The sequence below is a fragment of the Aedes aegypti genome, chromosome 2, assembly GCF_002204515.2.
Source record: "Aedes aegypti strain LVP_AGWG chromosome 2, AaegL5.0 Primary Assembly, whole genome shotgun sequence".
Taxonomy (NCBI): Eukaryota; Metazoa; Arthropoda; class Insecta; order Diptera; family Culicidae; genus Aedes; species Aedes aegypti.
The window spans coordinates 458,601,308-458,721,263 of NC_035108.1; the positions used below are offsets into that span (position 1 = coordinate 458,601,308).

General features: G+C 40.1%; 3 protein-coding genes and 2 pseudogenes across 4 annotated transcripts; 3 read left to right on the plus strand and 2 right to left on the minus strand.

Moving 5' to 3' along the window:
- Positions 1-2,684: 2,684 nt before the first annotated feature.
- On the plus strand, positions 2,685-4,599 carry LOC5565896 (UDP-glucuronosyltransferase 1-3). Its single transcript, XM_001650224.2, has 4 exons — positions 2,685-3,090; positions 3,158-3,953; positions 4,013-4,229; positions 4,289-4,599. Exons 1-4 carry the CDS (start codon positions 2,824-2,826, stop codon positions 4,578-4,580), a joined length of 1,572 nt encoding a protein of 523 aa, XP_001650274.2. The 5' UTR covers positions 2,685-2,823; the 3' UTR covers positions 4,581-4,599.
- A 9,476-nt stretch (positions 4,600-14,075) lies between these two features.
- On the minus strand, positions 14,076-31,904 carry LOC5565917. Of its 2 annotated transcripts, XM_021848124.1 has the most exons (5): positions 31,859-31,889; positions 31,055-31,794; positions 15,221-15,940; positions 14,547-14,726; positions 14,076-14,489 (listed from the first exon to the last, which is right to left on the minus strand). In XM_021848124.1, the coding sequence occupies exons 2-5, from the start codon at positions 31,780-31,782 to the stop codon at positions 14,294-14,296; spliced, it is 1,824 nt and encodes a 607-aa protein (XP_021703816.1). In that variant the 5' UTR covers positions 31,783-31,794; positions 31,859-31,889; the 3' UTR covers positions 14,076-14,293. The 2 variants fall into 2 exon arrangements, with proteins under 2 accessions (XP_021703816.1, XP_001650273.2); XM_001650223.2 differs by having other exon boundaries at positions 31,055-31,904.
- Positions 31,905-35,286: 3,382 nt separating this feature from the next.
- LOC110675248 lies at positions 35,287-38,023 on the minus strand (annotated as a pseudogene).
- A 232-nt stretch (positions 38,024-38,255) lies between these two features.
- Positions 38,256-38,778, plus strand: LOC110675249 (annotated as a pseudogene).
- A 4,096-nt stretch (positions 38,779-42,874) lies between these two features.
- On the plus strand, positions 42,875-117,778 carry LOC5565916. The gene is made up of 7 exons (XM_001650222.2): positions 42,875-43,726; positions 98,548-98,606; positions 98,666-100,030; positions 100,563-100,703; positions 100,771-100,907; positions 114,082-114,221; positions 114,284-117,778. The coding sequence occupies exons 1-7, from the start codon at positions 43,231-43,233 to the stop codon at positions 116,014-116,016; spliced, it is 4,071 nt and encodes a 1,356-aa protein (XP_001650272.2). The 5' UTR covers positions 42,875-43,230; the 3' UTR covers positions 116,017-117,778.
- Positions 117,779-119,956: the final 2,178 nt, after the last annotated feature.

Sequence of the window (119,956 nt, forward strand, 5' to 3'; positions counted from 1 at the left end):
TCGAATAGGCCGGTATCAGCAAGTTGTCTCCATCAGATAGACAATCTAGACAACTCTATTCAAATGATATCGTATTATAAACAAAAAATATTCAAATCCAAATCCACCCCAGCTTTTCCAACACGCAAACACGGTTCTGGATGTCCAAAGAAACCGTGTGAAAATAATTTATGACTGCTCGTATTACCCGTGCCGTGAAATCAATCCATTAGATCAATGGCATTTAATTACATAAATCAACAACTATCAGCTCAGCAGCTAAGCAACTTGCTGTGGCATTTGCATTGTCCAGAAGGTGGAAAATTCACTGTAGGCGAACAAATAAGTTAGTAATTCCAGAAGAACTAAATCTTTACTAAGTACCTAAAGGGAAACCCGAATTTAGTACTATACAATTTAATTCCACAAGAGTTTGTATCTTTTGACAGATACGCGTATTTCGACCTCAACTAAGGCCGTTAACTAATTACTCTGCGGGCGACTGTCTTTAACCGCCTTTGCTTATTCATTAAAAAAAAACTCTTGAGCCTTCATCATGCTGCATCGTAAATGATGGGAAATCGATTGAATTTCGTGAACTCCATTCCATAGAAAATTATGCCCGTACTCGCATAATATTCTATACGATTTCCTATATAAATGGAACTGTTATGCGAGTATGGGCAGTGTATTATGTATACATTTCGGCGTTAAAAACGAAACCGGCGAAACTTTTTTAAATTGATATGATATGTCTTAGTAGAAGTACGCTGATATCAATGTGTCGTTTATTATATTACACATTTCCTCCTTATATGGTCATAACGAGCGGTAGATTTTATAAGAACAAATTTAAAAAAGCCAAGTAAATCCAACTTACACTATGGGTAACACCTCATACGCCTAAATAAATGCTATACATTTCTGCTTAGCAAGTGAATTAATCAACGTTGCACACAAGTTGGATAAATGTTCGTACACCATAACAAATTTTCACACATAGCCTGTGTTACTGGAGAGCAGATACCAGAGTCGCGTATATGAAAAAGTATAACGCCAGGCGCAGCCCATTGAACGAAATCCAGTAAACTCTGCATAACTCGATATTGTAGGTAGCATTGAGTTATAGAGTATAAAACCAGTGTAAATCCAAGGGACCATCGAGCTAGCCATGAAAACCAACGTTTACTATGGTTCTCTTACTCGATATCGAGATACGGAATATCGAGTAAGGAAGAGTTGTTTTATGTTTTTGCAAAAAATAAATAAGTTTAGTTCAAGCGTAAATTTCTCAACTTATCGATGATTTTCATAATTTTTGATGACACTAATTCCACTAGAGTTTGTATCCTTTGACAGTAACGGAGATTAAGGAATTTTGCATCAAATGACAGAAAAATCCAGTTTTCCGAAGTTTTATTCTTGGATCACTCTGACTTACGCCAACCAAATGATCATTAGAACTTTTTGAGGAATAATCACTCTGATCAATGATTCCCCACTGATTAATAATGTCACTTTCTCAATGAGAATGTGTCAATTTTCAAACTTTTATAGACCATTGAAAAATAAACGAACTTCGAATATAATTTCAAAATTTGCAAACCCATGTTCCCATACTAGAAAGAATATTTCAAGTCAAATTAAACGAGAGTTATCCAACAATCAACAGGGATATATGCATTTTTGACGCATTTTCACCCCCGATGTCGGTATACAAAACTTTGTTACCTATTTAAGAGCAAGATGGATCTACTATAAAGAAAGCAAAGAAAAAAAAACTTTGTTGTTTATCAACCAATTTTAAGTATGTTAGCATAATGCTTTTCAAAATAATATTATTAATAATACAATTAATAAAGAGTAGCACTATGTTGTTACGTTGGTTCAATTAGGAAAAGAAGTCAGCTAGGTACATCACAAGTTTTGCTGTTCTGATGATGAATAACCTGAATCGCCAACATTCGTATTGTAAAAAAAAAATGAGGGCAAAGTTCAAAAAACAAAATGCCCAAAATGGGTTACTTCCGGGCAACGCTGAACTAGCCAACGAGATCAGGTGTAATTTGCACTTGATTGGTTGAATCACGCATCCGAACGCTTTATAGAGACGGGGGATTTGAATACATTGTTAGCAATGGGTGTTTGTTCCTACATTTCAAAATGAATTAAAATATGGAAATTTATGTTCAAAATATGAAACAGCTTCTAGAAACCCCAAGAACAAAGTTAAGTAAACATGCTTTCAATTACTTATATCTCATCTCACTATTTGGTAGCACGCTAGAGAAACATGAATTGACTTACGTGATTTATGAGCATCCCCTATCATATTTAGTATTCACAAAATAAATGGCTATAGGGTAGGTGTACCAGTTATGGCCATAGTGGTTCCCTATTTCGCCATACTTGATAACTTGAATGTCTCCACATTTTGTAAAGTTTTGTGTGTTTTAGCAGTAAAATAAAGGATATATCTTGTTGAAACATTCAAAAAGATTAAAAATGTAAATGTCATCTAAATTTCACATATGGCCAAATAAGGAACCACTATAGCCATAACTGGTACATTTTCCCTATTCGTCGTGCTTCTAAAACAAACACACCAATCAATCGTTATCGAAAACGCAAACTGCCTTATCACTTTCTAAACCTCTCAAGCATCAATGGCTCGGGGTCGGGACTCTTCTGTGTGTGACTATACAACACTTTGCGCGTAGATATCAGTCCTCAGTCAACCGGCTATTGAATAGCACGCTACTTTTCCATACACATTTCGTTACCCGTACATATACGTATAACTATAGCCCTGTCGTCAGTCATCATTGACCGTCGTCATACGTTATGCGACTCGGGTCGTTTTACCTGCTGCTATGGGTGGTCATCGACACGGCGCTGGAGCACGCTTCCTCCTATCGAATATTGGGCCTATTCGCGCATCCCGGCCTGAGTCATTTCAAAGTGTTCCATCCGATTATGCGCGGATTGGCCGAAGCCGGTCATCAGGTGACGGTGGTTAGCTACTTCCCATCGCTGGACAAACCGCATCCGAACTACGAGGATTTTACCTTTCAAGGGCAGGAGCTGCTGACTAATGCTTTCAGTCTTGAGGTGCTGTTCTGGTGAAGGGTAGATGAGCGATGATTTTTAATGCAATTTGTGTGATTGGTTGTTATAGGGCTTCTCGCGGCGAACGTTTTTGGATAACTTTGTTGAATTCTACGAGCTTGCCAGTTGGGGCTTTGAAACTTGTTCGTCCGCTTTGAACTCTCCGGCGATGGATAAGGTGTTGGCGTTGCATCGATCGAAACCGTATGATCTTATTGTGACGGAGTTCTTCTCGACAGATTGCATGCTCGGTGTAAGTCACGTGATGAAGGTGCCGTTTGTGGGACTGAGCAGCTGTGCCTTAATGCCTTGGCACTATGGTCGCGTTGGCTTACCAGATAGTCCTTCATATATTCCATCCGAGTTTAGCACCTTTTCAGAGCGAATGAGCTTTTGGGAACGATTCGAGAATTGGTTCGTCATAAGATCGGTTAATTTATTATACCGCATCGTTGAGTGGAATGACAACCGACTGTTAACCGCCAAGTTCGGTAAAGGCATCCCAAGTGTTAGAGAGATCGCCCGAAATACCAGCTTGATACTGGTCAATCAGCACTATACGCTTAGCGGTGCGAGGCCACTGGTTCCAGCTGTCGTGGAAATTGGTGGAGTACACATTCAGAATCAGAAACCATTGCCCACAGATGTCCAGAAGATATTGGACGACTCTCCCGAAGGGGTGATAGTGATTTCGTGGGGATCCGTGCTAAGAGCTTCGACATTACCGCAAGAGAAACGCGATGCCATAGTGAATGCCCTGCGACGACTTCCTATGAAGGTGGTATGGAAATGGGAGGATGATAGCCCAAAAGGCTTACCAAAGAATGTCATCGTTCGGAAATGGCTACCACAACGCGATGTTCTATGTGTGTTCTCCGAAGTGTACCGTTAATCAACTTCTCATTCACATTTTCATAACTTCTAGGTCATCCAAACGTTCGTCTATTCTTGTCGCACGGGGGATTGTTGGGTGTGTCGGAAGCCGTCCATTGCAGTGTACCGGTGGTCGTGACTCCCATCTATGGGGATCAGTTCCTCAATGCAGCCGCGTTGGTCAACCGAGGCATGGGAGTCACAATGCATTACAACAAGATCACTGCTGAGTACGTGTATCAGTGTATTCAGACAGCGCTTCATGCCAGGTGAGATATCTGATTCTGCTCGATATGGGGAAACGTTATAAATCCTGACTGAATTTCAGCATAAGAGAAGCGGCAATTGCTGTATCGGAGGCCTATCGGCATAGGCCTCACACTCCTGTTGAGTTGGCCGTGTGGTCCATAGAGAACGTCCTGAAGAATGGAGCAAGGAGGTTGGAAAAATCTCATGGAAGCGAATTATCGATGGTGGTATACAATTCGTGGGATGTGGGCCTGGCGTTTGGGATCATGATGGTCCTGTCCCTAGCAGCAGTAGTTGCGATATCGAGGAAACTTTCAAATGTATTGTTCAAAAAGCCAAAACATGCTAGCAGCAAAAGTAAAAAATTATAAATTTTAGAAATTTTAGAAATGTGTTGTTAGTAACGTATTATTTGCACGAGAACAAAGTCCCCCATGTTCAGTTGGTCTGAGGTTCGACAGCTAGATGTATGACCAAAAAGTTAGACAAATGTTCTTATTTCAACCAGACGGTGGTCCTTGGATGTGTTCAGTTGCGCTACAAAGGTTTTTAGTACATACACTGAACGTGGTCCTTGTCAAACTCGTGGCACGGCGGATATTTCAAGGATTCGACAACACACACAAGGATTCGACAAAGATTTGACAACACCTTAAAGATTTGTAGTAAGATATTTTACGGGTATCATGAAACATTTTTGCGTGTCGCCTGGTATTGATTTGAGTAAAGCTGTTCTGGCGGCTTTTTGTGGAATGGGATGAATCTAATTAACGTCTTTTTGGCTCCAAGATTAATGCGACTGATCATGTTAAGTACGTCGGAGTCATTTCATATTCCAAACTTTCATGGACTTCAAACATTTAATCTAGAGAAATGGTACATGGCCACCGGTCAATGTTGATAGACCTTGGGACCTGAGGCCCGACTATATCAAATGAATATATGAATGAAGGCTTAAACCGTTATTCGACCAATACTGGTACATGGTTTCGTTGCGTAATCCAATCAAAATTGCGTCATTTCTGAAGGATGTACTGACAATGTCTGGAGCATAAACAACTCTAAAGGCAGCGCTTGAGGTAATTTTTAACGTTCCCTTGCATTTACCGTAAATGCCTGCTGGCATTTTGGTATCCAACGAAATTTTTCACCAGCTTTCAGAAGTTCGTTTAACGGATAATTATTGCAGAGTTAGTAACAGGTCCGACTGACTAGTGTGATTTACAATACTCCTCCCTAATCCGAGACGCCAAGTAATTCACAAAACCGGTGTTGTTTCTGAACAGCTAATGGCTTCGTGAATCCGTCGGCTGATTGCTCGATCGTCGGTATGCATTGTAGTTTAGCCACAGTTTGCAGCAAACTGTCGTGAACAAAGTGGTAGCGGATACTCACGTGCTTCATGCGAGGGTGGTACGAGCCATTAATTGCGATGCTGATTGCAGAATGATTGTCGCAATTTATTGGCACCGGACTTGCTGCAATCAGCTGCGAACGTAGGTTGTTCCACCATTTTGCCTCTTGAACAGTGCGAGACAAAGCCATGTACTCCGCCTCACAGGATAATAAAGCAAGGGTGGGCTGCTTTTTCACGTTCCACGATATGGCTCCACCTTGTAGTGTGAACACGTAGCCTGTTGTCGATCTGCTGCTGTCTGGATCTCCTCTCCAATCAGCATCGCCAAAACCAACCAGTTCGGCAGATGCACGACTTGAATACTCCAACTTTTTCGTCAAGGTCCCGTTGAGGTAACGAATTATCTTCTTGACCGCTTCCCAATGCTTCTCGGATTGGCACTAAACTGGCTCACAGCATTCTGAATATTCAGACGGGTCGGGTCACCTGGGCTGCAAAATATAGACTACCAACGGCTTCCTTGAATGGTATTTTCTTGATTTTTTCGGCTTATACCGTAAGGACGCCATTCACCGCTCATGCTCCATTCACCGCTCATTGAATTATTTTGAAAAATCTGAACAAATTTTAGCAATAAAAGTCATCAACATGTATTAGTATACCAGAATGAAATTCATATGATTTAATATTAATTACTATTTATAAAAAATAATTTTAAGCTGTTTAAGGCGGTAAACATGAGTTGAACAATGATTTTATTATGGCAGATCGAAAAATGCTTCTTAGCTGCCACGCTTTAATATGTTGTTGTACTACAGTGATACCTCCATGGGTCGATGTTCCATGACTCGATATCGACTCATGGAACCATACTAAAAACAAAATTTCATGGTTACTATGATGGTCCCTAGAAGCAGCTATCCAAAGGATTGCTGTTCCATGATTCGATATTTCCATGAGTTGATGGTCCCTTCAATATCGACTCATGGAGGTTTCACTGTATAATACCCTCTTCAACATCTAATCCAATTTCTCTCACCGTTCCCTTACGGTACCTATCCCTCTAGTATACATTGCTTTCTTCTCCATGCTCCCTCTTACTTCGAGCAAAATAGACCGATATGCCGATAAACAAATTCAAAATATAATTATCACGGTCGATACCTTTATATATAATACAAAGATAACAACCAGCTAATGAAAGTAAATTAATTCAAACTAGTTGTGTATATAAAGCCTCATACTTAGGATGAGCGGTGAATGGCGCCCTACACATGTATCATTGACATACATGTTATTCGGTACCATTATACGTTGTTCACATTTCAACTTCTTTCCCACAAAAGCAAATGTTTTATTTTGCGTCTAGCGCAAAAAGTTGCGAAAAACATCGAAAAACCGATTTTTGCCAGAATTTAATGTGTTGAAATGCATTTAACAGCGGTGAGCGGTGAATGGCGTCCTTACGGTACATGGTTTCTTGGTCACATCGATTTGCTCAGCTTCATAGCAGGATCAGCAGGCGTCGCTACAGGGTTCGAATCGGTCATGCCAAAACGTTGAATGATGTTCTCGATATACGATTCCTGGTCGAGCCACAGCTTTCTTTCCTTTCGCTTCCTCGTGAGTCGGATTCCGAAACAGTACTTGGCTTCGTCAAGATCCTTCATTTTGAAACGCTCGCTCAAATACGCCTTCAGTTTTCGTTTCAGGTTCCGATCGTTGGTCAAGGTAAGGAAATCGTCCACATAAATCGTAACGAACATAATCTCCTCTCCGCTCATCATCCAGTACAGTTGGGCGTTCCACACTCGTCTGGTCTGCTTCAAGCCATAGAGCGTTCTTCGATCTGCAGACTGCAGATCCGTTTCTCTGTTCTACTCCCTGCGGCTGCAGCATATAACTCTCCTCATCGTTCAGCTCCCCTTGCAAGAAAGCTGTGACGGCATCCATCTGGTCGATATCCAAGTCGTGTTTCACCGCCAGCTCCTTGAGGTACAGGATCGTCACACACCGCACCACGGGAGAATAAACTTCGTCGTAATCCAAGGGCCCATTCACAAATTTCATAACGCTTGCCTTTGCGATGTTACGGTTCGTACAAAATTAGAAAAATATCAATACAAAAAGCGTTACAAGGGGGTGGGTGGGTGTCCAAAATGGCCAAAAAAAACCGTCCCAAACGCTTCGATTTGTATTCGCCTCCCTGGTCGGTACGAATAACGGTCGGACATCTTCCAAAACGATTCTTGACCATACTCACGTAATCTTCTATTACATCCGCAGCTTCCGACTTCTTCTTCAGGAAATACACCACGGTGTACCGGCTGTGGTCGTCGATCATCGTGAGGAAGTACCGCGAACCACCCGGCGACATGGTATTCATCGGTCCACAGATGTCCGTGTGAACGATGTCCAGCACCTCCGCAGATTGACGATAATCCTTTCTCGGAAATGGCAGCCGAGCTATTTTACCTTCGACGCAGCACTCGCATGTCTGGAACACGCCACATTTCTGAATGCTCACGCCAGTCGCCAAATCATCACGCACCGCTCGATGTATCGCATCAGGATCACGGTGGCCTAATTTGCGGTGCCAATGATGGATGCAATCCTTATTGTGATGTGACGCCACCATACCACGCTGCTTGGTAGCCAGCTGGTATAGCCCACCAACTTTTTTTTGCAACTGCTGCGACAGCACCGTCACGTTGGATAACGCAACCACGGCGATTGGAGAAAATCACCTCGGCCCCCTTGGCGACCAATCTTCCTACCGAGATCAGGTTCGACTCCAAATCTGGAACATAGAACACTTCGGACAGGATTACCTCTTGCTGCTTAACTTGTTCGTCTTGGCAAAACAGGCGCCCAGAACCGACACCTTTCACCAACGTCTCGTTTCCATCGGCCAGCGTGATGGAAATCCCCGAACTTGGCTTCAGCTCGTCGAAAAACGAACGGTCACAGCACATGTGCGACGTTGCTCCTGAGTCGACGATCCACACATTTGAATTCGCGGTCGTAGTAGTCATGAACGCGAATGGCGTTACCATGCCAACCGTCGCCTTCGATTTTGACTTTTTCTTCGACACGTGGCTCTGGCTAGCACCGCTACTGGTTGGCTCTCTTCCGGCTCTTGATGCTGGGCATTCTCGCTTCATATGCCCGGGCTTGTTGCAGTTGTGGCAGACAATGGACTTTTTGTCTCCACCAGCACGCAGAATGGACTCACCTCGATGGCTTTTTTCGGCTCGCTTCTGGGCTTCATCCAACAGTTTGCGCTTCACCAGCTCCATGGTGAGCTCCTCATCGGAACGGCTTTCTAACGCTGTCGTCAGGGTATCGAACGAGTCGGGCATGCTCTTCAGCACCATCGCTACCTTCAGGCTAGGTTCCAGGTCTTGTCCAGCATTCGCGAGACTCGCGAACAGCTCCTCCATGTGGAAAAGATGGCCCTCCATGTCCCCGTCGTCGGCGTACTCAGCTTTGCACAGCTTTTTCAAGTACGACACGCGGGTGCACATCGTCGTTTTCTGGTGATGTTTCCGCAAAGCTTCCCAGGTCTCCTTGGCGGTCTTGCAGTTCCGGATCAGCGGGTGTTGGCTGTCGTCGACGAGCAAAACGATAGTGGCCCGTGCTTTGGCGTCTCCTTCCTGCCACGCGTCCGTCAGAGGTTCTGGGGCGGCCTCCGCAACGTGTTTCCACAGGCTTTCGCGCACCAACAGCATCTCCACCTTGAATTGCCAGCATTCGTAGTCGCCGCTCTTCAATTTCTCCAGGCCGAACTTGCTTCCATCCATGCCGGGAACGTGGAAAAATCTTGATTACGGGGTGAAAATTTTTCTTCTCGAACTTTCTACTAAATGGCCCATAACCTATGGGATGTGGCCGTAGGTCGGACCGAAAGCAATAAAACAACTGGTTTGCTCGACGGTCAAATTAGAACTAACACAATTTATTCAAATTCAAATTACATATAAAAGTCATGGCATGCTGGGGTTTTCAGTCGCATCAACTTCAACAAAATGTAGCTCGATTAAATCCACAGGTTGTGTTTCACGCCCTTGCACTTGTCATACCTTCCGCAATAACGACAACATCTCGTCTGATTCAAAACTCACCACTCACAGGATCGTAGACTCGGTATCCTTCGATGTCTTCGTAGTAGACAACGAAAATTCCTTGCTTCGCCTTGGAATCAAACTTCTACCGCTTGATTTTCAGAACGTGCGTCATCACCCTGGATCCAAGAACTTTCAGATGGTTCAGATTCAGCATCATTCCCCACCACGGAAAATCTGGCGTCAAGCTTTCCAAAGTTCGTGTTGGACACCGATTGAACAGGTAGAATAGTCAAGACAGCTTCCGCCCAGAACTCCTTTCCGAGCTTCGCATCATTGAGCATGCACCATACTTTCTCCATAAGTGTACGGTTCATGCGCTCGGCGACACCATTCTGCTCGGGGGTATACGGGCACGTAGTTTGATGCCGATAACCTTCTCGCTCCAGAACATAACGAAAGGTTTTGCTGACGTACCCCGTACCGTTATCTGTTCGTAGAACCTTGAGCTGCTTACCGCATTGCCGTTCAGCGGCAGCCTTGAAGAAATTTCTTACGCGTCATACAATTTAGTTTTGCTGCCGACCGGGCCGCGATCCAGTTTGACATCTTGTACAGTTTTCGCCTTCACTGCGTCCGTTGTCAGTGCTGTCCCGGAAGCTTCTAAACCCATGATCATGGGTTTATACTGCTCTGGAAGACCCATCAGGAGAATCGCTGCGAGCCAGAAACGTCCACCTTGAAACCCACGGATGCGAGCTTGTGGCGCGTGCTCGTCAATTCGAATCGAATCAAATCGACGTACGCCTCGATACTGGAACAGTCGACTAGCCGCACGGAGGTGAATTTTCGTAGCAGACCATTTTTTCTTGTCAATCCGCTGTCCTCCGTAGCTTTTTCCAAGCTTCCTTCGCCGATGCCGCATCTTGCACCAGACTGTAGTTGTAACTCTCCAGACTGAGGCAGATCATCGCCAAAGCTTGCAGTTTCACGTCCTCAGGAACGCCTTCACCGTTTCCGTCCACGGAAGATCAGCTTACTTCGCGTATCAGGATCATCTGCATCGCAAACGCTCACGTGGAATAATTTTCCCTTGCTTTCAGCTTCTCGATGGCTGGCAGCGCCACGGAACTCTTGCTGACTCGAACGCTGCCCGCTTCAGTCGTGTCGTTCCACCGGTGGCCGCTCCATCCTCTTGCTGACCGGAACTTCTTCTTCTGGGCATTTTCGATAAAGAAATCTTGAAATTTTCAGGTTAGGCCCATAATCTATTGCAGAGTTAGTAAACGACTTGTGACTTGGTTAACGTCTACCAATGGAATGAAAATTTTATTTCTGACAGTCGCTTATGTAGGGCGGCACAGATTACTGTGATCCGACTAACTACTGCGATTTATAATAATAATGAAGCGATCTCATTCCTGGAAGCCATTTCGGTGATAGCTTAAATCTTTGCTGGATCTGGTCGAAGTCCCTGGCAGTCGAACATGAAGCTGAGGTACTTGATTTGCAGTTGCATGAAAGTACATTTTTTCCGGACGGACCATGAAGCCATACAGCTTGCAGATTCCGTGCATGCTCTGTCGCATCTTTTACGCCCACAACCACGTTATCAATGTAACCAGAAGTGCATTGAAGAAGGGCAAGCATCAATTGTTAGAATTTTTCCGGAGCTGTTGTCATTCCTGACGGTTGTTACATCTTTTAATCTCAAGCGATATTTTTTATTCTATCCCATGGTTTTGGTACCTTTTACTTGATTTTACCTACGTGATTTCTGTGCTATACCTGTTTGCTCAGACAACTGATTCTGTAAACGCCAGCCTAGTTCAGTGTGTAAACCGGTTCCTTGGTAGAGCCTAACGAAGTCTTAAGTTGGTTGTCTCTGCTGGAAAACACCAAATCGATTCAATTCAATCGAACCGAATTCCGAAATAATGTAGCATCGGATCGGACATCAAACGATCTAGTCGGCATGGCATGGGCTCCCGCTTGCCAACAACGATTCTGAGCTCAACAGCTTTTAGAGTCATTTCCTTGTATCCGTTGATCCTTGCCGTCTCGAAAACATATTCCAGTGCCTTATTCTTTCCGTCTTCGCTGAAGGATAGAGTCTGCATCCTGTGGAATTTCAGCTGTGGACCATGTGGTGAAATGCTGCCATCTTATTCTTAAACGAATGATTCGATGAGTATGGGATGACTCGCTAGCAGGGATTGAATCCTGAGAAAATTGAGAGAATCTCTCACGTATCGCTCTCTATAACTATCATAACATGCTGCACATTATGAGAGACTGTTTATCGTATACTGCTACAAGTTTGATCAGATTGGGGGGATAGTAGTGCATGATAAACCCCTCTAAACATGCTCCAAGCCTGGGGGACACTATTGTTATTGGAAGTTCGTGGATTGTTTATCGTGCCAGTGAAGAAAAACACCTATCCCCAACGGTAAACAAGCGAGAAAAATGGATTTTATCATCGCTTTCTCGTTGGGGCTCTCGCTCGCTGCTTCCATTTATCAGACTTGTTACACCTTGCGATACAATGACGATCGTGGACCGCAACAGATGGGATGTTTTTCTTTGCTTGCTTTGATCGTGCTTCATTCTCAAATGAGAGCGAATTCTGCAACGCCTGCTCGCTAGGTGTTTGTAGGCTTCCTATAGATGATAAAAAATCTTCGAGCTGTTTAGTAGAATACCTATAAGTAGATGAAAAAACCGAATTTAGTACTATACCCAGGCTTGATAGAAACTCCTCTGCGATGCAAAGAGGAGGCGATTTTGCCGTTTTTCTGAGGAGAAAAAAATAAACTCAAAATTTTCAACACAGATCCTCAAGCGATTCGAGTGAGAGTGCAGAAAAATGCGAGGATTTTTTCAGACACTCTCTCTCTCTCTCTCTCGTTGCGATGCTCACCATCACTCACACTTCAAACGAACTCTCGAGTCTGCCGCCCGAACAGACAGTCCTCGGGGAGTTGTGAGAGCACCCTTTTTTGATGGAATTTTACTCGTTTTTTTTGTGCTGCATCTTCCTCGCTCATTTTTCGTTGCCTCGCTGCTTAGAATTTTTTGGCTCCCTCGCAAAGAGGCACTGGCAGCACGCTGCTCTAGAGTATGTCACCGAACTCTGATGATGTTGAGGAGAATTATCAAGCCTGACTATACCATTTAAAGTCTAGTACACGTCACTGAAGACGGCCTTACAGTTGAGGTCGAAATACACGTATCTGTCAAAGGATACAAACTCTAGTGGAATTAAATGGTATAGTACTAAATTCGGTTTTTTTATTCCTATTGATTTCGAAGTTCGAAGTTGAACGATGAACTTTCTTCCCTGATAGGTACCAAGTAAATCTGAAAACGATAGCTTTCCCTCCTTCTACTACTTGCGGGTGGACTTGATATCCTTGTGTACGCTGTTGATTATATCCGAAATCCTAGGTAGATCCTTCTGCTTGATAACTGTACAATATCCGCGTGATTGTTGATCGTGAGTAGATCCCGACTGCCTTCGTCAACATCAACCTGTAGAAAGGGGCCGCCCAATTTGAAAAATCAACTGGTGAAATGATGTTGGCTCGTTCAAGACCCTCAAGCTCTTCATCCACCGCATTGTACATGGCGTATGCCACGGGACGTTTTGGGCAAAATACCGGAAAAAGCTCCTGGATTGAGCTCCAGCTTTATCTTCGTTTTGTTGCACAGCCCTAATTCACCTTTGAATACTACTGCAAATGCCGCTTGGGGGGAATCTATGCAGGATGAGAGACTGGTTATATTGTTGCAGTAGGTGCTGATCACAATCCGAACGTATCTAGAATGTCGTTTTTGGCTAGAAATTTATCTATAGCGTAGAACTGGGCTTAACACTGCTTATTGTTGATAGTATAGAATCACATCCACTTCGCTTGAATGAAACGACGCTTTTCGTTAACGGTATTTACCAAGAGACTTACTGTTTTGGTTGAGAAGGCTCCTGGTTGGCCCTTCCGTTTGAAGCCTGATGATTTTGGACTGTTATTAGCACTCGAGAAATACCTTTCGCGGACGGTGAGGTTCGAATACTTATGACACACTGGTGATATACGTACCGTGGTACAGTTCTTGAAATGTCTTGAAATGAGACCCATACTGGTAATAGTGTTCACCCAAGATAGTCTTGTAAAAATTTTCTTGCCAACACATACAAGACCAGGTATGTGTCCAAGGTATGACAGGGCGTTGTTCGAACCTATTGTGGTGGTTGGTATGGAGCTACATGCTCTCATGGAACCTTATAAAATTTTCGCTCTTCAAAGGACCCCACCGGGTGAAATAGGCTCAAATATGGCGATGGCACAAATCTTTTAAATGGCGGGGATTGTACATCTGGACTTGGCCTCATGGTACCTGAATATGGAGGATTCCTCATAATAGTATTGAACTTTGTAAGCGAATTAAGCTTCTACTCCATATATTTGAACACGAAACATACGGAAAATCACATCGAACAAAACTCAGAACCTCCTGGTTACATTATAGTCAAAATAATAAAAAGGAAATAAAAACAATAATGTCACATTTTTCGAAATGTGAACCACACATTTGTTTCGAATCTTGCCTGCATTCGAAGGGTCATCATTGGACCACGTACGCTCGTTACACGCTACTCTTTCTACTCGAGCAGCGGTCTCAGTCCGAACTTGATCTTCAGATGATCATTGACGAGAAAGCCTCCGTCGCGTGTCAACGCGTAGCGCGTGATCACACTTTTCCACGTGAAGCTGGTTCCCTTGGAAAAGTCAAACACGCGATCCTCACGGATGTTGCTTTCCTCGAACTCGTTCAGGACTTCCAGGAAAACTTGGCACCTGACATGGAAGCAGAAAGTAAGTAAAGGGGGTTCATTTTAGTCGAAGAAAACCTACCTATTTTTTGGTCCCTTGGAGTAACAGATATACGCATTGACGTCCGAATTGTTGTCGGAGAAGTTTGGCTGTACAATCACGTAGATCGTCACGCCAGTGTAGGAAGCCAACTGCGGCGAGTAGAACTTGGTCTCCTTCGACCATCTGTAGATTTCGAAACTCCCGATAGCGTAAGGATTCCTGTGAAGGGGACTTGGTTTAGAATTTGATGGTGTACAATAAGATAATGACGATTCTATAACAATCTCCAGAAAATCGTTCCCAAAAATAAATAAAAATATTATGTTGAATGAAGCTATATAAATAAAACAAATCTTGTTCAAAAATAGTTCAAGCAGAAACCGGAAGACAACAGTTTTTTTTTTAATTACGGCCAGTATTAGTGATTCTATTACTGCCTCTAATTTTCATTTTTTTCAAGAATATCTTCAAAAAGTAATAATATATACCTAGTTTATTTTTCAGGTATTACTCTAAGGGCCTTCCCTAGCCGAGCGGTTAGAGTCCTTACTTTAAAAATAGAGACCTAGACTTGCATAAAAATAGTGACCAAGTCTTCAAAAAGAGATGTGATATTAGCCCTGAATGAGATTTTGGGGAACGGTTTATCCTGACAAACGAAATTCTGGGGAATGATTTATGAGAGAATGGTTTTCTAAGAAACGACAACTTACATTGATTTCATCGTGATTCGCATTGACTCCAGTTTTGCCTGCAGTCTTTTCATATCACAGCTCAGCTTCTGTTTATCGATGTCGGTCGGCGATGGTGGAACGCTGACGGAACTGGCCGGAGAACTCGGTCTTGCGTCCGCCATTTGTTTCAACTCTTTTATTTCCCTCCTCATGAGCATCACCTGTTCGTCATGGATTTCTTTCAAACGTTTCAGCTCACAATTTAAGCGTAGCTTATCGCCCTGCTGAATGAAATTCTGGTCCTTCAAAGCGGCCAGTTCCATTTGCGAATGGCCAACTGCCTTCCGCTGATCGAACAATAGCTTCTTGAGCAGATTATTCTCTTCGACTATACTTTCCGAGCGGATGCCAATCTTTAATCGTATGTCGCCCGTTTTGGAGAGAAATCCGCCGTTTTGAAGCTCATTCAACGAAATGAGCTCTGTCAGAGGGAGCTTTTCACGGAATGGAAATATTTTCTGCGTCACTTTCATCTGGTTCAAATGAGATATTTCCACGACGGCCCGGAAATTGAAATCCCCCACCATTGTGCCGGGATACATTTCAAGGATTATGGACATGGCTCGAATATGGCACACAGTTATCCACTGTATCCCGCAGTCGTCCATCAGTTGGAAGGGAATTCTTTTGCTGGTCTGATCGCTATCTGATGGTACATTGAGTACGATCGATTCCAGTTTACAGGCCGGTATGAGATCACTGAAAGACAAAAATATTGAATTAGAAAAATGCTAGTCACTTAACGTCTGTTTTAAAGGTATTCCAAATTTTTGTACCGCGATACCCCGATGGTGTTTCGGACTATTATCCCTACATCAGGGAATCATACGCGCACGAAATAACTACTAAAATAACGATTTAATTCGACACGCTAAAACGGCACATACAATGTAGTTGCGAGACGTAAACAAACTGATCTTAATGGACAACACATAGAGCACAACGACAACCAAATTAAAATACATAGATGCGCTTTTCATGCATCGCGAATGACAGTTATGCTCTGCCAGTGCGAGCCCAGCGGCGTGCGTGGTACAATCGGGTACACCGCAATAGGGTTGTCCACAACATCTCCCCTCTTAATAAAGGTGGTACGGGTCAAACCTGACCGGCGGTCTTCTGGTACGTGAAGAACGCCTAGGAAGATCTACCACCGATTCCACTTCGATAGCGGACTCGAAATCGGTTGATGTTGACGTTGCTGATGACGAAGACGTTGACGGGACAGCCGGCAGCTCGTGACGTGGCGTAGACGATGCACAAGCCGGCTCTGAACCTAATAGGGTAGGCTCGGGACTGGAGACTGACACTGATCTTGGCGAAGGCGCAGATGCAGCTGACGTTAGATTGCTTGGTGATTCTTCTAGATGACTTGGCAGATTCCAGGCTTCCAACAGAATGTCGAGTGGCAGCGAATGCTGGCGAGAGGTGGCTTGACTGGCGGATTGCTTCGGTGTCGTATCAGCAGCTTGACGACTCCGGAGTTGGTCGATATGCGAGCGCAGCATTCGGCGATTTTCGACCCACACGTTGTACATGACGTCTCCAATCTTTTCGACGACCTTACCGGGAACCCACTTCCAACCGTTACGGCCATGGAGCTTGGCGTAGACGGAATCGTTCCGGTCGAAAGATCTCGGCAGTTTGCCGTCGTCAGTCGTGGGCACCGGTGTTCTAACCGGCGGAGGACGCAGAAGCTCGAGACACGTGCGGATTTTGCGCCCGAACATGATCTCGGACGGCGATTTCTGATCCCGAAGAGCCCGGTTGGGCGTGCTTCGGTACGTCAAGAGAAAGATGTCCAAAGCTTCCTGAATGGATCCTCTCCCCTCTCGAATTTTCTTCACGGCTCGCTTGAAGGTGTCCACAAACCGTTCCGCTTGGCCGTTCGATTGTGGGTGGAACGGAGCCGTTGTAAGATGTTCAATGCCGTTGGAGGCGCAGAATTCGGCGAACTCGGCGCTGGTGAACTGGGTACCATTGTCGCTGACCAGCGTAGTTGGCATGCCCAGCCGCGCAAACAACCCACGGAGAATGCTGATGGTCACCGTTGAAGTGATACGGGTCGTTTGGACGATCTCTGGCCACTTGGAGAACGAATCGACGGCGATTAGGTAATACTCGCCTTCGATCGGACCGGCGTAATCGACGTGGACGCGCTGCCACGGTGCGGTCGGTTTGGGCCACGGCACTGGTGGAGAGTGAGGAGGTGATCTAGCTACGGATGCACACGGTTGGCATGATCTGACGAAGTCGACGATGTCAGCATCCAAGCTGGGCCAGTACACGTAGCTTCGTGCGAGGGCTTTCATTCGCTGCATGCCGGGATGGCCGCGATGGAACTGTTCCAAGCACCGCTTGCGATGCAGCGACGGGATGACGAGCCGGTCGGCAAACATGAGGCACCCGTCTACCACTGAGAGAGATTCCTGTCTGGCTTGGAATCGTTGGAGATCGGACCCTGGCAGTTTGGACTGGGGCCAACCGTTTTGGACGTAGTGGTAGACTTTGCGGAGCAGTGGGTCCGCCTGGGTACTTTGCGCGACGGCTCTGAAATGGAGAGGCAACACTTTAACTGAACCAGAAAGAACTGACCTGAGATCCTCTTCTAGGTTGATGCTGGCGATAACGTAATCCTCGTCGGGTTTCACGTGCTGGTTGATCAGCCTTGAGAGCAGGTCCGCGTTGCCGAATTTGTGAGTGGGGACGTATTCGATATCGAAGTCGTACAGCAGCAAGTTGAGCGCAAAGCGTTGGAGCCGGTTGGCAGTGTAGACCGGTATTCCCTTTTTGGACCCGAAGATACGGAGCAGAGGCTGATGATCGGTTTGCAATCGAAAGTGCCGCCCGAAAAGCATTTTATGGAACTTCGTGACGGCGAAGACGATGGCCAAACCTTCACGGTCTGGCTGGCTGTAGGCTTGCTCTGCTTTGGTGAGTGCTCTAGAAGCGTGCTGGACGACCCTGATGGTTCCGTCGGGGAACTTGTGGCTGATTGTTGCCCCTAGACCAACGGAAGAAGCGTCGGCAGAAACGATGATTTCCCGCTTCGGATCGTAGTGCGTGAGGAGCAGATCCGAGGAGAGTATTCGCTTGAATTGTTCAAACGCTTTCTGGCACTCAGCGGTCCATTGAAACTTCGTCTCAGCTTTGAGGAGATTGTCGAGCGGGTATCGTAGCTTGCGCATGTTGGGGACGAATTTGCCATAATAGTTGATGGCCCCCAGAAAGGAGCGTACTCCGGATACGTCGGTAGGAGGCGGCAGCTTGGTTATCGCCTCGATTTTGGCCGGATCCGGACGAAGCCCACGACTATCGACGACATGCCCGACGTACTGCACTTGCTGCTTTCGAAACGTGCACTTGTCGACTCGAATGGTGAAGCCGAAATCTTCGATTCGCTTCAAGACAGCCCGTAGATTGCGATCGTGCTCTTCTTCTGTTCTACCGCCGACGATGACATCATCGAGATAGCCGGACGTACACTGCAGGCCGGCTAGCATCGTATCGATGAGTTGCTGGAACGCACCAGGCGCGATCTTCACACCCGGCGGGAGGCGGTTGTAGGAGTAGAGACCACGATGCGTGTTAATGGTGAGCAACTTACGGTGCTGTTCGTCGACTTCCACCTGTAAAAAGGCGTCGGACAAATCTATCTGACTGAAGACCGTACAGCCAGACAACTTGGCGAAGATGTCGTCCGGAAGTGGAAGCGGATATTGGTTCGGTTGGAGAGCGGCGTTCAAACCCGTTGAATAGTCTCCGCAAATCCGGATTGAACCGTTGGCTTTGCGAACGACGACGATTGGAGCGGCCCATTCGGAATAGTCGACCGGGGTGATGATGTTGAGTCTCTCCAGACGGTCGAGCTCTTGATCGACGGCGTCGTACATCGCGTACGCTACCGGACGCTTTGGGCAGAAGACGGGTCGAACACTTTCTTTCAGCTCCAACTTCACTTTGGTTTTACTGCACAAGCCGAGCTGCTCGCTGAATACCTTGGGAAATGCCGACTTGAGTGCAGCTGTAGACGTAGGAGAGCCCGATACGTGGCAACAGAAGGTGTCCATGGGAACGGACCAAAGGTTGAAGCTGTCCACCAAATCGGAACCGAGTAGGAGTAGCTGTTTCTCGGTGACACGGATCAACTCACGTCGTGTACTTACTCCGATGGTGACGTCGCACTCGAATTCTCCATCGAGCGACAAGATGTTGCCAGAGGCTGTCCTAGCGTTCACTGTGGCTGGTGTTAGAGCAGGGCTGCCAAGTTTCTGCCAAATTTCCCTGCTGATGACTGTGATGTCAGAGGCGGTATCGAGTTGTAGCCGAATTTCGGTCCCCGAAAGGCTAACAGGAACGAATCGGCGACGCTGTTGCACGCTACACACGTCTACGACTACCACCTTCGTTGACACATCTGACTTCCTGCGTCTGCTTCCAGGTTTTCGGAACTTGGCACTGTCGCAGTACCCCTCGCGATGTCCGAACTGACCACAATCCGAGCATTTGTGGTTCTTGTAGCTGCAGTCTCGGACGAAATGCAACGCACCGCAGAGCCAGCACGGGGAGTTTGGCTTCTTCACGGTGTCACTGGAAGGACGCTTTGTCTCACGGTCACGCTTGCTGAACCTCTTCCCACCAAACTTGCGAATTGCTTGGACTTGGCCGTACGGAGTCGGAGATTCTATCATAGCACTGTCGTGCTTCAAGTTGAACAGCCGCTGACACTCCTCGGAGAGCTGCTCTAGGGTGACGTCGTTGTTGTCCTCGATTTTGGTGAGGAGGCGAGTTCGGATTTCGACGTCATTCTCCGATTTCAGGCCGCACACGTAGACCAAGCACTTGAATTGCTCCTCGGAGAGCTTGCCAAGCTCGAATTCAACGCAAGCTTTGTTAACTCTGCAAGCGAACGCCACATGATCCTCTGAGGGATTTCTCGCTATTTGCAGGCATCGATATCGGCGACTGATTACCGATTCTTTTGCACCGAAGAGGCACTTTAGCTTGCTCACGGTCTGCGCGAAGGTGAATTCCTTCGGGAGTTTCGGTAAAATGTAGCTCACATACCTTTCATGTTCCGCTAAGCCCAGTTTTCGCATTAGAAGGCGAACTTTTGCTTCATCGTCCAGCCTAGCAGCATCCTTCTCGAAGAGATCGTCGTATCTCGAGTACCACGCAGCGAAAGTGACGTTGCTTTCGGCTTCGTACCGGAACTCCTTAATGTTGCTCGCCAAGGAATCAAGGATTTGTTCCGGGTTAGGTGGCACTTGAACGTTGATAGACGATGTGATGCTACGAAGAAACTGTTGCTGCTGTTGTTGTTGATCTTCGGTATCATTCTGCCGCTGAACTAGTCGAGCCAACAACTCATTATGCTGGGACATTTGCTGCTGCATCATCTGCATCATTTGGATGAGCAGAGCTTCATTGCCGGCAGGGGCTTGCGGTTGTTGTTGGAGGGGTGGGAAGGGTACATACTGCTGATGCTGCTGTGCAGTAGAAACGGGAATGAACGGCTGCTGCTGATGGGTTGTTACGACGGGAACGAAGATTGGCTGCTGCTGCTGATGGTGGGCCGCCGGCACGGGGTTGATTGGCTGATTTAATTGCTGCCGATTATTGCTCACTCCCGGGGGGTCGACACCATTTCTTCCACTCTGTTCACGATCGTCGTCAGCCATCGCACTCCACTTACGTTTCTTCCGCGCGGGTGGCGAAATCGTGGGTTAGTTTTTTTTTCACGACGGAAAAACTACCCGCACTCGCGAATTCTCGTCGCCACTTTTGTACCGCGATACCCCGATGGTGTTTCGGACTATTATCCCTACATCAGGGAATCATACGCGCACGAAATAACTACTAAAATAACGATTTATTTCGACACGCTAAAACGGCACATACAATGTAGTTGCGAGACGTAAACAAACTGATCTTAATGGACAACACATAGAGCACAACGACAACCAAATTAAAATACATAGATGCGCTTTTCATGCATCGCGAATGACAGTTATGCTCTGCCAGTGCCAGCCCAGCGGCGTGCGTGGTACCATCGGGTACACCGCAATAGGGTTGTCCACAACACAAATCTTCAATGAGCTGTTAAAAATACGTCTTTCATTCATTTTTTTTTTTTTTTTCAAAGTAAATGGCATCTGATTTAGATTTATTGCAAGGGCAAAATTATGGAAGCGGTTCCGGACTCATTTGAGGTCAAAACCAGCTGAAATGCGATTTATTTTATTTTTTCAATAATTTTACTTGTATGGTTAACAAGTAAAATTATTGAAAAAATAAAATAAATCACATTTCAGCTGGTTTTGACCTCAAATGAATCCGGAACCGCTTCCATAATGTGACCATTGCAATGAATCTAAATCAGATGCCATTTACTTTGAAAAAAAAAATTCGATATTTTCATACACAATTCACTATCGTATAAATTCATATATAATTAATAGGGACAATGGAAATTCGCGGCAAAATTCTTGAAATTTCGCGTTTGACCAAGTTGAAAAATTCAGAATTTCGCAGCTTTGTCGCGGTCCCATACTTTTGGATATGTTTTACCCAAAAATACACATTTTCGTGAAATTTCAATAAATATATAATTATACTGTTATTATTCTACAAATTTAGGTGACAAGTTTTATATCAGAATGGTAATGCAAAATGTAAAATGAAAATAGCAAGCCAGAAAGAAGTCAAAGTTGAAACTAAATGATTATGAAATTTTGAATGGACTTCGACTTCAAGATGAGTAAACCATTTTCATAAACAAAAAAACTGGAATTCTCTGTGATTTCCATATAAATTCTCCAAATTTGGCTGATTTCGCGGTATTAATTTCGCGGCAATCGCGAATTTCCATTGCCCCTAATAATTAAGTATAAGTGATCTCAATGGATACGATAATTCGCATGTTTGCGTCAGATGTGTTTCTCGAGGGCGTTGGCGATTCCCATACAATGTTATCAAAATCATTCGTGTGACACTTTAGATATGATGATTCGTCAAATAATGAGTAAAAATGGTAATTACAGTCAGTGCGCATCGTACCTTCGTGCTGTGCGTACACGAATTCTCTCTGCTCTTGGAAGTTTTCTTAAAAACTACCTAAAGCAATAAAACAGTACTTTTCAGTGCTACAAAAACAGTACTTTTCAGTGCTAAAATTAAAAACGGTACTTTTCAGTGCTACTAAAACAGTACTTTTCAGTACTATTTTTCTACTATTGATCCCTTTACGATCCTTGTTTGGACCCGTGCCTTCGATTTTTCGTTGGACCCGTTGGCGAAAGCTAGCGGTGGTAATCCTTCTTGGACACCGTCTTGGGAAAAAACCTTTCGAAGGTCACGTCTTCTTTCGTTTATTAATTAAACATGGTATCAACAACAAACAAAAGGAAGGGTGAATCTCTGAATTCACAACTTCCTTCCAAAAAAGTGGGTTTTAAAACTGTCACTACACGTGGCAAGAATGGAAGAAAGGACGTTTCTCCGGAATGCGAACTTTCTTCCAAGGGTGAAATGAATAATTGTATCGAAATGAGCAATCAGTTCGATGCTCTAGACAAATTTTCCGAACACCAAATCGAAGCAGCCTCTAGCCCAGGCTCTTTGATTCAAGTGAGGAAGCAAAGAGTGCCGCCTATCGTGGTCAGTTGTTCCGAATTTGGGGGATTTAGGCAGGAGATCTTGAACTCCATTAGGGGAATCAAGGTTTCCTTCCAAATCGCAAAGAAAGGAGACTGTCGCGTTTTGCCGGAAACTCTTAAAGATCGTGAGCTTCTTCTCAAACATCTTGAAGAGAAGAAGCACAAATTTTTTACTTATGACGACAAAACTGAACGTTTGTTCAAAGTTGTCTTGAAAGGTCTCTCAAGTGACTATAAATCACCTGAAGAGATCAAAAATGGAATAAATGATTTACTTGGATTTTCCCCAGTCCAAGTAATCATTATGAAAAAGAGAACCCAATCTGGCATTGTTCGGAAAGGGCTTTCTCAAGAATTTTATTTAGTTCACTTTAACAAAAAAGAACTAAATAATATTAAAGCTTTAGAAAAAGCAAAACTTTTGTTTGATGTCCGTGTGACATGGGAACATTTCCAGAAACCTGGAGGAAATTACCAGAACCCCACTCAGTGCCGTCGGTGCCAAAAGTGGGGTCATGGTACAAAAAATTGTCGCATGGATGCTAAATGCATGATTTGCGGAGGTTCTTCTCACGCCAAAGACGTCTGTCCAGTGAAGGAAGATACCACCAAATTCATATGTTGTAATTGCGGGGCTAACCATAAGTCCAATTTTTGGAATTGTCCTTCACGCAAAAAGGTCATTGAGGCTCGTGCCAGGCAGATGAAAGATAATATCCGTTACGATAACGGTCGTTTCCGGAATTTGCCTGGTAGAGTATCGAACAATGCTCATTTTTCAGTTAACGATCGCTTGATCATGAATCATACCCATCAGGAAGATCATAATCATGCTCATTCACAAACTAATTTTAATCCGTCGGGTAGCCGTTCGAATCTTTCTATTTCGAATGTATCTACCCACGGTAAATCCTTTGCCGATATCGTAGCAGGAAATTCGAACTCCTCCCCTGTTCGATCCATGGGTACCCATTCCACTTGTTTCAAATCAAATGAAAAAAACCCTACCGCCATAGGTAACTCCGCTTCTTCGTCTACCGGAAATTCCAATGGGAAATCACATGACATGTCTGCCTCTGATTTTAATTTTCTAACTGAACAATTGAATCTAATGATTGATGCAATGTTCAAAGCCACCACTATGACTGAAGCAGTTCAAGTAGGTGTAAAATTTACAAATCAAATTGTTATTGGATTACGTTTTTCTAATGGATCCAAATAATAATTTAAATATTTTAAATTGGAATGCTCGTTCTCTGAATGGTAAAGAGGATGAGCTGTTTAATTTTCTTACGGTTAATAACGTGCATATAGCAGTTATTACCGAAACGTATTTAAAACCTGGATCTAAACTCAAAAGAGATCCTAACTTTTTTGTTTATCGTAATGATCGACTTGATGGGGCATGTGGGGGAGTTGCAATCATCATTCATAGGCGTATAAAACATCAACTGTTTTCATCATTTGAAACTAAAGTTTTTGAAACTTTAGGTGTTTCTGTTGAAACACAGTTTGGTAAATATACTTTCATAGCTGCCTATTTGCCTTTTCAATGCTCTGGGCAGCAAGTTAATTTGCTCCAAACTGACTTGCGTAAATTGACTCGCAATAAGTCAAAATTTTTTGTCATTGGTGACTTTAATGCCAAACATCGGTCATGGAATAATTCTCAAAGTAATTCCAACGGCAGAATTTTATTTGATGAGTGCTCTTCAGGATATTTCTCAATTCAATACCCTGATAGCTCCACATGTTTTTCCTCTTCTAGAAATCCATCTACGATTGATTTGGTCTTAACCGACTCTAGTCATCTTTGTAGCCAACTGATTACTCATGCTGATTTTGATTCTGATCATGTCCCTGTTACATTTCAAATATCCCAAGAAGCGATTCTCAATCCTATCAGCTCCACTTTCAATTATTTACGAGCCGACTGGAATGTATATAGAACGTATGTTGACTCCAATCTTGATGTTAACATTTCTTTAGAAACTAAACTTGATATTGACAATGCTCTTGAAACTTTAACAAATTCCATTGTTGAAGCCCGGAGCATTGCAATTCCAAAATGTGAAGTAAAATTTGAATCCGTGATTATAGACGATGATCTTAAACTCTTGATCCGTCTTAAAAACGTGAGGAGAAGGCAATTTCAACGCACTCGCGATCCTGCTATGAAAATTATATGGCAGGATTTGCAGAAAGAAATCAAGAAACGTTTTGCTCAATTAAGAAACAAAAATTTTGAAAATAAAATTTCTCAATTGGACCCTGGCTCTAAGCCCTTTTGGAAATTATCTAAAATCTTGAAAAAACCTCAGAAGCCAATACCGGCATTGAAAGAGGAAAACAAATTATTACTAACTAATTGCGAAAAAGCTCAAAAACTTGCTATGCAGTTTGAAAGTGCGCACAATTTTAATTTAGGACTTACTAGTCCAATTGAAAATGAAGTTACTCAGGAGTTCGAAAATATTCTCAATCAAGAGAACGTTTTCGAAAATGCCTGGGAGACTGATTTGGAAGAAGTGAGAACTATTATTAAAAAAATTCAAAAACATGAAAGCTCCTGGCGATGATGGAATTTTCTACATCCTCATCAAGAAACTTCCAGAAAGTAGCTTATCATTTTTAGTTGATATATTTAACAAATGTTTTCAATTAGCATATTTTCCTGACAAATGGAAAAATGCTAAGGTTGTTCCAATTTTAAAACCAGACAAAAATCCTGCAGAAGCTTCTAGCTATCGTCCAATCAGTTTGCTTTCCTCCATCAGTAAACTTTTTGAAAAGGTTATTTTGAACAGAATGATGGCCCACATCAACGAAAATTCAATTTTTGCCAATGAACAGTTCGGATTCCGCCATGGACATTCGACAACTCATCAACTTTTACGTGTAACAAATTTGATCCGTTCCAACAAATCTGAAGGCTATTCTACTGGTCTTGCTCTTCTAGACATAGAAAAAGCATTCGACAGTGTTTGGCATGAAGGTTTGATTGTAAAATTAAAAAACTTTAATTTTCCAACATACATTGTTAGAATAATTCAAAGTTATCTGTCAAATCGTACACTTCAGGTTAATTATCAGAACTCCAGATCTGAAAGACTTCCTGTAAGAGCTGGTGTTCCCCAAGGCAGCATTTTGGGACCAATATTATACAATATTTTCACATCTGACTTACCTGAGCTACCTCAGGGATGTCAAAAATCTTTGTTTGCGGATGACACAGGCCTCTCCGCCAAAGGACGAAGCCTGCGTGTCATCTGTAGTCGATTGCAAAAAAGTTTGGATATTTTTTCTTCATACTTGCAAAAATGGAAGATTTCTCCTAATGCTTCCAAAACTCAACTAATAATATTCCCACATAAACCAAAAGCTCTTTATTTGAAACCTTCAAGTAGACATGTTGTCACGATGAGAGGGGTTCCAATAAATTGGTCAGATGAAGTTAAGTATCTAGGGCTCATGCTAGATAAGAATTTAACTTTCAAAAATCACATTGAGGGCATTCAAGCCAAATGTAATAAATATGTAAAATGTCTCTATCCCCTTATTAATAGAAAATCAAAACTTTGTCTTAAGAACAAGCTGTTGATATTCAAACAAATTTTCAGGCCAGCCATGTTGTATGCTGTACCAATATGGACTAGCTGTTGTAATACCAGGAAGAAAGCTCTGCAGAGAATTCAAAATAAAATTTTGAAAATGATTCTGAGGCTTCCTCCCTGGTATAGTACCAATGAGTTACATAGAATATCCAATGTTGAAACATTGGAACAAATGTCAAATACAATCATTAATAATTTCAGGCAAAAATCGTTACAATCTTCTATTGCCACGATTAATGCGTTATATGTTTAGGTTAAGTTAGGTTAAGTATATTAAAAACATTTTTTTTTTCTCTTATAAGCAGGTGAAATCAACTCACCTGTAAAAAAAAACTGAACTGCTACGGCAAATGAAATGTAATATGTTGTTAACAAAATGTTAATTAAATCTTAAATTTGTTTTACCAAATTAGGATGATAGTGTTGTCAAATAACACAGAACACCTAGATATAAGAAATGAATGTAATGTTTGGAATGATACTAATAAAGAAATAAAAAAAAAAAAAAAAAAAAAAAAAAAAAAAAAAAAAAAAAAAAAAAAAAAAAAAAAAAAAAAAAAAAAAAAGGTAATTACAGTCAACTCTCCCTCACTCGATGTTCCGTATCTCGATATCAACCGAACATGTTCCTGATATCCCGGAGAAAGTGACCAATGCTGTAGAAACCATCCATGCGACAAATATGCAGTGGCCTAAAGGCGGCTCGGAGTCTGCTACTGGGTTCCGGACTGGATTTTAAGGTGAAACATCTCGGAATCCAAAGATGGCCGGCAAAATGGCTGACTTGTGCCCCTACTCACGTTTTAAGATGCAATAAACTGGAGAAATAGTTGGAAAACGTTTCTGATCTTCTTATTTTAAGCTTTCTGCTAGTGCACAAAGCCAAAATAGGAAGTGCACGGTTATTGGATACTTTTTCCGCTAGATTTGTGCCATTGCAGTTTTAGTGCAATCTTAGAAGTTGATTCCAAACTGCTTAACCTTAAACAAGTGGTTTGAGCGTCACCTCCAAGGCGGACCACTCGTCGTGTTTTACGATGCCCGGCTAGATACTGACTGAAGAGTTAGCTTCCAAATACTAAACAATGTTCGGGAACAAGTGAGCAGACTCTTGCTTCAATCTGGCATCGACGGAATCTACCGTTTTAAAAACTGAGACCACACATACCTAACCAACAAATTCCGACAGACAACCGAATCCCAGTACTCGATCTTATCCTTGTTCTCATCACGGGCAGAGATCTCTCAACCACTTCGACTCCATACCGCTTTGGAAGGCGGATTCCTCAATAAGAAACGGTAAAACTCAAGACACAACGAAACGTGAAACGTACTTTAACTTTCTCAACTATCACTAACTAACACATGGCTTTTAGAGAAACAAGCACTTCAAAAAAGACATTTATTAAACGCTAACTAACCTAGGTTTTCATTTACGGTCGTTTCGGTCGTCCTATCTTCTTCTTCAACTATCCCCTTCCTAACTAACGTGTGGGGTTCTAATCTTCTACTAGCGCTTTTGTGTGTCCGTGCTAAGTTCTTGCATGCAACGTTGCGTCACTCACGGTTTGTCGAAGCTCATTCTCCAAACTTACGGCATGATGGCGTTGCCGATGACGTAGGCTACCTCAGGATGACGTTCTGATGGCTTCTGGTGCTCCTACGACTTCAAGCTCACTCACGAGGGCGTTGAGGCGTTTCCAGGGATCTGGTCCCAACGGGATGACGGTAGGCGAATGGTAAGATGCCTGGAGTGCGTTGGTGACGTTCGCAACTCCTTTCCGGCCTCAGGGCGCCGGCGAACTTTGACACCAGAACGTGGACAGGACGCGCGACGTAATGTGATGCAGCGGGACGTTTTGCTTCTTCCTCTGTGCGATGTACGTGAGCTCTTTTTTTACAACACGTACCGCACAATCTATTCAACTGCCTCAGGCAAAATCACACCACGGGAAAAACGATACTTCGCGATCCTAATTTTACAATGATCTGGAACAAAGTCACAATTTGTTGCAACAAAGAGGGAATTTGGTGTCCTGGAGTTAAATTGATCATTTAGGATCAACCTGGGCTCGGTGAACAGATTCCGGTTGATTCCAGGGAAATAGTCATTTTCATACAAACCAGTGTAAAACCAGTCGCTATCAACAATCGAAATTCAAATGTAAAACACGTTAATTTACAAACAGTCCAAAACTTTGCTGGATTCATACGCGATTTTTTAATTTTCTGATAACATGCGCCCACATGCGTACGGTTTCCATTTTCATTTTCATTTTGCAGCGTTTGGTGGGGCAATGAGAACGCAAGTCAGTCCAAAGCCGGGGGAAGGGATAGGTAATGGCCGTAATAGTCTATGCGGACCAATTGAACACCATCGGAAAGGATAAGAAGGGTTGGGGTAGGGTATAGGGAATTGGAGAAGACTTGACACAGTAATGCGATTAATGCTGCAAAATGTAAATGTGCTGAAAGCAATTTAATTTGAGTTTTGATGTTTGATTTGACTTATTAAAATTCCAGATAGATCGGCCATTGTACAAGTAAGAAAGAGTATGCTGATCGCTTTCTAGAAATTTTATAAACAACAAAATAATAACAATATGAGAGTGATGCTAAGGGCTGCTGATGGCACGATGCGACGCTTTAGGAGATTTTGATACTGATTGAACATTACTATGAAGAGCGCAATTCAATCGATGGTGGTAACTTTACAAACTTTATATGCGCTGATTGACGATGCTGATTTATATAAAAATAGTTGATATTATTAGTTCATTTGTTTGTGTGATCTATGAGTTATTAATGGACAAATTTTACATACCCTTGATGATAATACTTCCCTGACCAGAAATATTCTATTTTGAGCATCCTTTTCGAAGCTATTCTATCCAGGTATCCATGTACTGCTTTCAATCCTGAAATTATTCTTATTGTGCATGCTCATGCATTATATTAGTGATGCTCATAATCATGCAACAGATAAGGAGAGAAAAAGAGAATATAGGAACAGTGATTAGTAATGAGTTAATTATAGTTTTGTTAGAATTATAAACAATTAAACAGTAGTAATAAATAGCTTACAAAAACTTTGCAGCATAGCTGAGCCTTTCGGATCGTAAGACCGATGTATAAAAATAATTTGTTTCGAAATTGTCCGCGTGGTCTTCTAGTGCCCCTATTAGATAAGAATCAGTCATAGACATACATACCGAATGCTCGCCATGACCCTATGACCAACATTTGTATATGTATAGCCTTAGCTGATGTGGCTTTTCTAATAGGTAGTTCTTTCACTCATTGATTGTCTTCAAAACCTTGTCAAGTATAGACAATTGATTTTATTTCATTTATTACTACATTGAAGCTACATTGTACTTATTAAGTATTACGTATTAGTTTATGTTTTTATCACTATTGATATTATCAAGGCCAGAATTCCCAGTGAATGAAGAATTTTATAGTACTAGAACACCATAGAAGATCGCTAAACATTACCTAATCATGGAACGGCTTTTTGCTCTATTATTTTAAGTAGATGCTATTGATCTCCTTTTGCTCCTATCCGCAACCCGGTGCACGCGCCCTGTTGGTTTTCGAAAACCTCGCAGAAGATTACAAACCGTCAATGGCATTCCTAATTACTACCCCACATTGCACATTCAAGGGTCTGATTGTGCTCCTAACCCACCCTCAGTCTGTAATCTTCTCGCCAGTTTGAAATTATATTTTCCCGAAGTGAATTTACCTCTAAAAACAGCCATCGTATTCGCCAGAACTTAAAAACTCGCAAGCTTCATTTGTTCAAACGCCATTTTGTTCCGTTTTGATGCTCGGTTCATAAGAAAAACGTATGATATTTTTCAAACAAGGCTTGCTTTGGATTTCATAAACACAACGTATGAAATGTTATAGGAGCGCGTATGAATCTTGAATTTAATTTTATTTGTATGTTCTTCATAAGCGAGTTATGAAAATCATACGCGTCGTATGAAATGTTTTTCAGCTAGCAAAATACTGTTTCATACGAAAGGCATTATGAATAACATAACTTCAGTTTTCCCAGTGTAGGTACTTTAGAGACCTCCCGTCTAAAAACGGAGACTTTTTGAAGACTTGCATTAAAATAGAGACTAAGTCTTTGAAAAGGGATCTGCTACCAGCATTGCAACAGCTGATTGAAGATGAAGCTGATTGTAGGGATTATGAGAAGTTAGAAGCAAAGTATAGTTAAAACAAAAAATGTTCGTGAGCCAACGAACTGTTCAACTAGCACTGAAAAAGGAATCAATTCAGATCATAGTAGGCATAGCTTTACGAAAGGAAAAGAGGAATGAGTTTGTTGATGTGTTTTGGGAAGAATAAACGTGGTTTTAAAATGATGAAGAAAGTGTTAATTATTTAGTCTAACTCGATTGAATTTCTATGGGAAGCGTGATCGGAAAAATGTGTAAATTCAGCTCTTTTAAAAGGTCTAGTCACTACACTGATGAACAGACGTTGACTACGCAAAGGTTTAGAAACAGCCCCACTCAACTCACCATTGAATGTCCTCCCACGTTACCGATTGGACCTGCAGCTGCTCGACATCTTTCAGAATCCGTTCGCACCTTTCGTTCAGCACTTCCTGCTGCCGGAGGAAATCGTTCGTATTCAGCCCCCGAATCTGCAGCAAAGTTTGCCGATTCTGCACATCCATCTGGGCCACATATTCCTTGATTCCGATCAGTACCCGTTTCTTCTCGGCCGTTTTGTTCAGCATCGCTGCCGTACGGTTCCCGATCAGCTGATTAATCTCATCCAGAATTTGCTGCTCCACGTCCTGCACTATCCTCAGGTTCTCGTCCACCTGACGAATGGCGTCCCAATCGATCAGCTTCAAGCGCTGGGGAATCTTGCTAAACTTCTCCACCGTTTCCAGCAACTTCTGGCGGTAAACGGCCTCAACGGCATCGATCGTGTGCCTTTTGTGTTCCGGGAGCAGGATAAAGCAGTCGCAGCAAATCTGTTGCTCGCAAGTTATGCAATAAAGCTCCAGCATTCGTTCGGGGTGCAGCGAGCAGCTCAGGATTCCCTCCTGTTGGCGACGGTTCCTGAAGCAGCCCAGGCACAGAATGTAGGGAGTGCTAAACAACGAAACGGATTCGTTCGGTTCCCGGTAGCATTTGCTGCAGCATGATTTGTCACATTCGGCGCACAGCGCAATCGAATCAGCCAGGGAAACCTCGGAGCAGTTGCCGCAGATAACTGGTGCCGCACCGGAAGCCATGGCAAATGGTTTCTGTTGGAATAAGTGTTCAAATTACACAAAGTAGCAGATAAAAACGCGTTATTTTCTCAGTCACTTTCTAAAATCAACCGACTTGAACGACGAACAAAATGCGATTGAAGATTTTTGACGTTTCTTTCTAAGAACTGTTATACGCTGCACACCCGAGCAAACAATAAAACTTCAAGTCAAGATTTCTAGATAATATGTACAGCCTTGCTTAACTTTCCAACTCGGTGCTAGGCAGCCCAGAGTTTATGAATGGAGAGTTGCGCGAAGAGTGATACCAAATCTACCTATCGAACTGTCAAACCGTCTACCTATCGAGCAGACCAGCAAAACAGATAGGGGCTGTTTTCGAAGACGAAGAAGAACAACCATTCAAAGAAGTCTCTTCGCGCAACTCTCCATTCATAGACTCTGGGCAGCCATGTTTTCGAGGTTAGCATCAAGGGCTTAGGGTTTATTCACAAATTTCATAACGCCAACAATAGCCATTTTCGACACCCACCCACCCCCTTGTAACGCTTTTTGCATGAACATTTTACAAATTTTGTATAGCCCGTAACAGCACGAGGACACCCACCCACCCCCTTCAGCGTTATGAAATTTGTGAATGGACCCTTAGGGCTTATTCATAAATTTCATAACGCTGTAGGGGGTGGGTGGGTGTCCACATGTTGTTACGGCTCATACAAAATTGGTATAATATTCATACAAAGAGCGTTACCAGGGGGTGGGTGGGTGTCCAAAATGGTCATTTTTGGCGTTATGAAATATGTGAATGAACCCTTATTCACAAATTTCATAACGCTGAAGGGGGTGGGTGGGTGTCCTCACAATGTTACGGCTCATACAAAATTTGTAGAATATAGCTAAGTATGCTGTTTCGCTCAAGAAAAGTAAAGAAATTCCTTGACTGAAAGGGTCAAGAAATTTCCTACAGAGAGCCCCCTTTGAAGTGACATTTCTTCTCAACTGCGTACTGCGATCAGAAAAAAGTGATTTTCTTGACCATTTCTTGGGAGAAATTTTCCACGCATCGAGATAGGCGATTTCTTTTCTTGTCAGTAGCAAACCGGCCTTATCCATACAAAAAGCTTTACGAGGGGGTGTCAAAAATGTCCATTTTCGGCGTTATGACATATGTGAATGAACCCCAAACTCAAGAACAACAACGTACACGGTGAAAACGGGAAAATCTATTTAACATATTATATATGACATTCTAGATATAAATCAGTTTTAATCATTGCAACTGATAACAATTATGCCTTGCTGTAATTTGTTTTATACTTTACTAATCTTATTTGAGAGATATTACCGGCTGTGCATATTGTATAGGAGATGATACTCTGGTGACTTTGCTGGCCATTTTCTTTAATAACAAAACCGAAGCCATCGCGAAAGTCGTCAAATGTTCACGCCTTTGTATCTAATTAATTTTCAAGTTAAATGTCGCGATTTTCAGGCGAAACTTGTTGTACTGCGAATAAATAGTTTGCAACCGTTTATTTGTGCTAATATAGCTGTTGTTGTGAGAAGAGAAATTTTTCGGCAAAACATATTTCGCCTTCCTCGATTGTTAGTCCTTAAATGACTATTTGTTTACAAACATTGAGTTGTCAGTGGGAACCACTTCCCAGTGGGAACCAAAGATGTTTGCTCGTTATTTTCTAATGGGGTTGTATGGGCGGAGTCAGGAGGCTGTAACTTTCTGCTTCGTAATTCAGCCTACACGCAGCGAACTGGACTATCGAATATCATACATTTTGCCTTATGAAAGGTGGAACGATTAATGCAATGCGAGCGCTTTTTGTACCGTTCCAGCATCTCTCCATATCATGGCGTCGATAGGCGCGTGGTATACGCACGGGCCTATCGATCTCAAAATTCTTGGTTCGATTCTAGGTTGCCGCGTAAACATTTTTTGTTTTCAAATTTTGGTTTCATATTAGCATAGCAAAATACAGTTTGTTTTACTTTAAGAATAATAAACATGTTGTAACGGTTACTGTTAATGTATCAGAAATAGTTGCTTTTATGTATAACCATATGGACTTCAAAGCTGTTCACCATTTCAAACAGTAAGATCAACCCATACCTATCAGTAACAATATATGATACTGCTCTGATATTGTTAAATTATATGGGAATGGATTCAAGCAAGATATGGTGGAAATATATCGCCACCATTCGGCAAATTGTTTTTGTTTATATAGGCCGGTTTGCTACTGACAAGGAAAGGAATCGCCTATCTCGATGCGTGGAAAATTTCTCCCAAGAAATGGTCAAGAAAATCACTTTTTTCTGATCGCAGTACGCAGTTGAGAAGAAATGTCACTTCAAAGGGGGCTCTCTGTAGGAAATTTCTTGATTCTTTCAGTCAAGAAATTTCTTTACTTTTCTTGAGCGAAACAGCATACTTAGCTTATTTGTGCAACACACTCACACATTTGCATTTGATAATATTGAACTACATTTCAACAGTTCGACAAATTGTTACATTTTGTTGGTATTTGTAGGCGACATTTAATCTAGCGTTGAGTGTAGAAAAAAATCGCTGTCGGATTTCCGTCGAAGGAAAACTGTCAAGCCAGGTCCGTCCCACTCGGGCTCAGATTGGGTACCACTTCTAGTACTGCATTTGGTCCCTCAGTAGTGCAAAAGGTACCCAAGTTTGACAGATCGCAGTACACTTTGAACGGCATTCTAGATTACCTTATGAGCCATAAAATTTTGGGCAACTTCAAGGGACATTGGGGTCTTTAATTTGTTTTGGGTCAAGCTGTATTGTTTACTTCTTATTCTACTATTAAAACTGTTCAAAGCTTGCAGTTAATTTATAAAAATCGAGTTAAACTGAAATTAAGTTTACAAAACAGCAATAGACCATTTCCGTGAAATTTTTTTAATTGCTCATAAGCTTTCTTTTAATTTACTGAACAAACTTTCCCAAGGAACCCATATGTTTTCAAGCCTCTAACTATTGAAAAACAACGAAAAATTGGCGGCACATCAGTTCACCCCACGGTCCCCTACAATTTATATCTCTCCGAAGGTTTTGGGAACCCCTTTTTCTCCTATGAATTTATCTCCACGTTGTGGTGAATATTGATCAGCTGTTCCTCCGCCGTCTCCACTTTGTTGCCTGGTGACGGAGAATTTGCTATCTCTGTTGCTCTCTCATCATATTCAATTGACGGTCCTGCTCTCTGACATTTCGTGCAGGAATTGTTTTCATTTTTATATGGAGTTGACCTTCACTGCAGGACTCGTTGACATTATTTGTATTTTGCTACTAAAAAAAACAAAAAATAGCTACTAAAAATAATCCTTCAACCTTTTTCCAAACGTCCACGCCGTTCCTGTGTTGGGATTTCGGGGGTGCCCAGCAGGGATGCGTTATTCAGTCCATCTTGGTCCATCCCCGCGCTCTTATATGCATTCCTTCTTCGTCGTCACCGTTCAATTCTTCAAGCTCACATCTCCTCCTTTCAGCGATAGACCGAGTCGCTGTTAAAACCTTGCCCGCACGTTAACTGCGCTGGAATCGTGGGAACCGTAGTTGAGGCGTTTCGCGTGCTTGTACACCTCGTTGGAGGCGGCCGTGATGGGCAGGGGGTGCTCCAGACCTTCGGTCATGTTCAGTTCCAGCTTGAGGTCCTTCTGCATGTGCTTCAGTTCCTGCTGGGGCGGGAATTCGCCTTTGATGATTGCATTTCCCTTCTGCATGACCAGCTTTGACGACATGCTTGTCAGTTCCAGCACTTCCAGGACATCCTTCTCTCGATCGGCCAGCGCCAGCCCCTCGGCAATACCGGCCAGCATCACGCCGGAGATCATCTGCAGGACCAGATTCATCTTGGTGGCATTGCCCACGTCGCCCATGTAGAACGAGTTGCGCGAGATGGCCTCGAAGCAGGTCTGGCATTCCTCGAACAGCAACCGTTCGCCGGCGGCCAGAATTATTAACGTTCCTTCCTCCGCTTGGTTCTTGGATCCCTGAATTTGTGCTTCAGATTATGTCCTCCTTTGGCAATAATTTGCTCTACAATGTCATGTGACGTTTCGGGATCGACGCCGGTCATCTCAACGTAGCCTTTGCCGACCAGATTGGCCGACATGACGCCACAATTTCCGAATACCAACTCCTTAGCAACCTGAGGATCGGCAACGCACGAGAACGTCACATCGGTTATTTCGATCACGTCCGAAGGGGTGTCGGCGACTTCGTCGCCCGCTTCCTGGAACTTCCGACACTTGGTGGCCGTCCGGTTCCAAACCACAACCGAGTGGCCGGAATTGAGTAGAATCTTGACCATGTCGCAGCCCATGATGCCGCATCCAATACAAATGCTGGCCAAAAGTACAATTTTCACTCAAAATGTTCAAAAAAGCTAATTATTTAGCAAAACATGATTTTTAGAGGTTATTTGATAGAAATACAGTGGTACCTCCATGAGTCGATGTTCCATGACTCGATATCGACTCATGGAACCATACTAAAAGCAAAATTTCATGGTTACTATGATGGTCCCTAAAAGCAGCTTTCCAAAGCATTGCTGTTCCATGACTCGATGTTTCCATGAGTCGATGGTCCCTTCAATATCGACTCATGGAGGTTTCACTGTAGTCGTTGAAACAAGAAATCTATATTTCCGGTACATTTGACAGAATTAGTTCAAAATAGCACATATTTTTAATTCAATCAATTAAATCCGTATCCAGATCAAAATCGAATGAAACGTCATTATTCCGATGCCAATTTAAAGTTCAATATCGTGGGCAAGCTCGAGGTGGTTTTTGAATCTATTCGGGAGCTTAAAATGGTAGAAAAATGCGATATTTATAACAAGTATGATGGTCTTACAGACTGATTCGCAGTATAACTAAAAATATTTTTTTCTTATCTTGGCACAAAAAACGCAAGTGAAGCCATAGTACATCGAATACTATGGAATATTTGCCACACATTGAGTGGTAAATGATCATTTTAGAGCGTTTCCCAAATATCTTGCACTACCTTTGAAAAAATGTCTTATTTTTGAAGGAGCTCTATGTTATACACTTCTTGACATTCTCAAATGGTAAAAATGTCAAATATGGTTCAAAATATCTTCAAAACAAAGCCCAAGGTATATTCTTCCGAATGAGACCGGTTGAGAAAGATTTGGTCATGATTTAGTACTGAAACTGCAATAAGTATAGAGCAACCTCCACGAAATTTGAAAAATTCAAAAGGGTCATTTTTAGCTGACATCTCTCCAAGTTACATGCTATAAAAAATCGAAATATACACCGATTGATCTGAAATTTTGGGGAATTGTCATTCAATACTGAAGAAATCAAGAAATAATATTCGAGAAGAAATTTTCAAACTTCATTTTTTTGACTTTTGGCCAGCTATGGGCCACTGTGCGCTGGTCATATCGATTTCCGGCGTGGCCGGGCGGGCTTCTGTTTGTCGATTCAACAGATGTGATACAGGTGCATTGCGACGCACCGGGGAGAAAGTGTCGAGATCAAGTGAGGACACATCGCCGGGGGTATCGTTGAGGATTTTCCGTTTGAGCTTGGGCGATGAAGTGTCGTTCAGGGCCGCTGCAGCTTTCGCTTTGTTGCCTATCGCGCGGGCTTTGGTTGTGGAAGCAGCTTTCTTTTTGGCGGCGGATTTCTTGGCCGTTACGGGTTTCGTTTCGACCGATTCCAGCGTTGCCGGGGTGGACGTGTTGTTGACGGTCGTTTCCTCGCCGCTTTCGGTGCCACCTTCGCGCAGTTTGTTGAACTCGACGTCCGGATCGGGGCGGTTGTCTTACTCCGAGGCGAACAGATGCTGGAAGTTTTCCGGCGAGGCGATGAACTCTTCGATTTGCTGGACGGCCTCCTTGAAGCCGGCCGATCTGCACGACGAGAGTAGCTTCTCTTTGAACTCCTGGTATGGCTTTGTGTTTCCTCGATCCATGCATAGTTGTTGGAACCAAAGAAGAAAGTGCATCGAACGGGAATGTTTTTCTTGACGGTAATACAACCTGGCCAGGGCGAGAAACATTTGATTTGATGATTCCGGTGAGGGTTTGAGCACGGAGTTTGAGGCTATAAATACTTAGCAGTTTTATAAAACAAACGAAAATTGTTGATCATTTTTTTTAAATGTGCGAGCGAGCCAGTTTTGTTGTGAGCTGGGATTTTACATTTCATTATGTCTACAAACATTCAATGCAGGGGTGTTATTGGACATTGTGGAAAAATCTCCACTTTGTATACCCATAGGGTTGAAACAACTGTGCCGCACGACGATTTTCAGCTCAAAATGTGGTGAATTCTCAAGTTTTTAAAAAAATGTAAGAAAATCAGGACTGCATATAAATAAAATCGAAAAGCGTCAATAATTATTAAAAATTACCGTCTTTCGAAGAAAAATATAAAAATTGGGGGTAAGTTCTGACGGAAATGGTCTATTCACATGAAAAATGACAACTTCGATCGACCCAGTAAGTACATAGCTTTCGCCAATTTGTTGGATGTTTGGTTCAAACCCAATCCCCGTAGGATCTGCGCACCAAAATCGATACCGCTTGCCAGATGGAGGAGGAATTCACCAAACTGTACTACGAAAAAGTAGCCAAGAAGCGGCATCAGATGACCCGGCTCTACATGGACAACGGTTTGCTGGTGTGGAACGGAAATGGTGCCAACGGGAAGGACAACATCCAGAAGTAATTCCAGGAACTGCCACGCTTCGAACACATTATGAACACGTGTACCCTGGTCGCTCAGCCGATCATTGGCGACGCTGTGTCCTCGCAGCTGACGTTCATAATCAAGGTTTCGGGAACGGTCATCTACCAGGACAATTGTACCAAACCCTTCCAGAAGACATTCACGGTTACAGCCCAGGGCGACAAGTGGAAGATTGCGAGTGATTGCAGCGCTGCTTCCGGTTGCTGGATGCGTTCTTTTAAGGGAATCGATCAATACATGGATGCATTGGAAGGCGATATTCTGTGAGTTTCAGAAAGAATGAAAGAATATCCTTGAGGTGATATTTAACCACTGACTAAACTGACGTGACTCTCGATTGCAGACGGTAACCGAAAATATGCAACGGTCAATTCAAATGATGAGTGGTCGCAAATGTCAAACTGATGCAACGTCAATAGTACGAAGGTGACATTTATACAACGAGTATCTTCATCAGTCAAACCAAACAATACACACTGGTTTCAAACTAGGAAGGTATGAGTAAAATACTAAATCTAAAATAAACTAAATCAATTTCGTATGATGCATTTTAGTTTTGTCAAAACTATCGACAATCATGTGAGTCTGATTCTAAAGCAATATATTTGAGTCAAGAAAATTTTATTTCGTAAAGGAAAGCTTAGATTTTTGTATTCTCTATTTCCCAAATATGATTAAATATATTCCTCGTATTTTTACCCGAACATGTGTAGTTTTTCCTCGGAGTGCTAAAGATTGGTCCGTCAAAGTGTTTCTTTACAAAAACCACCAGGTGGAGTTAGTGTTCCAACGTATTTTCATTCAAATATTTGGCTATTATTCATGAAGCAAAATGCTCTAGCCACCACGTCAGTTTAGTCAGTGATTTAACTTTAATGGATCATTAAAATAACCAAAACGGCCGCTATGGAAAGCATAGATAGCGCCACCGTAGCCTTGTGTGTTTGACAGAACAGCAATGCTGTCACAATGTTAAATCCCATATACAGTGGCGCCTTTGTTTTGATGCGGTGAGCACTTGCAAAAACTACCTTCAATGGATATACTGTTATTTTTCATTGTAACCAAAATCATTCAGATATTGTTGCAAATGGTTGTGGACCTTTCGAGAAATTGTACTGATATAGTTTTTGTTAATGCGGGGATAGTCCATTTGCCTGAGTTTATATTTCATAACGTTGAAAATGTCCATTTTGACACCCACCCATCCCTTTGTAACGCTTTTTATAAGGGTCTATTTACAAATTTACCCCCTATAGGGTTATGAAATTTGAACAATCAAACATGATCTCAAGTGTCAAGGTTTATTATGGATCCAATTTTTAAATTAAAGTTTTAATATGATATATCCGTTATTTGAGCGGAAAAAAATGATAAAGTAGTTGCAGTCTGGGTGCTGCGGACAGACTCAATATGCTTGTCAAACGGGAGCCTGATTGCCGGAGCCAAACATTGGAAATTGAGGTTATGTTTCTTTCGGATGAATTACTGAGGAGAGCTAAGGAGTATTGTAATCTATCAAAATTAAAAATTAAAAAGTTTTTTTTTTAATTTTATTACAAATTTTGTTTAACAATATATTTTTCTTACATTTTTAATCGTTGTATAGATTTCTCATTATAATTCATGTTTATTCATTTGTCATCATACAACCATACTTCGACTGTCGAATTTTGATTTGCGAGTTTTCAATCGTCTTTCAGCACTCGTTTTGCTCTTTATCAAAAATTGTATTAATTGTTTTCTTAAATTATGGCAGTTTTTCAAATTTAATGGCATTGGAATATAATGCAATTGGCTACCATTATTATCACTGAGCTTGTTCTACCAGTAATCCAAAACAATGAAATAATTAAAAAAAAATCCTGTGAAGGCAATAGCCGATTACAGTTTTCGCGTTTATATAAATTAACAGAGTAACGTGCAATATCGACGTCGAATGGAGCAACGTTTACACAAGCAGGTCGGCATTTTTCACAAAGCTTAGGGCTTATCATCGATAGAATTTTTCTTGATATATGGAATAGCGCATTCAGTTTCGCGCGGTCACTAGTCAATATTATGCTCTTCGCCAATTTCATTGAATCTGATAAGTCGTAACAGTCATTAAATCTTTGCGTTTGTTCATTTTCATCAGGAGGAGAGAGGATTATCGAATCTCTATGCTCTGGAGATTCATGTTCACTCGTATCATTACTCCGTTCATGAAAAGAGGAGCATGAACTCTGATTCAAAGTCTTCTTTTTTGACGAACGTGGTACCTGATACTTTTTAAGAAGATCTGAAAACGAAACTAAATACTCTCGTTCGTCTACATCGTATGAAGAGTTTTTAGGCATTTGCATGTACTGTGAAAAAGTTATTGTTCTTAAATGCTGCTTCATTTGCAACGCCGTTGGCCTTTTTTGCTTTGCTCTAACAACTGAAAACAAATTTTCAAGACAATCTTGCGTGAATCGCGATGTATATAAAACGGTATATCCTATGGAAAATAAGTATGTTTGTAATCTAAGTATAGCTTTGGTCGCCATAACTGCAGCAGATTGCCAGGGTTTCCAATGGCCCTTATCTCCTACACTAACATCACTGAATAACATACACATCATGGACAAATGATCTATGGCTGAATCATAATCGTTTTTACTTGCTGGTTTTAATGCATGAGAATCATCACGGGAGTTTACTATGTCGTACCATTTGGCTAAATCTCCCATGTAAGCAGCTGTAGCCTTAAGCTCTACCTGACCTGTTTTTTCTGCAATAACCTCGAGAGCTGCCGCGAGAGTTTGATTAATTTTGTAGCGTTCGAAACTTTCATCTTGTCCACTTTGAAAGTGGTATCGTATCGAATTCAACGTCAACGAGTTTGTAGAACATAGGTTGGTTACCATCTTCATTAACTAAAACTTTAAGATGATCACGATCTACTATATTTGACGAAAGACCTCGTTTTTCAACGTACCAATCGGGTAGAACAATCTTTTGATTGGATATCCATCCATGCACTGAGTTTTTAAACACGTGTACAGGGTCAGCGATAAACTCAAGCTTTCGACTTGGATCAACAGGATGTTGTATGGACAGAATGTCGTGAAGTGTATCCTTCCGAACATTCACACCAAATTCAACCCACATGGCTTTATTTGCACTACCACAATCCGAAGTTACAAAATGGACATGCAAATTATGTGCTTCAGCTTTCTCAATTATTTTCTGAACAATCGATTTAAGATTGTTGCCCGGAACAGAATTTCCGGTGAATTCAAAGGCAACAGTTTGCTTCCACCTCTGTTTGATTCCACCGAGCATAAATACAAGCCCCTTTGTAGCCATACCTTCCGAAGCAGGAAGCGTGATGTTGCCATACCATTTCTTCACGTTCGGACACATTTCCTTGGCCTCATCTATGCTCATTTCGTCAAGAAATAAGCCACAATCCCTTGCTTTATCATCCATCGTAGATAGCTTTTCATCCAATAACATAATCATTTCCTCGAGTATGCTTACGTTAAAAGTAAAAAAAATACAAAAATATCTCAAGTTAAACATTAATTTTTATCAAAAATTCAGATCGACATACAAAAAATAGTAAAATCAATAATTTCATCCTGTTCCTAGCTTCTTTGTTTAAGTTATTTATACTAAAACCATGACAGGGGTCGAAAAACAGATAGCTAGAGAAGTTGATTAAACTTTCCGAAGAGTTTCACACGAACTAGGAGCTGATCGAGTCGAAATGTAAACAAACTTTGAGAAAGTCATGGGTGTTTGAACATATTCAAGCTCTCCAGAGAGAGATCGGAGAGCAAAACTTTGAGAGCAGAGAACTTGGAATGACGTTTGTGGAATCAATACGACAAACACAATTGGCCACAAGAAACATATTTCAAGATTTGCTTGAAAAGAAAAGGGGGTCCAGTTCGCGGTACCCAGGTTGCAGTAACATGCTCTTTCGTGTTATCAAATGAAAACAAGATTTCGTTAAACATTTTAGGACCTTATTTCGATAGTCCATTTGCCTGAGTGTAGAGCCTGAGTAGAATTGTTTTACTGTGTGTCGAACAAAAACTGTATTTATAACAGTTTTACCCAGTGCTGTCAGGGCTGGACCGCCAACTGTTCTACTTCAATCTGTCAAATGCGTCAAATTGCGTCTTTTTCGATGCCGTCGCTGGTTTTGCTTCACAAACTGGTTGCTGATGTTTTCTGCGGTTTCGTGTGAGCCAAAGTGAGAAAGGAGCAGTTTTTGCATTTTTGCACTGTACGCGTTGACTGTCCGTCGTTAAATTTTCTTCTGGTGCGAGGGAGACTGGAAATCTTTTCCGCCCTGGCAATCGCAAATCAACCCCACTGGGCAGTTTTTACTCGCGCATTTATCGCCCATCAAATCCATTCTCATACCAACACGGTCGCCATTACGATTTTCCTTGCTTCGCGAGTCGCGGATTGTTCTTTCTGTGCCCGTGTAAAATATAGCGAATGTCGCGAGTGCCGTGAGATCGAAATTACCGTTCCGGAGTGGGGTGCTTTTGGTGGAAGCTAAGGAAGCAAGAATATGCTCGGAAAAAGATGGCCAATTAGTGAATCGTCATCGAGAGAAGAAAAGGTGAAAAGCCGTGGTGCAAAAGTGAAGTGATCCGCATCATCGAAAAAATGCGACCCTAAAAAGAGGAAAATAATATTCCGCTCTTACTGATTCGCGCGATGAAACCTGCAGTGGAAAAGCCCGGCCCCGAAAGTGGCCAAATTGAGTACGGTGCGAAATATTGTACGGGGGAAGAAAAGTTCAGTGCCAGCAATAATAATTGTGTTGGTGGAGGAGGAGTGAAAACAGATTCCCGCAAGGGACCGGAAGAAGTGGCCGCGGAAAGTCGAGCCAAGGCAACAAACTTATCGGCCGTATTGTCCGGCTGTGGGGTTGGTCCATATTCGGTGGCCACGACGGTAGAATCCGCCACGAAGAAAACGATGGTGGTCGTGGAAGTGGCCGCTTCTAGTTCTGCCTCTGGAAGTGCTGCCGGGGGACCAGAAGAAGACGAAGTGGCTTGTGTGGGGACACCGAAGGGGGGCGAGAAGGCGTCGAAAGCTCACGTAGACACTGGCGCTGGGGCCGCGAAAAAGACGTCGTTCGCTAAAAATAATGATAAATGCGACACACCGGCGAAGGAAATCATCGTTTCGTCATCGCGAGCTGATAATGGTAGGATTTTTGCTTTGATTTACTTCTTTCTCTAATCTAAGTCATCGTTGATTCAAGATTTTAAATTTTTAGGTGGGAAATGAAATGGATTTTAGCTTTCAAAGCTACTGTTCTCACTTTTACTTCAATACGTTTTTACAATTCTGTTGTATAAGGGAAAAGTGCAAATTTCCGACCTAGGTACAAGAATTCTGTGCCAGTTTTAGGATTTTCATACAAACTAGGCCAACATCATATGAATGGGTCGAAAATTGATGCTCTATCCCTACATACCTTCTTTTTTATCAAAATTATGAACAACATAACAGCCCACTTTTCCCATCAACAAAAACAGTTCTGAAAAGTGCTACTTTTCAGCACTGTTTCATAACGGTGCTAAAAAGTAGTACTTTTCAGTTCTGTTTTGGAAGTTGTCAAATTTATATCTGAGTGCCTGCATCGAATTGCTCAAGATTTCTCAATGACTTAGTTTAGTCAACTAGCTTCTGATTCTACTTCTGTCGAACGATCCGTATTCGAAACAGGCGAAGGATTTTGAGTGAAAATAGGATCGAGGCTCCTATTTTCACTCAGAGTCGTACATTTATTCTCTTTGGTAAGCTTTGCTGGATAAATGTAAGACTCGTGCTGGAAAACTCTTTATTTTGTGTAGCTGCATAACAGTCCAATATTCTATGGAATTTCCTATATGTGAGTATGAGCGAAGTACTAATTCGGTTTTAATTTACTTCATTATGAAACTTCCCTCCCCTTGGTTATGCGACCTTGCCGCGATGGGAGGGCATAATCCATTAGCTCATATGATGGAAACCAAAGGCGTAACCTGTAGTGGTGGTATCACATTTTGGCACTTTTTGCTTAAAGCCGCGTCATAATTCATATGGCATAGACGCAATAATATCTCGGATGTGATCCAACGGACATTCTGCGTCATTGATAGAATTGATGCCCATTTCAAATAATTAATCTATTCGAAGTGGACATTAATACTATTGGTGACGTTCAGTTTGCCTTTTGCTAACCAGAATGATCCGTAGCCACTCTTACTATTAGCTAGTTAGATACATCGTTATCATATACGACGTAGGGAATACATAGGAACTCTTAGGAAAATGACTAGTAGATTCACTGAGTAGAAATAAGTGGCGACAATCTTATTTTAATATGGTTTTTACATTGCCATAATAAGAAATACCTCCCTGCCCTTAGGTGATGGGATTGACGGTGATTTATCAAGCGATTACATATTGTTGATATTGTGAAAAAATACTCTTATGCTAATATATTGATCGCGAAAATAATCGTAATTATAACTTATGAAATGTAAGCTAGTCGAATAGTTTTAAGTTAAATAATGAGCTGTGTTTCAATGCTTAAATATATTTTACACTTGATTTAGGCGGCATCCATAAATTACGTAACGCTCTAGGGGGAGGGGGGGAGTAGGCTCAAGCGTTACGGCTCATACAACAATTTGAAATTTTTCATACAAAAAGCGTTACGGAGGGGGGGAGGGGTCGAAAATTTCAAATTTTAGCGTTACGTAATAAATGGACGCCGCCTTATCACACCTTCAGCATGAGTTTAGTTACTGTCGCATGATCTAACACCAGATAACTACGCGTAATGCTGGAGGGACCGGCAGGGCCTACTACCAGCCTCTACTAACACTCAAATCACTAACAAGACTGGGAAACCAACGATCACCTTCTTCAGTAGCACTATTTCTAATAGTAGTATTAGTTCAATATACATAAATCTTTTTCAGTAGACCACGAGGCGCAAGAGTGGGTGCGGGTGGTCTCTGCGTCTCACAGGTCATTGAAAATAGACATTTATGTTAGGTTTACTAACAATGTAGTAATTATTACCTTAGTAATACCGTAAAGTACCGTAATTCAGCGCATCGCCTAAATCCGCGTATTTGGTCCAAAATTAGTCAAAATTTAAGAACAATTTTGAAATTTGCCCATACCGCTATTTGTATATGCTGGTAATGCATCATAATTCCAATTAAAATTATCATTAACAATAATTTACGATTTTTGAGAAATATTCCAAAAGGTTTTGAATTACGGCATTTTACGGTATTGCGTTATTTAGCAAGGTAGGTTGTAGCGGTATTAGAGATAGTTTAGTAGTGTTACTGATATATGTATAATAATTAGAAAACTGATGACGCTGTTGTTACTGAAATGTTTCATTTTTAAATATATTTTATAATATAATATTATTAGACAAAATGCTGTAATTTATAACTTATTTAATTCTCTACGCATTTTTGCACTACTTTGCATTCATCACACCAACACTGGCGACATTAGCGTTCTTTGGGTAGTATTTCTGTTATGTAGTAGTAACCTCTATCGTTTTTATTCTAAAGATCATAATTATCGTGAGCGTAGTAGTGGAAATAACATAGAAGTAGCTTTTGTATTTGTAGTTAAGGTATCATGGTTAGTTCCCTGTCCTTTGGTTCAGAAAGGGGTATGGGCGCGTTCTGCCAACTCGGTCGAGGCAGATTTCTTGTGTGAACAAGTTACAACATGGACGTTCTAAAGTTCCAGAATGAAGTGTTGTGCATTTGATGATGGGATGGATTCACGTTCGTGCTTTACTTCTGCTTATCTATAAAGTTATATGCAATAACCTACCCTTAGCTTAACTATTTAAATTAACAGTTGCAAATATAATAATCGTTTTGAGCTTACTAACATGTCGTCGCGTTAATTTTATCATAATGATCTTTTATCCACATCCATCGAACCATTCTGAATGGCCGTTGTGAGAATATCACCAAGAACTTCTCACATGCAATAAAGCTGGATTGTCATACATTGAAACATCAAGGTTCTCGCTCTTTCGGATTCATTTTTTGTTGTTTATCATTAGTTTCAGGGATTGTTATCGTGGGAATCCAAAGAGCGAATTTTGTATGACTTCAATGTACGCCAATACTGCCATAAAGCATGTAACAATCACTAACAGTCCTTCTCTCTTTATCCTTGTTTTCATATCTAACCCGCTTCGAGGAATAATTCATCGAAGAGGAAAGGCATCCTTATCATGGCAGCGTAATGGCCGAGAAAACGTCGGTTTGCGGTCGCATCTCTCCATCCTCGGTTCTGCCCTACGCTCGCCAAATCGATACGCACTTGATCCGCATACCTAGCTTGCTGCACTCCACGCCTTTGTTAAGTATAAAGTTTCTGTAATCATTGAATACTAATTGAAAGGTAAATCAAATGAACTTATTATTTAACTAATAACAAATTTGTTCCACAGAGCGATTTACAAAACACCACACAAAATCCCTCCTTTCACATATCCTTAGGCAAAACACTTCACTACCGTTATATGTATGACTGATTCATGTTCTTTCGACCTTGCATCATTTATACGTGTAGGGGAAGTCTAGAGTAAAAGCAAAACTTAAAGAACCTTCTGGTCAAAGATGTTGCGTTGCCTACTTCCCAAACTCCAAAACCCCCGGTGTATTATGGAAGGTGTGAGTTTTTAAACTTATGCTGGAGACTTGGCCCCTGACCCCCTTGTACATCAATAAAATAAAATAAAATAAAATAAAATACATTGCCATAATAAGAAATACCTCTTTTGTAACAGCGGTATAAATAATATCAAATTACAGCTTCATTTTCGCAAAATTTACAAGTAGAAGAAGAAAGTAGGCGTTGTGAAGCATTGCATTTGCCACCGAAAAGTGAATCATGTAGGAGACTGTAATAGAAGCCTAAGGTAACTTTACTCTTCAATATTCACTATAAAATGACTATGGAAAGTAAGACGCTGAGATCGATCATTAGGGTACACTTGCTAGTTTCGAAAAAATGTTGAACAGACAAGGAAAGCGACTTTTTTCTTTAAGGATATATGAACGTAATGACCAATAAATTTTAACAACAAAAAAAAAATTAACTAGAACTACTACTAAACAGCCTAATTTTGTTAAAACTTGACGACAATTGACATTTAAGACTCTAATCTTACGTAAAAGGCAGGAGTAATCAGAATAGCACTTGAATGACAAATTATTCAAAACCATTTCGACTAGACAGTATTAGTAATGACACTACTACACAACTATTTCAAACAAATTCTGATGGAGCTGCTGATTTTCACAATGCTTCCTTTTCTCAGAAGCAAGGGAATATGGGCACTTTTCAAAAACTACCACGTCACAATACTAATAAAAAAACAGTGTTCATGTGGGCGCCATTGCCTAGTCCGTCTGAGTATTGGTCCTGGTAGAGGGGAAACTTGGCAAAAGCCAGACCGAGGGTTCAGCCTTAACAAGTTAAGCTGTCAGGCAGCTCCAACTGAATACCATACAAAAAAAAAATTGCTTCATTATGAAACTTGTTGCATAAAGAACTATTTAAGAAAAAACTCATGAAGATAATGTTCTTACACCTATTCTTAATAAACATTCATTCACTACGTCATGGGGCTAAACATCATTGGACTGATCACTGATTTCTCCTGTTAGAAGCTGTAGGAACTTTTGTTTAGATGATACAGGACACCCTGTTGATGAAGTTCTTACTGTCTAAGAGAGAGAGTGTCTACGACCTGAAAAGTCAGGGAATTTCACTAACGGTAAAGAAATAGTAGTTTACGGAACAATTTGCAGAATGATGATTTTTACAGCACAGGTCGTAAATTTATCCTACGAGGCTTATCGAGTCAGAAATTATATCGGAATGCATTCACCATTATTTTACAATTTCTAAAAATTTGTTGTGCTATGGATCAATACGCAACTCAATACAGTTGCGTAATGAGAAAGCGTTGCGTAATGAATCATTACAGTATTGATTTCAGTTGCGTAATGACTTCCTACACTGCATACTTCAGTGCAGAAAAGTAGGCCGTTACATGACAGAGTGGAGTGATGTAAAACAGCCTATTACGATGAGAAATTGCAAAAAAATATTAATAGGGTGCCGGTACCAATGGTTGTAATGTACCAGTAGATTGGACTATGGAATAAAACGAACATTTTTCGATAAAAACGACATGTGCTTTTTTTTTTTTTTTTTTTTTTTTTTTTTTTTTTTTTTTTTTTTTTTTTTTTTTTTTTTTTTTTTTTTTTTTAATTTCTTTATTAGTATCATTCCAAACATTACATTCATTATTTCTTATATCTAGGTGTTCTGTGTTATTAGACAACACTATCATCCTAATTTGGTAAAACAAATCTAAGATTTTATTAACATTTTGTTAACAACATATTACATTTCATTTGCCGTAGCAGTTCAGATTTTTTACAGGTGAGTTGATTTCACCTGCTTATAAGAGAAAAAAAAAGTTTTTAATATACTTAACCTAACTTAACCTAATCATATAACGTATTAATCGTGGCAATAGAAGATTGTAACGATTTTTGCCTGAAATTATTGATTATTTTATTTGACATTTGTTCCAATGTTTCAACATTGGATATCCTATGTAACTCATTGGTACTATACCAGGGAGGAAGCCTCAGAATCATTTTCAAAATTTTATTTTGAATTCTCTGCAGAGCTTTCTTCCTGGTATTACAACAGCTAGTCCATATTGGTACAGCATACAACATGGCTGGCCTGAAGATTTGTTTGAATATCAAAAGCTTGTTCTTAAGACAAAGTTTTGATTTTCTATTAATAAGGGGATAGAGACATTTTACATATTTGTTACATTTGGCTTGAATGCCCTCAATGTGATTTTTGAAAGTTAAATTCTTATCTAGCATGAGTCCTAGATACTTAACTTCATCTGACCAATTTATTGGAACCCCTCTCATCGTGACAACATGTCTACTTGAAGGTTTCAAATAAAGAGCTTTTGGTTTATGTGGGAATATTATTAGTTGAGTTTTGGAAGCATTAGGAGAAATCTTCCATTTTTGCAAGTATGAAGAAAAAATATCCAAACTTTTTTGCAATCGACTACAGATGACACGCAGGCTTCGTCCTTTGGCGGAGAGGCCTGTGTCATCCGCAAACAAAGATTTTTGACATCCCTGAGGTAACTCAGGTAAGTCAGATGTGAAAATATTGTATAATATTGGTCCCAAGATGCTGCCTTGGGGAACACCAGCTCTTACAGGAAGTCTTTCAGATCTGGAGTTCTGATAATTAACCTGAAGTGTACGATTTGACAGATAACTTTGAATTATTCTAACAATGTATGTTGGAAAATTAAAATTTTTCAATTTTACAATCAAACCTTCATGCCAAACACTGTCGAATGCTTTTTCTATGTCTAGAAGAGCAAGACCAGTAGAGTAGCCTTCAGATTTGTTGGAACGGATCAAATTTGTTACACGTAAAAGTTGATGAGTGGTCGAATGTCCATGGCGGAATCCGAACTGTTCATTGGCAAAAATTGAATTTTCGTTGATGTGGGCCATCATTCTGTTCAAAATAACCTTTTCAAAAAGTTTACTGATGGAGGAAAGCAAACTGATTGGACGATAGCTAGAAGCTTCTGCAGGATTTTTGTCTGGTTTTAAAATTGGAACAACCTTAGCATTTTTCCATTTGTCAGGAAAATATGCTAATTGAAAACATTTGTTAAATATATCAACTAAAAATGATAAGCTACTTTCTGGAAGTTTCTTGATGAGGATGTAGAAAATTCCATCATCGCCAGGAGCTTTCATATTTTTGAATTTTTTAATAATAGTTCTCACTTCTTCCAAATCAGTCTCCCAGGCATTTTCGAAAACGTTCTCTTGATTGAGAATATTTTCGAACTCCTGAGTAACTTCATTTTCAATTGGACTAGTAAGTCCTAAATTAAAATTGTGAGCACTTTCAAACTGCATAGCAAGTTTTTGAGCTTTTTCGCAATTAGTTAGTAATAATTTGTTTTCCTCTTTCAATGCCGGTATAGGCTTCTGAGGTTTTTTCAAGATTTTAGATAATTTCCAAAAGGGCTTAGAGCCGGGGTCCAATTGAGAAATTTTATTTTCAAAATTTTTGTTTCTTAAATCTGCAAAACGTTTCTTGATTTCTTTCTGCAAATCCTGCCATATAATTTTCATAGCAGGATCACGAGTGCGTTGAAATTGCCTTCTCCTCACGTTTTTAAGACGGATCAAGAGTTTAAGATCATCGTCTATAATCACGGATTCAAATTTTACTTCACATTTTGGAATTGCAATGCTCCGGGCTTCAACAATGGAATTTGTTAAAGTTTCAAGAGCATTGTCAATATCAATTTTAGTTTCTAAAGAAATATTAACATCAAGATTAGAGTCAACATACGTTTCATATATATTCCAGTCGGCTCGTAAATAATTGAAAGTGGAGCTGATAGGATTGAGAATCGCTTCATGCGATATTTGAAATGTAACAGGGACATGATCAGAATCAAAATCAGCATGAGTAACTAATTGGCTACAAAGATGACTAGAGTCGGTTAAGACCAAGTCAATCGTAGATGGATTTCTAGAAGAGGAAAAACATGTAGGGCTATCAGGGTATTGAATTGAGAAATATCCTGAAGAGCACTCATCAAATAAAATTCTGCCGTTGGAATTACTTTGAGAATTATTCCATGACCGATGTTTGGCATTAAAGTCACCAATGACAAAAAATTTTGACTTATTGCGAGTCAATTTTCGCAAGTCAGTTTGAAGCCAATTAACTTGCTGTCCAGAGCATTGAAAAGGCAAATAGGCAGCTATGAAAGTATATTTACCAAACTGTGTTTCAACAGAAACACCTAAAGTTTCAAAAACTTTAGTTTCAAATGACGAAAACAGTTGATGTTTTATACGCCTATGAATGATGATTGCAACTCCCCCACATGCCCCATCAAGTCGATCATTACGATAAACAAAAAAGTTAGGATCTTTTTTAAATTTGGATCCAGGTTTTAAATGAGTTTCGGTAATAACTGCTATATGCACTTTATTAGCTGTAAGAAAATTAAACAGCTCGTCCTCTTTACCATTCAGAGAACGAGCATTCCAATTTAAAATATTTAAATTATTATTTGGATCCATTAGAAAAACGTAATCCAATAACAATTTTATTTGTAAATTTTACACCTACTTGGACTGCTTCAGTCATAGTGGTGGCTTTGAACATTGCATCAATCATTAGATTCAATTGTTCAGTTAGAAAATTAAAATCAGAGGCAGACATATCATCTGATGATTTCCCATTGGAATTTTCGGTAGACGATGAAGCGGGGTAGGAGTTACCTGTGGCGGTAGGGTTTTTTCCATTTGATTTGAAACAAGTAGAATGGGTACTCATGGAACGAACAGGGGAAGAGTTCAAATTACCTGCTACGATATCGGCAAAGGATTTACCGTGGGTAGATACATTCGAAATTGAAAGATTCGAACGGCTACCCGACGGATTAAAATTTGTTTGTGAATGAGCATGATTATGATCTTCCTGGTGGGTATGATTCCTAATCAAGCGATCGTTAACTGAAAAATGAGCATTGTTCGATACTCTACCAGGCAAATTCCGGAAACGACCGTTATCGTAACGGATATTATCCTTCATCTGCTTGGCACGAGCCTCAACGACTCTTTTGCGTGAAATGCATTCCCAAAAGTTAGCTTTGTGAGGGCCCTTGCAATTGGCGCATTGAAATTTTCTGGTATCTTCTTTCACAGGACAGTCGTCCTTAGCGTGAGAAGAACCTCCGCAAATCATGCATTTAGCATCCATGCGACAATTTTTTGTACCATGACCCCACTTTTGGCACCGACGGCACTGAGTGGGGTTCTGGTAATTTCCTCCAGGTTTGTTCCCACGTCACACGGACATCGAACATAAGTTTAGCTTTTTCTAAAGGTTTAATATTATTTAGTTCTTTTTTGTTAAAGTGAACTAAATAATATTCTTGAGAAAGCCCTTTCCGAACAATGCCAGATTGGGTTCTCTTTTTCATAATGATTACTTGGACTGGTGAAAATCCAAGTAAATCATTTATTCCATTTTTGATCTCTTCAGGTGACTTATAGTCACTTGAGAGACCTTTCAAGACGACTTTGAACAAACGTTCAGTTTTGTCGTCATAAGTAAAAAAATTGTGCTTCTTCTCTTCAAGATATCTGAGAAGAAGTTCGCGATCTTTAAGAGTTTCCGGCAAAACGCGACAGTCTCCTTTCTTTGCAATTTGGAAGGAAACCTTGATTCCCCTAATGGAGTTCAAGATCTCCTGCCTAAATCCCCCAAATTCGGAACAACTGACCACGATAGGCGGCACTCTTTGCTTCCTCACTTGAATCAAAGAGCCTGGGCTAGAGGCTGCTTCGATTTGGTGTTCGGAAAATTTGTCTAGAGCATCGAACTGATTGCTCATTTCAATACAATTATTCATTTCACCCTTGGAAGAAACTTCGCATTCCGGGGAAGCGTCCTTTCTTCCATTCTTGCCACGTGTAGTGACAGTTTTAAAACCCACTTTTTTGGAAGGAAGTAGTGAATTCAGAGATTCACCCTTCCTTTTGTTAGTTGTTGATACCATGTTTAGTTAATAAACGAGAAAGACGTGACCTTCGAGAGGTTTTTTCCCTAGACGGTGTCCAAGAAGGATTACCACCGCTAGCTTTCGCCAACGGGTCCAACGAAAAATCGAAGGCACGGGTCCAAACAAGGATCGTAAAGGGATCAATAGTAGAAAAAATAGTACTGAAAAGTACTGTTTAAGTAGCACTGAAAAGTACCGTTTTTAATTTTAGCACTGAAAAGTACTGTTTGTGTAGCACTGAAAAGTACTGTTTTATTGCTTTAGGTAGTTTTTAAGAAAACTTCCAAGAGCAGAGAGAATTCGTGTACGCACAGCACGAAGGTACGATGCGCACTGAACGACATGTGCTATTTTTGGTGGATAGATCGTCTCTATTTTAGTCGATTTGTCAGATATCAGCTTTTTATTTGATCAAAAATTCATATAAATAATTAAGTTTATGCAAAAAATTTGCTCCCTTGCACCAGTAGTAGCCGTCGTGTTCCAGTAGTGGATCAACGGATGGAAACAGTTTTTAAAATGGATGTATAAAAATGAAGAAAAGTCCTAGAGATGATCTTTATGCTTCATTCGAAAGATATTAATTGCTGTTCCGAGGGAAAAATGTTAAACCTATGTAAAAATTTACCATATTGTTTAAAATTCCTTGTATTATTCCCGAACGTCTACTACTGGAGCATTAGCGCAACTACTGGAACACGTGTACCAATAGTGGCTCAAGCGATTTTATGTTAAAATATTAGTTTTATCACTCTTTCTATATTTTTCCCATATAGTAGAGGTTGAAATCTTTCTGTTGACGTAAAAAGATCTTCGTTAAGACTTTTCGTTATTTTGTTATGATTTTTTATAGCTTAGGTAGTCCACTAATGGCACCGGCACCCTACTACAAAATTAAACGGGTTAAGGCGAAGTAGGCCGTCATTGAAATTTGTACACGTCGTTGATGATTGTTGCTGACTCCTGTCACAATTCCGAATTGAAGAAAATCAGTTGTAATTGCAGTGATGTAGCTGAAAAAGTATCAGCATACTTTATGCATGTAGGCACATATAGTGCTACTTTTCCGTATCAATATCAACTATAAGGACTAAGTTTTATCACTTTGAAATTGCGAGCTCCAATGTCAACATGGCTACCAAAACAAATGACGGGCTACTTAGCCTTAATTATCTTCAAAGTTATCTGTCATGCCAACACAGCAATACAATAGATAATAGTCATAATGTTTACATTGAATACGATTTATTCATTAAATCAATCAATAATCAATTTTTCAAAACATCAATTCGCCATTTAGAAAACGCTCTTATTCATAGTAAAGTAAGGTTTACTTTGTTTACTGTTTACCACACATACTCAATTTATCATATTCTATCTTTAGTCCAACGACAGATCAAGGTTATTCAACATCTCCTTGGAATACAGATCTTCAGATCAACCAGCGTAACCAGTGATCTCTCGAAATTTGATGAGTACCATTTATATCCATACTACAGGTTCTGTCAAGCTTTGAGCTTAATAAGCAGTTCAAGTTATATAAGAACTGTTTTGACAACAGACATTCAGATTTACAAGCGTAAGCACTTTCAAAGATTTATTTAAAGAAAAGATAACTACACGGACCCATATGATTATATTCTACCAATATTTTGTACAACGATAGCTTAAGGTTACCCAAAAACTTCAATACGGATCATAAGGGTCAAACGAATAACCTATTAGAATATAGTGAACAAGGATAATTTTCATGCCGGCTGATAAAGGTTAATGCGCTGTAATATCACATTGGATATGGACAATTTCTATCACGTTTTGAGCTTAAGGCTATGCTATAAAGACGACTCGGAAGAAATGAGACATACAAAAATGATCACCAAAAAATCTTCTTAAATTTCAGGGACTCAAGAATTATAAATTAACTATGTTTTGGCATAATTTATAGTTGAATTTCCTCTCCCAAGCTGAATGCACGTACATTTCTCTTAACACTGCTCATGAGATCTTGGGCGAGGCTTTGCCCATCTTTCTTACACCATTTCTCCCGATGAATTTTGATAATTGATCTCTGTTGTTAGTAGTTTTGATTAGATGTTGGGTAAATTTCAAAGCAATGGCAACCTTTTTATTACAAAATTTAGATTTTATCTTCTGACCTAAAGATTCTGGTTAAACTACTGTACTATGCAGTTGGGCTGCACTACACTATCACTCATCAAAATTACTTTCACTTCGGGAAAATATAATTTCAAACTGGCGAGAAGATTACAGACTGAGGGTGGGTTAGGAGCACAATCAGACCCTTGAATGTGCAATGTGGGGTAGTAATTGGGAATGCCATTGACGGTTTGTAATCTTCTACGAGGTTTTCGAAAACCAACAGGGCGCGTGCACCGGGTTGCGGATAGGAGCAAAGGGAGATCAATAGCATCTACCTAAAATAATAGAGCAAAAAGCCGTTCCATGATTAGGTAATGTTAAGCGATCTTCTATTAGAGATGGGCGAACCGTTCGCGAACGGTTCAAAAGAACTAGTTCTTTTTGGTGAACGAATGAGTCATAGTTCTTTTTTTGAGAACGGTAGTTCAGCAAGAACGGTATACTGAACGAATTAACGAATGCAACGAACGTGGAGAAAATAACAGTTCGGTATGCATTCTTCCATTGTTCTCGCCGACCGAACGTCATAGAAAAATGAAGCGATTGAAGAACGCTACACTCTACTCTTGGCATGCCCCTCATACGTCCACAAGACGAATCGGAGCAACGAATGAAATGTGCTTGTGTGAGTGATGATTTCTCGTCTCTTCGCTTTAATCACTTCATTCATTCAACGTTCTGGATTAGCTGGATATGGTCAAATACGGACCGACATGGCTTGGCGCGCAAAAGAAAGCGCAATGTACGAATCATTACTTAGATGACAATTTCGACGTTCGATAAAAAGTTTTTTATGAGTTGTAATACATTATTCTTAAGTAGAAAATAAAATTACACTTTTAAAAGAACGAAAGAACGGTTCAAAAGAACTAGTTCGTTTCCAAGAACGAAACAATCGGGAACTGTTTATTGAAAAGAACTGTTTTGTCCATCTCTATCTTCTATGGTGTTCTAGTACTATAAAATTCTTCACTCACTGGGAATTCTGGCCTTGATAATATCAATAGTGATAAAAACATAAAATAATACCTAATACTTAATAAGTACAATGTAGCTTTAATGTAGTAATAAATGAAATAAAATCAATTTTCTATACTTGACAAGGTTTTGAAGACAATCAATGAGTGAAAGAACTACCTATTAGAAAAGCCACATCAGCTAAGTCTATACATATACAAATGTTGGTCATAGGGTCATGGCGAGCATTCGATATGTATGTCTATGACTGATTCTGATCTAATAGGGGCACTAGAAGACCACGCGGACAATTTCGAAACAAATTATTTTTATACATCGGTCTTACGTTCCGAAAGGCTCAGCTATGCTGCAAAGTAATTTTATAAGTTATTCATTACTGCTGTTTAATTGTTTATAATTCTAACAAAACTACATAATTAACTCATTACTAATCACTGTTCCTATATTCTCTTTTTCTCTCCTTCTTATCTGTTGCATGATTATGAGCATCACTAATATAATGCATGAGCATGCACAATAAGAATAATTTCAGGATTGAAAGCAGTACATGGATACCTGGATAGAATAGCTTCGAAAAGGGCGCTCAAAATATAATATTTCTGGTCAGGGAAGTATTTCATCAAGGGTATGTAAAATTTTTCCATTATTAACACCTAGATCACACAAACAAATGAACTAATATCAAATATTTTTTAAAATATTTTTTATATAAATCAGCATCGTCAATCAGTGTAAAAACAGATAAAGTTTGTAAAGTTATCACCATCGATTAAATTGCGCTCTGTATAGTAATGTTCATTCAGTATCAAAATTTACTAAAGCGTCGCATTGTGCCATCAGCAGCCCTTAGCATCACTCTCATATTGTTATTATTTTGTTGTTTATAAAATTTCTAGAAAGCGATCAGCATATTCTTTCTTACTTGTACAATGGCCGATCTATTTGGAATTTTAATAAGTCAAATCAAACTTCAAAACTCAAATTAAATTGCTTTCAGCACATTTACATTTTGCAGCATTAATCGCATTACTGTGTCAAGTCTTCTCCATTCCCTATACCCTACCCCAACCCTTCTTATCCTTTCCGATGGTGTTCAAGTGGTCCGCATAGACTATTACGGCCACTACCTATCCCTTCCCCCGGCTTTGGACTGACTTGCGCTCTCATTGCCCCACCAAACGCTGCAAAATGAAAATGAAAATTATCGCCCAAAACTTTTCGATCGTATGAAGTTCTGGTGTGACGAGTTCGCCTCCTTCGGGACCACATTAACGCCCTTCGCTTCGTATCAATTCATTAGAGGCTTGCCGTAATGGCACGAAGTTCCGGCCTAAACAGCGTACGACCGGAGGAAAGGCAGGAAGCGCTTCTGCAAGCATTCCTCTCGATAAATCTGCCCGTTTATGATGCCAGTTGTAACGAACGGCTTGCTATACCGTCCGCACTCGCAGATCGTCTGCCACAATAAGTACTCCTTCGCGAATATGTCCATCTTTCTCGTGCGTAACTTTTCCGGAACCTCCATGCGAGACGTACCGACAAAAACTCAAGGCCGGAGATTTGTTTGGCGTCCGCCTTGATGTATGTCTCGTCGTCCATGACGAGACAGCTTGGCTTGACCAGTCACGACAGCTTCCGCGCATGCAATTTGGCCACCGTGTTTCGCTTTTCAGTCCAGTTTGGCGCTTTCCTGACCTTAAAAACACGTAACCCAGCTCGCCGCATGGTTTGCTGGACGAACCACTTCGACAAATTGATCTTTTTGGCCACGAGTAATTCTTACTGTCTTATCTTCCGCGCCTTCTCTGGGTTTTCCGTTTTCGGTTTTCGGCCGCTCGAAGACCATCTCCTGGAATATCTTCAAAACGTAAGACACGGCGAAATGGTGGATTCCAAGCCTTTTGCCGATCCATCCGTGCGACTGACCAAGATTATCGATCACCACCCCAAGATTTGCTGGCGTAGCTCTTCTTGTTTCGAATGAGTCTTGAAAACTACTTGACAGATCGCGATAAAATCATAAACATAACACTCTAAACTAGTATTATCCAAAATTTCATTAATTTTAACCTACGCGATAAAAAGTTATACTCAACACAAACAGGGTGTCTACTACCTGGAAAAACCTGGAAAACCTGGAATTATCAGGGAATTTTATTGAACCTGGAAAAAATCTGGAATTTTCAGGGAATTTGAATTACAATCAAGGAAAATATTTTTCGGCAGTAATTCATGGTAGAATATGTTCTCTACAAAGGATTTTTGCGTCAAAATCCAGAGATTACCATTAACTTTCCAGAATACTCTCTTCAATGTAAAAAAATTCGGCAGCGCCGCTATCTTAATGTTACTTAAGCTATTCAGTGAGGATCTTTTCAGGTATGGAACTTAATCGACTTATCTAAACATCAAATATCTCCATATTTGATCAGTATAGGATTCACATATCTAGGGCTGGAAGCAGGTTTCTTTTTAGAGACTTGGTCTCTATTTTATTCAAATCTCTAATAAGTCTCTATATATGATGAAAGGTCTTTATTTTAATAAATAAGGTCTCTAAAGGATCTCTTTACCTTATCTTGCTAGTAGTGAAATCAGATGCAAAATTCTACAAGGCCTCGAGAAACTTTCGGAGCCTGTTACGAGACTATTCAACTAATTCTTTCAGAAATTCTTCAAATATTTCTAGAGATAATGTTCCAAGAATTTTCCTTGTGTTTTCTCCAGATATTTCATCTGGAATACTTTCAGGGACTAATACAGGATTCTCTCCAGGAATTGTTCAAGAGATTCCTCTACCAATTCTACCTGCAATTTTTCAAAGGATGCTTAAGGGACTGTCACCAGAATTTGATTCAGGACATTCTTGAGCACTTCAACGTTACGTTTCCTCGGGGATTACTTTGATTTTTTTTTTCCAAAGACTATTCTAGGACTTCCTCGAGATATTTTTTCACTAACTCTTCAACCGAATTTTCCAGCTGTAACTCTATCAGATCTTCCAAAGATTCCCAAAGAATATCTTCCAAGAAGCCCGCAAATGTTAATTAATAAGCTTTTAATGAAAGGATTCAGGATTTTTTTTAAGAATTTCTACGCCATTATGTCCACATTCATTCCAAAGAATTGTTACAAAAATTTCTGGAGTAATTAATCATTAAATCTATTACGAAAATTTCATATTCGACCTGTGTTTCGTGGTTCAATTTCTCTATTATTTATTTTTGGAATTCCCTCTGCATTTCATCCAAGGATTACAGTTCTTCCAAACATGCCTCAATGAATCTAATAAAAAAGTACCATAGAATTCTCAAAAGTTCATCTAAGATTCCACACTGATTACTACTGCAGCTATTTTTCCAAGAAATCCTCCGATCATTCCTACACAATTTCTTAGCGATTTCGTCTTTCAAGGAGTTCCCTGGGCTTGGGATTATATTTTCCAGGGAGCGATGAGTTTTGATAATTGATCGCTGTTGTTAGTAGCTTTGATTAGATGTTGGGTAAATTTCAAAGCAATGGCAACCTTTTTATTACAAAATTTAGATTTTGTCTTCTGACCTAAAGATTCTGGTTAAACTACTGCATAGTACGGCTATCACTCATCAAAATTACTTTCACTTCGGGAAAATATAATTTCAAACTGGCGAGAAGATTACAAACTGAGGGTGGGTTAGGAGCACAGTCAGACCCTTGAATGTGCAATGTAGGGTAATAATTGGGAATGCCATTGACGGTTAGTAATCTTCTACGAGGTTTTCGAAAACCAACAGGGCGCGTGCACCGGGTTGCGGATAGGAGCAAAGGGAGATCAATAGCATCTACTTAAAATAATAGAGCAAAAAGCCGTTCCATGATTAGGTAATGTTTAGCGATCTTCTATGGTGTTCTAGTACTATAAAATTCTTCACTCACTGAGAATTCTGGCCTTGATAATATCAATAGTGCTAAACATAAAATAATACCTAATACTCAATAAGTACAATGTAGTTTCAATGTAGTAATAAATGAAACATAATCAATTTTCTATACTTGACAAGGTTTTGAAGACAATCAATGAGTGAAAAAACTACCTATTAGAAAAGCCACATCAGCTAAGGCTATACATATACAAATGTTGGTCATAGGGTCATGGCGAGCATTCGGTATGTATGTCTATGATTGATTCTGATCTAATAGGGGCACTAGAAGACCACGCGGACAATTTCGAAACAAATTATTTTTATACATCGGTCTTATGATCCGAAAGGCTCAGCTATGCTGTAATGTCACTTTTTAAGCTATTCATTAGTGCTGTTTAATTGTTTATTATTCTCACAAAACTACATTATTATTCGTTACTAATCACTGTTCCTAATTCTCTCTTTCTCACCTTCTTATCTGTTGCATGATTATGATCATTACTAATATAATGCATGAGCATGCACAATAAGAATAATTTCAGAATTGTAAGCAGTCAATGGATAACTGGATAGAATAGCTTCGAAAAAGATGCTCAAAACAGAATAATTCTGGTCAGGGAAGTATAACCATCATGAGTAAGTAACACATTTCATTTTAATAATATCAAATATTTTTATATAAATCAGCACCGCCAATCAGTGAACTGAATTGTAATTTGATATCTGTACATGATAAAAACAGATAAAGTTTGTACAGTTGTCACCATCGATTGAATTGCGTTCTTTATAGTAATGTTCAATCAATATCAAAAGCTCCTAAAGCGTCGCATCGTGCCATAAGCAGTTCTTAGCATCACTCTCATATAGTTATTACTTTGTTGTTTATTAAATTTATATAAAGCGATCAGCTCATTCTTTCTTACTTGTACAATTGTTTGAAATTTTCATAAATCAAACCAAACTTCAAAACTTAAATTAAATTGCTCTCAGCACATTTACATTTTGCAGCATTAATCGCATTACTGTGTCAAGTCTTCTCCAATTTCCTATACCCTACCCCAACCCTTCCTATCATTTCCGATGGTGTTCAAGTGGTCCGCATAGACTATTACGGCCATTACCTATCCCTGCCCCCGGCTTTGGACTGACTTGCGCTCTCATTGCCCCACCAAACGCTGCAAAATGAAAATGAAAATGAAAATGATTTCGTCTTTCAAGGAGTTGCTTCACAAAGATTCAATATTGATTTGTTTTTCTTTTTTTCAATAATCTTAGCAATTACTCTTAAGTTTTGTCAAGAGTTTCCTTAAAAATCCTTATTTATCAAGAATGACTTAAGAACTTACACAAGTGTTGTTTATGGTTACTCTAATATTTTGCTTGTCACGAAAAACTCTTGGAAGAATGCTTGGAAAAATCTGTGAAAACTTCATTGAGAAATCTCTTAAAGTTACTGGAGGAGTCACTGTTACTAGAATTTCCTGGATTTCCTGTTACTGGAATTTTCAAAAAAATCTTAGAAGCTATCTCTGGAGTAATTTCTGAAGATATGCTTATAGAAATTACTAGTCAAAATCTTAAAGAAATTCTGAAGGACAATTATGTAGAAAATCCAGAGAAATCCCTGGAGGCATTTCAGATTGAATATTGCAACATGTTTTTAACGGGAGCCTTGGACGATGTTCTAGGAAACCGATGGGAAAATCACCGAAAAAAAATTGAGTAGAGATTTTCTTGAAAAATATCTGAAATTATATATGAAGTAATTCCTCTTCGAGGTAATTTCTTTGGTTATTTTTGGAAAAAATCCAGGTTGTATTTTGAGGTATCCAAAATAAAATTCTTCGAGAAATTCCTTAGGAAAATTCTTGGAGTGGTTTTATGGTAAATAATCACTAAATGAACTCTTGGAGAAAAATTCAAATCTCTGAAATTAAAATATCTATCCATTTATCTAATTTGAAGAAATCTTCAGAGTTATATCAGGATTTTTGGGCAAATACCTGAGATTATTTGTGATAAAATTCCTTGAGAAAATCATTGAAAATGCAGTAATACAAACACTATTATTTGTCGTAATGTTTCGGGAAAATTCAAACAAAAAAGTATTCTCAGAGAAATGTCAGGTCTAATTCCATGAAGAATCAAACTTTTTTCTCCTGGTGCCTGTTAGGTTTCGATTTGTTTTTTTTTTATAACTGTTTGGTCTCTTTTTTCAAGCAAGAGGTTTCTGAATTTTCTATTTTCAAAACACTCAGTCCCTACCAGCCATGCTTCATGAACAATTTCTAAAATTATTGGAAAATATTGATTTTCGGAAAAACCTTTTCCGGAAAAGTAATCTGGAATTTAAACAACTTTTAATTACTTTTTTTACAATCAAGAGCAAGCTCTTGACGGTTTCGAATGAAATGCAAACAATTAATCATTTAACTGAATTACCACATTTGTAAATGTTATACAGGTCGGATTCGATTAACCGGAAACTTTATTATCCGTGTTCTAAACACGATGATGGACAGAACTCTTACTAACAAAATATAAAGATACCATCATTATTAAATACAATTCATATGAATATTTGAATTAAGCTATAATATCTAGAAGAGTGAATACACTTTAAAACACTTTTAAAATTGTCATTAGTTTGTTTTGGACATATTTCTTGAACCTGGAACTAATTTATAAAACCTGGAAAAAAATCTGGAAATATCAGGGAATTTCATTTCGGTAAACGAGTCGACACCCTGACAAAGTGTCGCATTTTTCCGAGTACAATCTTTAGTACCGTAAAACGGGGTAACTTTGATAGTTTTTTGGAAGAAAATCTGAATATTTTTGCATTCGATTTGGTAGATTTTTAGTACTGGTATCTCAATAAACACATGAAAGTCGATAACCAAACTACTGTTCGCCATCATTCGCAGTTGGAACATGATTGGAGAATGTTGATAGAGAACAGTATGAATTGGTATGAAATAAGATTTTTGAATAGATTTTGATTGATATTCACGTTTCGACATTGAATCCAACATAACTTAGTGCAAATAGGGCGTTGCATACTTCTATGCGTTTAATTTTATATGGAAATTTCTGACTTCGATTACAAGAACGGCCCCTGTAAAAATGTAAAAATAATTTTTACAAACAGATTTAAGACCGGATTCTTCTTCTACTATAATTGGGCTATCAGGGATAAGTGACGAACTTTTCAACATTTCATCAAATAATGATCGTAGAACAGATTGTTTGTACGGGTTTCAAAAATGCTAAAATTTCATCAATTTTTAATATTCAAATATAAAGCTGCAAATGTTATTGTTTCCAATGAAAGTAGTTCTGACATGAAGTGTTATACTAATACTCTTTGATTTTGCATTCATTTTGCTTAACTGATTAAGAGAAATTACGTTATTTCGTTTAGTATGTTGTGATTACCCCACTATCAAAGTTACCCGCATTGTCAAAGACATCCCTTTATACAACTTTATTTACAACTTTTTTTAGCGAAAACTCCGAGTTCATCCTCGGAAAAATTTGATGGCAGTATCAAAATATTGGTTCAAGGTTATCTTGTAAGTTAATCCTTACAACTTATTATGTTTTCTAATAAAGTTATTGCTAACATGGTATTAAAAAAGGCTGAATATTCAATAAAACCATTGTACCGTATTAAATTTTCTATGGTGTCGGTCATGCGAAGCGAAGCGAAAATCTTTTGGAGTTTGACATTTCATTATTAATAATTGTAACAGAAAGCTAACAAGAAGCCAGTTGTCATATCTTGTCTTAGGACTTTATACAATACTATACATATAAATGTGAATTTAGAAATTGTTCATAGCAATTCTTGTTTATTAAACATTAATGAAATCACCCATAGTCAGTGCTGGAGTCGCATCACGAAGCAGCTCACGAGTGTATACCAGTGCATAACAAACATCACAGACTCGGGAACTGCCTAGGTGTGAGTAAGTCCGGGAGAACATGTCAAAAGAAGTAACAACAAGCTCGGGAGCGTTTACTCGCGAGTAACCGAGCAAGGTGTGATTTATTATGGTTTTGACAGACAAATTAATTGTATAACCATCATATCGACAGTAAACTACTAGTTTGTAGTCAAATGCCCTTGAAAACCATAAATATTGGAGGGGAAGAAGCTTTTTTTTCCAAAAGCACAAAATGACTCTGAACAGCTCCGAACACGTTCGCGAATCACTTTTAGCTTCGGTTACTCGGCAGCAGACAGATGCGAGTAAACCAGCGCTCTAACGCTCGGGAGCGTTTGGTTTTGTTTTTGTTCCAGTTCAGAAGAAGTGTTCGCCACTTTCCATCACTGTCCATAGTTTCTTCAAAGAAATCTTTTTAAACTTCATATGTTTAATAAAGATAAATAAAAAACGGCTGTGAAGAGCAAAATGTTTGTCGTGAAAAAAAAAAAACAAAATTGCAAAGTTTAGTATAATTATGCCTAATAGTATTTATTATAGGTATAGATTATAATTAAAGCCTATAGCTCTAGGCTTACGGCTTACGGTTTAAGTCTTAATATCATGTAGGCTGTTTGAAAACGCCATGAAATATTCATATCCATATCAAATCAATTTCAGGTTCTCTCGTTTTTCCTAACTTTCCCGGCGAATTTCCTCAACTTTTCATACACACGAACACGTCGACTGTACCAATGAAAGTATCATGCAAATCCGTTGACCCGTTGGGAAGCCAAATCGTGTCATACAAACACCATTCCATTATCATTTATATTGATAGCAGTGGCGATTCCCTAACCTCAAATCTACATGTTCTACGAATAAAAATTCTTGAATTTTAGCAACAAATTTGCATCTATTGAGAAGAGATCTGTTAGAAAGGACGATTTCAATAATTTACTGTTTGGTTTATAATCTAATTCTGCCGAATTATTTTTTTTTTAGATTCGTAGAACAGGTAAAAAGTGAGGTTACGATTCACTCCTGTTTAGTACCATGTTAGCAATAACTTTATTAGAAACCATAATAAGTTGTAAGGATTAACTTACAAGATAACCTTGAACCAATATTTTGATACTGCCATTACATTTTTCCGAGGATGAACTCAGAGTTTTCGCTAAAAAAAATGTAAATAAAGTTTTATAAATGGGACCCAGATAGCCGTAGCGGTAAACGCGCAGCTATTCAGCAAGACCAAGCTGAGGGTCGTGGGTTCGAATCTCACCGGTCGAGGATCTTTTTGGGTTGTCGAGTCGCCTCTGATTGATAGATAGATCAATATTAAATTTAAAATAGGCTAAAATATGCATTGTTTTAACCATTTGTCGGCGTTTATGTGTATTTCTCGCGTAACAATTCTAAAGGGCCAATGATCAAATTGTAAACAAATCGGGTTTTGATACCATTCGATAGCATCTCCCAACACCCACAAACTATGCAAACATTGTCAACATAATCATACAACTTACCGTTATAAACTCGGTTTTCAAAACGGCCAATAACCGCTTTTTTCCAAATCATTCATTGGCCCCCGCTCGAAAAGGCCAATGATTGGTTCTCGCTCCATCAAGAAGGCCTACAATCGGAAAATTTCGCAAACTGTCATTGGCCTTAGCATGGTGAGAGGCCAATGACTCTCTCTTGCTCATTCATTGAAAACCGAAAAGGCCTTGCCTTGTGCCAAGCACGCTAATAAAATTCTATTTTGGCCAATAAAAAAGGCCCATGCCTTGATGAAAATCGAAAATGGGCCAAGCATTTAAACTCATCATTTTTTCCACATTTTTGTCAGTTTTCAGAATAAAATCAATTATTAGTGTGTAGTAACAGTAAATCGTCACTCAACTAGCAAGAAATCACATTGATTGATTTGAAATCTGAAAAATAGGAATTGAAAATGTGGTGAATGATATTCAAATCGAATTTTCTCAGAGTCAACGATCTGAGGATTGGCCCTTTAGAATTGTTACGCGAGATTTCTCTAGTTTGTCTATCTCCTATACAGTCATACCTCCATACAACGTAACCTTTTTATAACGTAACTTTTTTGGCTTCCATTTGTGTTTCCAATTTTTATTATGAACATGATTCATGACTCTTTTTAATGTATTCGATTCCTCTGAGCAGAATCTCAATAGAGAAACTTAAAAGTAGATTGGAGTACCTTGTACCTTTTAATTCCGCCCTAAATGCTTATCTTTGACAAATTCATGGACTAAAATAAACATTCTTCAAGATTCAATCACCAACCAATACCCATGCAAATGTTTACTATCACTGAATACAGTCATGAATCTATATCGAGTGAGCCATTAGCTCAATGGTCAAACCAACTTTTCATCATTGCTGTATACATATTTGCATACATCATTTTTACTTATTTTTGTGACAGCTACGCTCCTACTGGACCCAAGAGATTGTAAATAGAAATGTCATTGAGTCTACAGATCGAAATCATTATTATTCATTTTAAATTACAAAATTTTAATTTTACGTTGTTGAGACGCAATAAAATTGTGCTATACTTGAAAAATCAATTTAAAACTGCAAGTTTTTCATCGCTAAACAACCCAACAACCCAATTTGAGTGCTTCGTGAAGCCCAAGCAGAACAGTTCGGTTTTGCGTCGTCCGATTGATTTTGCTGACGGATTCGCGCGTATTTTCGTTGCTGGAGAATATTTTCCCCTATTTTGGAGCGCCTTGCTGGGTAGTGCTTCGTGAAGCCCAAGCAGGACAGTTCGGTTTTGCGTCGTCCGATTGATTTTGCTGACGGATTCGCGCGTGTTTTCGTCGCCGGAGTAATGATAACATATTTTTTCTTGAATATACTTCAATATACATATATTTTTCTCTTTTACATTATTAAAAATTAGCTCTTGAATTGTTCGACATTGTGAATGTTGACGTATTTTCTAAAACTTCTACCATATCGAGACAAAATGCACAGTAATACTCATATGTAATTTTCAAACAAACTATGTATGGTTCGTCACTACAAGTGTTGGCATTATTCCTGTTTCATTTAAGTTAAAATATATACATGCAATTTTCAGTTTTCGTCATTAATAAAAACGTCTTTTGAATTGTTCGACATTATAGATGTTGACGTATTTTTTCCAAAAACTTCTCGAGACAAAAATACAAAACTAGCTTTCAATACAAGTCGTATATTTCCCCCTTGTCCATGGATCGCATCACCGACCAGAGGTGACTCCCAGATCTTTTCCTCCCTCACTAATAAACACCCTTCCCGTGGTGATTGTGGAGATGCAGAGGTATTCTCGGTCTCTAGAAGCAACAATCATTACACCCTAACATTCCTTCCCCATCCCAACTGACTGTAAGGACTTGGCCGGCGCCGTTATTGATCAATAATATTAGATCTGCTAAAATTGCACTTCGAGAAAAAGCGGAAACTCCCATCCCTTATTCATTTGGAACGTAGTGCAATTCTTACCAGTTCCGATCAATCACGGAGTAGCAACCATTGACATGTACAGTCAGTCTATGCTATGCTATGCTATGCTATGCTACGCTCCTACTGGACCCAAGACTGCTACTTACTTCAGTTTTCTATGAGAACTTTAATAATTATCGATTTAGACTTTACATTCAGAAACACTAGATCAAACTCAGATTAGATTTGTGTGTCGCCGGACCATGCTGCTATCGTCGATCCATTTAACGTTTATTATTGATAAATTTTTTCTTCTAAAACTACTTAAGAAAATATAGGTATAGCTTTAGTAATTTCTACAGATATTCTTCAAATGATTTCTAAAAGAATTTGATGTTACTCCTGGAATTTATCCAAGAGATTCCTACAATTATTTTTCCATGGACTCATTCCATGGATAAAACTTAAAACATATGGCTCAAATAATTCCGACAGGGATCTCCCAGTAAACTCACTATTTAACTCTCCAAATATTCATGTATGGAAACTTTCGGAGATTTTTTTTCAGAAATGTTTCCAGGGATTTCACCAGGTTTTCCAAAGTGAGGTCTAGGTGTAAGATTCCAAGATTTCCTATGAACGTTTGATCAGTATTGAATCGACGGATTCTCGTCTTGAGGAGTTTTATCAAAAAATTGTCATTGAGTTCACCAAGAAATGGTTGGAATATTCTTTCAGGAATTTATCCACAATATGTCCAAGAGCTCTTTCCAGTGAATTATGGATTCTGTAACATTTTTTTTAATACATCTATAACTTCTACTGTGCCTTAGATCAAAAATCATGAAATCTGCAAATAACTGGTTCAGAACATAGATTGAATTCTGCTATGAATTCTTCAAATCATTCAGCCAAAGATACATTCAATTTTTCCCGGTGTAACTGCAGATGTTTCTGTCCAGAGATTTATAAATTATTCCAGACATTTTAATGAACTCTTCCAGCGGCTCTCTCAAAGAACAATCCAGTAATAACTCGTGGAATGCTCTAGAAGACTATTACAAAAAAATATGCATAGATTCCTCCAAAAACTGAGCAAGTTCCACTGATCCCCTTGTGAATTGTCCTAGAATATCATTGATAATTTCAACTGGTGTTCATTCAAAAACATTTCCTTGGAAAATCGCTCAAGAAGAGTTCTGCTTTTGAAAGAGGTTTACTAGTAATATCTATACTATACTATACCATTTAATTCCAGTAGAGTTTGTATGCTTCGACTCGTGAAGTTTCATAACTGCGTTCAATTAATTTCATGAACTGCTCACCATAAACTTTGTTATAGATTTCTGAAGGATCTCATCTATGAATATCTTTTAGAAATTCTCAGAGTGTTCAAGAATTCCTCCAAATATTTGTCCGAAGAACATTTCTTTAAAGATTACTCCAATATAGACGGAATAATTATAAAATTTGGAAATATCGAAAATGGTTTAAAAATTAGTTATACAACCGATTCTGTTTTTGCACGGATTTTTTTTACTCGACAGTGCAAAAAAAGTTTCCATACATTTTTTTCGCCAAAACCTTATTTTTGCATAAAACGTCGAGAAACCGTGTTTCTGTTTTTTTTTTGCACGGTTTTTGAAATTTTGAATCGAAAACAGAATCGGGTGCAAATGATAATGTTCAGTGACTATTTTCTCAAGTCTTGTTATCAGTATATTCTGCAACTCAACGTTTTCTTGACAAAACATTGCATTGAATTATCAACCAAGGAAAACGATACGTTATCCCGAGAAAAATTGTAGGTTGCATTCATAAAGATTTCTAGAACGAAACTTTTGAAGGGATTCCATAGAATGTTCGTAAAAATTATAATATGAAATATGTTTTAACAGATACGCGTATTTTGACCTCAACTGTAAGGCCGTCTTCAATGCAGTGAACTTTATTATTTTATTATATTTCTACTAACTTATTTTACTAATGAAAAATTTAGCTTTCAATTGTTAGCCTAGAAGTGCTGGGAATGGTAATAGTAGTAGGCTTGAATTTCGCGAAAATCACGTGGGTCTTCCCAGTACAGTAGTTCAAAAACGTGAAACTCATCAACTAGCCTATGTTGGGTGCATGAATTTTCTAAATCGTTATCTTTGTCATTGAAGGCTCTAAATGCGGGAATTTTCTGAATCTTTTTTCGATTTTTTTCGATCCCTTCAATCTAGCATACTTTGATTCCTCTGTGAGTCGATACCTATCTAACTCGATGCGATCTATTTCAGTTTCCTATTCAAGTTTACCTCTCTAACTCGATATTTCAATGAAAATTTTCAAATGTTCTCCAAATGTTGATTAATTTCATAAATCTGATAATTATTATAATACCTTTTGCTAACAAAATAAAGGTCGACTAGCCATTACAGTGTGATAAAATATAAAATGTTTGAAGATTTTTCAAAAAAAAAAAAAATACGTTGGTAAATGTGCTAAAATTTACTATTTTTTACATATAAATTAGTATTTTAAAGTTAAAATATGAAAAATGATACACATATTCTCAATACCTCCCTAACTCGATGATCTCTTCAATATCGAGTTAGGGAAAGTGGACTGTAGAATAAAATGATAATAAATTTTCGAGCTGTTTAGTGGAATACCAATAAATATATGAGAAACCGAATTCAGTACTTTATCATTTAATTCCGCTAGAGTTGTATCCTATGACAAATACGCGTATTTCGACCTCAACTGTGAGGCCATCTTCAGTGTCGTGTACTAGACTCGACTCGAACTCGCAGTCGAGTCTACCACACAACACTGAAGATTGACAGTTGGGGTCAAAATACGAGTAGTGAAAGTAAATTCGTTTTTTTTTATTTATTTGTAGAACAAAAGCTGCTTATGATTTAAAATGACATAGGTATACATTCAACTTTTTTTGTGTACCTTTATTCAATGCAATTTAAAACAAACATCCACAGAATCTAAATTTGTATACCTCTTTCGGCAATGAACGAACTGACCTTCACTTCCATTATCCTTTTCTGATGTAAATCTCACCCGCCCACTATCTATCATTTCATGAAAAAAGCTTTTCCCTTATTTTCTAAAGTTAGATCCACCTCCGCAAGAATAATTTCCCCGCTCTGATCAGATCGCGATTTCATGGCACACTGCGACAGCTGATGCCGACGACAAACGAGGAGGGAACTAGAATGACAGACCACAAAAGAACGGTACATGCCTTCCTCACACCGGCATCGCATACCTACTAGGATGTGTGGCAGCAATTCTCTCTCCATCGTCGCATCTTCGATCTTTGGCGGGATGATGGTTGTGGTTGACTAGCGGCAAGCAGCCGCGGTCAGGTGTTTAATCAATATTCGCCACCCTTCTTCCAATCGGGCGCTGCTTCTCTGTTGACGAGCACCTTTTCGGACTGTGATAGAGGTGGTACACGAATGTAAACCCGAATTCAATATTGCGCAGAGACTTTAGAAAGGTTATCAATAAGCTTCAGCCCTTTCCGCAAAACCAAGAAATCCGGTGAGAAGCTGTTTCGTTTGTAAGTTCAATTTCGTTTCGTTGTTCGTTTGAATACGCTACGGACGAAGGAGGAACATAATAGGAAGAGACAAATTACTGCGGGATTGAATTCAGTGCGCATCGTACCTTCGTGCTGTGCGTACACGAATTCTCTCTGCTCTTGGAAGTTTTCTTAAAAACTACCTAAAGCAATAAAACAGTACTTTTCAGTGCTACAAAAACAGTACTTTTCAGTGCTAAAATTAAAAACGGTACTTTTCAGTGCTACTAAAACAGTACTTTTCAGTACTATTTTTTCTACTATTGATCCCTTTACGATCCTTGTTTGGACCCGTGCCTTCGATTTTTCGTTGGACCCGTTGGCGAAAGCTAGCGGTGGTAATCCTTCTTGGACACCGTCTTGGGAAAAACCTTTCGAAGGTCACGTCTTCTTTCGTTTATTAATTAAACATGGTATCAACAACAAACAAAAGGAAGGGTGAATCTCTGAATTCACTACTTCCTTCCAAAAAAATGGGTTTTAAAACTGTCACTACACGTGGCAAGAACGGAAGAAAGGACGCTTCCCCGGAATGCGAAGTTTCTTCCAAGGGTGAAATGAATAATTGTATCGAAATGAGCAATCAGTTCGATGCTCTAGACAAATTTTCCGAACACCAAATCGAAGCAGCCTCTAGCCCAGGCTCTTTGATTCAAGTGAGGAAGCAAAGAGTGCCGCCTATCGTGGTCAGTTGTTCCGAATTTGGGGGATTTAGGCAGGAGATCTTGAACTCCATTAGGGGAATCAAGGTTTCCTTCCAAATCGCAAAGAAAGGAGACTGTCGCGTTTTGCCGGAAACTCTTAAAGATCGTGAGCTTCTTCTCAAACATCTTGAAGAGAAGAAGCACAAATTTTTTACTTATGACGACAAAACTGAACGTTTGTTCAAAGTTGTCTTGAAAGGTCTCTCAAGTGACTATAAATCACCTGAAGAGATCAAAAATGGAATAAATGATTTACTTGGATTTTCCCCAGTCCAAGTAATCATTATGAAAAAGAGAACCCAATCTGGCATTGTTCGGAAAGGGCTTTCTCAAGAATTTTATTTAGTTCACTTTAAAAAAGAACTAAATAATATTAAAGCTTTAGAAAAAGCAAAACTTTTGTTTGATGTCCGTGTGACATGGGAACATTTCCAGAAACCTGGAGGAAATTACCAGAACCCCACTCAGTGCCGTCGGTGCCAAAAGTGGGGTCATGGTACAAAAAATTGTCGCATGGATGCTAAATGCATGATTTGCGGAGGTTTTTCTCACGCCAAAGACGTCTGTCCAGTGAAGGAAGATACCACCAAATTCATATGTTGTAATTGCGGGGCTAACCATAAGTCCAATTTTTGGAATTGTCCTTCACGCAAAAAGGTCATTGAGGCTCGTGCAAGGCAGATGAAAGATAATATCCGTTACGATAACGGTCGTTTCCGGAATTTGCCTGGTAGAGTATCGAACAATGCTCATTTTTCAGTTAACGATCGCTTGATCATGAATCATACCCATCAGGAAGATCATAATCATGCTCATTCACAAACTAATTTTAATCCGTCGGGTAGCCGTTCGAATCTTTCTATTTCGAATGTATCTACCCACGGTAAATCCTTTGCCGATATCGTAGCAGGAAATTCGAACTCCTCCCCTGTTCGATCCATGGGTACCCATTCTACTTGTTTCAAATCAAATGGAAAAAACCCTACCGCCACAGGTAACTCCGCTTCTTCGTCTACCGGAAATTCCAATGGGAAATCACATGACATGTCTGCCTCTGATTTTAATTTTCTAACTGAACAATTGAATCTAATGATTGATGCAATGTTCAAAGCCACCACTATGACTGAAGCAGTCCAAGTAGGTGTAAAATTTACAAATCAAATTGTTATTGGATTACGTTTTTCTAATGGATCCAAATAATAATTTAAATATTTTAAATTGGAATGCTCGTTCTCTGAATGGTAAAGAGGACGAGCTGTTTAATTTTCTTACGGTTAATAACGTGCATATAGCAGTTATTACCGAAACGTATTTAAAACCTGGATCTAAACTCAGAAGAGATCCTAACTTTTTTGTTTATCGTAATGATCGACTTGATGGGGCATGTGGGGGAGTTGCAATCATCATTCATAGGCGTATAAAACATCAACTGTTTTCATCATTTGAAACTAAAGTTTTTGAAACTTTAGGTGTTTCTGTTGAAACACAGTTTGGTAAATATACTTTTTTTTTTTTTTTTTTTTTTGTTGTGGTAAAATTCAGTTTTATTTACAGGTCATTTCAGGGTACAATACAGTTATTTACAAGTCAAAGACAAACAGTTATTTACACATCGAGATGAAAATTAAGTTGGTTAACATCAATTAAACCGTTAACGTCATTAACGAAGCAGATGTATTTTACAAAAATTTTTAGCATCTCAACTCTTGTTGTTTTCCTTATTCCGGGCAACGCCGGTCGCATCAGGTCTTCGAACGATAACCGTCTCCATCCATCCATCAGCGCGGTTAGCCTCTGTTGTACGACCGTCCATGCCGGGCCGACACGAGCACATTCGCTGAATTTATGCCGGAGCGTTTCGATTTGTTGTCCACCGCAGTGCACGCAAAATTCATTCTCTGCTCTCCGCATCACGAACAGCAGTTTGCGGTGCTCCCACTTCTCGTTTACCAACAGGTATAACTTGGTTCGTTCCGCCGAAGAGAGCTGCTTAACGTGGATGCTACGCCACGCACGTGGCCAGTCAATCGTTGGATGATTTTGTTCCACCTTGGGCAAGTCCGTCTGCGCGACGAAATGCCGATGGATGAGATCGGCGGAGGGGTTTTCTTGGATAGGGGGTGGAATGTGGGAGTAATTTGAAAGGATTATTTTCAGGTCGGGATTATCGATTGAAATTGCTGGGCGGGGATTATCGTGGAAAATAAGGGATTTGTAATAGGGAAGGGAATCGATCTCTTTAAGATGACGATTGATGGCGAGTGGTTTTGCCTTCAACGGTGGCAGATGAAGGTTTAAGCCCCCATGCTCCTTGCTGCGCGCAAGCTGCATCATCGGAACGCGGGCAGGCATTCCTCTCCACAAGAACGCGCCCATCGTGGAGGTGACTTTCGCCGTGTGTACACCTAGTGGTGGTAGCACCGACGAAACGTACCAAAGCTTCGACGTGCCGAACGTATTTAACATAATCACTTTCTCGTGTAAGGTGAGCAAACGCAGCGAGTGTAGCCACATTTGTTGCGCAAACTTCCCCACCAGCGCATTCCAATTTATCGTTGTCATCAGTCGTATGGAGTTTGCGAAACTGATACCCAGAATTTTAACTACATCGGCTGTCTGTAGCCACTGGGTATTTATCGCATTGCCCTCATAAAAACCAACGTTGATTGACACCGTCTTTCGCAAGTTCAAGCGGGCGCCGGCAACAGCCTCGAACCGAGTGAATATTTCATTCATCAGTTCGATCTGCCCGGCTGACGTCACGATGACGCTGATATCGTCGGCGTATGCGACCAACAAATCGTTGCCGCATGCTTGCTCGAGCCTACAAACCAGGGGGTGGAGGTAGAGCACGAACAGATGCATGGACAACGGGTCACCCTGCCGGACCGAACGTTGAATCTCAAACGGGCGTGAGAGACGTCCGTTGATGAGCAGCCGAGAGGTGGATCGACTGGCAATGCGCGAGAGAAGAGCGATGAGATCCCGATTAAAGCCGAGCGAGCACATGGTGTCGAAGAGGAAAGAGTGCCGGACCCGATCGAATGCGTTCTCCAAATCAAAGCTGATAAGCTTGCCGGCGCGCCGGTGGTGACGGAGACTCGCAATCCGATCTTTCAGAGCCAGAGTGGCCTGAAAAATGTTACGCTCCGAATTGGAGCATTTCTGCCCGTCGCTCAGCACGTGGTGGGCTCGCATGACGCACTCTAGCCTGGTCTTGAGAATGCGCGAGAGAAGTTTGTAATCGCTGTTGAGCAGCGAGATGGGTCGATAAGAACGGGCCGTGTTGTCGCCTCCCTTCTTCTTCACCAGCACGATGATGCCCTCCACAAAAGCAGGGGGAAGGTTGCCTGCTAGTGCTTCGTTGAGCAAGAGATTGAGCTCCCGATGGATTACATCGAACATGCGGAGATAAAATTCTCGTGGGATGCCGTCATTGCCGGGAGAACGCCGCGGGGCACTCGCTCTGATGGCAGAAAGTATTTCTCGCGTAACAATTCTAAAGGGCCAATGATCAAATTGTAAACAAATCGGGTTTTGATACCATTCGATAGCATCTCCCAACACCCACAAACTATGCAAACATTGTCAACATAATCATACAACTTACCGTTATAAACTCGGTTTTCAAAACGGCCAATAACCGCTTTTTTCCAAATCATTCATTGGCCCCCGCTCGAAAAGGCCAATGATTGGTTCTCGCTCCATCAAGAAGGCCTACAATCGGAAAATTTCGCAAACTGTCATTGGCCTTAGCATGGTGAGAGGCCAATGACTCTCTCTTGCTCATTCATTGAAAACCGAAAAGGCCTAGCCTTGTGCCAAGCACGCTAATAAAATTCTATTTTGGCCAATAAAAAAGGCCCATGCCTTGATGAAAATCGAAAATGGGCCAAGCATTTAAACTCATCATTTTTTCCACATTTTTGTCAGTTTTCAGAATAAAATCAATTATTAGTGTGTAGTAACAGTAAATCGTCACTCAACTAGCAAGAAATCACATTGATTGATTTGAAATCTGAAAAATAGGAATTGAAAATGTGGTGAATGATATTCAAATCGAATTTTCTCAGAGTCAACGATCTGAGGATTGGCCCTTTAGAATTGTTACGCGAGATTTCTGCTGTGGTGATCTCGTCCGTGCAGGCTTGATTGATGGGATCATCGGGAGGGATCACACGCTCGCATGCAAACCCGTCATCGTTGTTGTCGTCTGCTGCTTCCTCTGTGTACAGACCCGAGAAGAAGTTGAGCAGATTTGCTTCGATCGCTGCTGGCTCGGCAACGGTCTCATTCTCCTCCGTTCGCAACTGGGTGATAACGGTCCTCTTCCTTCGTCTCTCCCCCAACTGAAAAATCGATACGGGTTCTCCCGCCACGTATGTCTCGTTCATACGCATAAACGTGTGCGAGAAATTTCGCTGAAGCGCCAACATTTCGCCTTTCAAGCGATTGATTGTGGCCAACATTTCTGGGTGTTGGTAGTACCCATCGTACGCTAGCCGTAATTCCGCATATAGACGCTGATGTGCGTCATGGAATTCGTCATAGACGATTCGTGATTTGCGTTTGAAGAAGGTTTTGATTTTTGGCTTAGCGTACGAAAGCCACCACTCGATCCACGACCCGTAATTTCTGCGCTGCCGAGTCCAATATTGCCACTGTGTTTGGAACTCGGCAACGTTCTCGTCGGTGAGAAGAGACGGTCGAAGGGACCAGAAACCACGGCCGGGCTCATTTCCTAGCTGGGGGAGGCAGACACGAAGTGTCAGCGCTTTGTGGTCCGTGAACGAACAGACATGCGTATGCGCGGTACGCAAATGCTCCCGCAAACCGCTGCTCACATATATGCGATCGAGGCGCGATTGTGCGTTCCGGCAAACGTAAGTGAAACCGGCATCTCGGGGGCGCAACTTTTCCCACACATCGTGGAGCTGCAACTGTTGCACAGCTGTTTTGAGGGCCGGGCTGGTGTTTGCGCTAGACGAATCGCATGCTCGAAGCACGCAATTGAAATCGCCAGCGAGGATAATGTGTTGAGTGGGATGGCGGAGATAGTAGGCTAGAGTGCCGTTGAAAAAATCCTCCCGTGCTGCGCGCTGTGCAGAGCCGGACGGAGCGTAGAGGTTGCAAATCGTGGTATCGTGCACTCGCAGAGCGATAAGGCGGCTATCCAGGCTTTTCTCGACGTGAGATACCTGAATGTACTCCTTCAGAGCAACAGCTGTTCCTCTTCTCGTGTGGTCTACATTCGTGTATACGACGAAGCCAGGCAAGGAGAGCTGGTCGTTTCCCACTTCTTGCAGACACACAATATCGAGGCTTTGGCTGTGGATGAAGGTGCGCAGCGCCGCTAGTTTCGTGGGATTGGTGATGGTGCCGATGTTGAGGGAAGCGATATTGTAGGATGTGAGAGCCATTACTGTTGTGAATCCTCATCCTGCTCGTCGTCATCGTCTTCTCGGCGTGGCTTTTTGCCGGGTGGTCGGCCTCTGCTTCGCCTGCTGCTCGTGGATGCCGACGATTCATCGGTCTCGTTGCCGTTGCCATTCTTGCTGTGCGATCGCAGCGCATGGATTGGCTTTTTGAACAAGTCCACCACAGCAACATTGGGTTGGGTAGCTTCGGTGGCTTGTTGTGTCGTTCGGTGAGATGACGACGGACCTTGCGCACGATGCTGATGCGGGCTGGGGACGCCGTTAAATCAATCTTGTCGGATTGACTGTTGCTTTTCGTCGCCGGGGCAGACTGTTCGGTCCGACTCGGAAGCTTCGGCAGCTCGGGAAAAGCAACCGGTGAGGCGAGCGATGGCGCGGTAGAAGCTACCGATTTCGTGTTCGGTGGTTTCACACCGGACGATTTTTTCGGTGGCTGACGGATGCCACTTTGCTTCGCTACGTTGGCGTAGCTCTTCTGCACCAGCAGTTTTTTATTCTGGACACATGATATGCCAGAGTGTGCCTGCTCTTTGCAGTGTTTGCATGAGAGCACCTGCCCCTTGTACACCACATACGCTTGCTGCCCATCGATGGTGACCCACGAGTCGATGTTTCGGTTTAGTAGCATACGGGCAGACCATATGCCGAGTGGTATGCCGGCGAACTCGTAGCTCTCTCCCCACGTTAGCTCGTGAACCGAGATCACTTCACCAAACACACGCAAGAACTCCACGATCTTCTCCTTCGTCACGTTTTCGGGTAGGTCATGGACCTTCACTTCGACACTTCCATCCTCGATGGTTATTCGAAGCTTGTGCTTCTTCCCGTCTATTTCCACTTCGTGACGTCCATCGTGTTCTTCAACAATTTTCTGTGCGAGCGTCAGGTCGCCGACCTTGACGAACGCACATTGTTCACCTCTACTACACTGTAGTCTCAACACATCTTCCTTCTTCAGGCCGAGCACTGTGCGGCAAAAGCCGTGCACCTTTTCGAACGACGGCTTCACGGGGAAGTTCGAATAATCGATTCGAAAGGTGTTTTCTCGCCTCATCGCGTAATCACCACACACGCGACGCGGCACAACGGAATATCGATAGAACGATCTGAAAAAAATGCCTGACTAATGAGGAGCGCAGTCGTAAAAACGTCTATGCGTCTCAGAAGCTGAGCGATAACTGACTTTCATAGCTGCCTATTTGCCATTTCAATGCTCTGGGCAGCAAGTTAATTTGCTCCAAACTGACTTGCGTAAATTGACTCGCAATAAGTCAAAATTTTTTGTCATTGGTGACTTTAATGCCAAACATCGGTCATGGAATAATTCTTAAAGTAATTCCAACGGCAGAATTTTATTTGATGAGTGCTCTTCAGGATATTTCTCAATTCAATACCCTGATAGCCCCACATGTTTTTCCTCTTCTAGAAATCCATCTACGATTGATTTGGTCTTAACCGACTCTAGTCATCTTTGTAGCCAACTGATTACTCATGCTGATTTTGATTCTGATCATGTCCCTGTTACATTTCAAATATCCCAAGAAGCGATTCTCAATCCTATCAGCTCCACTTTCAATTATTTACGAGCCGACTGGAATATATATGAAACGTATGTTGACTCCAATCTTGATGTTAACATTTCTTTAGAAACTAAACTTGATATTGACAATGCTCTTGACACTTTAACAAATTCCATTGTTGAAGCCCGGAGCATTGCAATTCCAAAATGTGAAGTAAAATTTGAATCCGTGATTATAGACGATGATCTTAAACTCTTGATCCGTCTTAAAAACGTGAGGAGAAGGCAAATTTCAACGCACTCGCGATCCTGCTATGAAAATTATATGGCAGGATTTGCAGAAAGAAATCAAGAAACGTTTTGCTCAATTAAGAAACAAAAATTTTGAAAATAAAATTTCTCAATTGGACCCTGGCTCTAAGCCCTTTTGGAAATTATCGAAAATCTTGAAAAAACCTCAGAAGCCAATACCGGCATTGAAAGAGGAAAACAAATTATTACTAACTAATTGCGAAAAAGCTCAAAAACTTGCTATGCAGTTTGAAAGTGCGCACAATTTTAATTTAGGACTTACTAGTCCAATTGAAAATCAAGTTACTCAGGACTTCGAAAATATTCTCAATCAAGAGAACATTTTCGAAAAATTCCTGGGAGACTGATTTGGAAGAAGTGAGAACTATTATTAAAAAAATCAAAAATATGAAAGCTCCTGGCGATGATGGAATTTTCTACATCCTCATCAAGAAACTTCCAGAAAGTAGCTTATCATTTTTAGTTGATATATTTAACAAATGTTTTCAATTAGCATATTTTCCTGACAAATGGAAAAATGCTAAGGTTGTTCCAATTTTAAAACCAGACAAAAATCCTGCAGAAGCTTCTAGCTATCGTCCAATCAGTTTGCCTTCCTCCATCAGTAAACTTTTTGAAAAGGTCATTTTGAACAGAATGATGGTCCAAATCAACGAAAATTCAATTTTTGCCAATGAACAGTTCGGATTCCGCCATGGACATTCGACTACTCATCAACTTTTACGTGTAACAAATTTGATCCGTTACAACAAATCTGAAGGCTATTCTACTGGTCTTGCTCTTCTGGACATAGAAAAAGCATTCGACAGTGTTTGACATGAAGGTTTGATCGTAAAATTAAAAAACTTTGATTTTCCAACATACATTGTTAGAATAATTCAAAGTTATCTGTCAAACACTTCAGGTTTTTTTTTAATTTTTTCATTAGTATCATTCCAAACATTACATTCATTTCTTAAATCTAGGTGTTCAGTGTTATTAGACAACACTATCATCCTAATTTGGTAAAACAAATTTAAGATTGTATTTACATTTTGTTAACAACATATTACATTTCATTTGCCGTAGCAGTTCAGATTTTTTACCGGTGAGTTGGTTTCACCTGCTTATAAGAGAAACATAAAACACGTTTTCAATTTACTTAACCTAACTTAACCTAAATATATAACGCATTAATCGTGGCAATAGAAGATTGTAACGATTTTTGCCTGAAATTATTAATTATTTTATTTGACATTTGTTCCAATGTTTCAACATTGGATATTCTATGTAACTCATTGGTACTATACCAGGGAGGAAGCTTCAGAATCATTTTCAAAATTTTATTTTAAATTTTCCGCAGAGCTTTCTTTCTGGTATTACAACAGCTAGTCCATATTGGTACAGCATACAACATGGCTGGCCTGAAAATTTGTTTGAATATCAAAAGCTTGTTTTAAAGATAAAGCTTTGATTTTCTATTAATAAGGGGATAGAGACATTTTACATATTTATTACATTTGGCTTGAATGCCCTCAAAGTGATTTTTGAAAGTTAAATTTTTATTTAGCATGAGCCATAGATACTTAACTTCATCTGACCAATTTATTGAAACCCCTCTCATCGTGACACATGTCTACTTGAAGGTTTCAAATAAAGAGCTTTTGGTTTATGTGGGAATATTATTAGTTGAGTTTTGGAAGCATTAGGAGAAATCTTTCATTTTTGCAAGTATGAAGAAAAAATATTCAAACTTTTTTGCAACCGACTACAAACTTTGTCCTTTGGCGGAGAGGCCTGTGTCATCCGCAAACAAGGATTTTTGACATCCTTGAGGTAACTCAGGTAAGTCAGATGTGAAAATATTTATAATATAATATTTATAATATGTATAATATTTGTCCCAAAATGCTGCCTTGGGGAACACCAGCTCTTACAGGAAGTTCTTCAGATCTGGAGTTCTGATAATTCACCTTAAGTGTACGATTTGAATATTCTGCAAGTAAGGGTCTCGTTTGGTAATTTCTCAAATATTTTTTTTCTTCAGAATATTCCTCAAAAGTCCAGAAGTTTCATTTAATATCATTGCAGCAGTTCTCTCCTACAATAGTTTATCATGTATTTTACTATAAGTTTCATCAGTGATTTTCTGTAGAAATTGCTTGCAGAATTTCTGGATAAATTCTTTGAGGATTTCTTAGGAAAATTGATAGAAGATACTGTTGAAGAGTTCTTGGACTTTAGGAATATGAAGTGTTTCCTGAAGGTTTCCCAATATTACTTATATTACTTATAAGCAGTAGGTAATTTCTGAAGCAATTTGAGTTTAAAATTCGATTTGCGGATTCAAAATATGCCAAAACTGCAACTCTTCTAAACATGTCAATCGGGTCTGCTCATTGCTGTAGAATAGTGCCAAGCTACCGACTGACGGGTGTGTTTAGAAGCGTTTGTTTGTGTTGCATGCCACGTCTGTTGGTGGAAGTAACACCGGCTATAATAGGAGCAAATAAATGCGCGACAACCGCAACGGGCGACGAACTACGCGACTACGACTGCTACAAATACGACGAAACGGCTGTTGGTCTAATTGGGGACCAAAACAACAAGAGTGCAACGAAAATAGACTCGAATGCGGTCGGTCAAAAGTGGAGAGGAAAACATGTCGAGTTCGGGCAAAATACCTACCAATCGATTCGAGTTAAGCTTCTGGCCCGGCAGATGCTCGCTCGGCAATGAATGAATCATGATGGATTGGTTGTTTTGGTGGGATATTTTGTTTTGATCGGTTGAATGCATCCACTCTCTTGGTGGAATAACGAGGTGTGTGACGCTGTGGATCTCTCGTACGAAATATAATTTACGAAGCGTGTCAATAAATGAGGATTGTATTTCCGGAAGACAAATCATGAAACGCATCAGAATCTACTCACTTACATTATTTCACCGAATTTTACAAAATGAATCCCCGGGAACCCAACAGCTTTGAACTCGGTAATTCTCAATACCGAGTCTCGGTACATATTTAACCGAGAATTCAGAAATTCAAATTTATAACCGAGATTCCGGCGAACGTGAACTAGAATCGGTAAACGTGTACCGAGATCTCGGTAATACTTGTATTGAAATCTGGCAAATATCACATTTTAGATTCTCGTCGCATCCATTCACCTAGGCTTCTACGGAGATATTTCCTGAATGTTTTCCGGCAATTTCGTATGAATTCCTGTAGGGGTTAAGTAGATGAAAACCGAATTTAGTACTATGCCATTTAGTTCCAGTAGAGTTTGTATCCTTTGACAGGTACGCGTATTTCGACCTCAACTGTAAGGCCGTCTTCAGTCAAAGGATACAAACTCTAGTGAAATTAAATGGTATAGTACTAAATTCGGGTTTTCATCTACTTATAGGTATTCCACTAAACAGCTCAAATATTTATTATCATTTGTTGGGGTTGTTCTACGAAATGTATTAGAAACTTTTCCATTTATGCCTCAACAAATTCGACCGATGATTTTTCATAAAATTTCTTCAAAGATTTCTTTTAGGATTTTTCTAGCATTTCACCCAGAAGTTACTCCTGCAGACTCCCTTCATGTAGCAAATACTCAAATTACATCATGTAGAAAGTTCTGGAGAAAAGTATGAAAATTCGTAGTATAATATTTGGTGATTTCCATTCCTTGATTATGAATCATTATTACAATGTTGAAGTATTTCCTAGTCCCCTTTTGTGGGATCTAATGTCAAAAAAAAATCTGACTCCCGGTTGCCGATTTTCAATCTAGTAAAATGATCATAATAGTAGACACCTACTAATTAATCTTAGCTTGCGCCCAACTCCAATACAATCCATTCTACCATTTCTCAAAATGCTTCTATATAAGCACCCCAAGTGTTACCGTCAATTAAACCTCTTCCAACGAAGAAAGTAATGAATCATGGCACTAAACGTAAAATCCTGCAGGCCGCTGGCTAAACAAGGCATGATCCGGTAATGGCAAAAACAAACCGGCAATAAATCATCTGCAGATACCATCTCTCGTCAGGTGACGGACTAGGGCGGACATTTGAAAAGCATTTTCTTACTACTAGATACTGGCTGAACAACGCCGGAAACCCATGCACCCATAGTTGGTCAGAAATGTCAAATGCCATCCTCCCCAGAATGTCACGTAACACCGCGTTCAAATACGCATCACGTCGACAACGACCTGTATACATATAGACAACATATAGAATCTATATAGATAGACGACGACAGTAGGGTAAAAACATCGGTTTTGGCCAGCCTAATGAAAGTCATCTCTATGTGGGTTCTGCAAATACGTTAAATGTATACTTTTAGCCTATATTACGTAAATCGAATATCGAAACTAAGCAGTAACAGTTTCTGCTAAATTATAAAGTCAAATTTAGCACTTTAAAAATTCCAACAAAATTCTAACTGGAATCAAATGGTATTGTACTAAAATTGAATTATTACTTACATATCCACTAAAATATCGAAGTTCATCAGGAACTGTTTTTCGCATTGAAAATCGCGTTGGTCAATATAGGCCATGAAAACCGTTTCGGCCATATTTTTAATCACTCTGGTTCCTAACTGGCCAATCACGATTTCTTCTGAGAGTAGCAAAATGGAAATACCCCATTGGTGTAAAGTAATTAAAGCAATGATTTCTATTACTTATTGAATACATTTGGATATTATATGAATGTTGCTTCATGTTGTGAATGTTGTCTGTTAATTACGAAAAGATTCATGTGAATTTGTTTTGTAAAACAGTGTGTAATACTCTATGGCTACAAATGGCGCCACGGCCAAAAACCAGTGCTTCTACCTTAGACGAACTCCGGCGCAAAGACGCTCAACGCCAACCGGCAGCGATATGCGATGCAACGCGAGAACTGAAATCGTTTTACCAAGACGTGATGACGGCGATGTGACGTCGTAGACCGCTTCTGGAAGAATAGATAGATAGAGGTTTGCGCGAATGTACGGGGCATGGCGGGAAAGAGAACTCGCGCGATCCTACAGAGGTATAGCTAGCTATACCTATGTAGTGTGAAACTGTATCAAACAGTAAACATACACACGATTCTCGACAACCGATCATCCCGCAAGTAGATTCCGAAGTACAGTGATGGACGACAGTGTATAAATATATCATATATTGCGATATTTCTTCTGCTCTTGGAAGATTTCGGCTGAGGTGCGAAGGTTTTTAAAAGGTTCAAAAGAGTAGGATCCTGTCGGCTAATCGTGAGGACTGATGGCCAATCTGGTTCTAACATTTGAGCCGAGTTTTTATCAGCTTACCAACATCTTGGCACGACGCTGAATTCGACAAATAATAAAACTTGAAATTGATGAAGGTCCCAGGGATACATTTTAGCTGATAATAGGTTTCCTTTTTGCGACTTGGTCGCATGTTAATGCAAGTATCTGAACATGCTCTATTTTTAATGGAAAGTCTTTTCGAACTAAAATGACTAGAGGACTTTCTCCATAATTAACTCTAAGAAATCATTGCACTCTATTGCTACAAACCTCCAGTAATTTCTAATGGAATTACGCTGAGAATTTTCCTAGGAACTAATCCAACAACTACCGAAAAGCTAGATATTACATATACTTTGCAATTGGATTAAATGGACAAATTGGTGTGAAGTTTTGCGAAAAAGTTACACGTCTTCTCAATGAGAATCGAACTCACGACTCCCTGATCTCTAGTTAGGGCGCGTTACCCCTACGCCATGAGGGGACGCAGAAGTTAACCTGAATTCGATTTCAGCTCATTAATCACGTGGTCCTTTTTCGCAAAGTGCACCTCTTTCGGAATAATTAGATGCCCATCCAAACACAACGCTTTCTATTTATATCCAGATACTAGAACTAGATACTCAAAAACTAGAGATTAACTGCTCTGATATTTTTGAAAACGGCAATGGGTTCAGCAACCCTTAATTAAGTAAATAGAGGTATTTTGATGCTTGAGACAAAAATGTGTTTCGCAGTGCTATCAATGGTAGAGTTTTTGCCGTTATTAGTTTATCGGGATTTCCATGTAACGCCAAAAGATTCCTTCAAGAGTTCCTACGTCGATTTTATGGATACCCTTCAAGCCATTTTTGGATGAATTACTTTATAAGTATTCATCTACGGTGTGTCCCAAGAGTTCGTTCTAGAATTATTTAAGGAAAACTATGGAGATCTCTTCCATGATTGAAATTGTCTTTACATAGTGAATATTATAAATGAACCCAAAATAAACTCGGATATTTTTGCAATCAATCCTTTATTTATAAGAGCTGTCAACATGTCACTAATTAACTTGACTAATCGACTAGGAATTAACTAAGTAAGGTGAGATACATTCTTCTATGTTTTAAGCTTCGGTTCATCCTTACCTTAAAATGTTTTGCTCTAGAGAAATCTTCATTTTTATGGAGAAAAAAATCGAAAGATTAGGAATTTAAATATTTTAAATTAGAGTAAAAAACTTCTGTGGTACTTTGATAAATTACTATGATATCTGGGATTTTTGTCGGTCAAATTGTCTGAAATTTTGAAATGCATTGTCTGTCTCGGTAGTAAAATGCACTAAAGGGGCATAATTTTGATAAGTATGGGTTTAGTAGTATTCAAAACAAACCCTTGTCAAAGTGAATCAAAAGTGCCAAGAATAAGATCTGTCCTATTAGCATAATTGAAAACCGGGACAACTTTGAATATTATACCGGGGAAAAAGCGGAAATTTTAAAATGAAAATTTGGTTTTGACAGGATTCGATAGCATCTCACCGTAATTCCGTCGAATTTCAACAGATTCTGGTGAATTTTTACCGAATACTATAAAAAATTCCCGTACTCCGTTAATTTATTTTACCGAACTGTTCAGCTGTTGAGATTTCACAAGGATCCGTAAAATAATTTAAGTGTGAACATAATCATAAATCATACCGTTATAAACCCGATTTTTAAAAAGGCCATTAATTGCTTTTTTTACAAATTTTTAAAATTTATAGGTCCCCTGCATGGACAATGATAGGATCTATTTCTTCAAGAGGGCTTAACAATCGAAAATTTTCGTAAACTTTCATTAGCCTTAGCATGGAGAGAGGCCAATGACTCTCTCTTGCTCATTCGTTGAAAACCAAAAGGTCCTAGCCTTGGCCCAAGGCACGTTAACAAATTGCAAGATGGCCTGTAAAAAAGGCCAATGCCAATGGGCCAAGCATTTCAACTTATTTTATTTCTACATTTGTAGCAGTTTTCAGAAAAAAAAATCGATTATTAAGGACATATAGGAAGGAATCCCTGTCATGGCAGTGAAGATGGCTTCCTCACATATACAAACACATTTCTGGAAGTCCACATTATTTTTCAAATTGATTCACTTACCTACATTAAATCCACTCCCAAATTGCTAACGAGACATCAGAACACTATTGCCGAATTTTACCACTTTCGCTAAACGTAGAACCTCCAACACAGTTTACTTTCACTACTTGTTAATTTAAGAACAATTACTAGTTAATTTCTGATGCAAACAACTTAAAATTTCACTAAACCGTGCTAAAAACAATCACTCGATCACAGCATTTCGCTTTTTTTTTATTTTTCTAATTTTACGCTGACTGCTCGCTTGCAGGGCTGTCAGATATGTTGATGATTACGTACGACATCAGACAATCTTATTTAGTCGTAGGGGGAAAGATTCAAATTGAAGTAGTGATTACTGGCAACAACGTCTTATCAATTATAATTTCACTATTACCAACAAATAGGAGAATATTTTTTGTGTACCACTACTTTTATACAGTTTTTAGTGGATTCAAAGGAGTTTCACCTTAACGTGTAGTAATAGTAAATCGTCACTCGACGAGCACGAAATCCCATTGATTGATTTGAATATTTAGAAATAGGAATTGAAAATGTGGTGAACAATATTCACATCGAATTTTCTCAGAATCAACGATCTGAGTATTGGCCCTTTTGAAATGTTACTCGAGATATTGTGGATTCAGTTATCGATCGATAGATCCGTACGTTGATTAGGCAGTATATGAGCACATTTAAGCATCCTGTATTTTGCCTGAGTTGGTAGCAAAGCCCACAGCTTTCAACCAACCCTTCTCCAATAGAGAAGTTAAGAAAAATACAGGACGCTTTGTTTCTTACTTGTTTGCCGATGGCCCACTTTTCACCATCAAATTAATTTAAAACTTGTCCCTCTCTTGCGACGCCTATCTACCTACTCATTTCATCATATATGCTAAAATCTTCTACAGATTTTCTTTAACTTTGAGTCGCATGACGAATGTAGCGATAACAAAAAGCAATATAAAACAATCACGATCGATACCTTAGAGACATCTCTGGAGAAATAGCTGATTAAATTGTTGAACATGTCCTTAACGGAAGAGTATGAGTAAGTATTAGGAAAATCGATGAAAGAACCAATGGGTGACTTCTTGGAGGACATGGGACTTTGTTGAGATTTTTTTGTAAGAATCTTTCGAAGAATTCCTGGTCGACTCTCTAAAGTAATTGGTTATGAAAGGCGTCTTGCGGAATTTTTATGGAAGCTTTTATCTCCTGCTTCCAGTTTGGAAAAATCTGGAAAACCTGGAATTCTCAGGGAATATCATTTAATCTGGAAAAAACCTGCAATTCTCAGGGAATTCCGATCACAATCATGGAAATTATTTTTAATCATTATAATACATGGTTAAAATTTAAAGATTAAAAAAATGAATTCTATCTCTATCTATTTCGCTATTCAACACTATTCAATATTGTTCATCCTGTTTTCTTTTTTGAGATGTTTATTCAGTATAGAACATATTTAGGCAAGGAAGCAAAACTTTAGATTGTCAAGTTGGTAAAGGCAAGTACAGTTCCTAGGTACGAAAAAAGCCTGTCTCAGATAAACAGGTCTCTTTTTAGAATCTTGGTCAGTATCAAAGCAAGCATCTGATTTTTTTTTTTAGGTTTTCATTTAAAATGGTCTCTAGAGTCACTTTTTTGTCTTGAATTTTAGAGACTCCAGAGAAAGTTTCAGAGACTTACGCGACTATTCCATAAGTTCCGAATAATATTTTTCTCTGATCTCATGAAACGCTTATGCAATTCTAGTGATTTCTCCAGAGATTCCTTTTGGAATATTTCCAGGTACTCGTTCAGAGATGCCAGCAGCATTTTTTTAAGGAATGCTTAGAAGAATTCTAAGGAATTTGGTCCTACAGGCGTTCCTCTATAATAATTAATTCTTGAGCTTTTAAATTTTTCCCAAAAATGTACAATAATTCCTACAATTTCCTAGATTCTTTTTTCATTTTTCATAAGGATTCATAAAAAAACATCCACGATAACTCTCAGAAATTGCTCAAAAAATCTTTCGGACATAATTCTTTGAAACATATACTAATGTTATCCAAAAATTCCTAAATAAATCCGAGGGATTTCCATTAAACTTTTCAAATAAAATTTCCTAACCTCCAAGAATTCTTCAAAACTTCAAACAAGTTTCCACACCAACCAGTACTATAGCAATTATTACAGTTGTTGCTCCAATCATTCATACATAAATTTCTTCAGGGACTCTGTCCAAATTTCTTCAAAAAGTTTTGTAGGACATTATTTAGAAAAACGAAATTTTGTACAGTTCTTTTAGATAAATTGCTTAGAAAATATTCATAAAGAATTCAGGAGTTCTATTAGAGATAGATCCTCGAAGGAATTCGTCAAAGCATACTTAGAACTCAACAAGGATATTCTTTAGAAATTCGACGCAAATTTTTGTTTTTCAAAGTTTTCTACAAATAAAAAAGTTTTCTACAAATAAACTGTATAAATGACTGGAATTTTGTTGAAAGACTTCAGTAATTTTCTACAGAGACCCTTATTTGAAAGCATGCTTTCTCTAAACTACACGGGTAGAAATCAGAATCTAAAAACAAGATTATGAACCATGATTCCAGCGTGTTTTCATCTTATGAAAATACACCATGATTTGGACTCATGATATCATGAGTCAGATTGCCGTAACGCAACACACGTGTTTGGTTTTTGTAACTGGTTGCTCGGAATCATAATTCAAATGCCAAAAAAGCTGAGTCGCGCATCCGACAAAATAAAAAAAAACATACACTGAAAATCGAACCAGGAACCTTCCGATTGAGAGCCGCGTACTACACAACTCAACCACTTCGTCATCTTGAATTATAGAAGATCGATACGAATTACTTGAAGCAAAGTGCACCCTTAGTGTTTTCACCCTGGATGTTACGCTTATGAAGAATCATGATTATGCCTCCAGGAACCATGATTTGTGATCCTGATATTATGACCTAACCATTTTATGAATTTCATGATTTGTAAATCATAATTTGGGGATCAGTTTTTTATCCGTGTATGTACTGCAATTAATTATATGTTATTTTCTTGATCGTTTCTGTATAGAAATTTCCCACGCATCCAGATAGGCGATTACTTTTCTTGTCAATAGAATCTGCTCGTGCGACCAGTGTTACAACTTCCTCATAGATTTTTGTCCCGCAATGGCGATCGTCAACGGTTCAAAATGATCGCTATCGAAAATCACTCACTAGTTGACCGAGAGCCTTGGAACATTAAAAAAATAAATAAATAAAAAAGCGCAGGAATTTGGAATTTTTGTAGATGTTCTAAATGGGAATGTTAGAGGAAGTCCTAGGGAAATCGATGAAAAAATCAATGGACAAATTTTTCGAAAACTTGAGATTTCCTTCAAAAATGAAACTGAAACGGTCTTCGAAAGGAATCCTGATGGAATCTCCGCAGTGATCATTTTCAGATAAATTCCAGGTTGTAAAAACGAAATTCTTGGAAGAACCAAACTTATGAAGAAATCACAAAAAAAACCTCCTGAACAGATCTTCGGAACGCCTTCCAAAGAAACATTCTGGGTACGTCGCTGATGTCCATATACATGAATCCAATTTTAAAGGAAAAGATTTTATCTCTTAAGTTCGAATAGAGCGAACTAGTTTAATTGAAAATACATTTTAAATTATGTACAAATTAACTATTCGTCAATCATTTATGTATTTTGGAGAATTGAACCAGAAAATATTTTGAAACGCTTGGAAAAACCTGTAATTATCAGGGAATTTCATTTCTATAAATGAGCAGACACTCTGAAATGGTTCCTGCATCTTCTTCCAATATCTTCTCACCACGAGACACAAATAAAAAATGCAAAACTTTTTTAAAGTAAGAGTAGTACAACTCCTCCTCATTCATGGGTCGCATCATCGACCTAAGATGACTTACAGATCTCTTTCCTCCCTCACTAATCAACGCCCTTCCCGTGGAGATGCAGAGCTATTCTAGGTCTCTAGAAGCAACACACATTACACATTAACATTCCTGCCCCATCCCAACTGTATGTAAGGACTTGGTCGGCGCCGTTGTTGAACAACAGTATTAGAACTGCTCAAATTTGCAATTCTAGAGTAAGCGGAAAATCCCATCATTTATTCGGATCGAAGTGCAGTTTCGAATAAATATGAACCCTGGAGTGAGCTTTGAACTTATAGTTTATTTCGTGTCAAATGTACAAAAGTCATCTTAACTCTACAGGTTACACTATTGATGTATAATTATCAGAAGCGTCGCGTGACCTAATTATCCACCTGTGCATCGCTTACTTAACTTTATCTTTTTTTTTTTGTCATGTCATGCCAAGTTTTTCGTAAGAAGAGCGTAATCATCATTCTGGAATATGTATTTTTACTTAGCCTTTCAATAGAATCAAAACATTGCATATTTTCATTAATAATCGGGCTGTTCAGTTAAATTTATCAATAGAGTTGTATATGGGTATTTAGCTTTTATATATTCTGAATCTACATTAAAAATTGAAACAGAACTCATAGTTTCAACATTTTCCGTGCCCTGGAACTATTTCAAATTAGTATGGAAATCTTTTTTGATCTCCTTGGCAAATTTTACTACGGTAGGAGCTGTCGGGATGAGATGTCATTAAGCCTCAAATTTGAGGTTGAAATCTGTAAATGGTCAATCATTTACAATATCAAAATTAAGATATCGGGCACTGGTTTCTAACTAATCTTGTAATTCAAAACTGTGACTAATGGTCACCAAATCTTTACATAGGAATGAACCAAAACAGTTAGTATCGTGTAAAATACTCGATTTTTATTGTACGTACTTAATGACCCAGCACAAATTTCATAGAACAAAGTCGCTCAGTAATAACGCGATTTGTGCAAAACTCATGAAGAGCTTCCAGAAATGTAACACCAAAAGTTTATTCACAAATTTCATAACGCCAAAAATGGCCATTTTCAACACCCACCCACCCCGTCATAACGCATTTTGTAAGAATATTTTCCGAATTTTGTATGACTTGTAACAACTTGAAGATACCCACCCACCCCTTCAGCGTTATGAAATATGTGAGTGGGCCCCAACAACAAACAGGTAGCGAAAAAAATCGTTCTAAATCCTACATCTACTTTTGATAATTAAAGGAATGAAATGTGTGAAAATCAGATTTTTATCTGCATTAGTGTCGAAATGGCAGTCTTGTAAAGTCGTTCCTATACTTTCTGGGACAAACTATATGCAAAAGTGAGGTTAGTTTAGGTTATCTTCCACTGCCTGAGACACACCTGCGCTTCACGCGTGGTGATGCCGATTGCTGACGGCGCGAAGGCAAAAAGAGAGCAAGCAGAAGGAATCTCTCTCGTGGATTGACTTCTCTCTTGTCATTCCCATCTGCGTTCTCACACTGATCGACTTGGTTGGTTGCTTGCTATAGCAAGATGTGCACTGGCCGGAGTTGACGCTTTGGCTACTCACACACTGGCATTTATAGTTCGAAAAGCTCTCTACCACATTGGCAGCATTGCGTGTACGATACCGGGCAGCCCGTTTCCCGATGAAAGTGCACACGTTGGGTTTCTCGTCACAGCCAGCAACGTGTAGCGTGGGATAAAGTGTCACGCAGCAATGCGCGAGGAAAACAAAGTACTAAGATCGCGCGTCGCCACAAAATGCATATTTCATTTAATTTGCAATTTTAACAACTATTTTGATGAATGTATATTACGTAGCAAACTATTGATAACAGTGATACTTCTAATGGTTGTTAAGTGAATGAATTATTAATTTGTCATTGATAAGTAGTACATATTGTTGGTGGTCTGGATGAACGAGATGCCACCTGTGCAGTGCACATGCTGACGCGACGCCTGTAAAACTGAAATGATGCTGAGTGGAAATTTCCATATCCCTTTTAAGTCCAGTGCAAAGATGGAAAAAAGTCAACTCTAGCGACAAACAACACAGTATTTGAGCAGTCTAAGAGGGCCGTTTGTCTTGAGGACGCATGATTTCAACACTTCACTCGTCTAATGCATCACAAATATATGAATGATCCGATGTACTGGTTGTCGCGGGACAAACAGTTTGTCTGACATTGTAACAACTCACGATTAACTTGAATCAGAACACATTTTGACCATTTTTTGAAGCTCACTTCATGACCCATTGATTATGGAACCAGATAACGCTTACCAAAAGGCAAATCACGAAATAAAAGCTTAACAACCCAACTAACCAGTAAGCACGATAATGCGGCACGGTAACAGCATTATATGCGCATATAGGGTAACCATTTGATGCATGTCAGTTTTATATACGCATATAATGCTATTATAATGCCAGAAAAGGCGAAATAACGTGCCATTATAGTGCCAAGATATAACCGTGCTTCTCTGCACCACTAATGCTGATATAAGACCACGTAAGAAACGTCAGTTGATTTCGCCAGGTTTTTAGGTGGAATATTTTAGGCTTTCGCGTACGCAGCCGCCAGAGAGCTTTCGCGTATGCGGCCAAGCAACTGGTACACGAGGTAAATAAATGAATGAATGAAAACGGAAACCTCTAAATAGTATGCAAAAAATGTAATAAGATGATTTAGATAGTACTTCTCTGTATCAGACATATTCGTTTTGGTAGTTTTCATCCTTTTGAGGACTTGCAATTGCCATATTTTGATCCTCGTTTTATGATGATGAAATTCCTCATTTTGCGTCTCGAACCTGCGACACCCGTATTGTTGAGTTGTTGTCCTGCTCCTTTGCTCCTACGGCCACATAAGATGAATAGTATTGGAAAGAAAAGTGACCAATTTAAACCATCACTTTTCCTCGTCATAAAACCTGCAATTGTAGTAGTGAGAAGATTTATGTTTGACTCCCTCTTACCACTATATGCAAACACAAAGCACGTGGTATATCTGTCAAAACACTGGATGGCATTTAAACATGCCCTGTATTCGAATATAAAGCCAATATAGTGCTTATTTAATGCCTGTATGCATCAAGCTTAAAAGCATTAATGATGCTGTAATAGGGTTTCTATGCAGCGGAAGTGCTGTTATAAGGTGTTTAAGCATTTGTGCTGCTATTATAATGCATGTACGCATCTATGATGCTGATCAAGGGCTTATTATTAGTGCTTATGGTTACTTGGGAATCTTCAAAAAAATAAAACTTAAGCTTAAGCGAACAATTCATCGCTCTCTAACAGGTCGAACGATGCATTATTCACGGAGCGTATTTTGTTGTGATTGCTTAGCGACAAAGGATGTATCGTTGTTGCTATGATCGCATGATAAAGAACAACTGCGATGCTCTTTGGATTTTATCATGATCACTAGATTTCCATCGTTGGTCCAGGGATTTACAAACGTATTATTGATTTTACTTGGAAATTTGTTGGTAGTGTATTCGTCCTTGAAGGGGCTAAATTTTATTTGTTTTATGCTTATATACTATGTCCCTTTCGAACCTGGTAGAACTCCTAAATTATCGTTGTGTTCATTGTTTTTCTCCGCCAGATCCGAAGAGCCTCTTCAAATAAGACGAGGTGCCAAGTGATAAAATTGCGCAACATTTGTAACGCTTAAGGCTCAAGAATCCTTCATCCAATCATCAGCAATCATCAAAACTTAAAAACCAGTTTTTTCGATCAAATTTAAATAAACTTTCATGAAAATCTATCATCGCATTACAAATAGCAAGGGCAATACAATGATAGATTTTAATGAACATTGCTTTGATTTTGAGCAAAAAAACTAGGTTTGAAAATTTGTAAAATGATCATGGTTATTTTCCTCTTAAAGGATCTAATCGTATAATTTCTGAAGGATAAACAGAGATAAAATCTTAACCTATGCTTTCTTATGCGCATTCGGCTCACGCGTGGGCGTGTTTTCTTATCTCGAGCGCAGACCTAAATGCCTATTCGTTCCTAGACGGATGATGCAATTGCGTTATGTAAATGTGATCCTTTTTATCGGAGTTTGCTTTTCATTTCATCTACTCGTCTTTGGTATCGACGTCGAGCAGGTCTCGACAGGCTGTTAGAATTTTACTGATTTTATGATTTCAACCGCTGCTAATTATCTCGCTGCGATAAAAGCTCTCAGTTAATAACTGTGGAAGTGCTCTTTGGACACTAAGCTGAGAAGCAGACTTTGTCCCAGTGAGGACGTGAAGAAGAAAACAAGAAGCGGCTGTGGGTGCTGAAACCTTGTCCATCACTGTTCGGTCGCTAGATGGGAAGCGATATATGCTCGGCGTTGTGTACTCTATCCATATCCATTCTGTGCGGCACCATGCGGCGCGGCTTAGCGTAGTGTAGTCAGTCAGCTCGGTTCTTCGATGCTGTTCGAGAGCACGAGATAGGGAAAGGCTCGTCGTTCGTGAGGCTTTGCACGTATGAAGACTTTGATGGGAAAAGTAATGCTGATGCTTCCCAAAAGGGTGAGAAAGAGACAGACAGACAGAAATTTGTTCGATCGCAGGCGGGTGGAGGCGGATTGAGTCATGATAGAAAATTTTCCACACTCTTGTAAGGGCACACTTCGCGTGGTGGACTGTCGATTCCCTTTGTTTTGGATGCGAGGAAAGGGCAGTTCTGGAGGAAGCAGTCGATGCGGGATACCGTTAACCCGAATGTAAATCATTGTAATGGGTGGTTTGCGCTGAGGAGGAATAATTGTAACCGATCATAATTTGAAGTTGACGAGTGGTATAATATGTCTCATCACTTTCAAATTTACAAGTGTTCAATCAGTTGACATTGATATAGAATCGTTTCAAGTATCATGCATTAGTTCAACTACTTATCTTAAAATTACATAATGCTGTTAGTAGAATTCCTATAAACAAATGAAAATAACGATTTTAGTATCATACCATTCAATTCTACTAGAGTTTGTAGCCTTTGACAGATACGCGTAATGTCCATTGAGTTCGCTCTAAAAAAAATCCCCAGGAATTCTCCCAAGGCTTCCTTCAGGGATTTCCTTTAGAATTTGTTCAAGTAATTCCTCCACCTGTTTCTTCCTGTGTTATTCCAAAGTTTTTGAAGAAATAGGGATTTTTAAATTGAAAATTGGAAGAAATCATACACGACTTTCTCCAGAACTTATTACGCAAAATTTCCAGCAATTTTTCCATCCACGGGCATTTCCTTAAACAAAATTTCTGGTGGAAGAATTATTTAGGAATTTGTGCAGAAATTCTACACGGGATTATTTCGGGAAATCTTCTTTATGGTCTCTAAAGTCATTTCATCCCTTTTTCTCACTGTAGTGAATTCTTTAGGATCCAGGGATTCCTACGAGACTATTCTAAACTTTCTTAAGGAATTCCTTCCAGTGGAGATTTCCCAATCTCAAATACTTGTTCAACGAATAGTTGGAGAATTTTCCAGATATTTGTTCAGGGATACATTCAGAGACTCCTCCAGATTCCTGATGCATCCCAGGTACTAGCGGTGAAATTCCTCTAGTGATTTACCAAAGTTTGTTTAGACGAATTTCCTCCAGAATTTGCTCCAGAAAATCCGTTAGTCCACTGATATCTCCAGTAGAATAGTGATTGATCCTTCAATCTTGTTGCTTGCTCCCGCGGGGGCGGGCAATCATTTGTCCAGTAATTTTTACTGGAAGAGCACCGAAAGTTCTCTTTGAGATTCTCTTATTATTTCTTTCAGACATTCATCGATTAATTATGTTTTCTGTTTGGCGATAAGCTTTGACATTACGCATTACATCTCTGGAGCAATTTCTAAAGGTATCCTTAGAGTAAAATTTGCTGGTTAAATTTTTGGAGCAGTCCTAAAACAATACCTTGGATATTTTCCCACACTCTTCCCTTAGTTACGCCAATGAGGAATTTCCTCGAAAGTTCTTAGAACAATCGCTGGATCAATTCCTGAAGGCATTTTGGGAGTAATACTTTTAACACCTGAATTCTGTTGAAACTTCTGGAACAAATCATGAAAAATAATCGGCGTTGTAGCGGAAACAAAGTGGACTGTATTCGAAATTCGGCTCAATACGGAAGAGGAAAATAAAACGCGGCCATCCGCTTGAGCTTCTCTACTAATAACTAATTTTATTTGGAATTCAGTGGTATGTGTGACATAAATGTGTTATGCACTGAACGAAAAGCAATTTTAATTCACAAAACAGGCGTAATGTCAAAAAAATTCTTAAAATAGCCTCTGGTGAATGTTTATTACTATTTTGGAACATTACCTGTTCGCTATTTGGTCCCATTTTAGTTCCTGATAAGTCTAATTTGGATCTCTTTTTCAAAACACTTAAACTTTACCAGCCAGGTATTTTGTATGATACTTTTTCAATCATTATTCCAGCAATTTTTACCTTTCAGATTTTACGAATCTAGAAGTTCCTTCAGAGATCCCTCCACGAGTTCTCTGCTGCAGGAATTTTTTAGGTATCCCTTAGAATTTTCATCGGAGATTATTATATTTAGAATTTGTTTTCGGGGATTATCCTTACCCTGGCCCTGGCCACGATCACAGGGTTTGACGGTGCCAAAGTAGAAGGTGCACCATAATAATACCCGTCTGTGAAACATATCACCTTCCCAATACTTTGGCACACCTCTAACGGTTCATGATTTATCATGAAACGGCTGGATTCAGGCGGAGGATCTGTTAATATGTTTCGGCATATTATCAAGTCCTCTTCGAACGGAGGGACCGCCAGGGCTCATTAGTTACTTATAAACCAGTGCTGGTTGTTGATGGTTCAGTTCGTTTACCACGAGCTGTAGCATCCTTTGTACTAATCAGTAATGGTTGTTAAGTTTCGAAGCTAACGTGTGATCAATCGTTTTATAATGCAACATAAGAATGGGTGTTTGGTGGAACTGCGCGTAACACTTGTTGCTATTAAATTTAGTGATTGTGTTGGTGCTAATGGTGTGTTTATAATAAAATCTATGGTGATGAAAATTTGAAAATTAAATTGGAAGTGATTCTGATAGTTTTGTTAGAAATATAATAATGATCATGCATAATGATGTGAACTCTACTAATTTAATAAAGGCCATAATACATTTTGCAATCATTTCTCTGAATATAAACATTATTGCATAGTTCTTCAAACATGCATGATAAAAGTGTTAATAATGACAGCGAGTGCAGAAAAATGGATCGAAGTGATTTTGTTGTACTGTAACTTTGTTGATAGTGCTAAATTGTAGTTTGAATAGTAATGACTTTACAGCAACAAAAATAATGAAACATTTAAATTGAATATTTTTAATTACTTAGTAATGCTAACAGATGGTAAATGCTAATAACAATGAATTTATATGAAAATGGTGTGATGTGTAAAGTGATATAATGGAAAGTATATCTGAAGTGTATTACGAAAGTTGATGAGTGATAATTGGTGAAATACGTGATAGTGTCGAAAATAAAAGTGACGATAGTGAATAATGAAATGAAATGGGGAATGAGGACCTTTTAATAAAACTATTTCGTTCTTCACTTTAACCACTCTAGTAGCATTTCGGGCCTTATCATAGTTTGATAGTAGTCTAAAGTACTAGACTGCAAAACTACGGTAAGGGCTGATTGCTGCTAGGGTACACAGTGACCATTTGAGCAACATTGCTTAGGAACGTCTGTGTGATGAACGCAATAGAGGCTTATAAAAGCAAATGCTGGGAAGGAGCTTAGGGCAGATTAAGAGTGCCAGTACTACCCCTATCGCTACCAAAAAAAAAAAAAAAAAAATTTGTTTTCGGGGATTATCCCGGATTTTTAGCAAGCTTAGCGATTCATTTAGATTCATTTGTTAGCTTCAGACAAGCTCTCGATCGATACTGTTGATAATCTGCGATGAAAAGCTATTGTACATTTACTAAACGATATTTCATTGAAATAGGTAGTTAACTACTGCAGCAAACACTCCTCTAATTTTTAACTTTCTTATTTACAGAACCGTCCCGGAGTCACAAGAAGAAGAAAAGCAAGGACAAGGACCGAGATCGAGAAAAAGTAATTACACACAATAAAACACATCATACTCCCGTACTGAACAATCTCTCCTTTTACAGGACTACAAAAAGCGTCGCCACTCGAGTGATCACAGCAGCGCGGTCAGCAGCAGCAGCTCAACCGTCCATTCGAGCTCGACGGCCACATCAAGAGACAAATCAGCAAACTCATCAATCCAGAACAAAGAGAACCAACACCACCACCATGTGCAGCACAAGGTGGACCGACCGGAAAAAATCGCCGTTCCGGTGGACTTTCCGGTCCAAATCAAACAAGAACTCTCGATCGAGACGAACTCCGTGGCGCTGCTCAGCAGTCCCGGAGGAGTGCCGGCCCCGGCGGTAGCCGCTGTAGCTGCCGCCGCAACCGGAACCCCAATATCGCCCATCAATTTGCTGTTGAATCTGGAGCGTAGTAATAGCGATGGCGGCTCGATCAAGAAACAAGACGTTTTCATCAAGAAGGAGTATAAACCACTGAAACCGGAGAAATCCCGCGACGACGTGTCGCGGACACTGAACTTTGGCGAAGGCAATGGCCCCGTCAGCACCAGCACTAGCAGCATAAGCAGCACCACCAGTAGTAATGGCAGCAACACCAGTGCTATCGGCAGTACAACTAACTTAACTAGTAATAAGAACTCAAACATTTTGATCAAGATCGAATCGCCCAAAAACGTGGACGATAAGTCAACTGTGGTGAAGAAAGAACTTCTTTCCTCCGACGTTGTAATGACCCCGGAAAAACTCGTCAATGGCGGTTCCGCGACATTGACCATCAAACAGGAACCAATCGTTGAGAAAAGTGCCTCCCACGACCATCATGGTCACAAATCGTCGTCTCAGCTTGGAAGTAGTTGCAGTAGCAGCAAGCTTTCCAGTTCATCTTCGTCCACTTCGGTGCACAAGAGTAGTAGTAGCAGCAGGGACAGGGAGTGTTCACGTTGCTACAAGCGATCCAAAATCAAGCGGGCCAATATCGGGATTCAGTGCAAACGAGACAAGGTGGAAACTCCTTTGAGCAGTGTGATGCCAGTGGAACCGTGCTCAAGGATAGCAACGGCCAACCGGGACATGAACTGTCACCGAAAGGGGCTGGATCACCTCAAGTATGGTCGGTTTATGCGGATAGAGGTGCACCCGAATGGTGGCGCATCAGTCGTTCACATGTATCAGGACGAAATTAGTGTCCTGTCGGAGACCGAGATGGAAGAACTGGTGAACGAATTCTTCGAGGTGTGTTTTAGCGAGGACGAAGATGGCTATGCCGATCACGTCATGGGAATCGTACATAATGCGGCTGAATATCTGCCGGACCTGTTGGAGCACATGGCAGAGAACTATGCCAATCTGACGGTGAAGGCGGGTGTGTTGGGCAGGAATTCGGACATCGAAACGTGCACCATGTTTCAGTACAATGAGCAGGTAAGTTATTTGATAGAAGTTATAACCGTAAATAAGTACTACAATTTTTATATTAAATTTAGGGGAGGGATTATTAAAGTATGTTTAAAACTACAAATTGAACTTTAAAACTTCACTTTTGCAAAAAAATAAAATACTAAAATCACTAGTAAGGTGAGCAAATACCTTTAAACTCTAATATGTGTTGCTTATCTTGACAGATATAAATACTTCCAGTTAAAATGAATAAGTAGTTATGAGAGTCCTCTCGAACGCTTCTTATTTTTACAAGGAGAAAATATTTCCAGAGGCTATTTCAGAGTTTACTACAGATATTTTTTGATTAATTCTTCCACTGATTTCTCCAGTTGTCACTATATAAGATCTTCCAATGATTCTTACGGCAGTTCTTTCAAAAAATTCCACAAAGAATCATTCCACTGTTTTTAATTCGTTCCAGGAAGATCGACAAGAACTCCTTCCTTCACTTACCCCATTTACCTACTTGCTCTACGAAAGTTTCTATTACTGATGTTGTTTTGTTTCGCAACAGGTCGTCAAAAACTACTCGCACGGAACGGTGCGGTATGGACCGCTCCACCAAATCAGTTTGGTGGGAAAAGTTCACGAGGAAGTCGGAGGCTATTTTCCCGACCTGCTGAAGCGGCTCGAGCAGAATCCTTTCCTCAATAAGGTTGGTTCTTTGGCTATAGTTATCATGGAATAAGCTTAACAATGTTTTGTTTTTTTTTGTATTCTAGGCCATGCCGTGGGGACAGTTGTCAATTGTACAGATGGATCCGCGACTGTCCAACGATGGTCCAATTTTGTGGATACGGCCCGGCGAGCAGCTGGTCCCAACTGCTGAAATCAACAAAACGCCGATGAAGAGACAAAGGTAAGTTCGGTTGGGCATTTGAACGCGTCAAACGGACTCGAACGGATCGCTTCTGTGATTCCTATAGCAAAACCAGGTAATACTGCAGGAGATCATATAGGAATTGATCCTTACATTAAATCAAGAATGCATTCTGAATTTCGTTAGAGATTACTCAAGAATTCTTCCAGCGATTTGCACATGAACCGCATCGAGCGGTACCTCCAGAAATGCTTTGAAATATTCCTTCAGGAGTTTCTTTAGAGCTTTCTCTAACAACATACATCAGGTATTTAGTCAGCCAAAAAGAAAAAGAAAACTTGCAGGGATCATCTGGGAAATCTTCTGAATTTCTTTCTCGAATTTTTTCGGTGCTTTCTGAAACAATGTTTTGAAAAACTTTAGCGTTTTTCTAGTAATTTCTTCATCAAATCTTCCATAAAAGACTCCTTCTGGGATGTTCCAGATATTTTTTACGAAAATTTCTCCGTGAATTGTTTTAGGAATATTACCAGGTATCTAGAAGATACTTTTAAAAAAATGTACTGAATTTGTTTGAAAAGTTACTCCAAAGTCTTGAAAGTAGAATTATCTCCGAAATTCCTCCGGCAATTCTTTAAGGAGTTTCTCTCGAGAAACTCATCTAAAAATCCTAAATATCACTTCAATGATGCCTTCAGTGATTTCTCAAGGGATTGATTAACGAATCCCTTCTAAAATTCCCTCACCATTTTTTCTCAGGGAGTACTACAGGAAATCATCTGTGTATTCTTACCTGGAATTCATTAAAAAATTGCTCATAAAAACGCTGGAAGTCATTCCTCTAAGTTTTTTTTTTTCTTCTTAGAGTTTCTCCAGGTGTTTTTACATGATTATTGCCAAAATTGTTGTAGGGATTTGCGCAGTAATTCTTAAGGAACTTCTCCAGAATTTCTTTGAATTATTTGATCGTGTATTAGAGTTTTTTCTCCAATAATGTGCTTCTAGATTAGCCCAGAAATCTTCATGGGAGTACTTCAGGAATATAGCCAGGGTCATGTCTTTAAAATTCTACCAGGGTCGTTTCTAGAAATTTTTCCTGTTCTTCCGATTTCAAGCACCGTTTTTTTATTGTAGTTCCAAGATTTCTCCAGAAATTCTTTCACAAATCTTTTCTGAAATATCTTGTCAGATAAGTGATTTCAAGCAATTTTTCTGCAGCACTTGCTTCACACGTCTTCAGGAAAAGATTTTTCTATCAGAGATTCTTTGTGCAATTTTTCTAGAATTCATGTATAAGATTTGAAGGAATGGATGATTGAATAAAGAAATTTTGGGACGAGACCCAAAAAAGTATCGACCGAAATCACTGAAACAAGTTCTGGGGAGCAAAAAAGAAAAATAACAACCTGATTATTTTAGTATTCTTCCAAAATACTCCGTGATCATCATGAGACTCGTGTTCTTTCTCATAATGTCAAGCCTTCATTATGTTTTTCTTCCTTCCTTCAAACCAAGGATTCGTCAAGATAATTTTTCAATGAAAATTCTATGAATTCCGCAATAACTTCTCATACGGCGTCCTCCAAGAATTTTATCCAGTGAATTCATCTAGGATGACTCCAGAATTTTTTATAAAATTCCATCTGTATTGTTGAGAAATTTTTTAAAAAAATATTGCAAAATAGTATTTAAAACCATCTTCAAAGTACCTACTAAACAAAGTTCAATGTCAAAACAAATCTAGAAAAAGTAGTAAGACTGGAATCTGCGGAATCGATTTCCGAGGAAACTTTCTGTTTTCGTCTTCGACTGTTTTCTTAGATCCTGATTTTATCCGAAATTCTAGCTTTGTTTCAGAATCTCTACTTCCTCTTGGGATTCACTAAAATTGTAATGGAAGAGAATCAAAAAAGTAAGATTAGGTATTGAACCTTTAAATAAAGTGGATTTGCTTATCTTGTGACAGATTCGAGTAGTTCGACCACCACTTACAGTCTTCTCCAGCCATTAAATCTGACTTTTCTGAACCATTACAAAATATAGAATCAGTAATATTTAATATTGTATTGGCAATCCAAAATTTGAAACCAAAAAGCAATCCAGAAAGATGTCCAACTTGAAAGTAACGCATTAAAACATTTTTAGTGGAACCTCGATTCGATAATGAATACACCATTTTTAAAATACAAAATCTGAAATTGACTGCGATAAATTCTCCAAGGTACTATATACATATAAATTCTCCAAATTTAATTTCGCGGGTTTTTCCCTCCTCTTGGTTATGCGACCTTGCCGCGATGGGAGGGCATAATCCATTAGCCCATATGATGGAAACCAAAGGCGTAACCTGTAGTGGTGGTATCACATTTTGGCATTTTTTGCTTAAAGCCGCGTCATAATTCATATGGCATAGACGCAATAATATCTCGGATGTGATCCAACGGACATTCTGCGTCATTGATAGAATTGATGCCCATTTCAAATAATTAATCTATTCGAAGTGGACATTAATACTATTGGTGACGTTCAGTTTGCCTTTTGCTAACCAGAATGATCCGTAACCACTCTCACTATTAGCTAGCTAGGCACATCTTTATCATATACGACGTAGGGAATACTTAGGAACTCTTAGGAAAATGACTAGTAGATTCACTGAGTAGAAATAAGTGGCGACAATCTTATTTTAATATGGTTTTACCGTGATCTATGATGCGAAAGTAGGCGACACAAGCGAATGCAGACTCACTTGCATCCACAAAAACATGAAGCTGAAGCGTCCGATAACTATCCGGATTATATCCGGAAAAATAGCACCGTGGAATCCTAAGGTGATCTAATTTGGTGAGTTGCTCGATCCACCGGGTCCAATTCTCCAGGATATTCGATGGAATAGCATCATCCCACCCAACTTGAGCTCTCCAAAGGTCTTGGATTATCACCTTACCGTGAACAAGCAGGTTTGATATCAACCCAAGTGGATCAAAGACGCTCATGACAAACCTCAGAATACTGCGCTTCGTGACCTCCCTTGCCGATCCTGAGCACTCGCCACCATTTGGTATCTTGACAAAGTATACAAATACATCTTCTTCTGGTAACCATGCCATTCCAAGGACGCGTTCCACCTGGCTTTCCTTGTCGATGCTGAAATCCTTCCTTGAGATTGCTGCGTCTTCTCCGAGGGCCTGCAATACCTTCTTAGAGTTGGAACGCCAATTTCGTAATTCGAAACCTGCCTCTGCCTGAACCTTCCGCACATCCGAAGCCAGTATTGCCATATCCGTTTCTGTATCTCGACTGTCGAGATAATCATCCACATAGTGGTTATCTATCACCGCTGCAGCAGCTTCTGGCAATTTTTCTTTCCACTCCAGTGCATTCGTGTTCTTCACGAAATTGGCGGAGCAGGGTGAGCAAGTCGACCCGAAGATCGCCACATCCATTACAAAGATTTCCGGTTTTTTCGATGGGTCACTTCGGTAGAGAAAGCGCTGAACTTGGCAGTCTTCCTTCTTAATTTTTAGCTGGTGATACATCTCCCGAATATCTCCTGCAATCGCAACTTCTCGTTGCCGAAAACGACACAGAACCGCCGGCAACGATGTTAACAGGTCCGGGCCCTTCAACAGTACGTCGTTCAGTGACACACCATTCGCTTTTGCGGCTGCGTCCCAAATGATGCGTATCTTCCCTGGCTTGCGAGGGTTTGTCACTACCCCAAGTGGAAGGTACCATGTACGTTGCGGATCACTTTCCGCCAACTCCTGAGGCGTTGCTTTGTGGGCATAGCCTTTGGCCTGGTATTCAGAAATCTGCTTTTCCAAGCCCGCTTGCAGTTCCGGATTAGACCGCAGCTTTCGCTCTAAGCAGAGCAAACGACGTTCCGCCATATTATAGCTGGATGGCAACTCCACAACATCGTACCGCCATAACAATCCGGTTTCATAGTGACCGTCAGCACGCTTGATAGTCGTTTGTCGAAGAATCTCCTTCGCTCGGCGATCGTCTTCTGTTTCGGGTCCACAAGCAATGGAAACTCCGAGATTCTCCATCGCGAAATAGCCTTTTACTAGGTCGTGCAAGTCAGCTTCTTTGGTGTTCTTGCAGATGTGCAAAACTGGGGCCCACGAATCAACCTTACGGCCATCAGTGCTCCCAAAAACGGTCCATCCCAACCTGGTTTTTGCGGCAACCGGTCCGTGTGTCCGCCCTTCACGTATCTTGAGGGGTAACGACAGCTTTATGTTGTCCAACCCAATGAGGATTCTTGGAACGGCGTCCTCATAACTTTCCACCGGTAGCCCAGCCAAATGCGAATATCGACGAGACAATTCTTCATATCGCAGAGTTTGCACGGGAAGATCCAATTGACTGACGGTACTAACATCTATCAAAGGAAAACTTTCGCTGCTTTCGTGCTCCGAAATCCTCAGCGAAACCATCCTGGAACCAGCTTCGTGACGGGAAACTTTAGAGGTCCAAGTCAAACACAATGGTTGCAGTTTGCCTTCGAGGTTCAACAAATCCGCAACTTCCTTATCGATCAGTGTCGACGATGAACCTTCGTCGAGGAAAGCAAAGGTAGATAGTTTTGCTTCCTTTCCGTACAATACTACTGGTACTATACGGAATATTGTAGAGCTTTCAATTCGACGATGAATGTTGATGACGGCTTCGGATTTCTGTCTTGTTGCAGAACAGTCGGAGGGGGTTTGTTGACCTACGTGTAGCGAGGGATGATGTCTCTTCGTACAATCTCCAACTCCACAGGTGCGTGTTGATTTGCAGGACCACTTTCCATGCGGCACCAAACAAACCATGCAAAGTTGGTGAGTTTCTACCACCTTCATACGTTCTTCGATGGACAAGGACTTGAACTTGTTACAGTCCTTGATTCGATGCCTGATGCTCTGGCAGACATAACAGGGTCTTTCCTGGTTTTCCGTCTTCTTCGCCTTCTGGTCGAATTTCCGCGGTTCGGCAGAAACATGAGCATTGATCACCACCTTTTCCTTTCTCTGTTTTTCATGCCCACCGGAACGAGCACCGTCAAAATCAGTGAAGTGAGCTACGTCACTTGCGGCCGACGTGATAGCGCTCATATAGTCGCAAAACGTCCCCAAATCGACTCGTCCAAAGTTCTTTTTATACAAAGCCCAATCTAAACGAATGTGTGGAGGCAACTTATCCACCAGCTCCTGCAGCAAAGTTGGATTGGTGAGGTGAGCTTCTTGATTGGCAGCTTTGAGGTGGCCCACAAGATTCTGGACAACGAGACCGAAATTAACCAACGTTTCAAGCCTTTCGGCTCTCGGAGTAGGGACACTGCGCACCTTGTTGAGCAGCGACTGAACTAGTCGCTCTGGGCTCCCGAATAATGTTTCAAGTGTTTCCATTACTTTCGGGACCGATGAAGGTAGCAAAAGGTTACTCCGAACAGCCTCTAACGCTTTGCCTTTAAGGCATTTTTGTAGCCTCATCAAGTTCTCGGACTGAGAATAGCCACACATAGCAGTGGAATTGCGGTAGCTGCTCACAAAAAGAGGCCATTCCTCGGGACTACCAGAAAAGACTGGAAGGTCCTTGGGCACTACCTGCCTGGCGGACAATTGTTGCTGAAATTGTCCCCACATTGCCTGTTGATTTTGCATCTGTTGCAGCTGGGTAACATACGGCTCTGCTGGTTGTTGTAGCGATATATGCGAGGACAATGATTGATGGACAGGCACAGAATTCTCCGACTCGTGCGGGTGCTGTGCTTGTGGAGTAAATGATACCGATTCTCGCAACACAGATGGAGGTTGCGATTGTTTCTCTAACTCATCGCACATCGTCGCTCGTTGACCTGCGAGTGTATACGGCTGCTGCTGGAACGACGCCTGAGAGACCGACGCCTGAGAGAACGACGCTTGAGATGTTGGTGGTAGTTGCATGCTCGATATCTGCTCATTGGGTTGAAATGATGGGTTGATCGACGACTGCGATACCGGTGGTGTCTGCGACGGCGGCGGCACCAAAGTGCGGGGGGCCTGTGGTTGTTGTGTTTTAGAATGCGACTGACTCGTCTCTGGATGCTGTCCAACGCTCGAGGGTAGTAATGGGGATTCACTTATTGGTGGTAGTGAAGCAAGTGCCTGATCAGCTGTTGGCCTTGATATTGGCTCTGCAAACAAAAATGTTGGTAAACGCGGCCGTGGAACCAACTTCGGTCGTATGGGTAGAGGCTGCATTGGTTGTGCTATCATCGACTGCGTATACACTGGTTGTGTTAAAACTGGTTGTATATACATCGATTGCGTACGTATTGAACGTTGACTTGTTGGCTGTGACACAATACCAACCGACCGGATAGGAGTTGATGCTGTGATCGGGTCTCTCATACCGGTTGTAGAGCACATACCCTCAGTCGCAACGTTATCGGCCAGCCAGTCGATCGCACGTCTGGATGACGAATGTGCTTCTCCCTCACTCACTCCACCGATCAACGGATTCGATGCGACTTTGGGAATTGTTCCAGTGTATTTCGCAACCATTCCTCCAATGGGCACATTGACCTCGGTGCCAACCGAAATCGGCGGGAAGATATCGTCAACGTTCACAACACCTCCGACCGTTTCATCGACATCCTGGATCCATTCCTGAACCTGACTATTTCGGCTCAATCGACTGCGACGACTTCTTTGACTGCTAGCTTCTCCATCGTCCGCCTCAGCGATCAACAGCGCATATTTCTCGTCGAGATACCGCTTATCTAGCGCAGCTTTCGCGGCCAGGGCCTTATCTTGACGAATCCGGTCCTGCTCCTGCTGTTCAAGGATCAGTTTCTCCTGGGCTTTTTTCTCCTCTTCAAGTCGCATGAGCTGCAACTGAACCCGTGTTGAACGAGATGTACTGCTAGTCCTTCCCGAAATAGAGGCTTCGCTGATAGTCACCACCAAAACGCAATCTTTGCATGTCCACTTTCCGTTGAGACTCTCAGCTACCCCTGCACACGTACGATGGTACCAACGACGACATCGATCGCAAGCTACCATATTTGCTACGTGATTCGGGATTTTGCATTTCTCGCAAATGCACTGAGACCCCCCAGCACTGGCTTTCGCCGCAGCCCGGGTGGTAGTGGGCATCATGGATTCGTCCTTTGCGTGACCTCTACGAACCAATCGGTGCTAACTCAGCAGCACAGGCTGAACGAGTGGAAATCTTTAAAGATTGTTGGCGCGGTGGGAGACGTAGAAAAAACGGGTCACAGTCCTTTTAGCGAATTCCATTTTATTCGGCAATAGCGCTTTAAAGATTTCGGTGACTCTACTCTACAATGTCTACGTCCTTGTTACCGTCCTCTAGTTTATACAGTCAGTCTCGAGGTCAATCTACAGTTGCATGGTTTTTAACAGTAGTTCTAATTCAATTCATAGTCATATTAAGTAGGATTAGGTGCATGAAATATATAACTAGCAATAATCAATCCAGAATAATATATAATTTTAAACGAATTCAATTAAATATAAATCAATAGTTTTTTCTATAGTAGTAATTAGGAATTCTAGCTCTGACACAATTCATCGCCACATGATTTTACAATTCATCTAGCTGCTATCTGTCATTCGTACATCTCTACTCATACCATAGAAGTTAGTGGATGACAAGTCTATTCATCAGGTCGGCAGCGTCCCTGTGGAGAATTTAGCTGAAACGTCAACGGGTGTAACGCCTCCCGCAACAGCCATAATAAGAAATACCTCTTTTGTAACAAGGGTATAAATAATCTAATTCCAGCTTCATTTTCGCAAAGTTTACAAGTAGAAAGTAGGCGTTGTGAAGCATTGCATTTGCCACCGAAATGTGAATTTTGTAGGAGACTGTAATAGAAGCCTAAGGTAACTTTACTCTTCAATATTCACTATAAAAATGACTATGGAAAGTAAGACGCTGAGATCGATCATTAGGGTACACTTGCTAGTTTCGAAAAATTGTTGAACAGACAAGGAAAGCGACTTTTTTCTTCAAGGATATATGAACGTAATGACCAATAAATACTTTTAACAACAAAAAATGAAATTGACTAGAACTACTACTAAACCGCCTAATTTTGTTAAGACTTGACGACAATTGACATTTTCTAATGGAGCTGCTGATTTTCACAATGCTTCCTTTTCTCAGAAGCAAGGCAATATGGGTACTTTTCAAAAATTACCATGTCACAATACTAATAAAAAAGCAGTGTTCATGCGGGCGCCATTGCCTAGTCCGTCTGAGTATTGGTCCTGGTAGAGAGGAAACTTGGCAAAAGCCAGACCGAGGGTTCAGCCTTGACAAGTTAAGCTGTCAGGCAGCTCCAACTGAATACCATAAAAAAATCTTCTGTGAATAGGATCCCAATTTAAGTGCCAAACGCTAAAGTTTAGGCCAAAAACACATTTTTATTCACTTTTTTTATGTTTTTCGTTTGTTTAAGTCCAAATAACTTTTTTTTATGTTGCTTTTAAATTTTGTGACAGTTATAAGACTGGGGATGAACCTGCCTACGGTAGAAAATCCATCAATAAAAGAAAGAAAAAAAATAGATTTTGTCACACCTTTTGGTTTAAACTCAAATTTTGGGTGTATTTTGTTTTCCGTGTCACTTCCGAAATGTTAGATAGGAACATCCCCTGTGATGTATATTTAGTCGACTAAGCGAATATGATCAAGTGTCAAGGTTCAATTATGGGCCTAATTTTTAAAGTAAAGTTTAACACTTCAGTCGTCGCGCTGTTGTATTTTGTACAACACTGTTGAAAAAATCTCGCTTTTCGTGCACAACAGTAGCGTGGTGGTTCTGACGGTGGCAAACCGCGCGACGACTGGAGGGTTACACAATTCACTACAGTTCATCGATTCTGCCATTCAACCAAAACACAAAGCAGCAGCAGCATCAATACCATCAGGCGTTGCGCTGCCAATGGTTCACACACTGCTTGACTGTTTTTATCTCTCCACTATGACCGTTTTCGGGCAGCCATTCCAAGGTGAATGATTGAAAAAAGTGTTAAATCATTCAATCGCTAATATTTCGCTTGTGTTTTCAACTAATTGAAATCTATTAGCTTTAACAGAAAGAGCACAATCATTCCGTTGCGATACATATAAACAAGCTCAATTTCATGCTGCCTTTATCGAGCAAAAATGCAAAACCCCGAAAACCGCTAAAATCGTGTCACCACTGTGCTCGAGTCATTTCGCATTCGGGGTTGAAAAACGTTAGGGAAAGGAAGATTACAGTTTTGAAGAGCCGTGACATTTTTTTTGTTTTGAACTGTCATAGGCCAGGGGAAGTGGTTCACCCAGCGTGAATTTATGTCAGAGAAAAAGTAGATTTTGTATGAATTTTGACAGGAAAATGAATGACAAGTTCATCCACTTCTCCTGGCCTATGGTTCGCTTTGGATTTTGATGGTCGTGTAGAAAGATGTAAATGTTTGCTCCAGTACTTGTCTCATCCCTGGTTAAATTATTTGAGCAAGAAAAAATTGCTAAAGTAGTTGCAGTAGCATGCTCTTTCGTGTTATTAAATAAAAAAAGAATTTCATTTAACATTTTACGACCCTATTTGTCAGGAAATTTCTTCTTTCTGGATCGCTTCAAGTTTTTAAAATGTCCCTCAGGAATTACTTTAAAAATTCTTTCCAAAAGTTCCTCTAAAAATTCCGTGGAATTACCGTAAAGTGCCCTAATTCAGCGCATTGCCTAATTCCGCGCATTTCATACAAAACGATTTATATATGGAAATACACATAAATATTGCAACAACTTTCAATGCCATTTGATGCTACTACTATTTAGAATAAGTTCGAATCATCAATAAAAGCAAATAAGGCATTTTTTCGCGCCGTAAAAAAATAATCAGTGGAGGCCCGTCGAAGTTGACGCCATTTGTCTAATTTCCTTCCCAGGTGACATTGATAGCTGAATAAAAGCTTTTTCATCTGAAAAGAGGCTGTATAAACAGAATTCTAGCTGAATAAGCCGTTATTCAGCTGTCAATGTTACTTAGGTAGCGTCCGTGCTAAGACTGTAGGACAAAAACAAAAGCGATTTTTTATTGAAAATGTTTTATTTTTTATGCAATTTTCTATGGAACTACTTGCTACAGATATGTTTCATGATGCTTCTATGAAATCTTATCAAATATTAGCATAATTATTGAGTCTCATCCCAAAAAGTAATGCGCGGAATTAGGTCATGTTTTTTTTTATAATGCCCTAATTCCGCGCACTGTTCTTCGCTGAACAATAAACAAGTTAAACATGCTATATTCGTCTTCACATCTAACTATTTCAATGAAAAGTGTCTTCATGCATAAATACGTTCCACGGGCAAGCAGAATCTCGGGAAAGCTCACTTACAGGGAAACTAAAAGCGACCGTCCAGAAACCACGTGGTCATTCATGGTGAGAGGAAAAGTTTATCCAAAGACCAAAGCCCATAAAGATTTTTAGAATTGTTGTCTGAACAATATACCACAAGAGGAGAGAATCTATACATCTGTGCACACAAAATTTACTTAACATTGTGAACTACAAATAACAAAAAGTATGATATACGGGGAAGAGAGATTGCAAATGGCCATATTTTGTGAGACGTAATTTATGGATAAACTTTATGGATCTTCTGAGGTTTCTAGTTTGCTCAACAGATTTAAGTTTCAGGTACCCGTGGCATTAGCGGATACAATTGATTGAATTTTTTTAAGACATATCGATTCCAAGCAATAATGCGAACTGGTTCTTGTGTTGTATGAACAATGCAGAATACAAATACCTATAGGGGTAGTCGGGGCGATTTCGCCAATGGATTGGAATGAGCACCTCTTGAAAACTGCATAAATTTTTGAAATTTCAACTGAAGTAAAATGCAACTCCAAAGCTGGCAAGGAAATTAAGCAATATGTATGTTATAAGTCAGTTTTCTAAAGTAATAGAAAAATGAATAAATTATACTCGAAATACCATCAACGTATTTACCAGTATCCGCTCATGTTCCAGTAGTCCGCTCACGAGTTCAAAAAGTAAGGTAATTTGAGTAAATACACAAAAAAATGTCCACAGTATGATTCTATTTGTCGATTTCAATTGTATAGCGGCTAAAGTTTTCAAAATTACGTTGTGTAAACTTATCATTTTTCAGTGTGAGCGGGCTAGTGCACTGATGTTAGAATGTTGATGATTGATTGTTACAATGTTCTTTAAAAGTTCAATACAGTACCAGATTAACGGCCTAACTGACAAATGTAAACAAACTGAGTTTTATTTACCTAACAGTTTGTTTGATAAATTGCAATCATATAATGCACATCTGTTCCCTAAAAATAACGTTTTTCACGAAATAAGTAAGAAAAACATAAAGGCGCATTTGATATTCTCTTTCGATTCGAACTCTGATGTCAATTTCGCCCATCTTCCCCCTCTGCGGTAACCGGGCGCACTTGAGCTTGAGTGTGGCAGCTGGGCGCATTTCAAACTGAGTGTGCAGAAGGGCGTTAGTGATAAAGGTTCGTGCGAGAGAGCGTAGCAGAACGGCGAAGCTGATGATAGTCAAACCAGAAGGACGAGGTCAAAAGGCGCAATCGCTGTTGTCAAACTGAAGAAGCCGAAAACCGAGGGGCGCAACAGCTCTAAATTTTGTTGAATGGCGCATGGTGGATTTTATTTATTTTAACATGTTATTCATAATATTTAAATTAGTTAAATGTTTTGCTACAAAAATAATATTGTAATGGATCCTACAAAAATGCATCATGCGATTAAATCGATCGGAAACATAATATAGAATTAAAATTAAACCCGCAAACTTCAAACCGATTTTACTGAGAATGTATTAGTCTTCACATTCGCCCTAATTCTGACTCTGTATTGAGTTAATCTTTTTGCAAAGAGTGTTTTTAAACACTAATTACTTTCCAGTTGAGTGAACAAAATAATTAAATTACATGATTCTATGAGATAATTTCACAATCTAAAATAGGGTGCTCATATCTTCCCATCGATAAAAAATCGACACGAAAAATTACAAATTTTGAAAAATCATTCATTCATTCGTGAACTTTATAGGACAACGGAAATCGTGCGGATCTAAAAATTGTTGGAAATAGTACAAAGAACTAATCCTATAATATTTTCTGCAGTTCTATCGAATTTCCTTAAGGTCTCCAAACTGCCCCACATTCCCCTATACGAAATTCACAAGTATCAATGCCACGTTAATGAAAAGACCATAACAAATGTTTATCTTTGTTTCATGTGATGGTCATAAAAATATAAGAAATAAAACTAAACGGCTCATACAAAAATTTACTTTTTTTCATACAAAAAGTATTATGGAGGGTGGAGGGGGTTGTAAATTTTCTTTTTCAGCGTTACGTAATGAATGAATTCTGCCTTACATTGAAATTAATGTTAATTTGATTGCTTCGCGAGTGCGCGGAATTAAGCGTTCTACTGCGCGGAATATGGAAAAGCGTTTCAAAAGTGCGCGGAATTAGGCAATTTCTACAAGTGAACTATTTCAAAAAAATCTCAATTTTAAATTATGAATACAGTCTAGTTTATATTTTTCCCATAATCTAAAATGGATTTGCTAGCGATCCACTCATAAAGCTTTTTTATTGATGCAATACTTTTTTTTAGTTAACGATTTGAATCGTTTAATTCCTTAACTGCGCTGAATTACGGCACTTTACGGTACTTAACTAAGAGATTATTTTCAAACGATTGATCTTAGGCTTTCTCCAGGGATATCTCTAAGGATTGCTCTAGGTTCTAGGGATTCCTGCACCATTTGTTCAAAGATTCAAAAGTTTTTCTAGGATTTTTTACGAAATGCTGATTCTCCTAGGCATTACCCCAACAATTAGGCCAAAGATTTGTATTCATGATGTATTCCTGGAAAAGTTTCCAGAAAAAAATCTATTGAAATTTCGGAATGGATTTGTTTGATTTTCTAGCAACTTGAAAACTCATCCTTGTTCCGTTCTGCTTTCTTCCAGACCTTCCAGCTTCTCTCAAGATCATTTGTTTTGTTCCGTAATTCTCAGTTTTATTTCTCTTGTAATCCCAATTTCTTCAGGCTTCATTTGCGACTCTTCAGTTTATTTCTGGTCTAATTTCTCAACAGCAGTTTCAGCAACGTTACACTTTTACCATTTCTCATCTTACCCTTCAACTCGTTTCAGGACTCGAATCAACGAGCTCCGCAACTTGCAATATCTACCTCGGCTGTCTGAGGCCCGTGAAACGATGATTGATGACCGCACCAAGGCTCATGCCGATCACGTCGGTCACGGCCACGATCGAATGACCACGGCCGCAGTTGGTAAGTTTCCTCATCCTGTTCGATCATCCCGTTTTCAAACTAAAACAATTCGCTGTTTCCAGGTGTCCTCAAGGCCGTCCGCTGCGGAATCCCGGACGAACTGAACCGGATCACCAAGGATGTGGTGGCATTCGATGCGCACTGTTTCCCTCATCTGGTGGAGAAGTTGCAGCTGGATTTGCACGAACCGCCGATTTCGCAGTGCGTCCAGTGGGTGGAGGACGCCAAGCTGAACCAGTTGCGGCGCGAGGGAATCAAGTACTCGCGGATATCCCTGTACGACAACGACATCTACTTCCTGCCGCGAAACATCATTCATCAGTTCCGGACGGTGACGGCGGTGACCAGCATTGCCTGGCATTTGCGATTGAAGCGCTACTATCCGGATCAGGAGATCGTGCAGGAGATTGCCAATGGGTACGAGGTGGATCCTCCTCACTACAAAGAAAAGCAAACGATCCTGCCGCACCCGATCTCGGCGGAAGAGAAGAAGAACACTCCGGTCAAACGAACGCACGATGGCAAACCAAAGAAAGCGGAAAAGAAGGATTTGGGGGCAGTTCCGGCGGCGGCTGCAGCTGTTGTAGAAGCCGTGGCGGAAGGTATTGTGGAAGAAGTAAAAGAGGATAAATTGGAGAAGATTGAAGAGGAGAAGCAAAGCGTGGAGGCAAAGATAGATATGCGGAAACTGGTAAGGGATGACAAGCCATTGAAGAAGAGTAGTGCGAGTCATAAGCACTCGTCTTCGTCTTCGTCGTCGCATAAGCATCATAGCGGAGGTAGTAGTAGTAGTAGCAGTAAGAAGGATAAGCATCGCTCGAATGGAGAGCGAGATAAGGACAAGGACAGGGACAAAGCGCGGGATAAGGATAGGGACAGGGATCGCGATCGAGACAGGGATAGGGAGAAGGACCGAGAAAGGGATAAGCATCGCCACCACAAACATCATTCCTCTTCGAGCAAGTCATCTAGCTCTTCATCGAAGCATGTGCCGAGTAGTGAGGATCGGAAGCGGAAGTTGTCCTCGTCATCTTCGGAGCGTCATCCGCACAGTGCCAGCAGCAGTCGGCGGGAATCGACTTCGAGTGTGACAAAGGAAAAGGATATCAATGCTGGTCTGGTACCGGTTCCGGTTCCATCTGTCGCCGCTGAAATCGAAATCGATAACGTTGGCCAAGTGCTCCTGGAAGAGACAACGATCCCCGCATCAGCACTCAATAGCAATTACGAGTCTGTGATAAACTGTAACGACGAAGCCAAGCTTACGGTCGCAATGGAAACAACCATCTCTGCTGAGGGAGACGAGATTAGCACCGAAACGTTGCTAATGCTAAAGTCGGAGGAAGAGATCATCACCACTACCATCGTGGATGATGATCAGCACTTGCATTGTGAATCGATCTCCGGCACAGTCGAGTTCCAGAATGAACTTACACCACCTCTACCGCCTCCACCACCACCACCCGCCGAAGTAGCCCCACCTTTGCCGCCCCTACCATCCGCACCGGCCCCAGAAATCCCTACCAAAGGAACGTACAACCATAGCACCGGTGGCGAACACCAACCATCGACACCAAAAGTGAAGAAAAGTATTCAACTATCATCGTCAGTAGTGTCGAGCACCAATCACTCACAAAGCAGCAGCAGCATTGGCGGTCACAAACACGCGCCATCTGCTTCGCCGTCGTCAAAATCCGTCAGCACAGCAACACCTTCCAAAAAATCCAGTGATCTGCTCAGTTCCATCATGGCGAGCATGGAGAGCACACCAAATCGCAATGCAAGCAATTTCTAAGCTTTCTTCGTTTCGTCCCGTTCCGTTTTGCTTTGTTCAATCGTTCGATTTTCATTGTTCTTCGTTCTATCAGTGTCTCTAATTCTTGCAATTTTCTACCACGCCGTCTGTCGTTAATTTTCAGCAAAGGAGAAAAGTTGTGCTTACACTTTATACTTAACTAAAGAGAAAGTGTGTGTATATTAAGATGTAATGTTTAGATAATCAGTTGTAAGTTAAAAATTGGACACAAATTTTATCGATTCGTCAACAGTATTTTTAGTGTGTGTAGGCGCAGATGCCTACAAAATAAAAGACCTACTGGAAAAGTTGTCGCGCAAGCGCCTAAAGTACAGCATTGTTTAAATAACTGTAGATAACTGTAAATACAATCAATGTTATCATCCACTTTGCACAGCTTTTCTGCCTGCGCGGACAAACTGAAAAGGTACACCACAAAAAGATCACACTGCCACCAACTTTCTTCAAATGGTTAAACAAGCAAAAACAAAAAAATTGGACGAGCAAATATTAAGGAACCCACAAAACAAAAAATTATCCTATCGTGCTCTCACGTCGGTTATCATTGACGATCTCCCATTGTTTAGGAACCAAGCTTACCTACAAATCAATTTGGGAATAGCTCGGAAACTTTCCTTAGCATGTTATTACAAAATGTGTAGAAGTACGAACCTATCAAAAAAAAACTTATATTTACACGAAAACTTCACACAACACATCTAAAACACCCACACGATCGCATTGTTCCATTGTTTCAGTGAGTAACATAACACACAGACAAGAAACTCACCGAAACAAGATGTAAAGCAAACGTACACACAGCATATTTCGCTCTACTTAGAAAGGAACATCAACGATAAGAAGCAAAGAAAGCTATTTCTAGCTCTAAGAAAAAAAAAGATAAACTAGCAAATAAGTCCAAAAAACATTTAAAGTTGATAAGTAGATCTAGAGTCAAGAGCATAATATTCAAAACAACTGAATATAGGAAAATGTTACTTTTCCCCTCACTTTGATGATCTGTTATGCGCTGGCTAACCTTATTTATAACGCTAAAATGCCCCACAATTTTGTAGAACTCCAACCCCCTTTGGGGTGCTGGCTATATCTCTTCTACTAGCAATTACGATGTTTGATAGTTGCGCTCTCCACAACCTTTTTGGACGATCATTGTCTCGGTCGCTGTAATATTCAAGCTTCTCGGTAAGTTAAATTATTATTTAGAAAAAAAAGCATAAGGCTCATATTTTAAAGAATATACACACCTACAAACACACAAGCCGTTGATTTAAAGTAACTTATTCAGCACGCGATATTTGTTTATTGGTCTCAAGCCCCTCAAATAGATATTTGCCCCTTTCCTCTCCTTTCCCCCCACAGTGAAACACACATCGTTAAAATGAGTCACTTTTAAAATATGGAGAACTCAGCTGTTCCGCCATTTTTTATATTGAATTCGTTTTTCGTTAGCGCTTCCGTGTTATTGTCTAATGTACCGTATTGCAAATTAATATTATTTATACTATCAAAAAACGACAGCAACTAATAGCCCTCCCCCACAAGTAGAGATTAGAGCGCGTCGCAGTATGTATATTTTATTATACAATTTAAAACAGAAAAACTGAGTAAGAATTTATCTCTATCCACAATCCCCGGTTACACACAACACAACATCTGTAAATTTTAAGAGAGTAATCATAATGAAAAACAATAAAAACGATACTGTTTGCGCAGTATTAAAGGTGTAAGAGAAAACTTAAAACCACTCTCGGCTTTCACTTGGCGTTGGAACGGAAAAGAAATTTCTTGCAAAGCATCTCACAGTTGCGGATAAGTAGAAGACGTCACCTAAGAAGAAACAAAGTAAATCTAATCATTATGCTCACGAAACATAAAATTCTCTTCAAAACATGATCGCAGCTCTACACACCCATCTGTGGGCGATAGAAAGCTGGAAGTAGTAGTACGACGAACATCTGAATAAGGTTGAGAGCGCAAGCGCGGAGGGTCAAGGCAGTGATGTGTTTCCATTTTTCCTTACTCGTACTCTGATATAGGCCTTTTCATGTGACAGGCCCGTCTATGCATTTGTTTACATCGGTGGAGGACCGGTGCATACACGAGGCTGTCATTTTCATAGAAGAACTGTCAAAGAGCTTTCCGATCAGCTGTTTTGGAACGTCATGTGAATAGGCCTATAAACGAAATGCGATGTTCTCAAGAACACTCAGAAGCGACCAACGAGAGGTCTGTTGGTCAAACGGAAAAGAGAAATACATCATGACTATTCGAGTGCCAGCTAGAAACAGTTGTCTCTCTTTCAACTTTTAAACCATTCACGGACTTGGATCTAACTTACCATAGTTATAGTTTAATTAATCTTAATAAAGCAAATCTAACAGTTGGCGACGAAAAAAAGTGGATTTGAACAAGTTAATGAAGTGTTTCACTGCGCTTAGTTAGAAAGATTGATTAAATCGGCTACCTTGTGACGGATCGACGCCATCGCGCAGAAATTTCAATCGGACTTATCAAATCGCTGGAGGCAATTTATGTTCGGCGTTGCTGGACAGGCTATAATCCGGTTCGAAGGACCAATGTTTGGGAGCTGGTCCTTACCTTCCTTCCAGAGTGGACTGTATTTGGTGACTTGAAGTAGCCGTTCCTTAGAGTGGATGAAGTGGACAAATCGGCGGTTGAGTAAGGCCGTCGGCAGACCTTCTTGGGCTCTTCGTTGGGATTTCCTTTGGGATTTGTACGTTCAACACACTCATTTAACACTTGACAATTTATTCACAAGGTCCATTACACATTACAAAACACTTTATTTAAAAACAACTACATTTATTATACTAGCTAACAATTATACACATATTTGGGATTGATAATTCCTGGCTCCGTCTAAGCCATTTGCCGATCCTTTTCACACTGATCTTTCGGTTGATTGAGCGATCACTCGATGTTCTCAGCCTCGGGTGTACCATTTCTTCCTCGATTAGGATTCTTGGACCGGGGGGTCCGTCAATGTAACACAGCACTCGAACATCCCCGCCCGCCCTGAAATATCTGGGATTTCTGAAACGAAAAGAACAAAACCTCTCGTGCACACGTGGACGGGTTGACTGTCTCTACTGTTTCCTTCGAATTGGTTCCGCAAATTCCCCTTCCTCAACTTTTGATTCATTGGATTGACCATCACTGATATTTGATTGGTTTGGCCATCTGTTTGGTTGCTAAATCAGATTTTCGCTACTCCTTGTTACTGGATTTAGGTGGGCTCATCTTTCTTCATGATTTGTTGGTTAATTTTGGGTTTTCTTCTTCTACAGACTCCTTCTTCTTGGTTTGGATTGGCCTCAGTCGTTTATTTGAGTTGGCCATTATTTCCCTTCCTTGGGGTTGACAACCTGTGGTACATGAAAACTCCGCTTCATCATCTTCCATCTGGCCATCTGGTTGCTGTCCCCGTTATTTTCGAGTAACCCTTCTCATTTGTTGCTCGCGAACCACTTCGCTGAGCCTTGCACGCTAGCAAATACTCGGGACTCGTTTCTGTTGATTCTCTCTCTGCATGCCATCTTTCGGATCCGGATGTATAACGCTGTTGAGGGTTGTCTTGTCTTCTGGAAAACCTTCTTGGGTACCTTGATCTTGTCAAATGAGCAATCCAGGTCGGTAGCCTTCTCGAACGAATAGCCAAGTTACTGGTCACGTATCTGTTCGATTGAGGTCCTTCCACACATACGGACTCTACCAGGGTAGGCGTTCCATGGGGAATCTTCGGCCTCCCTGGAGATCGGGTACTTCTGCCCGCTGCAGAAGTTCGGGTAGACGGCGATCCGTTTTCACCTTCTATATAGTCGAAAACACAGCAGAGTGTGGTGTTTACCTTTACATTTCTGACAGACATAACGGGAAAGACATTCCATCGCTCGATGTC

Excerpts from the sequence above, each read along its gene's own strand:
- LOC5565896 (XM_001650224.2), top strand. The coding sequence starts at position 2,824 with ATGCGACTCGGGTCGTTTTACCTGCTGCTATGGGTGGTCATCGACACG. Across the intron at positions 3,091-3,157 it reads CTAATGCTTTCAGTCTTGAG|GGCTTCTCGCGGCGAACGTT; the intron begins GTGCTGTTCTGG and ends TGGTTGTTATAG. Across the intron at positions 4,230-4,288 it reads CAGACAGCGCTTCATGCCAG|CATAAGAGAAGCGGCAATTG; the intron begins GTGAGATATCTG and ends ACTGAATTTCAG.
- LOC5565917 (XM_001650223.2), bottom strand. The coding sequence starts at position 31,782 with ATGGCTTCCGGTGCGGCACCAGTTATCTGCGGCAACTGCTCCGAGGTT. Across the intron at positions 14,727-15,220 it reads CGAATCACGATGAAATCAAT|GAATCCTTACGCTATCGGGA; the intron begins GTAAGTTGTCGT and ends TCCCCTTCACAG. Across the intron at positions 14,490-14,546 it reads TCCAAGGGACCAAAAAATAG|GTGCCAAGTTTTCCTGGAAG; the intron begins GTAGGTTTTCTT and ends CTTCCATGTCAG.
- LOC5565916 (XM_001650222.2), top strand. The coding sequence starts at position 43,231 with ATGAAACCTGCAGTGGAAAAGCCCGGCCCCGAAAGTGGCCAAATTGAG. Across the intron at positions 43,727-98,547 it reads GTCATCGCGAGCTGATAATG|AACCGTCCCGGAGTCACAAG; the intron begins GTAGGATTTTTG and ends TCTTATTTACAG. Across the intron at positions 98,607-98,665 it reads AGGACCGAGATCGAGAAAAA|GACTACAAAAAGCGTCGCCA; the intron begins GTAATTACACAC and ends CTCCTTTTACAG.